The sequence below is a fragment of the Drosophila mojavensis genome, unplaced genomic scaffold (assembly GCF_018153725.1).
Source record: "Drosophila mojavensis isolate 15081-1352.22 unplaced genomic scaffold, ASM1815372v1 contig_80, whole genome shotgun sequence".
In the NCBI taxonomy this organism is placed as follows: Eukaryota; Metazoa; Arthropoda; class Insecta; order Diptera; family Drosophilidae; genus Drosophila; species Drosophila mojavensis.
Genome location: NW_025318906.1, coordinates 6,469,205 through 6,605,576, shown reverse-complemented (window position 1 = coordinate 6,605,576; position 136,372 = coordinate 6,469,205). Strand labels below are relative to the sequence as shown.

General features: G+C 37.3%; 8 protein-coding genes across 9 annotated transcripts; 5 read left to right on the top strand and 3 right to left on the bottom strand.

Annotated features, from left to right (window-relative positions):
- Positions 1-17,092: 17,092 nt before the first annotated feature.
- Positions 17,093-19,302, top strand: LOC6578953. Its single transcript, XM_002004814.4, has 3 exons — positions 17,093-17,199; positions 17,721-17,831; positions 17,896-19,302. Exons 2-3 carry the CDS (start codon positions 17,792-17,794, stop codon positions 18,957-18,959), a joined length of 1,104 nt encoding a protein of 367 aa, XP_002004850.2. The 5' UTR covers positions 17,093-17,199; positions 17,721-17,791; the 3' UTR covers positions 18,960-19,302.
- Positions 19,303-30,045: 10,743 nt separating this feature from the next.
- LOC6578951 (5-hydroxytryptamine receptor 2A) lies at positions 30,046-118,221 on the top strand. 2 transcript variants are annotated; one of them, XM_015163386.3, is made up of 11 exons: positions 30,046-30,063; positions 67,698-68,474; positions 69,787-70,506; positions 75,954-76,087; positions 77,458-77,567; positions 97,817-98,006; positions 98,069-98,206; positions 107,882-108,112; positions 113,855-114,742; positions 116,811-116,932; positions 117,995-118,221. In XM_015163386.3, the coding sequence occupies exons 2-10, from the start codon at positions 68,450-68,452 to the stop codon at positions 116,907-116,909; spliced, it is 2,535 nt and encodes an 844-aa protein (XP_015018872.1). In that variant the 5' UTR covers positions 30,046-30,063; positions 67,698-68,449; the 3' UTR covers positions 116,910-116,932; positions 117,995-118,221. The 2 variants fall into 2 exon arrangements, with proteins under 2 accessions (XP_015018872.1, XP_002004848.1); XM_002004812.4 differs by lacking the exon at positions 30,046-30,063 and adding an exon at positions 32,109-32,485.
- On the bottom strand, positions 115,574-116,292 carry LOC6578952 (E3 ubiquitin-protein ligase RBX1). Its single transcript, XM_002004813.4, has 2 exons — positions 116,182-116,292; positions 115,574-116,115 (listed from the first exon to the last, which is right to left on the bottom strand). The coding sequence occupies exon 2, from the start codon at positions 116,096-116,098 to the stop codon at positions 115,655-115,657; it is 444 nt and encodes a 147-aa protein (XP_002004849.1). The 5' UTR covers positions 116,099-116,115; positions 116,182-116,292; the 3' UTR covers positions 115,574-115,654.
- Positions 118,222-121,063: 2,842 nt separating the features above from the next.
- LOC6578950 (E3 ubiquitin-protein ligase TRAIP) lies at positions 121,064-123,144 on the top strand. The gene is made up of 7 exons (XM_002004811.4): positions 121,064-121,321; positions 121,382-121,597; positions 121,661-122,014; positions 122,181-122,238; positions 122,309-122,428; positions 122,485-122,679; positions 122,748-123,144. Exons 1-7 carry the CDS (start codon positions 121,206-121,208, stop codon positions 122,976-122,978), a joined length of 1,290 nt encoding a protein of 429 aa, XP_002004847.1. The 5' UTR covers positions 121,064-121,205; the 3' UTR covers positions 122,979-123,144.
- On the bottom strand, positions 123,021-125,012 carry LOC6578949 (armadillo repeat-containing protein 6 homolog). Its single transcript, XM_002004810.4, has 2 exons — positions 124,513-125,012; positions 123,021-124,452 (listed from the first exon to the last, which is right to left on the bottom strand). Exons 1-2 carry the CDS (start codon positions 124,627-124,629, stop codon positions 123,178-123,180), a joined length of 1,392 nt encoding a protein of 463 aa, XP_002004846.1. The 5' UTR covers positions 124,630-125,012; the 3' UTR covers positions 123,021-123,177.
- Positions 125,013-125,122: 110 nt separating this feature from the next.
- LOC6578948 (endoplasmic reticulum junction formation protein lunapark-A) lies at positions 125,123-127,003 on the top strand. Its single transcript, XM_002004809.4, has 6 exons — positions 125,123-125,284; positions 125,408-125,637; positions 125,735-125,867; positions 125,949-126,387; positions 126,446-126,637; positions 126,702-127,003. The coding sequence occupies exons 1-6, from the start codon at positions 125,258-125,260 to the stop codon at positions 126,896-126,898; spliced, it is 1,218 nt and encodes a 405-aa protein (XP_002004845.1). The 5' UTR covers positions 125,123-125,257; the 3' UTR covers positions 126,899-127,003.
- A 2,391-nt stretch (positions 127,004-129,394) lies between these two features.
- On the top strand, positions 129,395-130,223 carry LOC6578947 (cuticle protein 1). The gene is made up of 2 exons (XM_002004808.4): positions 129,395-129,518; positions 129,581-130,223. Exons 1-2 carry the CDS (start codon positions 129,504-129,506, stop codon positions 130,052-130,054), a joined length of 489 nt encoding a protein of 162 aa, XP_002004844.1. The 5' UTR covers positions 129,395-129,503; the 3' UTR covers positions 130,055-130,223.
- A 2,286-nt stretch (positions 130,224-132,509) lies between these two features.
- On the bottom strand, positions 132,510-135,636 carry LOC6578946 (uncharacterized histidine-rich protein DDB_G0274557). Its single transcript, XM_002004807.4, has 3 exons — positions 135,506-135,636; positions 134,012-134,073; positions 132,510-132,913 (listed from the first exon to the last, which is right to left on the bottom strand). Exons 1-3 carry the CDS (start codon positions 135,524-135,526, stop codon positions 132,664-132,666), a joined length of 333 nt encoding a protein of 110 aa, XP_002004843.1. The 5' UTR covers positions 135,527-135,636; the 3' UTR covers positions 132,510-132,663.
- Positions 135,637-136,372: the final 736 nt, after the last annotated feature.

Below are 136,372 nucleotides of genomic sequence, written 5' to 3'. Positions count from 1 at the left end.
TTCTATCGAAAGTTAATTAAAAGCTTTCTAAGTTTTTAAAAGCGTAGCTTTTATCTCTCTCTCGATCTATCTTTCAATCTATATCTCTCTTTCAATCTATGTCTCTCTCTCAATCTTGCGCTCCCTCAGTCTCTTTCACTCTCTCTCTGTCTCTCTCTATCTAGCAGCTGCATTATTGTGAATATGTCAAATCATTGAGATTAAATAACGGCAGCAGCATTTGGCCAGCAGCATTTGAGCACGTATTTATGTGGCTAAAGCGTGGCATAAAAAAATGATATTAAGCTGGCATTAAAATCATGGCCTGTCTGTGCTGGCTAGGGCTAAGGTCGAGGATGACAGCACAGGAAAAAAAATTAAAAAAAACTCCGAATCGACACAGTAAAATGGCCATTAAAATAATAAGACGACACCAATGGGCGACTGTCAGAGAGAAAGAGAGAAAGAGAGAGAGAGGGAGAGAGAGAGAAAGAGAGAGAGAGAGAGAGAGCGAGAGTGTGAGAGAGCTAATGGCCCAGGCCATGATCACACACACTGTGTGTATGTGTGTGTGCTTAAATATGAGCAGCACGTGCCGCAGGCCAACAATGAACTCAACATGAAGTCTTTCTCTCACTCTCACTCTTCCCCTCTCTGCTCTCTCTCTCTCTGCTGTCTGCTGTCTGCTTCGAGTACTTATGCAAATAATTTACATGGTTTTGTGAGTAGTGCTTAGTGGTTAGCAGTTGGCTCAATAAGCCTCCGCTTTCTGGCCAGCCATTTATGCATGTTTGTTTACCAGCCTTGCTGTTGCCTTAAATTTCAGCTTAAAGCTGATGCGAATGTTGATGCGAATGCTGAAGCAGTGCAGTGCCCCAGCTCGATGAGTCTGTGGCTCATTGATTAGCTGTGGCTACAAACAATTCATTAGCCGTTGACAGCTCAAGTCGCCAATTGACAAGGCCCACTCAAAATATGGCCAGCGCCGATGATGAGCCACGGCCATTTAGCCTGATTGGCACACATTAACAATGGCCAAGTGGCGTGGCGTGGCATGGCGTGGCATGGCGTGGCGTTGAAGAGAGTGCGCGACAATTGAATGCCATCAAATTAAAGCTAGTTACAAACAAGCAGCTGCCAGAGCAACTTGATATGGCCATAAATTGTTAGCCAGGCAGCTGACAGTTAATAGAGGTCAGCTCTAAGCTACACAAGGCTAACATGCTAAGCAGCAAATGCGATGCGTGATTATCTTAATTTATGCACAAGTGGCCAACGGCTAGTTGTTAGAGTACGTGTGTGTGTGTGTGTGTGTGTGTGAGTGTGCAGCTGGCAAAATAAATATAAATTGCAAAAACTGTCAAAGCCAAAAACCCAGAAAGATGGAGAATGCAATGTAAAACGCTTAAAGGCAAAACTGACTGGACTCTTGTGCAAGAGTGTGCGTGTGTGAGTCTATGTGTGTGTATGTGTGCTTTTGGCACAATAAAGAAATTTTTATCGCTGCCGCATTTAGACATTTGAAGTATGCGCTGCAAAATTTATTGTTGCCCCGTTCTTAGCTTGTGTTTCAATACAAAACCGATAAGGCACATACACAACTATACACACCCACACACACACACATACACATATATCCATTCGACCCCAACCGCTTGACGCCTTGGAATTTCAATTTCCATTTTGAGCTTTAAACAAAAACTTTGCGTACTTCGGCCAGTTGATTTTCTATAAAAATTTGAGCTTGGTCCAGCTTGTCAGCAAATGGGGCGTGGCAGTGATGTGAGGTACAGGCTGCTTTTTACCTGTTGAAAAATAGTTTTCCCATACCAATTTTCTAAATGCACGCCAAACGTCAAATGCAACAAATGATGAGCCGCAGCGCAGCAAAAGACCCGAGGGGCAAATGAAAGACAACGAAGAGGGAGGCAGAAAGAGAGTGAGAGAGAGAGATAGAGAGAGAGAGAGAGGGAGGGAGGGGGAGTGGGACGACAGTAGCTGAGGGGCGTGACAGAAAGCCAAGCGACAGAACTGTCATTGATTGTCACATATTGTGAGCCAGGGGGAAATGCGCTCTATCTGCTAGCTCTCTCTCTCTCTCTCTCTCTCTCTTATTGATGCAAAAAAGCTGTAATTGTGCGTGTTGCTGTTGCTGCTGCTGCTCTCGATTATGGCTAACAGCAATCAGCTTATAAATACTGCATGGACTCAACATTTGTTAAGCAATGCGAATGCTCCCCGAAGTGCTTCAATAATGCAAACGCAAGAACAAAGGAAAGGCAAACTGCAAAAAAAAGAGAGAGAGAAAAAAAGTAAACGTTGCTGACCATCAATGCATTTCCTGCCAAATGTTCTAGTAACAGTGACAGCAGCTGCTACTCCTGCTACTGCTGCTACTCCTGCTGCTGCTCCTGCTACCTGCTGCCACGTGACGTCAATGCAAATTGTTGAGCGATTGCAATGTTGCGTATACGCAATGTGTGCCCAAATTTATGGCAAATGTTGAGCAACTACATTTGCATGACAACTGCAAACGGGAAGGGCTTTAACTTCCAGTTAAGTGTAATATTAAATTTAATATTATATTTTTATAATTTCTATGCTATAATGACACGCACAAATAACAAAGACAACAACAATTATAATAAAAAAATTACATTTGTTTTATTTATTTTATTTTAGTATCAAATCGTTTCAAGTTGTTTGACATTTTTTTTTTTAATTTGTATATATTTCAGTCATAAAGTTAATTTTTTTTTTTTTTAAGTACATTGTTTATTAAAAAAAAATTGTAATTTTTTTGTGTTTTATTTATTTTAGGGGAATGAATAAAATATCTGAAATATACATAATATTAGTTAAATAAATAAATAAATAAATTGCTAATTTCAGTAAACATTTCATTAAAATTTATAGCTCCAAAAAGTATGCTACACTTTCTAAATTAAATGTAGGTGAAGATATGGCTTTAAAATAAACCAAAACAAAATTAAACCAATATATAAAACCATTTTTCTTTCCGTCGAAATTTAATTTCCTGCCACGCCCATTTGCTCAGCCTGTGCTGAAAAAAAAAAAGAAAACAAACAACGAGCTGTAATTAATTTCTTTTATAGCCTTGCCACATTTAACTAACAATTTCAGTGTTTTGCCTATTATTTTAATGGACTTGGGTTATAAACGCATAGCAAGGCAGTATTTCTATGATTTTTTTATTGTTCAGCAGCTGCGCCAGGCCAAGTGCGCTTTATTAACTTTTTTTTGTTCCCAGCTGCACAAGGTAAATGCGCTACACAAGAGTTGTTGTTGCTGTTGTTGTTGTTGCTATTGTTGTTGTCGCTTGGCACCTTTTTGTGAGCTGCTGCTGCTTCTGTTGTTGTTGCTGCTCCTGCTGCCGGGGTCATTGTCTTTTTGACCAGACACTAAAACGCCAGGCAGCGTCTGTTGGACGAGCACGTGTGTGAATCCTTTTACGTTCATTGTATGTATGTGTGTGTGTGTATAGAATTTGTATGCCCTGCGTGTGCGTGGCAAGCAGAATAATACACACAAAAAAAGGGCAACGGCTGAGAGCAACGCGCGCTTTCCACCCACTGCCATCTCTGGGGCATAATTTGCGTTTAATGAATTGTGCAAAAAAGATTTTTATTCACTTAGCACACACACACACACACACGCACACTCGAACACGCTCATATAAGGACAGCACATGTGTGTGTGGCAGAGGGTAGAGCATAAGCCGCTTAGCCAATATCATTTTGGGGCCAAGCAAATTGAAGGCACTCGCCCGGTCTCCCTACCCTCTCCCCACTCTAACACACTCTCTCTCTCTCTCACTCACTCTCTGTCTCCTACTGTCTCGCATTTTTTGACAAAAGCAGCTAATTCCTCTTAATGCCCGCTAGCAATTCGATCAATTATTTAGTCATTAATGTTGCTCGCCTCAATGCTCAATTTTGCAGTTTGATCGATAAATTTTAGGGCAGCCACGAATTCCCTGGGACATTTTTGATGGACCAAAAATGAATGTAATGAACTCGAGGACGACAGCAGCAGACAGCAGACAGTATTCAATCTATTGTTGAATAGACTTTATTCATGATTATTATGAAAATCTTTCAAAAATCTTTCATTCAAGCAAGTCTCATTAAAATCTATAAGAGAAACTTTAAGAATTTTGTTTGGCTGTTGCTGGGCAGCTGAAAAGGAAAAGAAAAGAAAAACAACTTAAAGAGCTCATTTAGCACTTGAAGCTGCCCATTACGCGCACACACATAGAGAAAGAGAGAGACAGAGAGAGTGTGAGCGAGAGAGACCAGCAATAGCAGCAGCAGCAGCTGTCAGTTCATCATTTCAAGTGCAACAACAACAACAACAACAACAATACTTAACACCACATCAACTTAAGATGCTAGCCGGCGTGACAACAACACACGCCAACTTTTCAAAGATATGCGAACAGTAACAAAAGGCAGCCCAAACACAAACGCATAAATAAAAACATACACAGACAATGAAAGAGAGAGAGAGAGAGAGAGAGAGACAGCGTAAGAGTGAAAGTAAAATGAGGAAAAGGAAGCGGTAATTTACACAGCCTCTTCGCGTGCGCCTCTCAACGTAAAACGTCGCAAACATTTTGCTGATATCGTCGCGCGTTTGGTTCCGCCCATTGCACGCATTTATCTGACGTCTTTAGATGCGTGCCATGCCGCCAAATATCCTGTAAAATACATGTGAGTCGGGTATGTGGGCATGTGAATATTAATTGAAGTCAAGAATAAAAGAAAGAAATCAAGTAAAAACTAAATTTCAATACTTTGCAAATGAATTTTAGCTGAATTTAATGAATAAACAATCGGTTATATCTATTTGTTGTTTCTGATATCTAAAAATATATTAATATATAAAATATAGAAATATATACTTTATAGTAATCCATTCATATTTTTGTATAAATATAAATTATTTGGAGTCCGAGTATTAACTTCAAAAAATTAATTAATTAATTAATAAGCAAAAAAAAAATGTCTTGTCTCAATATCTATATATGTTCTTTAATGGAATGAAAACTAATACAAAAAAACCTTTTTTATTGAAACAAAAATTGAAAATTGAAGTGAAGAAGAAGAGCGTAAAAATAAAAAATAATTAAAAATACATATGTAATTTTTTCTACAAAATTTTAGCACAACATTGTTTTACTAATGTTAAAAAAATTAGAAAAAATTAAATATTTATATATGTATACACATAAATATATTTCTTTTTAAATTATACAAAAAAAAAAAAAAAAAAAAAAATTAATTATAAAAATATATTACAATCTACATAAATGCTGCTCGTAAACTCTTAAATAAATTATATAAAATAAATAAATAAGTAAATAAATAAATTATGGACAAATATTTTCACAGAAAAAAAAAAATTAAACACCACACTTTTGTATGCAGTAAATTGATTAAAAATAAAGTGTCCCATATAAATAAATAAAAATAATTGACGTGAAAATAATAAAAAAAAGTACTTGATGTAAAACTATTCTCTAAAGTTTTAAATATAATACCTACTAAATATTATGTTTCTCAATTAATTACTTGAGCATGAGTACAGCTGACTGAATATAATGAAGTATTTATAAATTTTAGAGTCTCAGATTAAAATACATAAAATTCTAAATGGCATTCTCAATTTTTTATTTTTATTTTTTTTATTTTAATTAGCAATTCTGCAGCGCATCATCTAGCCATGCATTGCTCATTTGCGTTTTACACTTTCGTTTCTTTTCTTTTCTTCTCGATTCCTTTTCATTCGTCTCTTTTTTTCTAGAGCACTTTGGTACTCATTTCGCTGCATCGCTGTCTTTGGCTCGTGTCGATTGTCGCCTTCCGTTGTGGCCCAATCATTTTACGTTCCATAAAACATAAATAGAAATCGATGCTCAAGCCGCGCAGCCCCCAACTCTCGACTGCCCATTCTCCCGTTCGCTCTCCCTCTCCCACTCCCACTCCCACTCCTTAGCGCTGGCCAAGCCCCAACCTCAACCTCAAGCATTGGCAGTTTCATTGCCATTTCGATTGTCATTGTTTCGTCTGCCCAGCGACAATTTGAATTACCACGAAAAAAAAAAAAAAACAGAAATAGAGAAAACCAGAAGGAAAAACTCTGCCAAAGGTTGAGCCCACTGGCTGAGCGAGTGTAGAGGGGGCGAGGTGAGAGGCATGCTGTAAGCGCTGCGGGGGGCACTTGGCGTATGTCGCACGTAGTATCTGTTGTCTGTCCCTTAGACACTGTTGTTGTTGTTGTTGTTGTTGTTGCTTGATTGCTGCCGTCCTTGTCTCGGCATCGTAACGCGCTCCCCAGGGCAACATTTGGTGGTTTTGCTTCTTTTTTTCTTGTCTGTTTTTTTTTTTTTTTTTTTTTTTGTCAGCCTGTGGCATGCCAAGTCTATAATGCAGCATTATTTTATGTCGAGCCAAGCAATTTATTGAATTTTCTCCATGGCTGCCTGCACCTGCCCCGCTTCCGCCCCTCGGTAGTCCACACTCTCCATGTCTTATCATCAGTGCCTGAGTTTCATTTTGGTTTTTTGGTTCTTTGCAGTTTTCGGGCTCTTTTCGTGTTTTGTGTTGAAGTATTTTATGGCTCTTTTGCCGTATATCAATAAATTTATAATACATATGATAAAGTGCGTCAAATGATGATTGAAATTGAGCTAACCAATTTCCAATTGCTAAGTCGCCCGCCACGCACTGTCGTGATATCTTTCGTCAATGTTGTTGCAATGTGGCTGAAGGCAGTTCGATCAATGCACTAAACTCAAATTACTTTTTGCCTTTTGTGCAGCTCGAGAGGGAGTCAGCCTGCCGCTCTCCCTCTCTATTGCTCCCTCTCTTTCAATCTGGCTTTCTCCTTCTGTCTGTCTGTCTGTCTGTCTATCTGATATCCTTTGCCATTGGCTTGGGCTGGCAAAAAGTGTTAAGCAAAATGCAATTTGCAGCGCACATGTGACAAAAGTTGCAGTGCGGCTCAAGGGCGGTGAGGAAGGGGGCGCGGCTGCTGCTGCTGCTCCTGCTGCTGTTAAGCTGCTTAGCAACAGCTGAGCAAAGTCTGTCTGACTGGCTGCCTTTCAAGCAGTGCTCCCAATTCAATTGGCCCAATCAAATCAAATGGCAATTCCACTAAATTTCTGATTTTTATGCAAATTTAAACGAAATATTTGCATAGAGCTAATGTAAAAAGTGAGAAAGGGTAACTAGGGGGAGAGAAAGAGAGAGCAAGAGATAGAGAGGGTAAGTAAGGCATCGATTGTGGTCACGCCCACTATTTAACTGTGTGTGGCAGTCAAAAATTTAATTGCCTCAAATGTGTGCCCATGTGTATGTGTGTGTGTGTGTGTGTGTGAGTGTGTGTGTGTGTGTGTGTGTGTGTGTGTGTGTGTGTGTGTGTGCAAATCAACTGAACTCACATACACTTAATTACAGCACCGTTGGCAATAATTTATAATACTAATTAAAATTTGGAGCACGCACACACAGCCAGACACACACACACACACATACACACACACGTTTACATAATCAGGGGCAGAAGACACGCCGCTGGCATTGAAAATTTTCATTTGCATGCAGACAACAACTCATACACACACACACACACGCTGAGAGAGACACTCACGAATATTTGTGTATGTGTGTGTGAGTGAGTGTGTGACCTTTATCAATCAAATGTTAATTAAGTTTCAAGTCAGGCAAATGCCTAACCAACTCTAACAATGCCCACAGACTGCTCAAATATTAAATTGGTAGACCCCAAAAAGTCCTCCCACTTCCCCCAAAACACACACACACTCACACAGACACAGTCCGACAACTTAACCTGCCTTGGCTTAAAAATTATTGCGCATACGCCGCGTGTAACACAAGCCACAGTGCAAAATGCTTAAAAAATAATAAAAATAAAAAAAAAGGTAAAAAGCAAAGCACTTGACACACACACACAGAGACATCTTCGTCTGCAGGGAAAAGCGCAAGCGGAAACGGAAATGCTACGCAGCACGTGTCATCCGTTACCCATTCTCGCCTTCTCTAGATATCAGATTCTCCGACTCTCTCTCTCTCTCTCTCTCTCTCTCTCTCTCTCTCTCTCTCTCTTTGACATTGTCTGGCATGTTTGTAATGGTTTTTTGGTTAACATGCGCACAGATTGATGCCTGGCCAAATTGTACATAGCCGCAAATTGTGGCCATTTCGGTTGCTGTCAACGCATACCCAAAACACAGCCAGAGTTGGGGCGATGGACGAGGAAGCCGAGCAAGAGTGTCAGATAGAGTTGGTCACGTTTTTATGTCATTGCATTCGGAGAGATTTGTTGCGAACAGCAAAAGTTGTATTTATATTGTATAACAGTTATTTGCTCGGATCAAGGCTTGGAGCTGCATTTTAGTGCGTAACTATTGAGGTGGAAAATACAGAAAGCAGCACAAATCGGATAAGCCTAGGTCTTATATAGTTGGCATTAAGTGAGTCGAATCGAACTTTTTTATGGCATATCGATTTCAAGATTTATTGCTAAAATCTAGGAATATAACAAACTCTACTGTTTTATATTCTTTATAACAAATTGGAAAAGAATTTGTTATTAAAAAAATGGTTCATATTTTAAAGATATCATATATCGAATTTTATTTTATTTTATTTTCTTTTATTTTTTTTTTTTTTGCTTGAGCCTAAAACTTATTTATTCCTAGTAAAACTAATCTTTTTTTGTTTTATGTTTTTTTGTGTAATTGATTGAAATATTAAAAAAAAATTGAGCCAAATTCGATTGGTCTTTATCATACATATATATATTATATATATTATATATATATATGATTTGGCCTATTAGAAAAAGTCTTAAACAACAACAAACAAAGAGATTTTTTTTGTTTTATATTAAGTGGCAAATTAATTTTTTTTTAAACAATTAATAAAAAAAAAAAAACTAAAAAATAAATAAAATCAAAATCTATGATATTAAATATATGCAACAAATTTTAAAAGCAAAAATAAGGAATAGAATTAAAGATATACTAAAAAAATTAAATACATAGTATATATTTCTTAAAACAAAAAAAGGTAATTTTGAAAAAAAATATTATTTTTATTATTTTGTTGTTTATTTTTATTTTATATACATAATATATCCTAATGAAAGGAAAAAGGCATAAAATTACATTTTTATTTTTATTAACATTATTATTATTAATATTATTATTTATTTATTTATTTTTTTTTTTGCAATTTAATTCTTGAAATTTCTTCCGCTTGTCGTACATTTAATTTAAATTTATCAATTAATCAACTTTTGCTTCTAAGTTAGAAATAAAAATGTTATATTTCCTAGTCAAAATTTTAATTTAATTTACAATTAATATAAGTAATCCACTGAAATTCTTCTCTTTTCTTGTCCAGGGTATGCAACTCTGCAGCAACTTAACCAGCTAGCCATTTTCTTAGTACTTGCCCCCGAACGGCATTCAAATGGCCAAACAATGGCTAGCTGTTCATGCCAAAAAGGCAGCAAACAGGAGGCAGCAAGCAGCAGGCAGCTGGCTGGCGGCAGCATGCAACATGCCACAGGCAATGCGGTGCAAGACCAGAGGCAGCCATTGCAATGGAGCTGCTGCAGCTGCAGCCGAACAAAAGTCGAAAGCTGATGGCAGTCGTTGTCAGTTGTCTGACTGTCAGGCTGTCAGGCCATGTCAGACGCTGGCCAAAAGTGAGTTATATATTTCTACCCCCCCTCTCTCCCAGGCCAGCAATTTAACCACTTTATAAAATCAAATTAAAATCGAATAAATTTAACTAAAAATGTTTGCCTTGACATAAATGAATATTACTTAAGCGTTCACTCGACCTTCTTCATTGCTGTCTTGTTTATTGAATTAGCATAAGTGAGCAAAGGCTTAGCCTGTCTAACTACTTAACTAGTTAGTTAAAGCTAAATATGGAATTATATTTAATTATAAATTCTTTAACGAGCAATATTCGTCAAAATATTTGAGCTGAGCTCTCTGCTCTGCTCTGCTCTGCTATTTATTGCTCGTGTGCTCAGAATTGATGTTTTCACACGTCTTTTTTGGCAACTGCCAGATGGCAACTTGTGGCAACGTGTGGCATTCTGTGTGGCATTCTGTGTGGCATTGTGTGCGTGGCTAAGCGAAGTGACAAACGCTGCACAGCAAAAGGTCAGCAAGCAAATGCACCTTGTCTGTGCATTCACAGCCCAAAACCCAACCCAACCCAATCCAACCCAACCCAGCCCAACCCATTCAAGTCCAGGCGCACCCCATCCAGTCCAAGCCAACTCCTGCTGCCCTCATTGTCGCAGTTGTTGGCAGTTGTAAATGACAGACGTCAGAATGGCACAAAAGACAGCGTCTGGCGTGTGGATATGGATAAGGCGATCCCAGATGCTTTACAATCTCTGCCTGTGTCTGAGTGTGGCATAGACTGTGCGTTGCCATTGCGCTTGCAACATTTCAGCGCCACATTTCTGGCAGCCATCGATTTATTTGCACTGCTAATACTTGGCTGCCAGGACTTGTCCATCCTTTGGCGAAAACTTTGTCCCATCGATCTTGAGTTTTTCCCCGTTTTTTTTTTTTTTTTTTTTTTTTTTTTTTGCTGTCGGCTTCTCGTCAAGCAGCTCAAGTCTTACCTGCTTTTGCTTCGGTAATCAGCTTAAGCCTCTCTACATGGTGAGTGCTATGTCTCCCCCGCTTCCCTCTCTCTCGCCCTCCTCACTCTATGAGGGTAATTGCTCGTGAAGCGACTGTGAAAAATTGCATTTAAATTCGTTGGGGCAACTGTTAGTTGAAGCGTTGCTGCAACTCGGCCCAAAGCGTCCCCAACTGCCGCTGGGACAGCTGTCAATGTCAAAAAATTTCACAGTTTTTGACCGAAACACAGGACACGGGACAAAAAAACGCAGTTGAAATGCAATTTGGTTGAAACGATATATATTGCATGCATATTCAATGCAGGCCGTGCACCAAATTCGTGCCCCGCTCACGTGTTGGCCGGGTTAACTTAATTTGCCCAAAAACTTTGCCTTTTTTCAACACCACCAGAAATTCCAACCCCATAAAAAATAAAAACCAGAACAAACAGAGAAAGAGGCCTACAAATCGGGCACGAAATAATTGAATTTTCATTTCCGTTTTATGTGTTTACTTTTTGGCGCTGAACATTTCACGATTTCAACAGCCAACGGGCAATGGGCCTACAAATGAGACAGAGCCCAGGCGGGCATGGCCCTACCCACTTTTGGTTTTATATGCTCCACTTTTCCTACTGATTTCAACCTATTTGTATACAAAAGCTCAATTCTGTTGCCTTCCCACTCTCTAGCTCTCTCTCTCTCTCTCTCACTCTCTCTCGCACTCCGCCGTGGCTGGGGAAAAGTTTTTAAGTCAATTGTCAAAAAGTTTTTAACGTCTTTTGCTGGCGAACACGCCCACTTTTCAGCCTTGTACAACCGGCTTCCGTTGAAGCTGAAATTGAAATATAATTCGGTAAAGTTTTTGCCGTACGTGGCCATAAATCAATGGCAGCCAAAGAGGCGGACAACTCAAATTGATTTAAGCCTACCGATGCGTATGGTGGGCGTGGTCGCCAATCAAATGAGCCACTGTCACATAATGTGGTCAACAGCTGCTTGCTGAGCTCTCGATTGAAGGGTTTTCCGAGTAAATTAAACTTTTTGAAGAACTCGTTGAGCGAGGAATATGAATGGACCTAGACAAGGGCGTGAGCAATAGAAGAAGAAGAATTCTTTAAAGTTTTTTTTATTGAGCATCGTATTTATATTTATCTTTATCTTTTTCTTCATCTATTTTATCATAAGCGTGCATCAAGTTTGGCTCCAAGTGTTAAGGGATTCGTGTACATGCAGCAACTTGTAAGGGAATGAAGTAAAATACTTTTATGAGAATTTGATAGAAACATTGCCGGAGGATAACTCAAATACTCTGACTGCTTAGGAGACTTGCAAGCAATATATATATAAAATACTCATCAAGAGTCTTTTGGGAATCGACTATTTTTATGAGTATTTAATCTACATTTCTTACAAATTTGATGAACATGAGTCGAAAGAAATATGAGTTTATTGGGCGTTCAAGGGAATGCAAGAATTCAAGGAACTCAATTCGAATATTCTTGAAAATAAACTCAACTAATCCACTAACGAAATCCCATTAGATGTGGCTCTAAACACCAACCAGCTCCAATCATAAAGTTTTATGCATATTCACCTTTCAAATAAAGCTCAACTGACATGTTCACAATATTCATATGGCACTCATACTATTCACGTCAGGCACTCACAGCACAGCACTCACTCAACCGAGCAACTGTAGTTGGCATCCATTACGAAATGTTATGCATAGCCATTCGTCGCGGTTACTCATCACTCTCTCTCTCTATTTCTCTCTTTCTCTCTCTCTCGCATCATCTCACTCAGTTTTTGATGAGCAATTCGCGGCGTTCCGCTCTGAACTAAATATGCAAGCATCTTCGGGCTCTACGGGTTGTAAAATTTGCAACTATCCATAAAAAAAGACGAGAAAATGAAAGAATGATGGAGAGAGAGACAGAGTGTGAGCGAGAGAAAGGCAACAACCAGGGCAATCGCTCAACCGCAAATCGTGAGTTTTATGACTGATTCTGGCGTTGGCATCTGCTTTGCTCTAAGCACTTGCAATCACATTGCCTTTTTACAGTATTTTCTGCAGTTTTCAGTGTTCCCTTACACCCGCCTGATGAAAGACTTAAAGAGGTGTATTGGCTTTGCGACATGAATGTTCGATTGATGGCTTCAAAATTCCTCAAATTCTTTTTTCTTAGGGCTGGAACTAAAAATTCCTTTTTCTGCTTGACTCAGTCTGCTTTATCGATAAATATCGATTGATATCCTTCCTGCTCAGAAGTTTCTCTAGCAGCGCGGAGAGAGAGAACATTTTCGTTCTCTCTATTCGTTGAACTCAGCAAGTTTTAACTTGATTCATTATTGAGCTATTTTACAGTTAGACCTCAGCTTAAAGGCAGGTTGAATATCCCTATATCTTCTTTATCCGAATTATGAACGAGCATTATGCAGTCGGTTATAAATTGCATTGTTCTAGCTTGTTTATGTTGCTGCATTAAAAACAGTATAAACATGCGCCATGTTGTCTCATCGAAATATTCTCCTTGACCCTCGCCCACCTTGCTACGCTTTGTGCTGTTACTGTTGTTGTTGCTGTTGCTGTTGTTGTTGTTTTTGTCACATGTCAGCGAATGCTCGAAGCTCAAACCGTGCTTATTGCTTGGTTCATTTTGTGCTCAGCGCGTCACTTGCACATTTAATTAAGTTTACGGCACGCTGCACACGTAAAGGACGATGGGACAGGGGACGGCGGGGGATGGGCGGGACGAAGGATATCTGGCTGTTGAGCAGAGGGCAAAAGGGACGCTATTAATTAAATTGCTTTATACAGTTAAGTCGCCAAGCCAAAAACTTTTTTTGTATCTGTATCTGTGTATCTGTATGTGTGTGTGTGTATGTGTGAGTGTGTTTGTGTGCTTGTGTGTGTGTCAACAATCGGAATATTAACGAAGCAACTAATGAGACTTTACAAAAGGCGCGAAACATTCGCTATATTCTGTATCTCTCTCTCTCGCTCTCCAGCTCCTGCCCCCTCTCGCTCACTCATCTCTCTGGCTCTGTCGCAGACAGAAACTAACCGAAAGGCTTATTAAATGTTTGCTGTGTAGCGTATCCACCTGCCAACCATAAGATCAAAGGCCTGCCATTTCGTGAAATCCTTTCGGACTGCCACAAATCATGCATTGCCTGACAGACAGCGAGACAGACACATAGTACGTTCAATTATTGGCCAACTCCATCTCCATCTCCACTAACACTCCACTCCCACTCCCTCTCTCTCTCTCTCTCTCTCTTTCTCTAATGCTAAATCCGCTCAGTCTATCCGGCTGGCTGGCACTGGACCAAGCCTACCTACTTAGCCCTTGTAACATGGGTCGCTTTAATAAATAGCGACAACAAGCAGCACGAATCACTGGCTTAACTGAAGACGACCTTTGAAGAGTATTTGCCTAAGAAAATGCTACTGACTTGAGTCGCCATCTCCTGAAACTCTTTTCAAGGAATTGCCCATGAAATCTGAAGGCAATAAGAGAACGATAGAACAGAAGGAACTGCTGTCTATGCCATATAATAATAATAATTATAAATAATAATGTACATCATATGCATAATTAAGCATTTATTTAGTTATTCCGATTTAACTATAACTACATATAAACAACTTAAACGGTCTTCTGCAGTTACTCTTTGTCTCTTGCATTCGTTAGACAGACAGGCAGAGAGCCAGACGGAGAGACCGACAGAGAGACACACAGGGAGACAGAAAGAGAGACAGATATACAGACCGTAATATGAACAGATATTGCCTGTAAATGTGTTCGTAACACTGTGTGTATATCTCTCTCTTTCTGCCTCCCTGTAGATCTCTCTCTCTCAGTCAGTCTGTCTAACCAAGCAGAACACGAAGAAAAGGTACCAAAGATCATTTCACTTCTTTATATGTGTGCAGCAGCATTCATTTCGTATTTATAGCTGAGTAAAACGAAGTGAGAGTGCTTACAGCAACAGAGGCTGTTCCTATTGGTCAATTCAAGTTCGACTGCAACGAGCTCTACCTGAGGCCGAACTCAACGACTGAGCGCGACGTAGGCTTTGAGTGAAAGTCGCCCTATATAATGGGCAGCACCGGGAGCATTTCTTCAGTCGTCCAGACCTGATGGGGGTCAATCGTAGAGTGCAGTAAAGTGAAGTGAGGTGAACTGAAGAGGAGTGTGATCAGGAAATACTTAGGAGAAATTCTGCGACAAAATACTTGGAGGAAATAGACTTAGAAGAAACTCTGCGACAAAATACTTGGAGGAAATAGACTTAGAAGAAATTTCTCGAGCAAACATTCAAATTCTTAGAAGACATTGTTAGAGGAAACACTTAGAAGAAATATTGAGAGGAAACACTTAGAAGAAATAGATTATATCCTTAGTGGAAGCACATGAAAGAAATATTGAGTGGAAATACTTAGAGGAGAAGAATATGGAGACCACATTTTGCGAATCTTCAGAAGCATCATCTTACAAAATTTATCAAAACAAGCATAGCTTTTGTTTCACTAAATGAATAGTTATTGAGGAAATCATAGAGAGGAATTGATAGTTGTTTCAGTTGTATTCACTGTTTCTGTTTACTTTAATCTAACTGGTTTCTGAATGCCATTCAACTCGCTCTACACTCTACTCTACTAATCCTTGGCTAATCGATTCACTATGGATTTGACTAACTGCTGCTTGTATCCCATATACGCTCTTTGGTTATTTGATCCATATTTTACTTTTATTCGCAGTTTATTCATTTCTCATTTATTCACTATCCGCAGATTTTGTAACTTTTTGTTTTTAATCTCTGTCAACTGCGCTCCTCTGCACTCTTCTTGTTGTACCAGCTCTCAGCATTAATATTCTCACAATAATTTCCATTCCATTTCCTGGAACATCTGTTGCTCTAGTGCAGCCTCACTTCAAAGTTATGAGCTCTCTTAAACAACCCTCGCCTTACGATTTGATACGTCTGCAGAACCCGTTTGCAGTCAGTCAAGAGCAGCCAAGATAAACATATGTAGAGAATGTGGCAGAAGCTCATTAAATATTTAAACCGCTTGCCGTACGTAAATCCAAATCGACTTATATTAAATACGCTCAAAACAAACAGCAGAGAACCGTTAAGCAGCGAGTAGAAAAAAGAGCCAACGGGCATAGAATGTGGAGATCCCAAGTGCAGCAGCAGCAGCAGCAGGAGGAAAAAGCAACAGCAGCAGGAGCAGGAACAGCAGTAAAAAATTCAGTTCCAGCTGGATTCCGTTTCCATTGACAAAGTTAAGAGTTGGGAGTTGTTGGCTCATGCCAATCGGTTTGTGGCATTTACATTTAAGCTGATAAGCAAAGTGCTGCCGCCTGCAAGGGCAGGTGTCACTCACCTGCGTCAGCTGCTGTTGTGCGAGCATCGAGTGTCGCAAGCGTTGGAAATTTACATTTGAGGCACGCACTTTACATTATTAATGCCAGACACTAAAGGTGTCGAACAGCAACAAAAATTAGTTGCCAACGGTAAATTATACCTGCATATGTGTGGGTGTATGTCTGTGTGGGTGTGTGTGTGTGTGTGCCATTTGGCAAATGTATCGCATTTCGCTTGGCGTGTTTGCACATCTCAGAGAATTTTCCAATTTTTGCTGCTAATATTTATTAATCAAGTAATAGCAATACACGCAAACACACACACACATATACGACGTATGTGTGCGCTCGCTTATGAATATATGAGTGAGGCACTTGTGCGTGCATTGTTTTTTTGTTCTTGTTGTTATTTGATTTTTTGCACAAAAATTGATTGGAAATTTATAAGCTAAACTTTTTCACAGCATTCTCTTTTGACTTGGAAAAAAAGAAATAAGAATGTTTGCAGTCGAGCGTAAGCGATAGCATAATACTCGCTGCGTGGGTATGTGGGAATATAATCATATAAATAGAACCATAGCAGTAATGCCCATACCAAAACTCTCTAACCTCTCTAAGAGGTCTGCATTCCTGGGCCTATTTTACATATAATAAGCAATACACAGGCATGAGACCAAGCCAATAGACTCTCTTTTGACTAGCTGGACGAGCATCGGAAACTTTTTCTCTGTGGCTGAAATTTTTCTGTTTTTCGTATCTGCCGCCATTCGCAGCACTTGAAAAGGTCGCCGCTTGTGCGCAGAGTGTGAGTATTAGTGAGTGTGTCTGTGTGTAGTGTTTGGCTATTGAGTTTTCCTATATTGCCTGGCCATATGCTGAATTACAAGTGGAAACTTTAACGTGCTTTCAAAAACAAAAACTTGAACTGGATTTACATAAAAAACTCATTTGATATATACGCAAACCATAGCGAATATATGCATATACATATATGTATATGTATATTGATATTCATACATATGTATATATACAAAGTTGGCTTTGTCACAATTCAGGCTGTCTGTCAAAGTGCGGCTGATAGGGCGCCAAACTAAAGCAAATCATTCAACGTAAAAACCTCGTAACGTGCACATCACAAAAAGTAAGTGAAACAAATATTTAGAAATCAAATAAAATATAAAAAGTAAATAAAATAAAATTCAAATTTATTTGGTAAACAAATTCCAAAACCAAATTAAATACTTTGAATCAACAAAATATTAAAAGTGAAAAATGTATATATATATAAAAAGTTTATAAAAATATACAAAATTTTTGCACAATTTTTTTTGTAAATATATGTCAGACTAAAAGTAAATTTTGAAAAAATTTTAGGCTGTCAATATAAGCAGCAAAAATATAAATCTTAAAAATATTATAAAAGGAAAATTTTGGTGAAAGTGAAAATGTAATAAAAAGTGTTAAATAATAAAAACAGTAAAATTTAAATTTAAAAAAAAATATATATATATTAGGAAACGAAATGTATAAATTTAAAAAAAAAAATGCATTAAAAATAATAATAATAACATATAGTTTATAAAATATATAATAATATATAATTTAAGTAATGTATTACATCGTGAACCTATTTTAATGCTGTCCTACTCTCTACATACTCAGCTCTTTCAACTTGTATTCTCATGCAAAGATCTTTCAATTACTGCCGAAAATAAAAGACCCCAAGACGAACTATGGAGAAGCTATTTGTTAACATTTTGATATTGATTTCTTGTGAGTATATAAAATAAAATTAACATGCCGAAATATTTATTGTGAGCCTGCTGCACACACACAGATGGATGGCTGTTGGGGTCATGCCAGGCAATGCTCATCAGAGATGGCGATGGGCTCCTCAATGCCACAGATGCAAACGGCATCAACAACAACAACTACAATTACAACAATGAATCGGTAATGCCTGTTTTGGCCACAGCCTTGGGCACTGCAGCCATGTCCGATAAGCAACAAGTTAAAAATGCGAGCGAAGCTGCCGCAGCAACTGCTGCCGAGATAGCAGCAACAACTATTGCCGACAAGGATAAGGACAAGGACAGGGAGCTGGAGCCATCGAGTGATTTGCCTGCTCATTTACATCGCAATAAGCGTCGCATGTCTGCCGTAGAGGCCTTGCATCATGGCCGACGTCACTATCCACCAGCAGCTGCTGCACTACCATCTGAAGCAGCAGCCGTACCACCTTATGTCTATTATAATAAGATGATATCGCCGGATGGCAAGCAGGAGCTGAAGGAATTTCAATTGCTGTCACCGAATATGGTCATTGAGAGCGTGCAGCATGATATGAATTATGGGCCAGCTGCCGATCTGGGCGGCGGCGTTTTGCTGCTGAATTCCGATAACAATTTGAACGGGCATATTCGTGCTTTGGCACCCAAGCCACCCAGGCATCATCACAAACACAAATCATCGCTGGCCCTGCCGCCCTTTCTGTTCCTGCTGCAGCAGATGCTGCAGCCGAACCTGAACATCGAAATGGAGCCCACACTGCCGCAGCCACAGCCTCGCAGCCGCTTGGAGACGCCTCTCTATCAGTTCCTTGACAGTGCCGTGGACAATGCTTTGCGCAATAATCATGAGGTCTATGAGCACTTCATAAGCGATCACGATAATGAGCTCAACGAGAAGGACAAGGACAAAGAGAAGGACAAGGATATGGAGAAGGATAAACTGAAGGACGCCATTGACATGCTGCCCATGCAAAAGGCAGCCGAGAAGGCCAAGCCCAAGGAGGACGAACTGCTTGTTAGCTGTCCCATACATCATGAGCATCGTACCAACATCAATGGCGATATGGTCAACGATGATGTTGTCCTGGTCAACGAGTGTCACATTGTCTAGGCATCAGCATAATTAGTCTTGTCTCAGTGTCTATTCGCAGCCTCATCATCCACAGTAGGAACCGATAGTCTAGGTTAGCTTGAGTTGGTTAGTCTTTAGCTGAGTTAGCTTTATTTTTGGCCTACTCCAGATGTAACAAAATTTTAGTTAGGTTTCAGTTTAGTTAAGCTTGTGGAGTAGCATTCAATCAACTCTCCACACTGACCATTCGTGTGTTCTCAAATTGTTTAGAGTTACTTTTTTTTTGGGTTTAACAAGTTCTACACTTGATGTCAAATGAAAAAAAAAAATAAATAAATAAAAAAAAAATGGGAGTGGTCTTCCAGAAAAACGCTCAATATTATTTTATGATTTTTTAATTAAGTAATTCTTAATGATGGCTTGCCATATGAAATTGTGCAATTATGTCTTTAGGCATTGCTTATATATACTTTGTTCAATATATACAGCTAATATTCCAAGTAAAAAATAATCATGGCTAGTCTTATTTGATTTGCAGTCTTATATATAAATTTGTATATATATTTTTTTTTTATCTTCATATAGAACCTCGTAAATCTTTTATCCATAAACTTTGTTTCAATTTCAATATTTACAATTCTTTAATATATAGAATAATCATATGACCGCCGAGATCCAATGGTTTAATAGTTCAAGCAAATATCTAACGTTGCTTTTTCAAATTTTTAGATTAGTAAAACTGTAGTCTATAAATGGAGTTACATTTTACTATAGAAAAAAATATTTTACGGGTTTCACAAATAATTCAGATATGATACAGATACACACTTACTTTGTTCAATATATTTTAGTATTTAAACTTTTATGTAACATTTCCCAAAAAAAAAAAAAAAAATTAATTTACAGCTTTGACAACAATTTTTAAGCAGAATGAAAATACAAGATTCTGTAAAATATCTACACAGTTCGTGCATTAGGTTGACAACATTGAGATATAAATAGAAATTTATTCTGTGCGCGAACTCAGCAATTTACACTTCAGCTTGAAGTTAACGCGCAATGAAATCAGTTTAAAGTCCTTAAAATTTGTGTATGTCTGTCTAAGGATTCAGCTTAAGCAGGTTCCTCTTGCTCTAATCCTTTTCTCTGTCAAATCATTGACTTCAAAACTCACTTAAGTTTTTCTCAGAATTCCTTTCATTACGTATAAGAGAGCTGGCTGCTTGAGCTCGTTCGTGTGCGAATTTATGTCTCCTTATTTTTCATTGCTGCAAACTTGTTTCAATCTAGCTTAAAATAAAAGCAGAACACGGCGAGGGCCTTCAGCCAATAGCCATGTTACCTGCATGTTCACCTGTTGCTCTGAATGCCTTGATAATAATTTCGCTATGCGTATTTGCAGTTAAATCTTGCTGCTGCTCTTCAGTTAGAGTAGATGAAGAGAATAGCATATATATATATGAATATAGTCAGTTTTTATGTTAATATCAGTTTTTATGTTAATATCAGCCTCATTTCTGCATAGCCTTATACATTCATATATACTCACGCACTTATGTATATATTCATATCTTGCTTAATCACTCAAATCAAGTCTCTAAGACATCCATTCGCCAGTGTCAAACTGTAAGATTACATACATAGATGTCTTGTGGTTAGGGTGGTTAGAATGCTAAAATTATCTTGTGGCTTTCTAAATATCATAAATAATTAAAGAACCAAATTCAATTTGAGCAAACATATCAGTTATTAACTGAAAATCCTCTGAGAAAATCCAAATCTTAACTCAACTAAAATGGCCCAAATGCAGAAATGTCACATAAAAATCAATTTGCATGTGTGCAGCTGTCGAAATTTGATATGCTGCGTGAGCAAATAGTGTACACTGAGCTACAAGCAAATATATTTCACACACACACACACACACAGAGTCACAGGTTACTTGCGCCTGAGGCAAAAGTTTTGCCTGCTGTTGCCTGCTGAAAGCTGCTAATTTCTAATACAATAAAACTAATGTAAATTGCCACTTGACGTCTCCAAGTGTGTGTGCATGTGTGTGAGTGTGGGTGTGTGTGTGAGTGTGCAATACATGTACAGTAAATGGAGCACATAATGTGCTGAAAGTCGAAAGAGCATTGAAAGACAAACCCCAGCCAAACCGAATGCCAAAGCGAATGTCATGGATGCTTTAGCAGCAGCATAAATACAAATTTGCTTTACAAATGCACAGCAGCAAAAGCGGGAGAGGTGGCACATATATATGTGTGCGTGTGTGTGTGTGTGTGTGCTTCAGTTGATGTGTGAATGTTGCCTTAAGTGTACATTCAATGTACATAAGTGCATACAAATACGCTAGGGTAAGCCATTATACATAAGCTTATGTAACAAACACGTTTGTGTGTGTGTGTGTGTGTGAAAAGCAGAAAAGTGCAACGCAGCATTCGTAAATTGCGTAGCTGCTCTGCCATTGTCCCTGGGGTGTTAACTGGACTGTAAATGTGAATGTATGTGCGAGAGTGACGTGACGCCCCCTGCCGCCCCCCTGCCACCCAATGCCACGCCCCACTAAGCCAAGTCAACGCTTGGCCATATTGGATTGGATTGGATATATATGTATATGTGTATGTATTGCTTTCTCTTATATCCATATATTTATATACAAATTGTAAATAATAAATGCAGTTGACAATGCATCACATTTGACTCGTTGACTCATAGCAACAGCAGCGAATGGCAATCCCAATCGTTCCAGCTGGGGTCGCCAACCTATGATGGGGCTGGGTATGATGGGGGTTAAAGTATAACAAGTGCATTAGCTAGAGAAATGCATGGCTTATGATTTCAATGACAGCAGCATCATCATCAGCATTAACAGATAATAGAGTACTCGGCAAACCCTTCAAATGCGCCCATAAAAAAAAAAAAGAAAACAAATGAGAAAACGAAGAAGAAGAAAAACTACTAATGCTACAACTATATAATTTGATTAAATTTGCTTTTGAGTAGGAACCGAAACTGAAATGAAGACAACTTTTATTTGTAATTTTGTTTTTTTTTTCTCTTCCAACACAAATTTATGGCAAGCGGAAGTAAAGTAGAAGTGGGAGACGCAGAGGGAATGTTGTAGCAGGGGATGGGGTAGCCATAAGCAGGCCATCAGACAAAGCGTTGCTAGGGCTTCTATTGCCATTCGGTTAAGTTGTTGATACTTTGGCTGCTGTTGCTATTGCTGGCTCTGTAACGGTTATGGCTGTCATTTGGCAGCTTGTAATTATGTTTTTGCCACAAGTTGTTGCCACACCCATTCACCCACTCGCCCATCCATTCCTCCATCCTCCTTCCCCCTTTTTCGTTGAAAAACTTCTTATCGAGATTTCATAGTCAAAAACCATGACGGCAACAGCATCAAATTCAATTGAACTGTTGAGTCAGCGACAGGCAGTCAACTATAGACAACACAGGCATTCACAGAAGTCACTAAGCAAATGCCACGCCCACTCGCACTTGAAGTCCATTAAAGCTAATTTGCTAAGCAAAGTTTTCCATGGATGAAAATGGCAAATATCAAGTATCAGCAAAATGGTTTAATAAGCAGCCTCGAAATTTGTTTACTCCCAGATTCTTCAAATATCATTAAAGAACTTTTAAAGTGGAAATTTAGATTATATTATGGGCTGTAGTATAGATAAAGACTTAAGCTTATAAATGTGCTTGTTATGCTTACGATTTTACTTGGTTGTTTAGATGAAGATTTTGTGTCGTTTTCTTGTTGTTTTGCTGTCGCTTAAGCTGCTGACCCAGAGATGGCGCTAAGATGAAAGGAAAGCCAACTGAAATATAGTTATTTCATACGGGACAAGGGAAGGAGATGAGAAATTCTAGCTGCTGCTGTGGGAAAACTTTCAGTTTGAGAGAAGTAGGGGGAAGTACGAGATTTCATATAATTGAAATATATATGTACATATTTATCAAGATATATGTATGAAGTACTCTAAACTTTAGCTTCTTAGGCTTAATTTTTAAATATTTTGAGAGCTTAAGAAGTCAGTTCCTTAGCAGCTGGAATTGCAGTTTCTTTGTCTGTTTATTTTATTTTATTATTTATTTTTATTTTTATTTTATTTTTTTTTTTTTTTAATGATCAACAATGGGTGCTTAAGCTAGTCTTTCCATTTAATATGTTTCTACTTAAGATGATGTTAACTTGTATTCATATTATTCGTAGGTAACGCAAATTAAAATGCTTTAAGCTACTGGCCAACAGATATCGCTAAGCTTAAGGACAAACACAAATAATCACATTTTTGTCAAAACAAACTTGGAAAAATAATCCAACAGTGTATATACTGTGCTACAGATAAGCCTCTAGCTTAATGGCTGTGCTCTTATATAATAACAGTATATATATAACATAAATATGTGTATGCAGAGAAACATATAAGTATTTCTTTACATTTACATGAAAAAAAATTCAACATTGAAGTTATCATAATGAAATGATAGAATATTAAATTTATTATTATTATTATTTTTTAATAAATCTTTTTATATATAAATATACCAAAAATGATTTATATATATATTATTATATATTATATAAAAATGAATAATATATATTTTATATTTCTATAGACACTATATTAATAATAAAATAATAATCTAATCAAATATATTTAAATATAAAAATATGTATATCTTTTTTTTTTTCTATATATTTAATCTTTATATGCCAATTTTGATATTTTTTTTCTAAAAAAAAATAAATTTATGTATTAAAATTAATATATTTGTTTCTGACTTTCTACAGTTGATATATATATTTATACTTTCATATATAGCCAATGTATATACATATATACTTGTATTCCAGTAACCTTTTTCAATTTTCGGCCAACAAACAAAAGAAGCGAAGGGTATTGTAAAATTTTCAGCCTGTCAGCCAGCACGAACTCTTTCATATTTATAGCTATCATATGTCTGTATGTATGCATTTCAATATCTGTGTATGGGATCCCTTTGTAGGTTCATCAGGAAGCTATATGGGCTGCCGTAGGTTAAGTCGCCCTATATACATACATATATGTGTACCCATTTTAATATATATGTGTATATATGTAAATATTTATATGTCGTCCTGAACGTGTGCTTTTCATTGCTTTCACGGCTGTCATACACGGCGTATGCGTCATCTGACAAAAGCATTATGCAAATTTGGGCGCATCAGCTTCAATTGCAGGACATACACACACACACACAAATCAGTCACACGCACTCGACAGCTTGAAAAAGCTAATGTTATTTATTTTGCTTGGCATCTGGCAATCCAAGCCAAACAAACAGCAACAAAAAGATAAGAGTAGCTGAGTGAAGAAAAATAAAAAAAAAAAATGAGAGAGAAATGCAAAGCAAAAGGAATTCAAAGGCATTGCAATGCCTGCCGACACTTGGAAATCAATAGGAAATCTAGGAGCAGTGTTTGGGACGCCTGCAGACACATCAAAGCGGCTTAAATTGCGGCAGAGATCCATTTAAATTGTCAACAGCAGCGTGCGAGGCGTTGGGGCATGCTACAAATTTATGTTGCATGCAACGCCCCGTTCGAGTGTTGTGGCTTTTAATTGAGTCATGCCAGTTGCTCGAAAATTTCATGTAGTTGTTGCTGCTGCTGCTGATGCTGCTGCTGATGCTGCTGCTGCTGCTGTTGCTGCTGCTGGCTGCTCTTGTTGGCCAAGTCAAATTTATTTGCAAACGCGTTGCTACAAAAACCACATGAGAGGCAGGAGATGCAAAAAACAGCAGAGAGAAGAAGCAGAAGAGAGAGAGAGAGAGATAGTGGGTGTCTCTATATATGGGGCATGCAGCGTGTTGCGTGCAACTTTTACAAGTGAAAACTTGGCTGTCAGAGATACTTTATGTGCAAATTTTTGGTTGGGCAAGATACACAATGCAGCTACAATGGCAACAAGCAAACGCACAGAGAGAGAGAGAGAGAGAGAGAGACGGAGAGAGAGAGAGAGGAAGACGGACGCAGAGGCACGCACACACTTGGTCAGCAGTTTGCTATTGCTGCGGCTGTCAGTTGGTAAGTCATTTGCATGCACGCACACACACATAGAGATTATGTGTGAGAGAGAGAGAGAGAGAGAGAGTGACAGAGAGATAGGGGAAGAGGTACACGCAGCACAAATACGAATACCAACGGGGCATGCATGACAAACAACAACAACAATGAAAGTAGTCAGTGAACAACTATAAGTAAGAGACTTTTAATTGCAAGTGCACGACTAGCAGATGCCCTGCAGCAAGCAAAGAGCTGCTTACCCATGGCAGCAGCAGTAACAGAAGCAATCAGATATTCCAACACACACACACACAAGCATTAGCATAGCCTCATTCCAGCTGCGCTCCACTATACACACCTCCACATATATAGATGCACACATACGCACACATGCATACACTCTTATTAGCATAGACTCTCTTATCTCTTATCCAGTAGCTGCGGCTTCTTCATTTTCTGGAGCAGCTTAGGCTTTAGATAGGTAATGCAATTTTGAGTGTAAAAATATTTAATCTAAGTGAATTTCTAGAACAAGATTTCTATCAAGATTCTTTGGCAAGACTTCAAGGTACTTAAAATATCAGATATACTCCCTGATGGCTTCACATCATAACAGCCTGCTCAGGCGACTAAGTAAAGCAGCTAGGCACAGGTTCTCTAGAGAGGACTTAACTGTCATTAAAGTTTAAAAAACATTCATGATTGAAGAGATTTTTAGTTTGTGTAAATAATTATTAAAAATCAGAATCATAAATAGCTAACTTGAAATCCCTTTATTCCCTAGTTTAAGTAAAATAGAGACGCTGATGGGCAAACGTAGGAATAGAGAGCATAAATAGATCTATTCACTGCATAATAATATAAATTCTTTATGCTATCAATTTTCTCTGCTTTTCCCACTTCACAAATCTTCTACCTTCCCATTTGACATACATACCTGGCAGGCAGCACCAATCGACCCTTTCTACGCATTTTCAATAGGTTGCAGGGTATGAAAATGCCTTTGCTAGCAAGTTGAAACAAACGGCAACAACAAATTGACCGCCTGTTAGCATATAAATCACGTTGTAAAAGATAAATTGAAAGCTGTCCCATGCTCCAGCAACTCTGTACCTGCTGAGCCACCTGTCGTTCCCCCTTTCCCGTCGTCCCGCTTATGCAATTAACATACGCAGCAACAACAGCAATGGGAAATTGGCAAATGTTACTCCAAAAACTACAGTTTGACAAATTCCAGTTCAGATCCCCTTCGTTAGCCCATGCACTCGACTTGCCTCAACTCGCCTCGCCATAGTCGAAGTAAATATTAAACACAGCTAAGCAATATAAATTACAGTTAAGCAGCTTACAGAGAGAGAGTGGGGGAGAGAGCGAGAGATACAGTGAGAGACAGAGAAGGGGTGAAACAGAGTGCTTTAATTGTTGTTAATCTGATTTTGTGGGCGGACAGTAATGGAAACACCACACTCACGAGATTTTACGCCGTTTCTATAAATTTAGGAATTAAACTCATTTCTATTAGTTTCAACTCCATTTGCTATGCGTTTTTGGGTTTTCCTTTTAGACTCTGTTTTTGCTTCGCTCTCCAACTCTCACCCTCGTCTCTATCTCTCTGCCTTCCTCACTCTTTCAGTGTAATCGAGCTCTATGGTGTCCTAATGTGCCTTAATAGTGTTTAATGTTTTTATGTTTAACACCTTTCTATGTGATTCTCATAAATTTAAGCACTATCTACTTTATTTTCAATCTATAATATAATATATAAAAACCTTTTTTAAACAAGAAAAGAACAGACCCTTTCTTCTGTATTTATTATTGCTTTTATTTATTTGTATGCTTCGTAGAAAATTTGTTATGCCTTCATTTGCAGGCAAATCAACAATGAAACCACTTTGATACAATAAAAGTTTCTTAAAGTCCTTAAAACAATTTTCGAATATCGCAAAGAACAAATCATCAATTGTCACTTTGGCATCATTTGTCTTTAGAATACACTCAAAAAACTTTTCTAGCTTATCAATTATCAGTTAATCTAAGCAATTGAATGCCCAGCTCATAATTTGCACATGCGAAGCAACAGCTCAAAGTTGAAGACTTTTCATTCAATGCCTCGAGCCTTTGACTGTATTTCTTTCGCACTCTAACACCACCTCTCTCTCTCTTTCTCTCTCTTGCGTGGTCTACATTTGACCCAAACTGAAATGCGCAAAAAGCCAACTTGTTTTCATAGTTGGGATAAACACATTTAGCCTTAGACCCCGGTCTGAGGACTTGTTTGCTTGTTTATGCGAATCGCTTATTAGATCTGATTATTATTAATATATTTGAACAATGGACGCCCTTTCAGACTTTTGCCAGTGGGCGACATTATCAGATTAACTATGCTTTTATTTTACACCATTTACAAGCTGACTCTCTCTCTCTCTCTCTCTCTCTCTCTCTCTCTCTCTCGTTCTCTCTTTCTGTCTGTCTGTCTGGCCCTTTTCATTACCTGTCCGTCAATCCTTGCGTCAGGTGCTGGAGCATTTTATTATTTAAGCTGCTTCATTATGCTGCCATTGCCACTTGTTGGCATGGCAATAGATAAGCCACCTTGACCATAAGCCCGATTAGAGCAGTCAACTGCAGCCGCGAACGCGCAATGCAGTCCAGCTTCCATTTTAATAACATTTAGTGGTCGGAGTGCAATTTAAGAGCTGTTCGCTTAATGTCTCGCATAATGCTTAAGTGGCTGAGCGAGGCACTAAAGATTAATGTCTATAAACATATGTTTATATGTAGATATAAACGCATACATATATATGTATATAAGTATCTATATGTGTAGGTATATACATACATATGTCGACATGTTTGTATATCTAAGCTCAAATTTAAGATTTTATAAATATAAACATTTAAACTTAGTGGAATATAAATATGAGAAAGGAATACAAATACTGAAGATTTTTCTTAAATATATAAATAAATAATAATTTAATATGATAAAATAGAAAATATATATATATATATATATATATATATATTTTTTTTTTTTTTTTTTTTTTTTTTTTGTCAAATATTTTGACACTCTTAATTTTAATATATTTTTTAATTTAAAAAAATTTTTTTTTCTTATTTTTTTCTTATTTTATATTTCTAATTTTTTTCATTTTTTACTTATTTTTTTTTTTATTTATTTCATAATTAATTTATTTTTATTATTTCAGTTTTTTATTTAAGTTTTGGATTCATAATTAACTTTTTTATTTCGAACTATTTTAATTTATTTATATTACATTGATAAGTCTATCAAAATATAATACAAAAATTGTTTTATACAGTCCCATTGGGTTATGTTTTCATATGTAACAACTCTTTAATTTGTATACCCATAAAATAAATAGATTTGCTTTAAACTGTGCTACTTTTGCCTTGTCTTTAGCTGCTCAGCTGGCCTGTCACTAATGATGTCTGCTATGTATGTACGTTAGATAGATGTACTATATGCGAAAGGAATAGTCAGACTTCCTGAAGTAAAAAGTCAAGTACGAGCATTGCAGATGAGCTTGAGCGACAGCAAAATACGCGTTCATGCTTGAAAAGTTTTGGAAGCAAAGATGAAAATAATGTGAAAGTTGATCGATCGACTGTTAAATATAAGATAGAATATGTGAACTATATAGCTTACTTACTATTAACTAACTATAAAACTTGATAGTTCAAGCTTAAAAGTATTGGAATATAGTTGTAGCTGATTAAAAGAGAGCCAAATAGACGTATCAAATTTATTTAGTATAGAGATTTCTAAAAGTCTCCTCTCTTATCTCTTCTCTAATGCCGCTTAAGGCCCCAAATACTCCCTTCTTAAGCCCCAAAATGAGCGAGTATTAAAAATGAGAAGCGCAGAGCTTAACCTTCTGCTGGCCCGCAGCTCTTTAGCGAGCCGCACATCAGCTTCTGGCCAGCTGCTGGCGCATTCCACAACTTTTTTCCAGCGAGCGCTAAGTGCATTTTAATTTGTCTTTCGTGTTTAAGCATGCTCGACCTACAGCTCCGCAGTCTGTGGTCCTGACCCGTTGTCTACAACAAATTAAATTTGAGGCAGAGCGTGAGACAGGTGAGACAGCTAAAAGGCATGGCTAGAGCCAAGAGCTCTAAAGGAGCTGCTGCTGCACTTTATGCACTTCAACTTGAAGTTGGCCAAGAAGCGTAAATTTATTTTGTCCTCTTCATCGTCATATTGACAAATTAATCGAACTTGATGTTAAATATATTTATAATATATATTTATTACGCTGAGTAAAAAGTGCTCGGAAATTGAATTTGCAAATTTTGTTTACTTTGTCGTTGCATAAGACGATTGCAATTTTGTAATTGCGTCAATTACGAGCAGCTTGGCCCACAGACAGCAAAAGAGACAGAGAAATGGAAACTGAGAGAGTAAGAGAGAGAGAGGGAAAGAGGGAGAGCAAGAGAGGGAGAGCCAAAATGAATGCTAATACATAATTATGAATTTGTTATTGCTTCATTAGCTCAGTGACCAAGGCGAACGTTGCTCGGCATTGAGCTCAATTAGACAGTGAGTGCCAAAAATATATGTATGCCTTTCATTAATGCATAGCTAATGCTTCAGAGATTACTTGTGATTTACCAAAAAAAGAGTCAAGAACTAGGGCATGTCATTTTACTTAGCTGCTTAAGTCGCAATGCCAGCATATATCAAAATAATAATTTGTATATTTTTTAAATTTCTAAATTTTACAAACATTTCATGCTTTTATGGTATGCACACGATGCAGGGCCATTGTATTATGCATATTGCTTAAGTGTATTGCTAACACATTTGGCTTTCTTTGTTGGCATTGGCAGAGCCATTTCTATATACCCTAAATAAGGGAGATATAAGGGAGAAGGGTAGATGGGATTTATCAATGGGAGTATTTTATTATATTACAGACTAGATTACTTTATGTTTTATAACCATTTGTATGCCTAGAAATTAACGCACCAAAAGTTCCCATAGATATTTATCTTCTGTTTTTTTAATTTCAGAAGAAATTTTTGTTCCATCTGTCACTTCTCGGCTCTGCTGCTACTAAAGTAAGTTTTAAAGTCTTACTTGATTTACATTTTTTGCTAATCAATGAAAGTATATGATGATGATAATGAATAATGAATAATGATCATAATAGTGACATTGGCAATGGCAAAGCTAATGATTATGATGTTGTTGATGACAATATTATTGAATAATCAATATTAAATATGATATTGACTATGGCAATGCGAATGCTAATGACATTGAAAATTATAAGGACAATGGATATGCGCTAGTCGTGTACTGCCGACGCGCCAACTCTGGCACTGGTTTTTATTTTATATATTTTTAGTTTTGTTGATGTTTTGTGCGCTGGCTCGCAGTCGGAGCTTCTATTGTTCATTTTGTTTGAAAAATGCCAAGAATACATAGCCGGAAACGGACATTTGCATATATTGCGGTTGTGCTTTCTGCTCGCTTGGCAATGCAATGCCAATGACTAAGCATACCCTGTTTGAGGGTGTTTGAGATGGGTATGATAAAAGTCTGAGTGAAGATGGATATAAAAAAAATCGGATTAGAGATACTCATGTAATTCGAATCGATTTGAATTGTATAGGGTATCTATGTAAGCAGTTGATTCATTACAGGATGCATATTTCACATATCTTCTATATTTTCTGTATCAAAGTAAGGCAGCTTTTATATTTTTTCTTCGCACGCTAACTTCTCTGAATACAGGGTATCTCCATGACGAGTAGCTGCCCACACACACCTATTTGTTTAAGCTTATAGTTGTAGTACCCGCATTTCCATAGCTTCGAATTGTTGTTGTCTCACTAGCTCGGTCAGATTTTGTTGCTCTATTTGCCCAACTGCTCTCGACTTTCGTCTCTTTCTCTGCATGTGCGTGTATGAGTGTGTATGAGTGGGTGAGTGTGTGAAGCCGCGGGCACATTTCGAAAGCGAGAGAATAAAAAAAAAAAGTATTTGAAAGGTTGTCTTTCGCTTCTTGTCAGCAGTTTTTGGGCGATGGCTTATCGCCAAAGCTGTTGAACATTTGCCACAAGTGGACAACAGTCGCCGCAGCAGTTGCAGTTGCCTCTTGGCCGTTTGGCTGTTAGCAGTGAACACAGTAGCCTCAGCTGCAGCTGCTCTGCATAAGCTGCAAAAATATTTGGCTATCAGCCGGTGAGTCCGGCAGGAAAGAGCAAATCCCAGTGCCGGAAAAGCATAGTATGGGCAATAATAATGATAATAATAATCATAATAAAAAGTGAGTAAGGAATATTTGAAAAGCGAAATTCATAGAGCTGACTATTAGCTGTACTTTAATAATTCATAGATTTTTCTTAAGACTAAAAATACTTTAAAATATTCTAAGAAATTTATGATCAAACAAATAACAGTAAAAAGTATTTTAGTCTCTGCCGATTTTTCTTCAGATTTAAGCATTCTTTTTAACAAATCTTTCTGGGGATTATGGCCAAAAATTGACAGATAATATCCTACATATTTCACATACTACTTCTAACTACTATAAAAATATATCTAAATATATCAAATATTAATAACAATCAAAAATTAATTACTTTCCCCATATTAATTTCCTATTTCACACACACAACCACATTTAGTTTGCTGCCTATGTGTAGGTCCTATCCCAACAATAAAAGGAATTGATAAGACGCTGATAACAGCGCTTCAGGCCTAGCGCCTGCCAGCGCTCTTCATTTTCGAACTAAGAGCGAAACTCTACACCATGAGAAAGAGAGAGAAAGTGTGTACGTGTGTGTGGCAGCAGCGACGTCGGCAGCGCAGGCAATTTTCATTTACACACGGCGTTAACTTGACTAACGAAATGCGTCTTCGGGCGCAGCACGAGCCGACGACAACGACGACGACGACGACAACGACGATAAACACGACGAAGCCCATGCTGCTGCCGCTGCCGCTGCTGCTGCTGTTGTGGCGGCTGCTCACATATGCGCTGTGACGTAGCCAGTCGATGCTGCTGCCGCTGCTGTTGCCGCTGCTGCTGCGACGTCAGCTGAGGCAGCGCGTTTTTGGGGTGCTCTGCCGACGCTTGCTGCTGATAAACAGTTTTCGTTTATCATCAGTTTGTCGATGGCAACGCGCGCAACTGGACGTTCCTTCGCTTTCATTCGAATCTCCTCTTCACGTGTGCACCCTACAAAAATTTCACTTTATATTCACTGCATGTGTCTGAGTTTGTGTGTGTGTGTGTGATTGTGTGTGCTTGCGAGTACGTTGTAGGAGCTAACTTTAAACGGTTTTAGCGGTGCTGCAAGTGTGTGCTCGAGCCACTTTCCTAATTTTGCCGGTTACAAATTGTTTATGCTAAATATCAAAAATCAAAAAAAATTAAAAAAAAAAAAAACCTTTCTGAGTTTTTTATGTGGTGGCATGTGCAGCAAGTTCCAGTTAGAAATACAACAACAACTGCAGAGCAGTCGAACAAATGTGAGTAGTAAATTCGAAATTTATAAAATAAAATAGAAAATAAGTTTACATAGGACGTTAAAAATATTGTTTGTATTTTTATACAAGTTATTGATAAATTCATATTAAATAAATATAAAAAAAGAAAATTTTGAAGTAAGCGATGAATAATAAATTTAAACAAATAAATATAAATACATAATAAAAAAAAAAGATATTAAGAAATTTCTTTCTTAAATGTTTAAAAATTATTTATATTATAAAAAGAAATATATTAATAATTAACAGGAGAAGTTAATGCAATAAAATGGAAAAATGATAGAAAATAAAAAATAAAATAGACAAAACAAATAAACCAAATTAATTAAATTTGGTTGACAAAAATATTTATATAAAAATTATTTTAATTAAATAGTAACCTAATAATTGAATTGAAAATTGAATTAATAAAATAAAAATAATAATCAAAATTAGTCATTAAAAATATATAAAAATTAAAATAAAAAAATTAATTTGGTTTTGATTTTGTTAAACATAACATAAATACGAAATATAAAATTTTGAAATTGAGAAATAAAACATAATAATTAATATGCATGTTAAAGTGTACAATACAAAAAAAAAAAAAAATATTATAATAACTGTATAATAAAACTCATAAAAAAAATATATTATAATATAATAAAGACGTTATTAAAAATAATAAGAACTTTTAGCTCAAGCCCAAAACATTTTTAATTAACCAAAAGGTAGAAGGGTTTACAAAGTTAAGAGGATTTTGCTGAAGTACCACAACTGTACAAAGTGAATATGCATAAACAATGTAAATTGCAATGGGTGTTCGCTCCAAGGCGAAGGTAGCTGCCGTAGAGCTACTAGTAGCTCGTCGATTTCCTAGAATTTGGTAATTGAAAACCCATTTTAAGGGCCTAACGAGAAAATCATGAACAAAAAAGGCTATGAATTTGTAATTGTCCAAAATAGCTTAACTGACCTAAACAAAAAAAAAAAAAAAAAAAAAAGCGGGTAAGAACGTTGTGCGTTGCCTACTGAAGAATACTGATTCATGGCCCAAAGGCTGTCAGATCCGTTTTTCTAGTGGGCGGATAATTCGAGGGTATACTCGAGTGTATGTTTTAAATTCCAATTCTCTAGTTTCAATAATACAAACAGACGAACTGATAGCAAAGCGTATATGCATACAACAAAACCAATATACTCATTTCACATTTTCTTGAATGAGCACACAAAGCAAAAAAATGCGTAGCTAGACTTAAATTCTTAGCACAAGCATTTTGAGCTTATATATATTTTAAAATATATTTTATTTCTTTACGCCTGCCACAAACAAGTGCAAAGGTGCAAAGACTGTGGAAGTGAAATGCGACTTGAAAAGTCAAAAAAAATTATGTAAATGCAAAGAAACATTTTTTATGCATGTAAACAATTTTTTGCGCCATTATGCGCCATCAAATATGCAAAGATATGTTGCTCGACAGACAGCGAGTGGGAGAGTGAGAGGCACGACAGGCTGGGCTACGGTATCTAGTCAGCTGACAAGCCAGTGTATATCAAGTGAACTCCAAGATTTTGTTGTTGTCAGATTTCCTGTTTGCTGTCAAATCAAGTTTTTGCTCCAGTTCCAGTTGGAGTTGAAATTGTAATCACATTTGCGTTTTAGCTTCTCGCTTTAATTAAATTTAATATGCCATTGCCTTAGAGCTAAGCAGATAACGAAACAAAGAAAAGGCGCGAAGAGATGCGAAAAGAAAGAGTGAGTGTAAGGCAAGATAAAGTTGTCTTCTTTTGCCAGTTGAGCGTGCAATATTTAACTTTCGAATTTTGCATTCAATACACGCACCAAAAGCAGAAACTTGGCATGCTTTGGCTACAACTTTGACACACATTCATACACACACGCACAGGAACTGGCTTCCTCTTTTTTTTTTTTTTTGAAGGCTGACTTATGCATAGACCAAGTGCCACGTTTTATTGTAAGGCGAAAATCCCTGACATGCTTTTAGTAGACAAAATATGCCGCTAAAATCGCCAAACTGCCCCACAGCCGATACTATATACTATATGCATACATATGTATGTATATATATGTATATATAATATATATAACGCTCGCAGCTGGCGACATTTGTTACATTTATTTACGCACAAGCCGAGCGTACGAAAATGTTGTAGCAAATAAGATTAACGCACGCAGCTGAAAGTAGTGAATGCCATAAAACTTGTGCCCAAGCTTCAAGCGCAGCGATACACAGCCACAGAGAGAGAGAGAGCGAGAGAGAGAGAGAGAGAGAGCGAGAGAGAGGAAGAGTGACAGAGTGAGAGCACAGGCTGCTCTTCAAGTTGTTTGCCAAAGTCAACGACATTGCCGTAGGTGCTATCCATTCATCATCAAGTGGCGTCTCCTGTCACGCATTCCCGCCCACAAAGTACCTCCCCCTGCCGCCGACCCATCCCATGCAAGCTTCTCGCATATTTCGCTGCTGCAAACAATGTGCCGAGCGTAAGCGGCAAACTTTTGGCTTGCCATGTCATTTGCTATAGCTAAGCATAATGCATCTCTGCCTCTCACTCTCATACTCTCTCTCTCTCTCTCACACACTCTCTCTCATGCTGCTCTCCGTTGACAATAATTTAGGGTTTAAACATTTTTTATTGCCTACATTTGGGCGCGCGCGCCTAGGGCTTGCGCTTTATAGACACGAACCGACCCGGACCCAACGATCCAGCTCCAGGGCCATGTCAGCTGCGTTTTATGTATGCAGGCGGTCGTTAAGGCATTGCACTCCAACGACGTGATGTGGACCTCTCGTAATTTTAACACAATTAACACGCGCGTCGGCTCGATGCGGCGTATACGTAATATTACGCATACGCCACACATACGCCAAAGGCTTAATCTTATTTGGAAACAAAAACGAAAAACGTAGCGCTTAAAGCCTATTAAAGTGTATTTTCATTTACATCTGCTCAAACTTGAGGCGACACGTGACACGTGCCGGATTTCCTGGGTCTTGTGTCTTGTGCCTTGTGCCTTGTGCCTTGCAGCCATGGCCTAGTCAAGTGTGCTTAAGCCGAACTTCTAAGCGGCTTAAATCTTAATTAATTCGTGCACAAAGGCACTTTATATATTTATTTAAAATTTAAGAAATTTAATAAACTAACTGCAGGCATCGGTCTGCCTGTCTGCCTGTCTGTCTCTCGGTCTATCTGCCACTGTGTTGGTCCATTAACATTTCATTTAAAGTTGAGCCACTTAAATATAGCCACGCAGCTGAGCAAATAAATTACAATAAAAAAATGTTTCTTTATTTTTTGTTGTTGGCCAAATGTAAACGGCGTCGGCTGCAGCATTAAAGTTTAATATTTCCTTCTTCTGCTTCAGCATCGTTTTTTAAAGGAATTATTAAAAATTGTATAATAAAAGCAAGAGCGGGGCGCCATTAACCTGTGCACAGCCAGCCTCCCGGTCCGCCTTCTCGCACCAAAATATGTTTAGTCGTAAACATATTAAAAGCTACTTTGCATAAACTTCGGGCAACAGCAACAGCCTCAGACCCAGTCCCAGCTCCAGTTCCAGTCCCAATCCCTTTCCCACGGCTCACAGCTCACACAGTTCGCACATTTCTACCCGTTGCAAGGACAAATGCCCATTTGCGATTTATTGAAAAAGGGAAGAAAAACGAACAACAAAAAATGTAAAAATAAAATATAAATGGGCAAAGGCACAAAATCAGAGCGGGAGAGAGGGGAAAATATATACCATAAAATAAGTGACGGGCGGCTGACAGAACGCGCTGCTCGCGTCGCCGCTGTCTTTATTAGGCCGGGGCAAGCGAACTGGTTAAAAGGCTTCATTAAAAACACATTTCGTGCATAAACGTTGACGCCGTTGTCGACTTCATTCAAATGCAGCTAAATGTACAAAAAGACAGAAAAACAGCAAAAAGAAAATATGTCAGAACGCTGCCTGCAGTCAGGCGTTACCGACTGCAGAATACTCATTCACAGCTCAAATTGGTGTCAAATCTATTTTGCAATTTGCCACGCCCTCGTTGATATTTATATAAATAATTTTGTTGTAACATTTTGGAAACACTTTATAGTTAAAGAACATATAACAAATTTCTCTAGTGTCTAACTTCAATAGCGTCTGTCCGTATAGACAATCCAGACATTGCACAAAACGCATATTCTCTTTTCATTTCCGTGAATGAGCATAGAAATACCCCCAGTAATGTAAAGAGAAAAGCAACAAAAATTTAGGCAGCGAGCTGTGTAATATAAACCGAAACTCATATTATTTGCTTTTCAAAAGCGGCTGTCAGCAAAAGGCGCAGCAAACACCGAAAAAAGCGAAAAATAAAGAAAAGAAAAACGTCGAATTGAAAGGGAAAACTCATATTTGCTGATATCTCAGTTTTGGGACTATGCGGGCTATGCTCAGCTCGTGAATAGCAGATAGCAGCTGACTATATATATGAACATACATAAAAATAACAAGGAATATATATATATATATATATATAAATTTTTTTTTTTATTATTTTTAAAGTTTTTAAAAATATTTTTATATGTGTGGAAATTTTTTTTCTATGCGATTTTGCTTATTGCTTCAACTGAAAATATGTAGACTTATTTGAAATTGAGACAGCAAATTGAGAATGAAATGAAAAGCATCGGCTTGCATTTTCAATTCTATTGAATTCCCTTAACCTGTTCTGCTTTGCAATTTCTGAGCAGTGAACAAATTTATCTCTGTGGAGCAGCCCAGACGGCATAAAAGGTATTGAAAGTGAAGGAGGTATTACAATATTACGGTATTGCTTACATAATTGAAAGCATTGGCTGTGCATTGAACTAGACACGAGCTGAGCAGGATAGAAAGTCATTCTGACAATAGATACAAAATAGATATAAAAAAAATATTTAAAAAAAATAATAATAATAATAATAAAATGAAATAGTCAGATAGATCTATTCTTACATTTTCTTTTATAGTTCGAGCTTTATTAAAAAATATAAATTATATAATATTAAAATAAAAATAATAATAATATCAATAAATATAATTTTGGGCACAATAAAAGTATATCAATTTAATAAATAATAAATAATTTTAAAAAATAACTAACTATTAAGTGAAAATTTAACTATCAAGAAATTTATTAATAAATAATAATGATGATAAAATTATTAATATTTAGTAATAAATAAATTAGTCAAACATAAATCAAATAAATTAGTATATATGTATTAAAAATATTAACTTCTTTTTTTTTTTTGTAAAATTAGCCAAAGTTATTATTATTACCATTTTATTTTATTTATTTATTTATTTTTTTTAATATATAAAATTTAAGATTCTAATTTCTGATAATTTTCTTTAGATTGTTTTCTCTGCTGCTATGTCGAATGAGTTTAAAGTTTAAAAATCATAATAATTTAAAACATCTATATATATGTATATACGTTTCCCCTATATTTAACTTACTTTTCTTAAATAAATTAAATATAAATTTTACTTAAAGCTCAATTTTATGAAAATTATTCAGCAATATATTCTTTAAGCCGCTGCTTCGCTTTAAGCTATGACAGTTTGGGATTTCAATGTAAGCACGTTTTGTCTATAATCTCATCACCAGTGCATACACACACACACACACACTCATACACTTGCAGACCTCGCTGCTGTCTGTGTGTTGATTATAGCTTAGTTTATCAAAGCGTTTGCCTTATTTATATTTTCGACTGGCAAAGCGCGACTAAAGAAAATATTTACAATGCAGTGGAGCGATAAAATGAAAGTGACACGCCCCCAACCAACAGCCCAACATAGCCCAAGCACACCCTAGCCCAGTTCAGTGCGCTGACCAGTGGCCAGTGAAATAGTGTTTAGGGCAGCGTAGGCATGGCTCATACTCTACCCAGACAAAATCGTGTGTGTCATGGCAGTTAGAACATAATCAAGTTTCAATTTCAAAACAATTCGACAGCCAAAAAAAAAAAAAAAAAAAAAAAAAAAAACTGCTCGAAGAGAAAATTTCGCACAAAAGAGAGTGCTTGGAATTTTAAGCATCGTCTCGATAAGATCTGTGTGTGCGAGAGGGGGCGTGGCACACGTATGTGACGATGTCGTCAATGTTGTCATGCGAGTCGCAGTGCGCAGGGGGCCACAGAAATTAAATGGAAACGAAAACGAGCAACAGCAGCAGCAGCAGAGCGGCAACAGAGCAGCAGCAGAGCGGCAATAGCAGCAGCAGCAGCGCAAAAAAATGCCAGTGAAATGTACACAAAAGGCAGCCCAAGCTGCCTTGCATTTGACAGCACAGGAGCAGGAGAAGCAGCAGCAAGAGCAGGGGCAGAGAGCGGGAGCAGGAGCAGGGGAAGGTACACATCAAAGCGCCGGCTGCACGCATCGATGCCAGAGCCAGAGCCAGAGCCAGAGCCAGGCGAGCAGCCTCGACTCGGCGCTGTGTGTAGTTCATTATGGGCACTAGAACAGTTTAATGTCGTTTAAAGAGTCGCAGCCACAAAGCAGCGCGAAACAAAGCCACAAAATGTGGACAGCAATGGCTGAGCAAAGGTAGGCGCTGTCGGGTGGGGCGTGGCAAATGCAAGGGTTTCCCCAACGCCAACATTGCGGACAATGGCCGTGCCACATTGTGTGACGGTGTTGGTTGGCCCTAACTCTCCATCTCTCTCCCTTTCTCCTACTCTCTGTGTCACCCTATCTCTCTCTTTCACATTGTGTGTGTGTGTGTGTGTATTATAAGCAATTTTCCATTTTCCACATTATTTTTTGCTTTGCAAGTTTTGCGCTTTGCGCTTTGTTACACGCTGACAGGCGACTATGAAAGCGAAACGTAATGAAAATGGCAACAAACAAAATAATTGAAATTTGGTTTAGCAACAACAACAGCAACAACAATACTAGCAACAAGAGCCACAGCAACAACTAAGCCATGAAAAAATTGGCCAAATGAGAACGAAAATTTGAGGCAAAAACGAATGCCAGCGACACACAGAGAGAGAGAGAGAGAGAGAGCGAGAGAGATGGAGATAGACCCCAAGCGAACGAAGATGAGAATTTAAGCCAAGTCGCAAAAGCAAATGAAAAACCAAAAAAAAAAATCCAAGCCGAAAGGAAAATGGGCAACAAACAAAAAAAAAAGAAGAAGCTGCTCAAGAAAATACGCAGACCGAGACGACAATGTGGCCTTATTTTGTGCAGATTTGTCTGTTGATTTTCCTCTCATTTCCCCGAAATCTCCTCTTGTTGTTTGTGTTTATTTTTTATATTTTTGGTTTTTTCGCTTCTTGTTTTTTTTTTTTTTTTTCTTTTTGTCTTGAAAAGTTGTGCGACCAGCGCAAATTAAATTTTCCAATTCGCAACGCCCATGCTTAATGTCGCAATGTTTTGCTTGGGCTTTACCTTGACTTGGCTAAGCGCGGCGCGGCATGGCTAAGGCCTGACATATTCAATTTTCTAATTCTGTGTTATATTACAAGCAGCGAGACAGAGATGGGGAAGGAGAGAAAGAGAGGGCGAGAGTGGGCAGCAAAGTAAGTCAAATCTTGACTAGCACGAAGTTGATATTCCCTTACAGTTTTCACTTGCCACAACAGTTTTTTTTTTTTTTTTTTTTTTTTTTTTTTTGTTGCGGCATATATGTGTAATGTTTGTATCTAGAATTCGTTTGCAAATCAATTTCCTCTCAGCTCAGAAACTTTTCAAAAAGTTGTAGAAAATTTTCAACAATTATTTATGCGTTTGTACTGCGATAAAAGCCGAAAAAAAAAGAGAAAGTAGAACTTTTGTAGAACTTTAATGCTCTATGACCAGTTATTCAAAGCTCAAGTTGATGTGAAAGTTATTGTGGCATAGATCGAGAAAGCGCAGGCAACAGGACGAAACAGGATGTACGAAAAAGTTAAATATTGAGGAGGAGAGGGTAAGGGTATGGGCCAGCTGGGCTATGGCTGTGAGAAGTGGAAATTAGGCATTAAAAAATAAAGCAAAATAAATGGGAATAATATAACACATGTAGATGCAAAATAATAAAATAAAATGAACTCATTTTCTTAGGTTACAAGAGATTCCTCTTATATATAAAATATTCCCCAATTTAAAGAATTTTTTATTTATTTTATTTTTATTTTTTTAATTTTTAATAAGATTCCTCTCACAATATATTTCCCCACATAATTATAATATATATAAAATATTGATTTTTTTTTATAAGATTCCTTTCATATGAATATTATAATATGCATTAATTATTAAATGAAAATTGAATATATATAAATTATTCATTTTTTTTATAAGATTCCTTTCATATGCATTTAATAATATGTATTAATAATTAAATGAAAATTGAAAAAAAAAAAAAACTTCTTTAAATTATTGTTTACTCTTTTAAATTAGAATGAAAGGACTATATTATAAAAAAAAAAATGCAAACGTTCCCATAGCACTATAATATATATTCATAACACTAATCAATAAAAAAATGAGCATCTAGAGAAATTTTCTAAATAACCGCCGAAAATAAACTTATTTTCCGAATTTTTTAAATATTAGTGAAGGCTTATAGAATTAATGTTCCCATTAAGTTTTTTGCTTAAATGATTTAAATGTCATATGGAATATGGTAACTAAATCAAAATCTCTTGTCAGATATTTGATTCCAATGGGTTCCTCATCTATTTATCAATCTATCTCCCTGCTGGCAGCAAGCACTTAATTCACATGCCCTCTAGCCTCAAGAGTATCTCAGAAGCTAAACCAGGAAACCAGCAAAATATATGCCAATTGAATGCTAAGGGCTGAACGGGTATCCAAATGGATTTTGTTGCGATTTAGTGTGTTGGCCAGGCCAAAAACGTAGCAGCAATTTCCATTTCCATTTCGCTTTGGTTTTCTGTTTCGTTTTCCTGTGTTTTCTGTTTTGCTTTCGGTCTCATGCATAATTTAAAAATCTGTTGCCCGTTTTTCAGCGCAACTTTAGCTGGTGTGTGTGTGTATATGGCTGTGTGTGTGTGTGTGTGTGTATCATTGTAATTATTTGTAATTGATATTGCTTAATTGCACAATTAGAATGACCAAAAAGCGGACCCAAGCATTACAAATTCCCTAATTGTAGCTGTGGGTAATTACTTGTATCAATTGCGAAACACATACACAGATTCACACACACACACACATTGACATACTCATACACACACTCACTTAGCAATAAAGGTAACTAGCGCAACTTGTCGCATGCATTCGCCGTTGTTAGACAGGTAAAAGCAGTTGGCCAAGAACAGGCGACTAGAGAGAGGTTGGCGGTTCGGGGACTGCTCGGTGTTTGGCTGTGACTCGACAGCGTCGCATGTCCTGTTGTACATGCAGGTCATGGCATACGCTTTGTGTGTGCGCCCGTTACATTCGCCATCATCAATTTTTGCTCACGTTAAAGCCAAACATCGCACAGCAGCTGAGAAAGCAGCGAGAGGTGTATAAATCAAAAGCGACTTTGCTGCGCATACAAATAACATTAAATGCTTTAAAAATAAGCTAAGGTAGAAACTTTTTAAAGAGACGACAGCGAACAGGTGCTTTAAAAGTCTTTAATAATTCCATGCCTAGTTACTCTTAAAATAACAAATATTAAGTAGAGCCTAAAACTTATTTAGTACACCAATTATTTACAGCTTTGTAGTCTTTTGAGAAAAAATTCATAGAAATATAAATTTAATTTGCTTTAAATATTTTGAGCTCATTTTATTTATTTTTATTTTTTTAGCTGTGTTCAATTTGTAGTCTTTTGAGAAAAAATTCATAGAAATATAAATTTAATTTGCTTTAAATATTTGGAAATTTAAAATGAGCTAAGATTTTTTTTTTTTTTATTTATTTTTTTTTAATTTTGTAATTTTTTAGCTGTATTCCATTAGTAGTCCTTTGAGCAGGAATTCATAGAAATATAAATTTAATTTGCTTTAAATATTTGGATATTCATTTATTTATTTATTTTTTTTTTATATATTTTTTTTATTATTATTATATCGACTTTTTAGCTTCAATCGATTATATTATTTCTCACAATCATAAATTTACTTTTTGCTTTAATCATCTTAAATGCCAAGTAAACAGCATTTTATTGAAACGCTTCGATCATAAATTTGAAGTCTTCTGCCGTTTGTTCTTCTATAAATATAGCAAGCACATATTTTCATAAAAAATTTGTTTAGCCTAAATTGATTTGTGGTCAAACGATTTGCCAGAATTAATGCTCAAGTTCTATAAATAGATATGCATGTGCTCTAGCTGAATCTACTTGAAGAGTTTTGTATGCTAGAACGTTTTTAGCGTCTCGCTTTATATACAAATATGTATATCACATATTTTTGACCTCACCTCGTATACGTAACGCAGGCTGCAAAGATATCACCGTTCCATAAATGAGGCAAGCAAAGTGCACACGTTGCCGGTATATTAAAAATGCAAAAAGTGTTTAAGCTTTTTTTTTTTTTTTTGCCCTATGCCTTTTCTTTTTGCTTTATATTTTCCCCTTTTCCACAATTTCTTCCTTTTATTTTTTTTTATTTTTGTGTAATTTTTCATGCTTCCTTTTTGGTTAATTTTATTGGGCAAAAGTCTCAAGCGCACTTGATGACCTTGAGGCTGCTTGGCAGCAACCACGCCCACAGCGCCTCTATGTGTGTGTGTGTGTGTGTGTGTGTCTGCCATGATGTGCCATCAAACGCAGACTTTTTAATGAAAACGTGTTTGCTTTACCAAACAGCAGCAACTTAGCCTTAGACAGCGAGCGACATATGTTTCACATATATCATATCTAGTATATGATATATACATATATATAAATATATATACATACACATATACATACACATGCTCTCATTACACATATGAAATTTTAATGGCATCTACATGCACAGACATGAACAATTAAATTACGAAAGTCAAAGTAATGCAACTATTTCATATTCTTACTCAAGCAGGCGAAGTGCTATGAGAGATGTGGAAAACTTTTCCAGGCAGCTGGGAATGAAAAAAATAATATCTAACTGAAATGAGTAGAATTTAAAATTTTTTATATTAAATTAAATTATGTGAACTCAGGAGCTCTTCGAGCTATGAGCATATAACAGCTCTTACAGCTTATTTGTTGTGAATATAGAAAGTTTAGCAATATTAATATACAAATCATGCTTGAAAATTCAGTTTCCATACAATATAACTGAATGATCTAAGGTATTGATTGAGTTAAAATCATAAAATTGGATATTTAAAAAATTTTATGATAATTAAGTGATATATGGGCACATACATCTATCATAATAGCAATATAACTAAGCGAACTCAGGTAGTCTTTGAGCGATAATCTTAAAATGTGGCATGTATACCTAAGACATATTAATAATGCAATTTAAGTATTAAATGCACAGCTACAATGCTTACTACATATAATATATGCTATATAACTAACAGAACTCAAGAGTGCTGAAAGTTATAATCATGAAATTCGGTATGCGAGCATATTTTATATACCTCATGGAATCGGAATTTGATTCACATAACTTTAATAATTTGTATATATAATATACATAAGCAGAATAATCAACGTTACATAAGAACTTCCAAAGTTGTGTTCATAAAATTCGCTGCTCTCCCATAAAGAAAGTTATTTATATTTGATTCCCGGCACTTACCAGCCCAATAAATACCGCAATTCGTAAAGCGGCAATCATAATATGTTTGGTATGCACACACTCGGCTCTCTCCAGTTAATCAAATTATAAATCTTACAGGCCAACTGCCATAAGTATTATTCAAATATTTGAAGTTTCTCATTATAGCAGTTGCAACATAAAACGAATAAACTAACGTTAATTTATATGCCAGTAAAATATATGTACAAAAATCGTTCTCTCTCTCTCTCTCGCACACTCTCCCTTTCTGTCTGTCTCTCGCTCTCTCTCTGGCTGTGTTGCTCTTTTATTGTGCGTTAGGAGCTGTCGCACAAGTTTCGCATATTTTATGGATGAAACTTTATCGCTTTTATGCTTCGGCTGATAAACGCAGCCAAACGGAAGCAACACGGAAATAAAATAGAAATAAAAATATAAAAAAAAAAAAATACTGAGCCCAGAACCGAAACAAATTCCGAATTTATTGCACCTAAAACACACGCACAGGTGAGCGAGTGCTGGCCTGGTGAAACTTTTGATATGCAGCAGCTGTTGTTGTTGTAGCTGCTACTGCTGCTGCTGTTCCAGAGACAGAAAGTTTGGACAAAAAGTTTCGTTTGGTTTTAATTGCGTTGCGTAAGACATTTGAGTTAATTATGCGTCGATTTGGCAAAGGCAAAAGTAAACAAATTAATTAAAGAGCAAACATGTTGATAATGATGCTAAGCATACACACACACACAGAGAGAGAGAGAGGGAGACACACACATACATATAGACGCGCACACAGAAATGGGCTGAGCAGCTGCCAAATGTCAAGAGGGCCACTCGCCTTTTGTTTTATGTCCATGTCGCTTGTTGTTGTTGTTGCTGTTGCTGCTACTGTTATAGCTGCTGCTAGCACGCATTAATGTTAATTATTAAGCAAGTGACAATTTGAGTGATTTTCGCTGGGGCCAAACAGCAAACGCTCATCCAATGTCAAAATAAACAACATGCGACAAGAAAAACAATCAAAGCGACATTTGGATGACCCCCAGCACAGCGAAACAGCCAGCAACAGTGTTTGGCCATATAATAAAAAAGAAAGGCAGAGAGATAGTAAGCGTACACGCCCACTTCTCATACTCACTCACTCACTCACTCTCTCTCTCTCTCTCTCTCTCTCTGTCTGTTGCCCTTTGCTTTGCTTGTCATTTATTATCTGCTCTGTTTGATATATCGCTACATTCACACTGTCCAGCGCATTTTTCTTTTAGCCGCAACTTGTTCGCACGCAGCCACACATTGGCAATTACACCTACACACACAGACACGCACACCTCACTCACACACGGAACGTGAATCGTGTGAAATGTCAACACACAGTGATAGGGCACAAGTGGAAATGGTAATTGCGTGTTAATTGCTTTACGCGATCAAAGTGCTTTCTACGTTCACTTTTTTTACACACACACACACACACAGAAATACACACTTACACGCACGCACACACACGCATATAGCGCACATAGCGCACATTCAACTGAAGCACAACTAATCAATCTAAGGCCAGGGCTGCCATCGAAGCTGCCAACGCAATGTACAAAAGACAGCACACAGTATAGAGAGAGGGAAAGGGCGATAGCCATTCACACACACACACACACATGTCGAGCGCACAGATTTCCCATTTACAGTCAACCAATGAGCGTTGCAATTCCGTTTTAGTTGCGCTGCCGGCTCTTTGAAATTGCAAGGTTGTTACACGTTGCGTATGCAATTCCCATTCAATTCACGCTCAGCTCCCCTCCCTCTCTCTCTGTCACTCCCTCCCACACTCTTTATCTCGTACCATTTAACGATCTGCCCGCTTTGCTGCCACAGAAGGTCATCAGTGATTGTTTGCTAAATTGCATTTTGTGGCTTATTGTTTCAAATTTTTAATGCTATCGCGCGTTTCGAACAGAACTTCAATTTGGAGCGCAAATAAAAATGAGGAGGAACAATTTTCAGCTAAGCTCAAGCAACTGCATAATGCTTCTTGATGGCTAAATGGTTTCTGAAATTTATGATTTTTTAATAATTTTGTTATTTGTCAAGCGTAAGTCTGCGCAGCGTATAATTTATAGAGCTTTTTATAGAGCAGCTCAATAGGGAGTCAGCTGGAAAAACAAGCTATAAAACTGTTCAATTTATATTGTTTTTTCGGAAGAATCCTAACACTATAAAGGCTCTATATAATAACTGAGAAGTAGTATATAAGCTCAAAAGGTGTTAAGTATAAATGTTTTTTTTTTTTTTTTTTTTTTTGCCAATTTAAAATAAATTTCTTACGCCTATATTTCCCATAACCTATAAACTCTCTATACTAGATGAACGGACAGAGCTCTTGGGATACGAGATACGTGCATATACTTTTTTTTTTTTTTTTTTTACTTTTTTTTTTTTAAATAAATATTCTAAAATAAATATTCAGCAGACATTTTAAATACATTTTTAATTAGCATAATTAGTTTGCATTCCATATAATTAGTTTGCCAACTTTTAATTCAAATGTTTTGAAAATAATTTATGCAAAACTTAATTTGCATGCATAATCAAGTCAAATTTAGAATGTATGAAATAGTCAATAAAGTGCAATAGCCATAACTCATGATACGTGGCAAAAATATGTATATAAAATGAACGTGAAAAATAAAAATATTAAAGCCGCATTGAAAAGGCGAAAAATGTGGGAAAAAATGATAATGAAAAACTGTTCAAATAAAGGGAAAATATTTTAATTGTGCAATTAATACAAAGCAAACAGACAAAGGGAGAGAAAACGATGTACATTTTAATCAATTAAATAAATACAAAATATTAAAAAACATTCCAAGCAGAGCTTTACATGCTTAAAATAAAATATATATAATATATAAACAAAACAAACAAACAAAAACAAAAAAAAAAACACATTCTACGAAAAATTATACATTTAATAAGGCGTTGTTTTTTTTAAATAATATATATTTGAAATAAATGTAAATAAATCAGAAAGAACTTAAATTTCGATTTACAAGAAACCGAAACGTAGAGAACTTTTTATAATTAAAAATATATCAATATAACATATAAATGTAATATTTAGCAAAAATAAACAACAAAAAGTTACAAAATGTAAATTTAAAAAAAAAATGTATCCCATATAAATAAATAAAATAAATAAATAAATAAAAATATATTTTATATTAAAAAACAAAAATACCAAAATTTAATAAAATTAAAAATATATTTAATATTAAATATAAAATAATGTATACAATATATACGAAGAATAAACAATATTTTAGAATTTAATTTAAATAAAAATATATATTTAATTTGCCATATAAATAATATTTACCGCAAATAAAGAAAAATAGAAAATATAATATAAAGAAAAATATATACAAAATTTAAATATTTACCTAAAAAGCAATACAAACGATTAGACAAACAAAACAAAAATTATTTAGAGCAACAAAAATTAATATGTATCAGGCATTTATGCTTAAGCTGCTGCTAAATGGACTACATATTAAAGCACTTGACCAAACAAGCTGTTCAAACAATGGCCGAATCCTTTAAGGGCTAGCTGAAATCTCTCTATCTCGATAATCGCTCACAATTACAATTCACAGCACATGTGTGAATGTCTCTGTGAATGTGTGTGTGTGTGTGTGTAGCTTAGCATTCTGAGCATAGAGTCAATAATGTCAATAATTACCTTAAGTTATGCATGCCCAGCTGGCATTTGATTATTGACATGACCCAAACCAAGAGTTCTCTTCCTCTGCTGCCTCACATTGGCTGCCACAGCTGGCGGCACATATGGGCGAGCTGCTAATGCTGGCGCTGCTGCCACGCCCTCTAAGCACATTATGACTGTCAACATGTTTATTATTCACCTGTGCATGAAAAAGGCCAAGTTATTAAAAACTTTGTCACATTAGCAGAAGATGGAAGACGGCAGACGGCAGACGGTAGAGGGTAGAGGGTAGACGAAAGACGGTGCCCAAAGGTAAGGCTGCCATGGTAAGCACTTTTGGCAAACAATTGGCCAAAAACACAGAGAGAGAAAAAGTGAAAAAGAAATGCAATAAAAGTTGCTGCGTATGCGACGTGTTTGCTTAAGTATTTCACAGGTAAGCGACGAAGTGGATGGTGGCTGGTGGCTGGTGGATGGGGGATGGGGGTGGTGGTAGGCGTGGCTGGCTGGCTGATTGTGATAAATGCGACAAAGACATGTGTAAAATATGCTTCATGTGCCTTATTATTGCGTTTTATGGCCCATGGGGACTGACACAACAGAAAAACACTCACGTACACACACACACACACACACGCACCTGGCAGGGTAGAAAATTCCAAAATGTCGAAATGCTAAAATGTCGCCCCGCAACTTCTTCTGCTGCTTCAGCGGACTGCCAAGTGTTTAAATATTTGGCGCATTCCGACAATGCCAAAAATGTTTTTAATTATAATTTAATTTTTTTTTTTTTTTCTTTTTTACACGCCTGCCTGCAGGCCAAGCTTAAGGAAAGAAATTTAAAACCAAAAAATAAAAAATAAAATAAAGTTGTGTGAAGGCTACTAAAAAACAAAAGTGTACGAGCAGAGGTCGGCAGGGGGGCGGGGCCCAAGCAGTTGCTCCCAATGGTCGCATAATCCATAACAACGGGCGCAACAAAAAACGCAGCTCGTAATCAAACACAGCACACCGAAAATTTCCCCAGAGTAAGAGTCAAGCAGAAAAATATACGAAAAGGCGAGCGACTTAGAGTGTGTGAGTGTATGCTGTATGTGTATGTAAACATACTTATAAGCATATGAAGACATAAGACATGTTTGCATAAGTATAAAAATAAAGAGAGAAACAGAAAAAACAAGTAAGAAGACTCTAGTCGAGACTGCTCGACTAGGAGATACCCTGAACCCTCTAATCTGATATTCTAATCACTGTGCACTTCTTTTCGACACACATACATACACACGCATGTATTAGAACGCGCTCTGCTAACTGCGCAGTAAGCAGCGACTGCGCTTGGGCTGCGCTGTAGTGTGGGCAACATTATAAGAATTTATTTGTTGAATAATTTAATTTCTAGACGTACAATCTTAATGAAACTTTTAGAGCGTAATCATATGGTAAAAATGTATGTACATTCCAAAGCACACGTCTCTAGTACTTGAAATACGCCTTTTACAAAGGTGAGGGTGAGGGGGTGGATATAGGAGTGGGGGGTAAAATACAACAAAAACCGAAATTATATAAAATACATATAAGTCTACATTAAAAATTTGAAAGCTCTAGCTTCAAAGGTGTAGGAGATATAATTAAATAACTAGCTTCCGATAAGGTTTTTAATCGATAATAAAATATCGGGAGTAATTATCGATATATAAATAAAAACTTGATATGCGCGTGATATACACGGACCTAGGAAAAAAAATTTCAAGTCTCTAGCTCTTATATCTTCTGAGATCGACGCGTTCATACATACGGACGGACGGACGGACGGACGGACGGACGGACGGACGGACAGACAGACGGACAGGGCCAAATCGACTCAGCTCGTCGCCCTGATCAAGAATATATATAGTTTGTGGGGTCTGCCACGCCTCCTTCTGCCTGTTACATACTTTTAACAAAACCATTATACCCTGATTTCCCATTTTCAATGGGTTCAGGGTATAAAAAGGCTCAAGAAAATAAAGCAGCCACATTTTTAATAATAGCACAAAAGGCACAACACACAATGCCAAAGGCAAAAGGCACAACAAAACACCACACACACACAGATAGAGAAAAACACTGAGAGACACCATTCATGCTGATGGGGCACAAATTCGAGTGTCTTTTGCTGAACTGTATATTTAGATCTCTCTCTGTGTATGTGTGTGTGTTTGTGTGTGTGTGTCACATAAACTCTTGACTTATCAACCCTTTTTAGCATATCTACGAGATGGTCACATAAAGTCTTGCGAAGGTTGATTTATCATATGCTATATATTTGCTATTCATATGCCTCAATGATGTCAATGGCATGCTAAATTGAAAGCTCAGGTGATTTTTATTCGATTTACAAACATGCTCAAGAATTGTAGCAAAAAATCTGTATATAAATGTTGGCCAAGCACTAACTAAACTGGACTATAATTAATATAATAAATATAATAATATATACAGCAAAGATAAAGGTGATCGATGCAGTCGATCACCATAAATAATAATAATATTAAATAATTAAATAAAAAATCACACTAAATGGTTTTATATACAGAGTTGTCCATATTCGACTGACCCATGTTTTTTTCTTTTCAATCAAAGCGATCTGGCAGCTCTGTCAAAATATATAAGGCTGCCAGATGGGTCAGTCCAATATGGACAACCCTGTATTTAATTAGCCGCCTTCAAAGCTAGTACCAACAGCCTCATTAAATGAGACGCATAAATCATATAAAATCGATCTCACTCTGAGCCAGAGTCTTTAGTTCTTCGTTTAGCTTTCTGTTAAACGACAAGCCAAGCTTGAATTCGGTTCATACTCGTCTAAAGAATATCGTTCGGGGAACGATACGATTAGCGTTCGTTTGATGAGAGTCAGTAAGTGCTCAATGCAAGCGATCTTCACACACACATGCACACACTCAATTCACATAACCAAACGATGTGTTTAGCGAGCACAACCCTCCCATATATACATGCACATGAGACTTGTTGCTTAATGTTAGCTCAACCAAAGGCTCGTGACAAAACAAGAGCGGAAGAAAATGTTTCTCTACGATCACCAAGGAGCTCGTTGAAGAAACGACGCAAGCAGCTGTTCTCTGATTTGTTTCGCTAAGTGTGCTTGACACTGAGAAACGAACAACAGCTATTTGTGAACTGTAATTAGATGTAAATATATAACTATAAAAATATAAAATACTTTCATATAACTTCTCAAGCACACCTCGTTCACATATAAACGTTTTCCTGCAGCTTTATGAACTCTAACATATTTGCGCAAATAGGATTTAGCAGCTGCAATTATGCTGCAGCAGCAAGAAGCTAAGCTCATGCACCCGCCCGCCCCGCCCACTCCTTGATACATTTGCTGTGCTGTGTGTGTGTGTGTGTGTTCGCTGGCCAAGCATAATCAATTAAACAAAGTGCACTCGAACTGGATGAGGGAGTGCAGGCATGCTTAATGCAAAAAAAAAGAAGAAGAAAAAAAATGTTGCAATTTACGATAAAAAGCACATACACGTAAGCAGATGGGGAGAGGGAGAGAGTGAGAGAGAGAGAACGAGCGGTGGGCTAGCTTTTTATGCACACGCTGCGTATACGCAACGTCAAGTGGCACTTGGCGCGTAATTTAGCTCGTTTTTTATACCGACTAGCACTTAAGACAGCCATTTCATAAAATAAACCATTAAAAGAAGCAAGTGCAGAGTGAAAGAGAGAGAGAGAGAGAGAGGGCAAAGGAGATGTGGGGAATAGGAGCGATGGCAACGCCTGCGACTTTAATTGCATTTTAATTAATTTTTTTCATAGCACTTACGCACAGCCCGCATGCACAGGTAATGCATATAATTATGGCCACATCGTTAATTGCAGCAAAAAGAAGCCGCAGCAAGAGCAGCAGCAGCAGGAGCAACAGTTCCATATATGCCACACAATTGACTCGAAATACACTCGAAATTCATTGCAAGGCATTGGCGCACTAAATGCTACCACACACAGTGTGAATATGGTCCAGCCAAGATCAGGGCCAGGTCAAGGTTTAATATGATTAAAAATCTCTGGAGCTGTCAGCGCAACAGTTGGACAGCAAAAACAATAAACATGGCATGGGCCAAGCGTTGCGCTCAGTGTCCTTTGCCCTCGCTAATTGCCAGCTATGCAAATGTTAAGCAAATGACAGAAAAACAACGAAAACCGAAAACTGAAAATACCAACTGAAAAGTGAAAAGTGAAAACAGAAAGCGCCAAGTGAGGAGCTAAGAAGACAAACGTCAACAGACGCCGCGAGCTCGTCGTGGCAAATAAACAAACAATTAAAAAAACGGAAATGACTTTTAAGGCAGCTCCCATCTCACTCTCTCGCTGTCTACCCTTCGCTCTCTTTCTCTCTCTCTCTCTCTCTCTCTTACTCTAGTCGACTAGTCGACTAGTTTTCGTACACTGTGAGAGCGAGGGGCGAATAAAGACTGCTTAAGTTTAAAGAAGTTATTCAAGGATCTAAAATCTATCGATAGCATTTTCTACGTTATCGATAACCATATTAACTATATTCCTTCATTCACTCACTCATAGCATTATCTAAGGCCTAGTTGAATGGGATTTTATGCCAACCTTTAACTATCGCTACTCACATTTATCGTTAGCCTTAACTATCGACCGTTGCTCGGCTTAAATTTGGCCATCATTTAGCAGCGTCTGCAACACATAAGTGGTACATAACGCCCCTTTATTGCCTAGCTTAGCCTAGGGCTTAACTTTTATCCAATATCCCAGGGCAGATCAATTTAATTAGTACTTGCAGATATACATATATATAACTGTATTGAATAGCTTTAGTTATTGCCAACAATCGTGGTAACTAGCCAATGCTGCCCCTTTGCGGCAAGTGTAGCGAGCGGGCGAGTAAATGGCATATATATATATATATACATATATATGACCCAATGGGGGCCAACGCGGCGTATGAGTGTTGTGTCTGTTGCTCTACTTTTGTTTTGCTTGGCGCTGACGGGCAGGTAAACACGGCAGCAGCAGCAGCAGCAGCAGAAAGGCAGAGACGTGTGTTAAGCCAGCGACTTAAAGTGCGTAAATGAGCAAGACACACACACATATACACATGCAGCCACTCACGCTCACACGCACATACACCTAGCGCACACAAGAGGCAGACAGAGCATTGTAGTTGTGGCGCCTATTATGCGTATACTTAACATTTATTTCACCCAGACAGCACAGCCAGCGCGTGTATGTGTGTGTGTGTGTGTGTGAGCAAATGAGTGGCAGCTCATAGACACCGTCGAGTTTTATACCCACACATAGACAAACGTACATATAAATTTATATATATACATATACATATATTTATTTAGTATAGAGAGAGAGAGACATACTTATATATATATATATCACACCGTGGCATGCAGCATAAATCTCATCGTGCATTCATCAATGTCAAGCCACAAGTTTGCTTTTCATTTGTTGTTGGCTTCATTCTCGCTTTGTCTGTGGACGAGGGTTGTTTATAACAAAATAAATAACATTTTATCGCATATCAAGCTGTTGAAACAACCCACGTACTCTGCCCCGACGGCACTTAGTATGCCAGCGAAGGCTTTCTCTACCCATTTGCGAATCGAATTGCAAGAAATTTCGAAGCATCTGATTTCCTTGAACTTGAAGAGCGTCAGATAGTTGTGTGTATACAGGTGTGTGGGTGGCTGTGTGTGTGTGTGTGTGAGTGTGTAAGCGATTGATTTGCATATGCTGACTGCATTTCATATGCCATCGAATTTTATTCCATACACTCACACAGACGGCTACACTTAGGATTCCTTCGTTCTCTCTCTTCTTCTCTCTCTTTCGCTCTCTCTCCATCTCTAGCTATAAACCCTGAAATGTGGATAAATTGTTCGTTAAGTTGAAGTGCAGCTAAAGTGGGCAATAAACGCAGACAAACAAGAAGGCATTGAAATGTTAGCCCAATGTTAATGACGCTCCTGTAAATTCGACAACAGAGTTTTTACAGAGCATAGAGTATAGTTGCATAGATGCTCTAGACAGAGTTCTTCATGAATTTTGATGGATGTTAGCTGAAAGAGCAAGTAACATTAGCTTAACATAATATTATATGTAAACTCTCTGTTGTCAACAGAGCTCAACAGACGGTCAACTAAGCTCACAGCAGTCATAGATTTATTAACAGAGAAATGTTAGTCTATACTTAACAGCTGCTTAACATTTTCTGCTCAACAATATTTTTTCCGTCTTAAGCTTCATCTGAGAAATTTGTGGGTAAAATTTCTCTCTCTTTTCTTCCTATTCCATGGAATACAATAAGCCAACTGAAGCGAAGTAAAGCCAAGTCAAACGATTCCTGTGATACAATAAACTAAGCTAACCAAAGCATTGAAACAGAAATTGAATTAGTTAAGGCAGCTGCTCAGCTGCCATAGACCTTCCACTTCAACTTGGAGATATCTTTGAGTTTTCGCCTAAATTTAATATAGATTCAGATTCGCTGGGGCTTGCGACAATTGCAAGGCCAAAGCGCAGGAGAATTTCATTTAATGGCTAGCGACCGCAGAGTCAAGTTGTCAGTTGACTAGGCCAAAAAATTCGCTAGACACGACGGGCGCACAGAGTGGGCGAGGCGTGGGGTGTGGGGCGTGGTTGCAGCAACTAATTTCGACTGGATGCAAGTTTTTATTTTTGTTTTTCCCCCGTTTCCGGGACCGGGGGATTCATGCACTTTACGAGCGTCAGGCGCCAGGCGCATTGGCATTGGCAGCCGTCGCCAGCGTCGTCAACTCGAGTGCGCGCATTAAGTAAATAAAGCGTCCAAATAAAATGGAAATACAGACGCGGCGACACGGCTTCACCGTTAGCTCAAAAATCTTTAATATTGCTGCCAACAGTCAAGGCATTCTGCATTGTCTGCTCATCGATTTTCGCACACTTGGCTGATTGCCCAGACCCAGACTAGATGAACAATGAAGAAGAGAGAGAGAAAAAAAAGAAGCAAATACATCGAAATAAATATGTCTAACTGACGCTAAGAGTCATTGAAATTGAAATTATTGAGCTACGCTCGTAGATTTGAATATCGAAGAGTTTCCGATTTCTATTATACTCCAAAGCAATTGAAAATGGGTAATCAAGGCAGATTAATTCCCCTCCAGAAATAGATGATAAGCAAGGGCAGACGATGGCACTTATAGAGTAAGAATTCTCTGATGGCTGAGCATAGCTGACGATGCAAATTTAAGAATTATTTTACTAAATATAATTTGAAGTCTTATAAGCATAGAAAGCTAAAAATGTACAAATTAAATTAGTTCTTATATATCTATCATTTACTTGGCAGAAAACTTATCGAACCGCCCTCGTTTTCATGTGTATGAATATTCTTTCAAAATGTTAACTTGTATTTAAATATATACTATTATATACCTTTGATAAAAAATTATTGTAGCTGCTCTGATATCTCATCTACTTCCACAAACTTCCTAAATATCTTTTAAAATCCATATTGAGACTTCAATTATTTAACACAGCTCGAACATTATAAAAGGTAAAGACATTATATTCATTATATAGTAACTTCTAGGGCCTATATATATTATACAAAATTCTATTTTCACATACTATCCACATAGTCATAGTTGAAAATATATAGTCAGTATATAGTCATTTCAGAAACGGTTTCTAATAAAGCGTTTTCCACTTTTAAGATAGGCTTCACATACCTTTCCAAAAACTCCAAATGCAACTATTTTCCTTATATTAACCTCTGATATAAGAGAAAATCAATATTTCGGCTTATTTCAATATATCAAGCATCATATTTTTCATAAAGCTACTTCAAAAGTGTATATAGATTATACAATATTCCTTTTGTACAAAAAGCAGTAGGCAACTGACTGTAATAAGACTCATTTCAGGCTTACGATATGCTTCATAAATCTTTACATATTTAATATACATCTTTGGATATTATTGGTATTTATATTTGTATTTGTGCTCTGCTCCTTCCAAATATAGGCCGAAATCTATTGAACAGAGCAAATCAGGCAGAACATTTAGGGCATCTCTTAGTCATGCACTGCCGACTCCTCCTGCCCCGAAATGCAAATGAGTGGCCAAAAAATTGTTGTATGCTGCTGGGCAAAGGCGTCACCTACACACACACACCCACACACACACCCACACACACACCCACACACAATACAATATGTTTGGGCCGATTTCAATTGGGAACGTTCAAAGCTAACAAGCTGCAAAACAGCCGGAAGCGCAATTCACTCGAGTCATTTGGGTTTTCCTGTCGCTGAAAAAGTTTCGTTTCGCAAAAGGCAAAAGACTGAAATTCCATTGCTCAAAAGCATAACAAGGCACAGGCACAGGAGCAGCAGGAGCAGCAGGAGCAAATCACTTGTAAACACTTGAGAAAAAGAGCAGAACAAAGAAAAAGAAAATAAAGAAATACTACTAAAAAAAAAATTGAAGGCTGACAACAGGCGACGAAGCCAAAACACAAATCAAAAGATAAACGCCAACCGGATGTTGGAGGCTCGCTCTCTCGCTCTCTCGCTCCCAACGCATTTAAGACGCTGCCCAGCGGCCATTGCTAAGCGCGTCAGACAGCGCATAAAGATGAAAAATTGTAGATGCGGCAGCTGAGCATCATTGCCGGAGGAGGAGGAGGAGGCGCAGGAGGAGCAACACACAAGAGTTTGCTTAAATAAAGTGCAAATTTGGCAAGGCACAGACAAATGAGCAACGCATTTGGCTTGACAAGTGCTGGACATGATCGAACATGGGACAGCTGCTGTTGCGCTGGCTAATATGTTAGTGTCAAAAATGTTGCCCCGACAAGACCACTCACCCCCCCAACCCCAACAACCTTTCTTCAATAGAAAATTGAAATTCACAACAAAACGAAGACCAAAAAAAAAATCAAGTTTCCTTTTTTTTCGTTTCTTTGGAAAACTTTTTTGTTGTTATCCATAAAAGTTTGATGGCATGGTAATAATATTCACTCGACCAGCCCTTGAGGGCGGTGTTGGCTGTTGGTGCGAGTGTGGGCGTGGCGCACTGCTAATCTGTTGGTTTTCCTACGCGCCATAATGATTATTTGTTGGGCCAAAATCGAGCTGAGCTGAGAGCGGGCAGCGGCGAAGGCAGCGGAGGGAGCAGAGGCAGCAGCAGCAGCTTGTTGATTAAATTTTCAACATATTTGACGCAGCGCAAAACTTAATTAAATACATTAAAAGCTGATTAATAACAATATTAAAACCAAACATTGTGACGGCTGCTGTTGCTGCTGTCGACGCTGCCGTCGTCGCTGTCGACGTCGCTGCTGCCAAGCTGAAAAATTTCCTCATTAATATTAACAACTTCATTTAAGACCTCGACGACGCTTTTTTGGCCCGATTATTTTTGCAATTATGCAAAGTAGCTGCTAGTTGAATACACTTTGTTGTTTGTTGTTGTTGTTGTTGGTTGTTGTTGGTGTTGCTGTTGTTGTTGGTTGTCAATGCGTGCACAAAGTTAAATATTAATAAATTTTTAATCAAAGCCTCGTTGGGCAACATGATTTCGAGTAACTCTCGCTCTCACTCTGTCTCTCTCTCTCTCTCACTTTGCTCTCAACAAGCTTGTGGTCAAGCATGAAAAATAAATCCCATTTACTTAACTTGACTTCTCACGTGCCGGGCATCTAACATGCATATAAATTTTGCCAAATTTGGAGAAATTTTGCAGACCCTTTCGCAATGAAATTCATCAATATTATATGATATATCAAAATTTAGCTGTGGGAAGGAGAGAGAGAGAGAGAGAGGGGCCTTGAGTAGAATGGGAAAATATCGTGGGCATAGAACTTCAAAGTCTGTCAGATTATTGACTACTTGTTGCCAAATTTTGATTAAGATTTGAACTAATAGAGCTTCTTAAATATTGTATAGCTATTTTTGAAAAATAGGAAACTAATTTATTTAACATTTATCAAAGTTATAGCTGTCTATGAATAACCCAGTCCGAGTAATATAAAATTCTAATGTATATATAATTTTAATTTATATATACTAAAAATAAAAAATATTTAATTTACCTGAACTTTATTTGTGCTATATTTTATATGAGAGCTACATAATACAGTAATGCAATCTGTGGGATAAAAAGAGAGAGCAAAACATATATCAGACTTGATTTGAGACTCCACTCAATTAATGTTGCTTGAAAATATAAATCTGTATTAGGCTGATTAAGCTCCGCTGCTAAGGGCCACACACACGCAAAGATCCTAATATAATTCAATAAAAATAATTTACAAAGTATAAATTCCATTTAATATTACAGCTGCTTTGCAGCGATTTAAGACAGCTTAGCATTAGCCTAATATACGCGTACATCAATTGAGGCTTATTTCATTGCTGAACACATTAAAAGAAATACCCGCACACACACATACAGAGTTGACTCACCTACCCTAAGACTTCAACCTGAAAATTGTCAGATTTAATTTGAGTCACATCATTACGTAAAATTTTCTTTTTTTTTTTTTTTTTCGGATGCTGAGACAAATTTTGCTCGTCTCGTCGCATTTAACAGGCTAAACGCCAAATGCAGGTTGCCTGGCAATTTTAAAAGGTAACACACACACACATATACACACTCATACACATTCACATCGATCGACTGAGTGGCAGCAGCTTTTGACTTCGCTCCCATCTTCACTCGTTGCGCCGCGTGCTTTGCAGTTCACGTTTATTTGCATGAGAAAGAAATCACAGCAGAGCACATGTCGCCGACAGACGGACAGACAGACAGCCAGACAGTTGTGTGTGAAATCTTTGTAACCAAATTGTGCGCAAGAGCATAAAATCATCTTTTTATGTGCCGCACATACGTTTAGCAGGCACTGTTGGCAGCAGCTTCAAGTTTAAAAAGCAAAAAAAGCTGAAATCAAAGAGAAAAACTGCACTTTAATTGCATTTACGCAACTTTGGTCTGTGACTAATTGATTGGAGCATTTCTGTAAGTGGCTGCAGTCAGCTTGCCAGCTAAACTTCTCTCGCTGCAGCGCTGCCCCTACCGCCCCCCGCCACATTCCCTTGTCGACTCATGCATATTGCATGAAGCTGCGAGCCAAAGTACTACGAATTTACGAGACTGCATTACCTGCAGCTATCTACAGAGTGAGTGTGAGACGGAATTGACAACAAACAAAGAGTAAGAGAGAGCAGATAGTGAGAGAGAGAGGGTCGCTCGAAAAGCATGTCAAGCTGTGGCACATATAAAATTTATGCGCGCCTCACAAATGTTGTGCGACTTTCACGAAAGGCAAAAAAGGGCTGCGCACACGCACACGGCTCATAAATTTTTATTGTGTGGTAAAGATGGCCAAACAGCCGGAACCTCAAAAGCCCCAGAGCCACGCCTCCCCCTCCGCCATCCAGGCCGCAACATCTTTGCTGATGCGTGCGGTCGGCAACAGCCAAAACAAAGCGAAAGCCGAGCTGGCCTTTACTACAATTTGTTTTTGCTTCTCTTTTTTTTTTATTTTTTTATTTGTATTTTGGACGCACTCTGCGATGAAGTGCCAAATGGTGGCAGAACAGGCAATAGATAGAAGAGTGGGGGGGGCGTGGCATAGAGAGTGAGCTGGAAGCTGGGGAGGCTGGGCGCAATAGTAATGAAGCCGAGTGCGTTTGCCAGCCATTCAGCGCGAAATGAACTGACCTAGAAGGGGGGGAGGGGGGGCAGGATAGTGGGGTAAGCCACGTCCCGGACAGATGCCTGCTTCAGCTCAATGAGAAAATGCAGCAGTAGCAGCGGCAGCGGCAGCGACAGAGCAGCAGAGCGGGCCAGAGGGGAAAGGGGCCGACTATGCTATGTAGGTAGCTGTTGGAAAATAAATTCATTTCAGTGTCTCGCTGACGTATGGACGACGGATGCCTTGGCCTAGGACGGTGCACAGGAAGTGTTATTTAAATGCAGGATATTGCATGCGGAAATTTATTATCATGTGGCATGACGTTCAAGAAAGCGCAAATACATATATACACATATAATACAAATATACATAGAGCTATATATATATATACATATATATATAGTATATGGTATAAGGGACAGCGTGGCTGCCTTTGTTTGTGCATGCTCTAGAGCATGCGAATTTCTGAAATGTAATTAAAAGGCAACAATTTTCTTTATCCACACTCATACACATGCACACACACACACATACATATATATAGAGAAAAATATTGTAAAGAATTGTCAGGAAGTTTAATTGAATTTTCAGCGCATAAATTAAAAAAAGAAAGACGAAAAAACAGAAAAAAAAAACACACAAACCATAAAAAGAAAGCTTTAAAATTTAATGGAAAACGGCTTATGAATAATGCAATTGGACGGCGCTCTCACAATTGTCAACATCAAGTATTTATGAAGTGAAGTAAGATTTAATTGAGCTGCGTTTTACTTTTGATGTAGAATACGCCATATATGTCTGCTCATATGCTCTGGCAAATGGGCATGTGGGGCATATTGGTTTTGTGCAATGGGATCTGGGTGACTTTGGATTGTAATACTCTGCTTAATTGGTATCAACTATAGAGATATCGAAAATGAATATGTAGGTAGAGGAATTTCATATTAATTTATCTTATATTTATTTTGATAATTTTATTTATTTAATTTAAATATAATATGTTTTGTACTTTTCTTTTTTATTTTTTTATTTATTTTGTTTAATTTTTTATTTTTATTTTATTTTTATATATTTATTTATTTATTTTTTATTTTTATTTTTTTTTTTTTTGTTATATAAATACAATTTTAAAAAAGAATTACACCAAGGCTTGGGTCTTATCACACTTATTATAAATTCATAAATATTTATGCATACATAATAACCCATGCCTAATCGAATCCCATATTATTATGCATGCCCAAACATTGAAATTATAGAAAAAAAATAAATAAATAAATAACAATAATAATTTCTATGGAAAAGCGCTTTTCTAGCTAAATCAATTTCCGCTCGCTACTTTCATTAGAATTATTATGATATCAATTTGAATACGAGCATCTCTATATGTATATAAAAAAAATTACAATTCAATTGAATGTTTTCTTTTTTTTATTTAAACGATTTACAATCGCAACAAATTCTCAGCTGGTTTACAATTGTATTTGCAACTGCAACTTATTTTGGCTATTGCATTTTTGCACATGCAAATTTACGTTTTATTGCATTGATTTCTTTGAATGTGTGTGTGTGTGAGTGTGAGTGTGTGTCTGTGTGGAGGGCAAACGCGTTAAAATTGCAAAATAAGCTGGCATTTAAATGTGGACAGACAAATGTTTGTATATATCGACACTATCTGTATATATATATACATACATATATATTTATATAGTTTTTATACATTGCGTATACGCAATGTGGTGCAGCGGACAGACAGCCACATGGTTGACTGACTGCAGCGACAGTTAACTGTTGTCTCTCGATGTATGTGTGTTTGTGTGTCGGCTTCCCGTCACTTGTTTACAATGTACGTAATTTGTTGCTGTGGTCAAAAAAATGTCGATTGCATTATTATTGAATAATTGAAGAGCATACATAGCTCTGCAGTGAATGTGTGAATGCATGAATGTATTTAGAGCTAAACTGATTACAAATGCGTATTGGATGTGTGAAATGTGTGTTGGCCACGTGTGCAGCGTATACGTGATATTTATTGAACCAGCCTAGAGAAAGCCGAACGGGGGCATAAAAGTTGGCAAAGCCCAGGCGCAAAAGTTATAAATTATTTGCAGTAGACTGATTGGCAAAAGCAATTGCAAAAAGCGTGCAAAAACAATGGCCACAGCAAGCGAGAGAGAGAGAGAGAGGGAAAGGGGGAGAGGGAGAGAGAGGAGAGTGAGGGATGCTGTACACATAACAGCTGCAACCGCAACCAACAACAACAACTACAACAACAACAACTACAACAACAACAACTACAACAACAACTACTACAACAACAACAACCACAAGAACAACTACTACAACAACAGCAACAACTGTACTACTACAGTCAGGGCAATGAAAGGCCTTTGCCGGGACATGGCAACAAGGCGCAAACACTCGAGTGCAAAGATAGAGAAAAATGGCGCATGAAATGAAGCGGAAATGGCGCAAAAAGGAACCCAGAGCTATCGCACGCACACACACACACACACACAATCAGTTTGAATGGGATGAAAGGCAGCGGCGACGGCTGAGGCAGTGGCAGGGACGGGCAGGCCTTGCTGCATAGCCACTTACAGGGCTGAACTAATATGTACATTAGTATCTTTGAATGCATGTGAACAACTGATAAATGTCTGGTCATGTTTGCCTTTCGCCCATTTATATAAACTACACATATACATATATATATATATATATATATATATATATGTATAAGTGTATGAGTGTGTGTTTGTGGCCTGTGAATGAAATCGAGCGTCGAATGAGAAATGCATGCAATTTATTTTATTTTATTTCAGTTTAGTTTAGTTTTAGTTTTTCCTAGTTGGGGTTTCGTTTGAGCTGCCCCGCCCCCGCATACGTTTCCCGTTTCATTCGCATTTGCAATCGGCGAAGAAAAGGCAAAACGTTTTGCAAAAGCGTTTTCAAAAGTGCACTTTGATATGCCGAATAAACGTTGATGGATATAAAAGCGAGTGGCCTAAGCAATGGTGTGTGCGGAATAGAAAAACATTTTTGATTAGGCAAAGCTAAAAGGTATCAAAGTGAATAGAAAATATATTTGAAAATAATTGGAATTCAAGCAAGTAATAATTGCCTTAAACTTTAAAAATCAAAAGAACTTAACTGTTTTTTTTATTAATTAAAAATATTAAGTCTCACAAAAATAAAAATTTTATATTAATTGATATAAAAAATGTAATTTAATTGATATAAAAATGATAATACAAATAAAACGAATTTTAAAAATAAAATTAAATTAAATAGAAAAATATTGAATCTAAAAAATAAGGAAATTAAAAGTAAAATATAAATACATGTTAATTTAACTAAAATAATACATTTAGTAAATATATAATAGTTTTATTTGATATACATATATATAAAAAAAATTACAACAATTTTACTATATAATATATAATTTTATTATATGAATATAATTTTCTAAAAAGAAATATTAATATTAAAAAAAAAAAAAAAAAAAAATGCAAAAATAAAAAAGAACTTCGTAATTCTAATAATTCAATATAATTATAATTATTTAAAAACAAAATTTAATCAAATAAATTATAATGCAATATGATTTTTTAAAAAGAAAAAAAAAACATTTAGTTACATATATCCATAAATATATTTATTTTCTATATTAGAAATATTCGGTATTAAAAAGTTAAGCTAAATATTTGTACAAATTCTAGTGCATCAAAATCTGTTACATCAAAGGATTTACTATGTAATACCATTTAGATATATATATATCTGTAGTTTGTAGCAAAAACAAACGAATTTTGTGCGCTGTGGGGCCAGGCCAAGCTTGTAGTTCAACAAAGTACAGTGGAAAATGCTAATGCATGCGTGGCTTAGAGGCCAAGCTGCATAAATATACGATGAGCTATAAAAAGCGAAGCACACACACACACACGCACACAATTACAGCTATGCACATGCATAATAAATGCAGTCGCAGTGGCTCGCGCTGCTGCTGAACTACTTACTAGCCAACCGCAACAAGTGCACTCGGCAGCTGCATAGCCACAGTCACACACGCATACATTTATGTATATACACACACGCACACATGCACAGCTTCACTGACACGTAGACAGGTGTGCATTTAAATGACATGTGTCGTCTTCACACTCAAATGCACTTCAAACGCGCGCGCCGCACGCTCGCAACTGGCCAGGCTGAGGCGGAGGCCCAGACCCAGGCCCATGCTGAGGCCCAGTTCAGTTCAGTTAAGCCCGCCCACAATAGCTCCCGAATGCCCTTGCTGTATGCCACTTTGCAACCGCAGCACATATAGCCACAGTGTGTGTGTGTGTGTGTGTGCCTGTGTGTTGCCTTGAAATCTCATGGCTGACATAAACTTCCGCATTAAATCGACTTTGAACTTGAAAATGTTTAGTTACAGGGACGCACACACACACACACAGACTTGCCTATACTTACACTATAAAGTGTTGCAGTTGCAGTTCTAGTTGCTGCTGTTGTTGTTGTTGTTGTTGTTTTCGCTGTCATTTGAAGGTGAAAGCGCTCAGTTAGCAATTTGCTTTTAATATTTAAACATGCAAAATTATTGCAACAAAATTTTGCGCAGGGAAAATGCCGGCAAAGGCAAAGGTATGTGGGTGGGTGGGCATGTATGAAAGTGTGTGTCAGTGTGTGTGTGTTTATTTGTGTTGAATCAGTGCACAGCTAAAGTCTGTGCACGTGCACGAACGTTAGGTAAATCGACAGCCCTGCAAAGTATGCTACGTTTTTTTTTCGTAGCTTGTTTAGTCGAAAGAAGCTACTCGAAAGCGAATGCGATTGCCAATCAGCTCAGGACTTGTTTTGCCACATGAATACGTAAACAGGGAGAGAGAGGGGGAGAGTGAAAGTGAGAGAGGGAGGGAGCGTGAGCAGAGAAATAAAGGGTAACAGGTAAAGCTAAAGTACATGTGTTTTGTGTGCTAACTAATGCAAACTTTTAATGAGCTCCTTGCCTGCAATTGAAGCTGCAATTGAGACGATGCAAAGAGCAAGCGGCAAACGGCAAATGGCAACTGGCAAACTGCAACAGCATCAACATCTGCATCAGCATTAGTTTCAGCAGCTACCTTTGCTGCATTTAATTAGCAGAGTTGACGATGTTCCCAAAACTAAACGCAAATCCAATTTGACAAGTGCAAGCACAAAACTTGCATATTAATTGGCTGCCATGCATGCACAAAATGCCTCAAACGAACAGCCCAATTAAAACCTGGCCAGGGAATAAATCAAGGAAAAAAAAAACAGAAATGTATTTATGCTAAATGTGTTGAATGCAGCTGCAACGGTAAAATGAATATGATTTCCATTTGAAATGCATTTTTCTTAGATTTAGAGAGTGGAAAGTCTAATTAAAAGTAACTTTCCTAATTGAGTGGCTCTCTTGGGCAATTATAAATGCAGTTTTGATAGCTGCAGCATTTCTTAGAATTTTTGAGTATGTTTTTATTTGAAAGCTCGGCTTTGACTTTGAGTTATATTTTAATTTTTGTTTTTTTAATTAATTATGCTGGCATGGACAAAGCATTTATTCAGAAATCATTTTCGTTTACTTTCAATGTTCTTTCATATGCAACAATTTACTGTGCCTCAGAAATTTTCAATGTCTGCTAAATAATCTTATGTATATATTTCTACTACAACAAATAATAGAAGGATTGATATTGAACGGCTGAAAGGAAGTCATCCCTGACTCACTCCTGGTAGATGTTTTTCTGCTAGTCTGTCTGACTAGATATCTCAGCATCATCTATCCCTTCATCTATCGACTTCTTTCTAATAATCTGATGGTATATTTATTATAAGATCGATTCTTTGTCTTCACTTCCCACTCTTCATATGTATCTCACTCTCTCTTCATCTGTAAACCTCAATCATTCGCTTTCTCAATATCTCTCTAAGAAGAGAGAGTGACAGAGAGGGCCAAAGGGAGATAGCGAGAAAGCATATGATTGATGTCTCTACTGTCTCTCTTTCTCTACCTTTCTATCATCATACCTCTCTCTTCTACACTTACATGTATGTCTCTATTCCCATCACTTTCTTACAGTTACAATCTCTCTATCACTCTTCTTCCCCATCTCCCTTTTCATCTCTCTCTTTCCTTCTCTCTCCTTCTCTATCTGCGTGCCTCTCACCAACTATCTACAGCTTCTCTGACATTCTACCTCCACCTGTATCACATGACATATCATCCATTTATCTTTCTCGTGGCCCACTTCACCATAAATTCATTTACAGCAATTACTTTAAAAGGCATTCAAAATATATATCACACTTGCTAATTGCCTCAGTTAAGCACATGCAGCCATGCGGATCACATAAATCTTTAGGGGCTATGCAAACCAACTATTTGTTATAGAGTCAACCTCAGCATATAGAAGCAGAGCAAAGAGTAGCAGCTGAGGGGGAGGGGGTGGGGCTAACAAAGCGCCTTTTGTTGCCACAGTCGATGGTAGCCTTATGTGAGCTATAAACCGAGCGATAGACGGCACTCACATTACGCATGCAACATTTTCGCGACGCGTTTATGGCGCCGCAATATATACTAGATAAACATAGATATATATAGTTGTACATGTAGATATATAAGTATAAACTATATAAGTATTACATGCTATACAGTTACATTTACTATCCATACACACACACACAGAAAGAAGACACACATAAGCATGCGTTGACATTTTACTACGTTTGCCGTTGCGCTGCTCTTGGCTTCTACGATTTTATGCTTGCCACATTTTTATGCCCCACACACTCATTGAAATTGTGCGAAGGAGGGTATATGGATTATGTTAAAGTGTGAGAAGTGAACCGAAGTAGGCCTAGAAGTGCATATAAGTCAAGGGTACAATAAAAGTTAATTGAAGGATTTGCCATAACTCGAAAACATGAGAGAGAGAGATCAAATTATTAGTATTATATATTTAATCAGACAATGTCTGGATAGAATGAAAATATTGTCTTTTTCGAGTACCTACTCTATTCTCCTCCTATGGCTGCCTCTATAGGGTATTTCCTAGTCTTTCTTCTCCATTATAGTTATTAGTTATTATTTGAACATGCATAGCTTTTCCTCTATATCTTCATTCATCTATAACTGTGGAAATTGGCTTAAGGACTTTGTTTTTCTCTGTCATAACTCAAAGACCATCTTTGTTATAGATAGTAATTTTAGTATACACCGCTCTCCTAAGTCATACACAGAGTAATACTATTATCTTTTTTAAATGCCTCTTCAAACACGCATTATATTCAGGTTACGAGTATCCTCTTAGCGAGAACTATAAAAGGTAGAGGTAGTAAATTTGGTATACACACTTAGCCTAGATAAATATATAATATATATACAATACCTCCCGAGAATATAGAGATATTGCAGGTATTGGATGATGAATCGTCTTTTATTTCGCATAGCTCGAAGTCTATAAAATCTGTAGGTAGTGAAATTGGCATTCACATTATACTAAGGCATATCTAGAATAAACTAATGTTCTTTACTAAATACCTCTTTCAATACCCGAGACACTCAAATAGAGTACCGACTGGTCTGCACTCTCGACTCGAACACTCTTACTTAATGCTTACTTGCTTCCTTTTTATGCGTTTTAAATTTATTTCATGGCTGCAGCGAGCTGCCGCTAGCGATGGCGCCTGTCGCACGCACGCAAACTTCCGGCCACACATACATACATTCATGCGTCTGTGTGTGTGTTGGTGTGGGAAGGACTGCGACTGTGACTGTGAAATGAAAACAAGTGGCATGCCCGCCTTCATTTTTATTTATCGCGTGTAATTGTAAAGAAAAAATCGCGCTAAATTATTTAACAAGCAAATGTGAAAGAAATATTCAAATTCATTTGCACTTGCTGCAGGAAATTGATATATGTGCAATAAATTGTGACGACTTTAGATAGGAAATTATTTAGCTGTAAAATATTTGAATTTCGATAGCTAACACAAACAGAAACATAATTTTATTCTAATTGAATTTCCATTTGCAGCTGGGCGAACGAATGCGGTTTAATGCGGGCCATGCTGGCCCACGCCCACAGCAGGTTCACAGCAACAACAGCAACAACAACAACGAGAACAACTAGAGAGTAAAGTGAAGTTGAGTTATGTTGCTGGCGGATGTGAAATTCACTTTGAGGATATGAAAATAGCGCATAAACGAGCCATAACACATGCGAACAAACGGAAGAGCTTAAAAGGAGTGCAAAAAGAGGAAAAGTACAGGCAGAGCTTGGTAATACAGCACACGTATACAACACTGCCAGAGCAACAGCAACAGCAACAGTAACAACAACAACAACAACAACAACAACAACAACAACAATAGCAGCAGCAAAGTTGTCAAAAGAAAAGTGAAAGCCGAAAACTGTAAACGAGACTTCGTGTAAACACTCAAAAGCTCGTTAACAGAATACATCCTGCCTGTGCCTGCCCGCCCGCCTGCCTGCCTGGCTGCCTCTCTCTCCCACCCTCTTACTCACTCATTCTGTGAGTGTGTATCATCATCATGTACGTACAACAGCAACGACTGAGCCGTCTGAGTAGCTTCAACTGTCGCCTCTGCCCGGCCATTGCCATTGCCATTGCCATTGCTATAGTCGCATAGTCGCATAGTCGCGCTTCCGCTTCCGTCTACGCTCACTCGCCTCATTTCCGCTGCGGCTGCAATTAAGCCAACTACCCTCTAACCTGCAACAAAACAACAACGGCAAAAACAACAACAACTACAACTGCAATAAGAATGGCGCGAGCGACCAACTTTAATGGTACGTAACATGAACAAAAACAACAACAACAACAACAAGAAATAGTTAATAATCATAAGTAGCAGCAGCTAAATTCTAAGTGAAAAGTTTTTAAAGCCATTATAAACTCGATTTGCATTTAAATTACATTTACTTAAATAAATTTGTTAAATATGTTAAATGCGGGCTCTTAACTCATTAAGTGCAGGTAGATGGAACAAGTTAGGTGGGAGTGAGTGACTAGCAGATACCCTAAATGTAGTGTAGAGAAGAGCAGCTGATATATGTGAATAATATATGTATATAAACACACACACACACACACACACAGGCACACATTAGCTCGCATTCTGCTTACTGCGCAATTTATGCAGCTTTAGGGCTTGGCTTGCGCTTATGAGCTTTACCATGCGAAATTAGTTATTGAATAACTTTGAACTTTGTTCTAGAGGGATTTTCTTAAGCAAATTTTCAGAGCGTGATAATGTTATATGTGTGTAGAGATGTGTCTAAATGGGTATACAGATGTGTATATATGCATATACTTGTATATATGTAAGCCAAAGTACAAGCCTCTAGTATTTGACAATTTGAGGGCGTAGGAGACGAGATATTCAATATTTCAATTAATCAATGCATATGCATATTGCTTACATAAAGTAACACAGTAAACCTATAACTTGCATTTCTTATGGCATTCAAACATGCTTAATAATGAAATGAAATTGTCAATTTATTTATCGAATAGTTATTAATAAACTCTAGCTGGCAAAAATATATATTTGCAGAAATTCTTAAAGTAAATTTAAACTTGTTATCTTTAAGTCAATATCCCTTATTTATTAGATAAATTATTAGATAAATAAATAAAATTGTATGTCAAATTACGCTGCAAACCCAAATGAATCGATTTTTATATCGTTTTATGATATAAATTATCGATTAATTATTTAAATGATCAATTTCTGATATAATTGATCAGTTTATGATTTAAGTTATCGATTTGGGATGTAAGCTATCGATTTATGATATTAGTTATTATCGATTTATGATATAACTGATCGATTTGTGATATAAGTTATCGATTTCTGATAATGTGAGTGCAGCGAAGACTTCAGCCTCTCAGAGCCTCTAATGGATTGTAGAATCTAACCCAGCTTAGATTTATATAAGTTATAGAATATTAAATGATAACTAAGCAAATTATATTAATTTCAATAAACCATCAATATTCATTAACTTATTTAAGCACCTTTAGCACATTCACATAGGCAACATTAAATCTCATTAAATTGATATAGCTAATCGAATAAAATTTCAATTTCAATTGCAGACGCGCTGGACTACATCTACATAGCCAACAGCATGGATAGCAAGGCCTATCTGATAGCCGACCCGCGGCCCGACGAGCCAGCCGATGAGGATATGATGCAGCAGGCGGAGGAGGAGGAGGAGGAGGAGCAGCAGCAGCAGCAGCAGCCGCAGTTAAATGGCGGCGACAGCAATAACAACAGTCAATACTACAACGATGGCGACTTTCCGAATACGGCGGCAGCTGTGGCAGCTGTTGCGGCCGCGGCTGCCTTGGAGAACAATGCGAACAGCAGCTCGCCGAGCTTTCCCAGCCCCAATAGCTCACCTGGCTCGCCGCTGGCGACCGCAGCGCTGGCAGCAGCTGCGGCCAGCGCCTCGGTGGCGGCGGCTGCAGCGCGCATAACCGCCAAGGCGGCGCATCGGGCGCTGGGCAGCAAAGCGGCTATCGACCTGATCGATGCCGACGGCAGCAAAAGTGCGGACAATAATTATACGAATGTGGCTGTCGGCCTGGGTGCGATGCTGCTGAACGATACGCTGCTGCTGGAGGGCCTGGGCAACGAGACGGGGGGGCTGGGCATCTTTGGCGATGTGGTGAATGGCAGCGGGACGCTGTTAAATGGCAGCGCAGCGATCAATGTGACGGCCAGCAAAGTGGCCGAGGATGACTTCACGCAGCTGCTGCGCATGGCCATCACAACGGTGCTGCTCGGCCTGATGATACTCGTCACGATAATTGGTAAGTGCAGGCAATAAAATTTGTGAAAACATGGAAAGCTCATTAGGGCCGAGAGCCAATGGCCAAAATGCGTAAGCCAAAGCCGTAGCCTAAACATAGACATAATTATTTGTGCGCCACAGACAATAAATGCCATGGACTTCAGTCTCAGGCACGCGCGCGCGTGCCAGCAAATCCGATGGGGAATATGGCAAACAATTCAATAAGGCAAACGAAATGACAGCATGAGCAGGAGCAGAAGCAGAAGCAGTAGTAGGAGCAGTAGCAGGAGCAAGAGCAGCAGTAGCAGCAGCAGCAGTATCCGTAGCAGAAGTTCTGACAGGAGGCGGGTGGCACATCAAGTGCTTTCAAAGATTTTTGCGCCTGTTCAGCATTTTCGGCTCAGTTGCAGATAATAAAATACGCGTAACTGATATTTATGGCTGCTTCCGAGCCATTGTATATTATTTATTATTTGATTTTATTATGCAACAACAACGACAATAGGAGAAGCGCTCGTTATTAATAAGGCTGCGCATTGTTGTTGCGCAACATTCATTACACGCATTTAGCCATAAATCCAAAAGGCAAACAGAAGACAAAATCTATACGCCACATTGAACTAGGCCAGCGACGCGTCGCGACGCAGCGACAGGCTTGCCGTATTCAAAATGACAGACAATCAATCAATCAATCACAGTTTCACAGCCCAACAACAACAACCACAGCGTTTGCTGTAAAACACAAAAACATTCAAGTGTGTGGCTGACGAAAAACAACAGCAAGCAAATGGGCAAACAAACAGCAGGCAGGAGGCGGCGGCTAGCAGCAATCGGCAGCAGGCAACAAACAGACAGCAAATGGCTAGCAGCAGTAACTGGAATTGATTTCATTAATTTAAGTAGATTTCATTTTCATTTTCATTTCATTTCATTTAAACGCGCCCCGTCAAAGTCAACAGCCCAAAAGCATAAAAATCAAAATATCGCGCCCTAGAAAGTATGCTACACTTTTTTTGCAGCACATTTGCTTTGCGCCCATTCACATATTTGTGCAATACCCTGCAGCATTTGGTGAATGCTTAAAGTGGGTATATTGTTTTCTGTGAGAATGCATTTATAGAATATATTTTATATAATTACTTTATTATTTTTAATTTTAAAATATAAATGAGGCACTAAGATTAATTGGGCATTTATGTAAATGAAAATGATAATTAGAATTTTTAAAGTCGACTCTCCCATATCTCCTTATCTATCACAACCAACTAAATTGTATCTAATATCACAGCATTATAGGATATTCACTAGCCGTACATTCCCTTATAGCCACACTCCTAGACTCTTTGCTTTTACTTTTATTGCTCTCATCTGGCATTCATTTTGATTTGCTTCTAATTTGTGTTTTTTTTTTATTATTTATTTTCTGCTATAGTTTTAGCTTGGCGCCTCGCTCGCTTTCACACTAAGCGTTGCCATTTCCCATTCTCCATTCTCCATTTTCCATTCTCATTTTCATTTTGGATTTTCACTTTTCGACATTTTCGTTTCTCGTTTTTCGTTTTCATTCAGATTTCATTTGAGTTTTCCTCACTTTTGAACTTGGCAGTGGTTGCATTTGCTTTGAATGCTGTTTTGAGTGCTAGCATTTAGCATTTAGCATATAAAAAGAAATGCTAATGAGCTCTAATGCTAATTTCCCGAGCAGCCAACAAGAAAACTAGGCGAAATGTGAAATGTGAAAAGTAAAATGCTGTCCAATGGCTGCTCTATTTGTGAGCTAACTGCAAAACAAAAAACAAACAAAAAATATATATGTATGTATATATATATACATACAAGAAACCACTACATAGTGAAACAAAACAACAACAAAAGCTGACCCAATTGAAAACAAGTAAGAAAATTATGCTGAGTGACAATGACTGACTGCATAATACTCGTTTAGGAAAACTAATTGTATGTAGATATTCGCTTCAATATTAAAGATCTTTAAACATTTTAGGGATCTGAGCATGTAAAACTAATCAAGACTTGGCAAGGCTTCGTGATTGCAGCACTAAAATCTTCTATTGCCTCATGTCTGCACTATTTTCCAAATAACACTAACCCTGTATACTCTCTTTACTTCGTAAACATGCACACAAATGGCTTGTTTAGTGGGTTGCTCTAGATATTGTTGGCGTTTGCTTTTTGAACGACTTTAAATGGTCGTTTAAAAAGCATCAGAGACACGAAAGCAAAAACGGAGAATCTGATTAGGACTTAATGTGGATTTAATATAAAAGCTGATTACATGTCATGCATGTAGCAAATATAAATATAAATAAATATAAATAGGTGCTCTTTACATTAATCTAATTAAGCAATTATTTATATGATTTATTTATTAAACAATATTCATTGCGTTGAAACAATTCATATCATTTCTCTTGCCCAAATTGTAAAAATTATGAGATATATTTTTTTAATGAGTTCATATTTTCTATATATGTAATGTAATATGTTGTATATATGTATAAATAAGATTTTTTATTTATTCTATTTATATTGCTAAATATATTTATATGTATAATAATTTTCTTTATATTTTCTATACACAACAATTATCTAAACTATGTGTTGTTAAATAAATTTCTTGCTAAAATAAAAATTCAGCTTTTATTTTATTTAACGATTACAATTTCAAATAACTGTCTTTCACTTTATGTGTATATATATATAAAGCTCAGCGTTTATTCACGCCTTTCTTTCATGTAGCTTTTTAATTAAAAAATCAACAACTTCGCCCGCTTGAGTTTATGTGAAGTGTGCACTTAATTACTTTTTAATTTGTTAATCAATTGAAACGTTCTTCAAACTCATTTATTTCGAATTGATTTACTTTTGATTTATATGTATATTTAATTTGATTTTATTTTTATTTTTAATGTGCTTAAGCTTAAATTGATTTTGCTATTTACAGCCAATGATCATTTGAGCTGATTTCATTTATTTTGAACTGCAGCATTAAACTGTGTGGAAAGTTTTCAATGGTCAGGCAAAGTCAGGCGATTGGCAGCAGATATGCGAAACGTGTATAAAAAATATATATAGATATATCCATATCAATCTTATATAGTAAATGAAAATGAAGGTAGCTAAGAACACCCCTAAAGGTTAAGAATATATGAATGAATGTATATACGAATGTATATAATGAATGTATATACATATCTGTAGTCTCATGTATATTCATTGCTTGACCTATAATTTTATTTAAGCCTAGATATTATATTTCGATATTAAATTTATATATCAGCTACTTTTCTTCCGCCCAACTTGGACAACTTATATAAATAACAACACAAATTTTGTTATTACATACATTTCACTGGAGTTAAATTTCTTACAATACAAATATATATGTATGGGTGTATATGCCTCAAAAATGTGTATAAAGTAAAGTTAGGTTTACCTGGCATTACCTGGCTTGGCTTTGGCTTTGGCTTTCGCTTCAGCTGACAACTTTAAGCGTCACCCTCAACAGGCAGCAACACCAAGAAATATAGACAGACAGCCACACGCTGAGAGTGAGAAAGAGATAGAGATAGAGAGTGAAACAACGCGCGGCAGACCCTCGGCTTGCCTTCACTTTGACACTGAAGTGTCTAATTGCATGTGTATTCCTTTGTCGGCGCACCTGACAGGTGTCCGTGTGTGTTGCTATGTGCCACAAATTGCATGTGTTGGGCGCAATTCTTTTGCTGCAGCTTTCAAGTGTGCCACAAGTAGTTCTGACAGCGGGCGCACAAGAAAAATAATATATACACACACACACACACAAACACATACACACACATATACACATATATATATATAAAAGATATATGTAATATGTATATAGACAGCTTTTGGCTTCACATCAAAGGTGGCGCCAGTGTTGGCTGTCAATAGTGCCACGCCCACACAGTCAAATGGGATGTCGGACGCAAAAAGTTTACGACAACGCGATTAGCTCATGTCGTTTATTTTGGCTTTGGTGAACTTTACTCGGCATCGGCTCAAGTGCAACAGAATGTGGCAAGAGCAAAAAGGGCCACGAGTGGGGCGCGATGTGGCGTGGCAGAGCAAAACTACGTTGGCAATTGTGCACTGATATTCGGTTACAGTGAGCGCGTTTCCTCTTGCTGTCTCATTCACTTTCCTTCTCTCTCTCTCTCTCTCTCTCTCTCTCTCTCTCCTTTCTCTCTCTGTCTCTGCCTTTCACTGCCCCTTTAAATGTGTTATAATGCAGCAGCTCAGCGAGCTTCGAGCAGCAGCCAAGTTTAATAAGATTCCCATTTCGTTTGGCCACACGGCTCTGCGGCGCAGAACTTTCGTAATTCTCACAAACTTTATTCCGTTCGTTTGAGTTTCGTTTTCATTATACACTTGTTTCAATGGTATTATAACTATGTCGCGGAATTTGTAACAAATAAAGGAAGAATTTAAGGTGGAAGGGGCTGACAGTTGTTTAACATAGGATGTTTTATGCATTCATATCATTTTATATGAGTCTAGAGCGTTTGTGTCGATTTATAAATACTTTGGCTTGTCTGTAAGCTTCTTTAGACTCAGCTACTACGCTAGACTTCATCTTATATAACACTCTGATTTATCACATGGCATAATTCCTGGAATTACCTAGATTCAGCTTTAAATGTGCTCCAGAGCTAGTTCAGGGTCTAAAATTGCGAGTTCAGCTCCTCTTTAGCCTCTTTAGACAATGGTTCCAAGAGTAAGTCTTAGAAGTGAGCCTAGACTCGGACATAGACCTAGACCTACACAGCTTGAGATGGTATATAACCTAGATGCCTGAATACTCAGCTATAGCTCGAAGCACCTACGCTAGACTCAGCTTTAGTTCGAACCTCCTCTAGAAATAGTGTTAGGTCTAACTACTATTTATATACTCTGCCGTAAGAGCCAGATCTTTTTGATATCAGATTCGCAAGCCCAAGTTCTCTTTATTAATTTTTTTTTCTTATCCTCATACAAGTCATATATATATTTATATTTTATTTTAGACTGTTTCACTCACAAATAAATATATGTATATTTTTTAAACTCATTCACGGCCGTTAGAGTATTCCATAGTCGTTTGTCGCTCTCAATGCATTTTCCTTTCAATTTTTCTTCAGGTTTACGTGCATTCGTACTCGTACCATTCGTTTGCGCTTTCGACTTTGGTTTCGGTTTGCAGCTGCGCTTAAATTTGACTTGCCAACGTACTTAATTGAATTGAAAACTTTGCGCTCAAGTCAATTTTCGCAATTAGTTCGCTGAACAGCAGCAGCAGCAGCAGCAGCTTCATCTACTGGCAACAGTTCGTGCAGCTGTCATTGGCATTTCCTTTACATCTCTTTCACTCTTTCACTCTCTCTCTCTCTCACCCCGCTATCAATGTCTCACTCTAAAGAATTAGTACAACTTCCTCAACAATTGCAGGCAACGTCTTTGTGATAGCTGCCATTATACTGGAGCGCAATCTACAGAATGTGGCCAACTATCTGGTTGCCTCACTGGCCGTGGCTGATCTATTTGTGGCCTGCCTCGTGATGCCCCTTGGCGCCGTCTATGAGGTGAGTACCCCAGTTCTTAGCTTAACTTCAACTATAACAAATTGGTCCCTCATGTTGATGGCTAATTAAGTTGCTTAAGAGTTTTTAGCTGTTGGCTTCAAAGTCAAATTTCAACATGCCAAACCCATTAGAGACTTGGCTTGATTAGTTTAAGGGGCAAACTATCGATTAGCTCATCGAAGCATTCGACAGTTGTATAATGTACAGCTCTTAATATAAAAGATACGCAGAGAAAGTAATCTCACATGCCAAACTCTCTAAACTATTGGCATACTGATAGACGTAAACAATCTATCGATAAAAACCAGACAGGTTTAATTACGTTACTTGCTAGAAATAATTAATTTATTGATTTGAAAGCAGCTCAATTTGAGATATACTCAATTTATATAAATTCTATAGCAAAACTATCGATAGTAAAATCATAGTTTGATACTATCAATATTTTCATAATTTTTTCACGATCTATCTATCTATCTAGTACCTAAGACTTCGATTTTTGTCCAAGATAGTCTGTGTTGACTGTAGACATTATATGGAGACTATCGAAAATAAGCAACAATATATCGATAATTTTATCTGTAATTTTAGCAGTTATCAATGAGTGTTTTAGATTTACAATAACTAATTGAAGGTTATCGATAAAAATCGACAAGTTTCAGATAAATAGCATATCGATAGACAAGTTTAAGATCAATACATTTTCAATAGCTTATAGCTTTTGCTAAAAGAGGATATTTAGGTTCTTCCATAACAAAATCGATAAATTGGAGATAAAGTCTATCGATAGTTTACTGTGCATATAAATACTACATTTTCAATTTTCGATGGCAGCTAGCTCAATAATCGATATAAAAAAAATAAATATGGCAATCATAAAATAATATTTTTCCAGTTAAACATTTTAAATTTAAATTAAAGTTATAAACGACTCCAAGTTTAAAGCTCAGCAATCGCTTATCGGAACACTTTTTTTTTATCGATTTTTAAGTACCACTAGACACAGGCTTTCAGCAAGCACTGTCTAAAATGTAGCTCAAGTTTTGCTGGCCGAACAAAAGCTTGAACGTACAACAACAGTCAAGGCATCAACGCTACGCTCAATTGTCGTCCTGCCCAGCGGGGCGAAGGCTTTGGCCATTTAAGGACAGTGCAATCGTTGTTTGCACAGTTATTAGATGACATTATGGTCAGGCCTCGCTTGAACTCCTCCCCAGCGTGACATCAATTTTAATAAGCCATCAACTTTTATTGTCTTTTTCACTGGCACTTGGAGACCCCTAGCCATAACTTGATGTGCCCTCTCTCTCTCTCTCTTTCTCTCCCTCTGTCCCTGCCTCTCTCTATCTGTTTGCTTATCGCACTCACAGATCAGCCAAGGCTGGATTCTTGGACCGGAGCTGTGCGACATTTGGACCTCATGCGATGTCCTCTGCTGCACGGCATCGATTTTGCATCTGGTTGCCATTGCTGTCGATCGGTAAGTAATTACATTAAGAGAAACTCGACCAGAAAAAACACACACACACACACACAAGTAAAAATCAACACATTTTGATAAACGACCCACAAAATCCACTTGTAAGCGGCGTGTAAAACAAGGCTGGATACAATTTTTAGACGGGGAACTGAAAAAAAAAAAAACGTGGCTGTATTCTGTCAATATGTGAACGATAATGTATGTGTGTGCGAGTGTGTGTGTGTGAGCTGAGCAAATCAATCAATCAAGTTTTTAGCATGTCAAATCTCTTTACAAATCCACTTGGCAACAAAACGAAACGCACATTAAGACACATAGCAAAAAAAAAAAAAAAAAAAAAAGAAAAAAGAAAACACGAAATAAATAAAGCAAAGGGAATACGTGCAAGCACTTGAATAATGTGCAGGATATATTGAAAATGCCCTAGATAAATATTTTTAGAATTCATCAAATTAGGAGAAAGGGTCAAAATAAACATTTTTAAGTTGCCACAGCAACGATAAAATATCTATATAAAAAATGTTTACAGAAAAGATCAAATTTGTGGCTGGCTTACAGAGAAAAAAATATTTTGTGCAATTTATGTATGGATAAAATATAAAAATATATTATAATGAGAGAAGTTTTTTACATATATTTTCTATCAGACTTGAATCATTTGTTATTATTTCTTTAAAAAAATATTAATAATAAAACAAAATTTTTTTAACCATGAAAATTTGTACAAGAAAAATAAATTTTAAAAAATTGTGTATAGCAAAAGTTGTTTTAAAAAATAATAATACGGATTCTTTAACTCAATTATGAAAAAATATATAAAAAGTGTTGTTAAACTAACTAACATAAAAATAGAAAAAAAAAAATATTTTGTATTTCAATTCTTAATATAGTAAATCATTTGTTGATAATTGTCTTTTGTCGATTTATATTATTATTCTTCTTCTTTACTTCATTTCTTGTCTGTTAATCAGCAAAAATTTAGAAAACTAAATTGACATGAGAAAAAGTATGTACTAGAACATTTTCTTAATTCAAATTTTAAAGTATTTCTAAAATACTAATTTATTTATATATTCTGCCCATTTGTGTCGCACAAGCAAATATTTTCTATAAAAGGGCAACCGAAAGCCTTACGAATCCTTTCAAATTTGCTGTGATATTTGCAAATATAATTGAAGCTATTATTAGCTTTGCCCTAGCTTAGCAATTTGATTTAGAGAGCCGCTTTGACATAATGTGAAATGCGATTTCCATTCAAAACCAATTCACAAAACCATTCACAGTGAGCAGCCAGCTGTTGTTCACAATCGATATATGCCCAGCAAGCAGAAACCGCGTCCAACTGTCGCGCAGTTGAAATCCAGTGCGTGTGGCTGTGACTGTGTATATGTGTATGTGTGTGTCGAAGTGTACGTGTACGTGTGTGTGTGTGTGTGTGTGTGTGTGTGTGTGTGTGTGTGCTGTTAATATGCTTTGCCATTTAGGGTTGACAAATCCATAGGCTGTGTTTACGCTTGCCTGACTACGTGGCTGCCAGCTGGCCGTCTCGCCTCCTGCCACATTATGGCTATATCAATTTAAAATAAATTCTCACTTATTGAAGCGTATGGGGCATGTAGCATGGCTCGCTGCATATCATCAATCAATTTGCTGCAAACATTTCAATCAATCAATCGTATTGAGTGGAGCGACAACACAATCCAAGCCCCAACCCAAACTCAAACCCAAACCCATATCCAAACTCAGCCAACACTACAAACGGTAAACGAAATGAATTTCATTGGCAGCCTTTGAAAAGCGAATCCAATGCCCAATCGGCATTTAGTTGGATCTTTGTGGCTGTTAGGCATATTCATTAGGCGAAGTGCTCAAGGCAATGCCTCAATGTCAGCTCATTTCAGCTGCAGTTGACGACAATAGGGGACAACAACAACAACAACAAAAAAGTAAACATATACAAGTATGCTTGGCACACTTAAATGCACACTGGCGCACGGCGCGTATACGTAATGTGCGCAAATTAATGCAATGGGCCGGAGCAGCAGCAGCAGCAGCAGCCACAGCCACAGCAGCCGTTGCAGTGCATTTAATGAACACTTAGCGCACCCCAAATTAGCAGCAGCAGCAGGAGGAGGAGGAGCAGCAGCAGCTGGAGCAGCAGCAGCAGGAGCAGGAGCAGCAGCAATGCCGCTTGAGCCACAATTTGTTGGCCATGCCACAGGGCCTATGCTCAATGCCATATTGTTCGCTCTTGCAGTTGACTGCCGTTAGAATTTCACAATTTTTGCATGGGACAACATGTCATTGGGTCATTAATTGGCTAAGCTGCGGGTCAAAATGTGTTTCCAACTTATTTGGTGGTTTCAATTAGCGCAGCCAGCCAGAAAAACAAAGCAGCGGCCGCAGCGCCAAACCAACAATAAATTATGTAAAATACAATACAAACAAACTCGCACACACACACACTCACACACATACTCTCCCATATATGTATGTGCAACAAATTGTATTTATTTTTTAGTTACGCACAGGCAATTTCAATTATTTTTATGCGCACGCGGCGTATGCGCATACCAGTTGCAGCTCATTAAAACTAAGCTTGGGATTTGTAAATTGTTATTAGTTTTGCACTAATTGATGCATCTATCTATTTATTCAGTTGGCTGCGGGCTGGACACCAGACGAGATTTTAAACAGTATGCAATTTTATATTGATATGCAGCGGGTGCAATTAAATGAATTAAAAGTGTTGTGGGTGGACGTGATGGAGCGAAGACGATTGACGAACATATTTAGAGCAAATTAAAGGTCACAGTTTAAGTGAGAAATGCTTGAATATTATCAAATGGGTAGCTCTCATATAGATGAGGAGCTGTTAGAACAATTTGTTTATACTTTATTACTTTTCTACTTAAACTTTTATCTATTATATTATTTAAATTCGAGCTGAGGAAATATTGTCTATTTTTAATTTTCTCGATTTAAGAACAAATTTACGAATTTTGAGTTTTATGTAGCATATGTCTCATATCCTTCACTTATATCGATGAAAGTTGAGGCATTCTGAATGCTCACTTAATTTTCGACAGCTGTTTTGGTTCATCTACGATTTTTGCCCATTCTTAAATACAACAAAAAAGAGCCTGTAACTAATTTCATAACCAGAACAACAGCAATGCTGCGGCTTAGCCTCAACCTTGGCCCCCTGGGACCTTTTTCATTGATTTCCCATTAAAGACAAACGTTACAATTTGATTGAGAAGATAAAGATGGCATTGAAGGGGAAGATTGCAAGATTAGATCAAGTTGCTTTGATGTTATGAAGTGCTTCGAGGCTTAGAAAAAAAATGAAGTAGTCATAACAGATGCTGACTAATGGGCAGATGGACAAATAGATTTTCATAAATAAATACAATTTTTTTTTTTTTTTTTTTTAATAAGAAGAAAGGGAGTGTAAGTATGGTATTCTATATATTCTAACCAGTAAATTAAGAAATTGCTAATCTCTCTCTCTCCCTCTCTCTCTCTCTCTCTCTCTCTCTCTGTCCTAACCTAAATTCGTCTTACAGTTTATACTTTTCACAACCCTTATCAATTTTTTTAGAATTAATTGGAAATTTGAAATCTTAAATCTTACATACATTTTATGTTACTCTGACAAATTTGCAATTCACAACCAATTTCCATTCAATAGTTTACCTGCTTGCATATGCCTAGTTTCTCTCTCCCAACATTGTCCAGTTTCTAACAGGTATACATCGATTCACATTTGCCTATTGCCACCACTATTGGACTTAGATAATTCTGGGCGCTGATTTGGCTGTCAATTGGGCAAATTGAAATGCTGGCTGCGAACCGAAATTGCCTGTCAATAAATAAAGCCAAGTGATGCTTAGATTTCGCATGCATATCAATCAGTGGCATTCAGTTGAAATTGCCCAGGCTCAGGGCTCAGTCCAAGTCGACGTCGACTGAGGCTCATTTTTGCCACGGTATTTGCCTGTCAGCTGGACGCCAAGAAATTGAAGATGCTGCCATGAAGTGTGCGGGGGGCGGGGCGAGGGTGGGGTAGAGGAGGCATGCCCTATTTCATATTATGATGAGCGCCACTCAAAAGTATGCAAATGAGCTGCATGACAGCTACGTTTCTGCCTCAATGGCAACTCATTGTGTGAGGCGACATAGGGCACGAGGGGTCGCCGGGGCGGAAGGGTCGAGTGAAGCTTGCTCCATGATGAAACAATTACGAGAAAATTCCCTGGACTTCCTGCCAAAGGCAAGCCAACCCAAGGCATAATATACTTTACGAGTATTTGCTAGTTGTCACTTGATATTTAAAATAGAATTCAAAGCCAGCTTTTACTTATCACCAAATGGAATGAAAATTAATGTGCTTTTAAGCAAGACGACTCGACTGTGTGTGTGTATGTCTGTGTGTGTGTGTGTGTGTGTGTGTGAATACAGCCTCCGCTGTAGCCATTGCTGCCGTTTCCGTCCCAATCTCCGCCATTTACTTGTTGTCAAGCGTCTGTACATTAATAAATTAAGTTTGTCAAACGATTGTTGGGCTGCCCTTTGGGGCTGTTGCGCCCGCATGATAAATAGTTGCTGGAAATTCGACTACAATAATAATAATATTTGCAAGTATTTGTCGTTACCGACCAGCAGCAACACAGCAGCAGCCGCCTCGTTGACAAACAGTCGTCGACAGGCATCTTCCAGCCTAACCCACCCAACACCAACACCAACTCCAACTCCGCCTCCGACTCCAACACCCACGCCTCACTCACAACTCGTTCTGCTGCTGTTTCTATTGCTCTGGCTCTGCGCTCTCAACGTTGGAACGTGCGCAACGTTGCCAAGTTCATTTTCCATGTCAGTAATTTTTAAGCAATTAAGACAAAGTGCCAACAATATTTACGAAACTGCGAGACAAGAAATAGCAACAGCAGCAGCAGCAACAACAACAACAGCAACCGAAACTCATGTCCAGCGCACGGCAAAAACCCCAACAAAAAATACTCTGAGCACAATAAAAGCCTATGACACGATGTCCTCTACGAACGGAAGCGCCAAATGTTGGCCATAGCAAGTCAAGCTCGACTAGAGGATGCCCTGTAGACACTGCACTTCTACGTAGATTATTGTAAATTAACTAAACTAATTATATTTGATTACTTTGTATATTAAAATAATTATGTAATTATATAAATAATCATGTATATCATTATTAAGTGTATATACATATATGTATATATATATTTAAAATTTTATTCATTTATTTATTGAATTATTATTATATGTATTTTAATTGTTTTATAATTAATTTATATATATTTTTTTTATTTCTATATATTATTATAATTTATTTATTATTTATTATTTATTTTTTAATTTTTTTTTTAGCTTTTATGCTTGTCCTTCAAGCCTAATCTAAATATATTTTTCATAAATTTTGAGTTATTGCAAAAATATTTTAGATTTATATTCTTTAAATATTTAGGCACACATATGTCAAATTTCAAATCTTTAGCTTTTATAGTTTTCAAGCTAGACACATAAAAGAAAACAGCTGAAATGCTCAGCTGACAGCCTGGGAACTGCAAGCTTCGTAGACTAACACACAGATGGCGCTGCAAGATATATAGAATCCAAATATTTTTATAATAATACTACAAACTTAGCCCATACCTATTCTTAGTCAATATGCTCTTCTTTAGCCAGCTTCCATGTGCTTAGGGTATAAACAACAACGACTACTCTAGGAGCAACAGAAAATGGCGCATGGTCATTAATCTTTATGCCTTTCGCTAGCTGCTGTCATTGCTGCGGCTGCTGCTGCTGCTGCTGCTGCTGTTGTTGCTGCTGTTGCTGGTGCTGTCGATGGCGCTGTCAATGCCGAAATATATGCACATACAAAACACTTATACATACAGACTACACACATTTATATAGAGCGACCGCATCGTGAGCATTCAAGTTGTGCATAAATTTCATGCTCTGCAGCATGTTGCTGACGTCATTATTAGTGAAGCAGAAGCAGAAGCAGAAGCAAATGACAAATGCCCAGAGCCCAGGGCCTGGTCAAATATAACGTGACTTCCACAACAACTGGGAAAAAAGCCCATGTAGTGCAGTTTAGGCCAAACAACATGGGTCAACAGTTGTGGGCAGTTGTTGCTCGTGTTGCCGTTGCTGTTGCTGTTGCTGCTCTTGTTGCTAGTGCACCTGACACATTCAATTAAATTTCAATTATGTTGAACACACATTTATTTATTTATACTTTGTTTTTCATAAATTTGACCATTTAGCACTTAAAGCGTAATTACATGTTAATATTCGTAGAATTTGGCGTTCTGCACGCTTTGTTGCCTTAACTGCAAATGCCAGCAGCAACATCAACAATTACAACAACAACAATTGCTGCAACGACCACAAAACTGTTCCCCATCTGCACTTCGGTGGTAGCATGTGTTATTGTAATTGCTCTTGTCACAGTGCAGTTTTTGTACTTAGTGGCACAGTGAGTGCAAAAAGTGTGTGTACCAGAGAAAAATACATCGATATATGTTTCAATAGAATATCAATGAATACTATTTATATTTAATGTTTTGATATAATAATGTTAGGATTAAATTTATAAAATTTTCTTATAATTGTTCTTAAATTTCAAATATGTAAAATTATTTAAAAGAATTAAAATAGTAATAATTTTAATTTTTAAAAATCGCTTTAGCATTTTTCATTTTGAATCTTCATCATAAAAAACAAAAAAAAAAAAAAAACAAAAAATAAATAAATAAAATTAAATTAAAATAAATAAAAATAAAATAAAAAACTAATAAATTAGTTTATTCAAAAGTTCTTTTCAAATTCTTAAAATTTGCATTATTTTATATATTAATATTGCCTAAAATTCTCATTTAAATTTCTAGTTTATTTATCTGCAAAAATTTCACAAGCAAAATTAAACTCTTCCAAGAGTTTGTCAATAACACAAAAAAAAAGACCAAATAAAACTTGAGTCAGACTCAAAGTTTTTCTATATATAAACGAAATATTATTAAATACAAAAAAAAAAAAAGGAGTACGACACAAAGGCATTTATATTTTTTGTTTTCTTTGTGTTTAAAATTCATTTCTGGCGCATAAATAAATTGAAATTCTGATGCTTTAAAGCACGTGCTAAGCTCCTCCGGTTAAACACACAAAATCTTCTTATCTAAAGTCAAATGCCTTGCATTAAATTTGTATTAAAAATGTATTTATGTATATTGTTTTTTTTTTTTTTATATAAGTATATTTTATATGCCCATACACATTTATGGAAGGAAAAATTTTCTAAATATATCGAGACTTGTTTAAAAATAACTATATGACTTATACATTAACTGCTTGCAGACACTTTTCTATTTGGCACTCCCTGTGATTTTTTGGCCTTTTCTCTAAGTGCAAATGAACATCGTTGTTGTTGTTGTTGTTGTTGTCGTTGTTTTACATAATTTGCGCGCTGTCGCTGGACATTTTAGCGAATGGCGCTTAGACTGCGCCAAACCTCAACCCATAACACCAGACACCACACACACACCAACACACGCACATAATGCTGTGGCTTTTAGCCCTTACCACACAGTGTTCATGTGCAATTTAACCGTTAGTAAAGTTTCGTGTATGTGGAGTAATTTTTTAATTGCGCCAGCTTTTTGGTGCACACTGTGGGGCAGGATTCATACATTATATATGTATGTATGTATATATGTATGTATGAATGTATGTATGTATGTATGTATGTATGTATGTATTTACAACGAGGCTAAACAAAAGCATAACCTTAATTAAATTGCTAGTTAAACAAACGCATTTAACAGTATAATTAGTTTTCATGCCATAGCCAGAGCGAGAGTGAGAGAGAGAGAGAGAGAGGGGAGAGGAGAGAGACAGTGAGAGCAGCGGAACATGAGGTTGGCATTGGAATTACACTTCATTTGCTTTGCACATTTGATTTCACAAAACCAAAATGCTCAAATTCATATGTGTGCCTGCGTGTGTGTCAGTGTGTGTGTGACAGATACACACACACATACACTTGGTTGGTTAATGAGACAAAGCTGGCAAACATTGAAGCCGGGCAATAAAACCGAATATGTTACTAAGACATTTATGTTATCTGCTAATGCCTAAACAAACACAATTCACACACACACACACACACAAACACAGACACTCACAGAACACAATGCTTAATAGTTGTTAGTAGATTTGCAATGAGGTGTTTGTTACATTTAAGAGCGCCTCTGTCTGCAAATACACTTCAAGCCAAGTTCATAAAACAAATGTTAAATATTTCGTGTGTTGTTAGTGCTTTCAATGTGTATGTGTGTGTGTGTGTGCTTGTGTGTATTGTTGCTTGGCTTGAGAAGACATATTCAATCTCGATTAGCAGAGCTTGACATAATTCTAATGATTTATGTATTTGCCAGACAACATTACAAAATGCCTCAATCAATATTTGCAGGCCACAACAGCAGAAGCAGCACCAACACACACACTCACACACACACGCATACACAGTTCATGTTTGTTGTGCCATTTAAGCTATAAACTTAATTATGCGATGGCTGAGCCAAGTCCTGGATTATTTACAGGCCCCAGAGAGTGAGGGAGTGAGAAAGCATTAGAGTGAGTAAGCGTATATGTATTGGCATTCACAACTCAATTAAGTTGCAGAACACACATACAGCAAGAAACAGAAATAGAGACAAAGACAGAGATAGACTGAGTCTAAGTACAGCAGCCGTAAATACACTGGGAAAATTGTTCGCTAAACCACATTTTTGTGGTTAACCAAACTGTCTCTTTTTTTTCGTGATTTTTTAATTGTTTTGTTTTGCTTGTTTTTTTTTCCACTAAAATGTCAAGAAGAAAAGCAATTATAAGGCAAACATTTCAAATGTTTTCATTTGCGTATGTACAAAAAATAAGTGAAACTTGGGTCAAAGCGGTGCGGGCGGGTTGAAGTGGTGCAAACCGCATTTAAGATGAATTACAATTCTATAACTGTCACAGAGCGGCTAACCCAAATATCTATGTAGCCGTCACAGGCAGTCTGTATGTGTATGTGTTTGTGTGTGTGCGTAATTTAAATTTCGAATTTGTAAAAGTCGCATAAATCAAAATAATGGTGCTTGGGCTGCCTGCCTGCCTGCTGCCTGGCTAAATGATTAATCAGTGCGAGAAAGTAAATTGAAATTCAAATAAATCAAATGAGAGACAGACTCGCCTGTGGTTACAGCGCTGCTCTAGCTGGCCGACAAAGCCTTTTTGCAGAGGGCGTGTCTGCCCAAGACAAATGGCACACAAATGAAAAATTCTCAACACAAATTGAAAGGCTAACCATAAACTGCATTAAAAAGCTAACGAAAATAAGAACAAAAAATAAAGAAAATTTAAAAAAAAAACGCAAAAGGTGAGCTGAGTAGCTGATCGTTAGATACCCTGTAAGTTAATAGAAATTAAAATGGAGTTTTTATAGTCTAAAATAAATTAATTGAAGGCTACCGGAAAAAAAACGCAAAACAAAATTTTTAAGAATAAATAAAAGGTAAGGGTGAGCTGAGTAGCAGACAGTTAGATACCCTGTAAGGTAATTGAAATTAATATGGAGTTTTTGTAGTGGATTAAGTATGGATGGATTAAGTGAAAGCTAACGAAAAAAATAGAGAAACATAAATAAAAAATAAAAAAAACAAATGGAAAGCGAAAGGTGAGCTGCTTAGCTGATTGTTAGATACCCTGTAAGTTTATTGAAATTAATATGGAATTTTACTAGTCGAAAATGGCTTAAGTGAAAGAAGTTTAATGATGTCTGAGACCAAGTGGACGCCTGTTACATACCCTGTAAGCAACTTGAATGCCATGAAGCCGTTCTCTAAAAACGTTTAGCAAAAAAAAAAAAAAAAAATTCAGGTTGAATCACTTTAGTATTTAAACTCAAGTTAACAAAGGAAGACCACACCATAAAAACACAATTCACACTTTAATAGATTCATTGATCACACCCTAAACAAGCTGCCCACACAGGGTATTTAAAAGTGCTTTGAAAAATTAGAGAAAAAATAGAGCCCAAATGAATATTATTTATTCACTTGCAATTGAAAAGTTTGCGGTCGTATTAAGCTCTAACTTGAGCATGCTTAGGCATATGCATAGAAATACATATACACATGTACATGTACAGTAGGTATCTATGTGTGTGTGCGTGCGTATTTGTGCACATTTGTAGGTTTGTTTGTATTTAGTTTTGCGTTTAGCAGAGTTTGCGCACGCCGTGTGATTAATGGTCGGTTTACGGTTTGTACCACAAACTTTTGCCACCGGAAAGGAAACTTGGCCAAAAAGCCGCAGCTAAAGCGAGCCAAACACACAGACACAGACACACACACACACACGCACACATAGCACAACAGACAAGCAACAGAGCAGCATTCCAGAATTGAAGCCAACAAGCCAAAAACTGTAGCACTGCTGTAAATCCATTGTTAGCCAAAAAAAAAACAAAAACAAAAAAGAAGAAAAAAAAATTACATCTGAGCATTTTCACAAATTTTCCGCACAATTTTGCCCGCTGCACAGCGGGTGCTCTTGACTTGGCTCTGCGACCATCGCCAGTTAATTAGCTTGACTGCATTTTTTCTCATATTGTCAGCTAAGAGTGTCCTCCCCTAGGGCATCTGGCTTATTAAATATAATTGAGCTGTGCCTTAGCCCTTTGGCTAAATTGTTGAATTTTCCTTTGGCTTAAGATGCCCAGATGCATTGAAAGTTTAATGCGAAAAGAGGGACAACAGCAGGTAGCAGCTAGACAGGCAGACAGACGGACGGACAGACGGACAGACTGCAATCAACGCACTTGACTGCATAGAGCGTCTGCTCCTGAAATTGAGGCTGAGGCTGCAGACAGCAGCTGCAACTGTAACACCAGCTGGGCGTGGCGCGCCTCTATCTGCTTGGCTTTTGTTTTATGTTTTTCTGCTTTTTTTGCAGTCCTGCTGTTGCTACTGTTGCTCCGCCTTGCAATTTACATAAGATTCCTGTTTTTGTGCCATAAATTATAATTGCTGTCCCCTTATGACTGCACGCACTGAGCAGAACCGTTCAGAGCAGACGGCACACGCACACACACACACACACGCACAGGACACATATGCGAGGCAGCGGCCTGTAATCAACATGAAGACGCATCCTGTGCCAGCTGTGCGCCCAGTAGTAAAGTTTCACTCACACACACAAGAGTCGAAACAATAAACAAACTATAAAGGCAATGCAACTGCCAGCTGATCAACTAGAATATACTCATTAGGTATATGAAAGCATAAGCATATAGAATACTGAAAAGTTCAAAATAATAAAATATTATATTGTTGCCAAGTGAGTTTTCTAATATTTATTGCTAAGTAACTTAAACTAATTTAATTCTAGCTTTTTTAACAATGAAAGCCGAATTTCAGTGATCTTTTAATACAAATAGGCAACATTTAATTAAAAATATTCAGTACTTTAAGTAAAGCCATGAAACTAGTTTACATAATTCTATAAAAAAAAATATTAAAAAAAATACCACAAAAAAAAATTTAAAAACCTTATATTTTAAGAACTTAAAAAACGTGCAGTTTTATTTTAATCAAATCTTAACATTTGTTTGCCTTAAAAAATTCGTTCTAAAAACTGTAACTAGACTAAAAAAGTCTGTTATTTTTTTTATTAAATTTTTGTAATCTAATTTTAAAAATTCTTTGTCCCTCTTCATGCCTTTCTGCCAAACCTCAGTCTACAAACGCATATACCCCACAGCAAGAACATACACGCTCATAAGCATATGTACGCAATTTCTGCTCATATAAATTTGTAAAAGGAAAAGAAGAAAACATAAATTATAAGTGACCAAAAAAAAAAAAAAAAAAAAAAAAAAAAATAAAGCCAAGAACATAAAAACTTGATTAAAATTTATCATTACAAGGAAAAATGGCATAAGAAATGTAATATATAAAGCTAATTTGTGTGCTGCAAAGGGACTACAACTTCAGTTGTTAATCAACACTGGCTGTGTGCTGGCCCAAAAGGCGAGACTAGACATGGAAAGAGTCTAAAATGCATTTTTATAAAATTAAAACAAAATATAAAACTGGAAAAGGAAAATACAGAACAAGTTTTAATCTAAATAACTAATGTGTGTGTCAAAGCAAGGCTTACCCTGCTGCTCAACACTGGCAACGTCCGAAAAAACGGAGTTAGAATTAAGCTTTAAATTTAACATGCTAAAATGGTGGAGCAAAATTTAAAATTTATAGGCATTTAGTGTTGTAAAGAGAGTTGCAAACTACTTGATTCTTGTTGTACAGCACTGGCACAGTGTTAGACAAAGAAAATATAGCTTTGAACTGCCATAATAATAATGTTTATGATATTTTTTAATTAAAAATATAATATACCTATGGATAGGTGAAATGAGTGTTGTAAAACAAACTAAAGCATAAAGCAATTTGCCAAAACTGGCGAAAAAAAAACCTTAAAGGTCATATTCGAAACTTTATGCATGTTTAGGTATATATGTAGGTATATCTAATAAGACTGCTAGCTGTAAAGAGAATTGAAAGCTATTTAATTTGTTGTTGTACAACACTGGCACATTGTTGGCCTAGAGTTAAGTGCTGTCTGCGCGCATGCTGGACCGCCAGGCAGGCCGTCAGGCAGTCAGACAGACAGACCGACAGACAGACAGACAGAAAGACAGTGCGCCCGGTTGCGTGGCAGCCAGCTGGACAGCTGGCAACCTGTGGGGCAGGTCGCAACAGAGCCCGCAGCAAATGCGCAAGCCACGTAAGCATGTTTTAAATTGAATTTCGCTGTAAGCCAGACGCGTAACAGAGAGAGAGAGGGAGAGAGTGAGAGGGAGAGAGGGAGAGGGAGAGCTAGAGTGAGATGGAGGGTGAGCTACTAAGGGAGATATACTGAGCCGTTCATGTCAGCATAACCGACGCAACGCCTCGACTCTTAGCACATAGCAAATAAATTGAGGATACATTAAAAAATTGTAGCACCATGTTGTCTCTCTCTGGCTGCCTGCCTGCCTCCCACCTAATAAGTTGGTTAATACGAGACTCGCCTTCAATGATGTCCAATAATATAGCGCAAAAAGATTTCAATATTTCAATGCATTTATTATGCTAATTGATTTCGGGCGACAGCCAACGCCTGTTTGTATTATTATGAAAATAATCGTCATAATCATAATAAGAGCTATAAAGTGCAAGCGAGTGGAAATGCATCACTGCTAGATACCCTGGAAATCATTTTGGTGAAAGATTCCTGGGGAGGTAAGGTTAAAGGAGAAATTCTAGGTGCAGGTATACAAAACTCTTTCGCGGACTCAAAATTAAAATTAAATTTCGTTATCGAACTTAATCGAATTTGGAGTGAAATTATCAATATTTTCAGGCAAAATATTGTCTTTTGTCTCTAGCTCTTAAAGTTTCTCAACTCAATAGTTAGATTCATCTAGATCAACTGAACTGCTTAACTTGATCAAGTATATATGTATGTATATGCACGCTTTTTCTCTCTATCTCTGTCATATAATATACCCAATCATTTCATTTATCATGGGTATACAAAAATGGCTGCGTATAAAATGAAATTAAGTATCAATCATACGACGTGTTGAACCATTGGAAATTGTAATTAAAATATAACTGAATATGAAATATTTACAGATATGAATACAGACAATATATGAATACATATATTCATGTATATGTTATATGTGAATTATATGCCATAATCAATAGGTAATTAGGGAATTGTTTTAGCGAAATGATGCTGAAAGCCGATTAAATCAAATTGAAGAACTAGAGAGCAAAAGAAAAAAGCTACTAAATAAATTAAGTAAAGAACAGATCAAATGAGCCGATTTCTAATACACTGCAGGAAAACTAAGATTTCTTATGAAATGATATGGTTCATAAGTGATATTTCTCTCAGTTCGTTCAGACTCCTTCTAAATTGAAATTTGTATTTAAAGAGCTCCATTTTATAAGATATTTAATTTAAACTTCTTAAATCTTTAACGATCTTAAATCTTTAACTCCATATATAAAAAACATTTAGGCAATAAACTAACATAAATAGTTCAATATTTTTTTATGATCTTTTAGGCCAAGGCCAATTTGAATTTTATTTCATTTTTATTTATTTATTTTTTTTATAATTTATTTCATTTTTTTTTTTTAGCATCTTCAACTCAGTTTTTATGGTTACAACTTGCAACATTTAGTGCTTATTATTGTTTTTGCCAACAGACGAACTATAGAAAAATAGAAATAGAGAGAGAAAGAGGGAGAGAGAAAGAGGGAGAGAGAGAGTGAGAGAGAGAGAGAAAGTAGGCAGTTGTTCGTAATTTGCAAAAATTTAATCATGCCACCAGCTGCCGCAGGGCGCAGCAACAAAACAAAAACAAAATAAAAACGACGAATACAATACATAGCTTCAACCCGGTGCCACGCCCACAGCCCACCATTTACATGTGCGCCTGTTGTAGCTGTTGTTGTTGTCGGCCTCCATCTATTGTTATTTGTCTAGTGTGGAATGCATTTTTGTATGCCACGTTTTGTTTTCCATTTTTGTCTTTTGTTCAACCACTCTTTTTTACCACTTTTTTTTTCACAAAAAAAAAAAAGCGCAAAATATTGTAAACTGAAAAATTGCTGTCGTTAGCCGCAGGTAACAAGCGTAACAAAATTTTTACCTCGAAATTGAAAAATTGAAACAATAGCTGAACGTTTTACAATAAGAGCGTAATGCAATCGATTAGCCACAAATACAAAAAGACTATATGTGTATATACATATACATACATACATACATATATATTGGTTATATATATATTGGTCCCATGGACAACAAATTCTGGTCAGTGCTGAATACTCTTTAGGGGCAACAAACAGATTAATGCTTAAGCTATAAAGAGAACTTTGCCTGGGCTTAAGCTTAAAGTATTATTGGTATACATGTATATAAATATATATAAGACACAGTAGCAAATAGAAATTAATGAGAAAAGATATGCTAATAAAAAAAAAAAAAAAAAAGAACTCCAACTCATAGCTAATATTTCTCATTATTAAATGCCTTACTAATTAAATTCCTTTCCACAACAAATTCAGAAATTCCTTCAACTATCCCTAAACAAACTGCCTTGCGAAGTGCCCAAACCCCTGCAACCATTTGTCAAAGCGCATCAACTAAAGATTAAACGACTATAAAAAAAAGAAAAAAAAAAAACAGGCATTAAATATGCAGTTAACCGCTGTCAGCAAAACAACAACAAGGCAACAACAATGATAACAACAACAACAAGTCCATAAAACAAATATTGACCAACACTCGACATTATAAAATTTCAATTAATTATGAACAGCTTAAAAGTTGAGCTAAATTAATTTGATTTTTCACTTTTACTCAACCTCCTTTGTTTTATGGTTTTCATTTTCATTTTCATTTTTGTTTTTTATTTGTTTTTATGATTCAGCTTCAATAACAATTTGCGCGCAATTTCGCCGAGTCATGAGAATTTATGAACAGCGTGTGACAAATCATAATTGAAAATGTGTTTATAAATCCCAATATATAGATATAAATATAGAATGCGAGACTCTAAGCCCAACGCTTGGCGTGGCAAATTAGGCGAAATGTTAGCTGGAATTTATGAAAAGCAAAAAAATAAATAAAAAGCTAAAAAAAAAAAAAAAAGATTTAAAAAACATGGCAAACGCATCAAGTGAGAGTAGCAAGAGTAATGGCTTTTCTGTGTGCTAGGCGCGCATTTTTTAAATGCATTAAAAAAGTGTTACACTCGAGTGCCGCACATTTATCACACACCCATACACACACACGCACACCCGCACACACTTACATAATGGAAAAATCGCATTTAAATTGTTTGGCGTACAATAAATTGTTATAATTCATCAGGCGAATCTCTGGCCTAGCGACGCGAGCTAGCTGACTGTACTTGATAAATTGATTGACTTTAATTCAATTCAATTGAATGGCGGACCTAACAAATTTATGGCATACAGCAAAGGAAAATGCAAAGGAAAAGAAGAAAAAATAATAAGAAAAGAAATAAGTCTCAAAAAAAAATGTGTGACAACGCGACGTATGAGTAATATTGCCAGGAGTCGACAACGAGTCGTATGCGTGATATCGCATTGCATGACAGGCACTTTATTAGCTGGCGCTATTAATTTGCATGCGAGACGCATCAACAACAACGCCCTCCAAGCCCCACCCACAGCCAAAAGAAAATTGTAATAAAATTGCTAGCTCCGCCCTCCCAAAAAAAAAAAAGCAAAAAGCACAAATAAGAAGAAAAAGGAAAAAATTGACAGCAAAATCAGAAAATTCCATTAATTTTAAGCAGTCAATCAAAATTGCCAACTTGAAGTCGATTATATTATGCTAATGAAAAATCGTATAGCAGACAGTAAAGGAGGCGTGGCAGCCCCACTCCCCAACTCTGCTCTCTCTCTCTCACTCTCTAGCTGACCCAGACACAGCAGGTGGCAGCTGTCCAGACAAAAGTCATCAACTATCAACATCATTCATTATTATTTATTATCGATGAGGCATACGAGACGCACACTTAATATTGACTTACACACATACATACATCAAGATATACATACATATATACATGCTTCCACAATCATTTCTCATAAACAAGCTGACAAACTGACTGCAGCTGCTAACACGTGTTTGCCATTTGACATTTGCCCCGGGCTCTGAACTCTTTGAGGCCAAAAAGCATTTGGGAATAGCTCAAGAAAATCTGTTTATAAATGGATAAAAAAGAAAATATATATATAAATAATAATGAAAGGGTTTTTTCGTAGAGCAAAGTTTATGGAAATCGTGGGCTTTGCGAAAAGTGGAGTAACTTCATTTAAATTCCTTCTCAGAAAGTTTTTCGATGTCCGCCTCTGCCTTGCTGATTTGCCTCTTATGCTTCTGCTCTATGTTCACTTCCTTCTCCTGCCATTTATCAGGAAATGTTTATCTAGTTAACTGCTTTTAATCACAGAAACATTTAATCCAAACATTCATCAAAGTCAACATGATTTCCGCTATTTATAAATTATTTATTTATATTTTATATAAAGTTAACTTTATGTAAACACACTTGATTATTTTATGATTAAATTTGTACTTAAAAAAAAAAATGTTAAAGTATTCCCTAGTTGAAACTCTAGCAAAAAAATTATACATTTATTTTTCTGATTTGCATTTTTTTTTTTTTTTATGTATTCCCTTGTTGCAACTTAATAGCTATAATTATTTGTATATGTTTATATCTTTCACATAAAAAGTATTCCCTAGATTTGTCTACATATATTAAGTTTAAGGAATACCCTTAATTTGATTTTAATAAGAATTTTTGTATTTATTACTGGGTGTTTAATAGTCTGTTGTAGTTTAACTAATAAATTGCTTTTTTTTACATTAGAGGTATTCCTTACTTCGTATATATTTATCAGGCAGCGCAGATAACATACAATTAATGACATTCCCTACTATTGATATATATAAACAATTCTTTCATTATTTTTCTGTGCACTGCAGAGTATCATTAAGTCGATCATTTAGCACTTTACTGAGAGCTAACGACCCATCTGCATGGTTAGCTTTTAATTGAGTGCCTTTTAATTGAGTTTTAAGCAAATGTACAGCATATCGATAATTATATTTATATTTATGCAGCTGTCATTAGCGTGTAAGTGGGCGCAAATTAAATGATGCTCCACACATGCAAATGCACAAATACACACACACACACACATGTTTATGTATATGCTGCCCAGAGGCACTTAGCAAAGTTTGCAGAACATTTAAAGCGGATGTACATATATAGAACAGCCAGATATATATCTATATATATATAGAGTAGCTATCAGCTGCTCGTCTCGAGTGCTTTGTCAACTTAATTAATTGTTGATTTAAACTTGCAAACACATTTGTTTGGCCTCCGCGCTGGCATTGCCTGGCATAATATTTGTTTATGCAAATTGTGTTTAATTAATACATAAACAAATTGCTGTTGCCACTTTAAGCGCTGCGGTCAGCATTGTAGCTAAAGAAATTGTACAGTGTTTCGCTGTCAAATTTTGAAATGTGCGGTTTGCCGGCATTAATTTGACATTCATTCGGATACACACACACACGCACACACAGACACACGCACAGCCGGTGGTTTGCTGTGGTTAACAACCTTTTGAACACTGACAAAACTTCAAAACTGAAAAAGCCGCTTAATGGCTGCCACCTCAACAACAACAACAACAACAACAAACAGTTGCTGCTTGATACTCCTGCTGCTACTACTCCTGCTCCTGCTTCTCCCTTGTCTGCCTGCCTGCCCGCCTTGGGACGTGATTATCTATGCCACACAGCTGAATAGTTGGCATTCTTAAAGCCTTTGGCCCTAAGCAACAAGCAACATTGAAGTACCAATACGTTTAAAGCCGGCCTCATAACACACAGTATATGTATGTGTGGGTCAATCTGTATGTCAATGTATGTGTGTGCGTGTATGTGCCAGTTACCATACACGTTGCATTTAAAAACTCGTTTAGGCATGTTGCTCTACTCACAGACTGAACAAGTGGGTAACTAAAAAAAAAGTTAGTTTGGCTTCGGGTATAGAAAACTTTGCTAATACTCTAGACCGAACTTCAAGTTTAGTTTTAACAGTAAACTTTAAGCTTCAATTAGAATATGTAAATGGAATATCAGAGCTATCAGAGCTATAACAATTCTACTCAGTATCTCCTCCAAAAGAAATCTTGCCAGTATTTCATTGATAGGAAAGTCTATTGATATATATTTATGTATGGATATTTAAGTTAACCCTTGACTTCGGGAAATTTTTGTTAGATTTTCAGATATATTTTATTAGAGCTATCGCATTATAATCATATATCATATCATAACTATGTACTAAGTAAATTTGAGAGAAGAAAATAATTTTCTTCTTTTATTGGATACAGTAATGGCTTATCGATTTTCCCCTTAATTTGTCATTATATTGCTGATAGGAAAGTCTATATAAATATTTTTATTTATGTATATTTAAATTGTACCTTTTATTATTGTTCAGTCTTTTAAAATTTGTTAGATATATTTTACAATATTTGTTATTAATTTTTCCGAATGGAAAGAAAATTCGAGAGAAGAAAATAATTGTCTTTTCTTTTATTGAAAACAGTAAAGGATAATGGATTTGCTCCTTAATTTTCCACTATTCCAAGCAATTCATTTCGGTTCTATCACTCGACCAAAGAACAAAAAGATAAATATAACAATTAATTTCTTATCTAGAATTCCCATTGATTACATCTAAAGTTCAAATCGAAAAAGCATTTGCGGAAAGTTCAATGGAAGTAAAAATTTAGTTGTAATCCAATTAGGATAAATTTCTATGCTCCATTGAAAACATTCAATTGGAAATGCCTAGTACGGAAATACGTTCACTTCAATCCAATTATAATTAAGTTAATTCTTTTCGAAAACTCAAACGAATCGAGCTCAAGAGAGAATGCAGAATTTCGGGTAGCAAACCACATTACAAAGTTATGTGGACTGACTTGGGCGGCTCAAGCTTTAGAAATGGAAATTTCAAAAATGCCTCGCTTGGCACACACACACACACACACACACACCGGTTTGCATACATACATAAAACATGTTTTTGGCACACAAAACCCCTGAAAAAAACCTGAGAGAGGCAAAACAAATACAAACAGCAGAGCAAAGCAACAACAAAAAATGGTAACAAAATGTTCTAAATAAAAAATAAAAAAAAATAAAATAAAAATAGAAAAAGACTGTTGAGCGGAATTCGAATATCGAACACGTTTCTTTACTTTGACGCTGCGCCATATGTTTGTGTGTGAGTGTGTTGGAGTGTGTGTGCCTGCCTAGATTTATGCAGCATTTCATTTGCATTTTGTGCGCGTTTCGGAGAAGGTAAATAACAAATAAAAAAATAAAAAAAAACACCGTCGCGTCTCAAGTGTTGCAGCAATTGTTAATAAAAATAAAAAGTTGTTTGTTATTGTTGTTGCTCTATTTTCGCTATACCACTTGCTATTTTCTATTTTCTATTTATTTGCCTCTTCGTCTGCTTCTTCTTCTAGCTATTGGGCTGTGACCAACATTGATTACATCCATTCACGCACCAGCAACCGCGTCTTCATGATGATCTTCTGCGTCTGGTCCGCATCTGTGATTGTTTCGCTGGCGCCACAATTCGGCTGGAAGGATCCGGATTATCTGCAGCGCATCGAGCAGCAAAAGTGCATGGTCTCACAGGATGTGGCCTATCAGGTATGGCTGATATATCCATTGACTGTGTGGATGAGTTTCAAAGAGAATTTTCCCTCATTTAGGTATTTGCCACCTGTTGCACTTTCTATGTGCCACTGCTGGTTATTTTGGCTCTGTACTGGAAAATCTATCAGACGGCCAGGAAACGCATTCATCGTCGACGACCGCGTCCTGTTGACGTGACAGCCAACAATAATCAGGTGAGTGCCAATACTTAACATAAGAGGGATTAAAGTGTAGAGAGATGAACTGATTACAGGAGAGCTAAAGCGAATTGGAATGAGCTTTAGATAAGCTTTGGTCTTATTAACTTTTTAGCTCATTCTCTCAGCTCCTTATATAACTTGACTTGTGCCTTAAATTTAAATTTTTGTTAAGAAACTTTTAGGATACATTATACTAAACTTCTATTCCCTAAGCACCTTGTAAAAATATTACGCAACTGGGAAATACCTCAAGTTGATTTTTAAAAATATTGATATATAAATAGAAATGAATGAAAGCAAAAAGTGGGTTTCTTCAACTACTAAGTATACTCTAGAATTATCTACTCTGGTTGAACTGTTAACATATTCAAACTGCTTTAATGAATAATTAGAAATACTCTACTCGAGAAAGCCGCAATGAATGATACCCTAAAATACATGTCGTTTCAAGTTGCTTATGAAACGTATTTTTGTCACTTTATTAATGAGATGAAGGTACTCATTGATGGGATAAAGAAATTCTATGTAAGGGAGTATGAAAAAAATATATATAAAAAAATTTAGAAAATGTGAATATGTATATTATAATCTTTTATATTTAGTGATCTAATATTGCTTTTATAAATTACTTTCATATCGATGCTATAGAATTTGAGCTTACCTTATGAATGCCCTGACTGATTAATTTTTAATTCTACTAATGAATCTAAATATACTCCAAAATGTCAACCACGCTCTCTAAACACTTTTACCTACATCATAATCAAGCCAATATGCCCTGCATTTACCTTCGCCATATGTGCAGGATATAAAAATGAATGCAAACTAAAATATTCCAACTCGGCTCAGGCAAAGCAAGTTTAAATATTATTTTTTGCCAAAAATTCCATATGCAATCAATTACCCAAAGAATCAATAATCAATTTTCAGCCAAATTCTTAAGTTTTGCTTCAATACAACAGCCACCACGCCCATATTTGCTGCATCAAGCTCTTAACTTAATCAAAAATGGAAAAGCTGTCCATTTGTGACCTTTTAATTTTTAACAACTTTCGTAAAGCAGCTTTTCAATAAAAGTTAAGAACTGCAAAGGAAAAATATTTCAACTTTTTCGACCTGAAAATTTCTGGAATAATCCATAACTAAATAGGAATCAATTTAATACAGCGTGTGGCATGGCTGAAGCAGCTCGAGCTTGGCTGCGCCCACAGCCACAATGAAACACCCTGTGTGTGGCAGCATGTTAAACCCAAAGCCGCAGCACAATTTGCCGTGCAACCAAAGCCCTGCAATTATGCACTCTAATGAAGTTAACCGCGAAGCCAGCCACAAAATCGACTCGAGACAAGAGCCCGAGTCAAAGGTCAGCGCAGCATGAGGGTGGTTAGGTAAAGGGCAGAACAGAGAGAGGGGTAGAGACAGACAGAGGAAGGGCAGAGAGAGAGTGTGAAGAGCAGATAGCAAGGAGAAGACGTGGAAAAGCTATTAGACCGCCACGCCCTCACACAAAGACTTCAGCTTGAGCTGATGCGAAATATGCCCTTAACATATATGCAAGATGCTCACGATTTGGCCACTGCCTTGGGGCGCCCAAATGTAATTAGCCAGCCTGAGCTTCATTCAAGTGGTTCAAAATGCATTTTAGAAATTTGCTGAAGCGAATGCACAGCCACAGCTGCTAAAAGGCAAACTCAGCTGGCGCCTGAGGTCTGGTAGAAAGTTGAGAAACGTGGAAAAAACCTAAGACCGGTGCTCAGTGTGGATAAGTAGGTATTTAGATAGATATGTATGTATATGTAGGTATGTATATATGCTGATTGAAATTCCATTTTTAATATACATACCTTAACTGGCAGGGAAACTTCCAGGAAATACTCTGAGCATTATTTAAAGCTTAAAATTTGGGTAGAATAGGTATGCCAGAAATTAAAATATTCTCGTCAGCATTCATTGTTAGTCAGCTATTTAAATAGTATCAGCAATAATGATATTTATGTTACTATTACATTGAAAAGCCTTAACATATCCACAGTTCACTCAGTTAAATTAACAGCCAGTGTAAGCAACAGAGTTCGCTTGTTTACTTCGTTAATGTTAAGCGTAACAGTTGCAGTTCTTTCATTAAACACTCATTAATGCTTTACAGCACCCTCTCTGGTGCTGTTAGCTTAACAGTCATTAGGATATACAGCTCGCTGTTATTCTTGCATTCAGCATTCTGTATTTCTGTAGCTCTTAAGCTTCTTCTCTCAGCTGTTAGATTAACAGCGAGGCTGCAGCCACGATTGAGTCTTTTAACAGTGTGCTGCTGCAACTCTGTTTACTTAGCTACTTGGCTTATAACATAGCTCAGCTCACAGTTAATATGTTCTGGACGCTGTTAATTTAACAGTCCCGCTCTGCAGCCTCTCTACCATATGTTAATATCCTAGCTATTCATATTTTATACTCTTTTGCTCGATGGCAACTCAGCTCTGTTAGGCCGGCTCTATGAGCTTTTGCTCTACTCTGCAATTCTGTTGGGCTGTAAATCTCTTCCATGACATTCTCGTAATACAACTCAGGCTACAGCTAGAGCATCTGCACTTCGCACAGCTCACAGCATTGCAGCTTTTCTCTATAAGAAATTCCATTTCTTCGTCTATTTGTTGTTGTTGTCTTGTTTTTGTCTATAACCAGCAGAGATGCTGGACCGCAGCTACTTAGCTTAAGCTTAATGCTTTGACTAAATTGAAAATGACCATTTGACGTGGAAATGTTTGCAACCACTTACCAACCTACACACGCATAAGCACACACACACATACACATAGCCACTCAAGCACCTAAGAGAATCGCATAGGGCAGTGCGAATCTGACAAAAAGTCATTGGAATCACAAATTCAATGCGCAAACAAGACAAGTTGTCCACTATTTGCCAACGTACACATGTCCAAGCCATGTCCGGCGCGCGTGTATGTGTGCGTGTGTGTGTCTGTGTGTGAATGTGTTAGTTACATGTCAGCAGGCGCATGCCAATACGAATACCAGCATACTAACACACACACACACACTCGAACACACGCACAGAGATGTACATACAGAGTCTGCTACACGCATCCATTTAGTGCCACTCACTGGCCTGGCCTGCTTGTTGATTTTAAAATATATTTACCCCACTCAGCGCAGGCATTCTGATGCCCTTACCACGAAGCTCATGGGCTAAGTGAGTCAATTTGTATGCAATAGGTACAGAGACAATCGCAAGGATCAAGGCAACGTTAGAACTAGAAAGTTTTCTGGGGAAAAAGTTCAGTTTGGGATAAGCAGAGTGCCTAATGAGCTTGCTATGGAGTGTAGCTCTTTGTGGAGCTTTCAAAGCTGTTTAAAAATGCATAATAGGACTAACATAATATACAAACATTTTATTTTCAAGATTTTTATATATTATGTTTAAACTTTAAACTAGTTTCTTAAAACAAGTACAAGGCAATATTAAAAGCTCTAGTAAACCTATATAAAATAAAAAATAAAAAAATATTCCTCATGTATATCCCAATATCTTTTCATATTATTATGAATCCAGTTGCATTTCTGATTATCAATGGCGTGTAAAAAGTTAATCAACAAATAGTTGAAAGTTTTATGAATGCTAAAACTCTTTTTGAAATCCACTTAATACTTCCGTAAGCTTTCATACTCAGGCTTAGCAGAGCATTTAGCTAACGCCTAGCCATTGGCATTTGAATTATTTCTCTTGTTATTCCTTTTTTATTCAACTAAATGCTTTCAAATTGAAAATTGCTTTCCTGCAACTTGACGAGGGTTTATACTAACATACAACAACTACAACAACTACAGCAACATGGCCAGCATTGGCTACAACAGCAACAAATTTCGCAGCTCGCCCGCTGCGCGCTTTGTTACAATTTTTCCATCTCCTTCATCTCTTTTTTTTTTTTTTTTTTTTTTTTTATTTAATAAAGATTTGTTGTAGCAAAGTTTTTTGGATATTTCGCTACATAAATATAAGTAAGAACTTTGCAGTCGAGCAGCAACGACTGCATAATGCACGTTCGCTGAAAGCTCTGTAGAAAGTCAAACTTTATTCGATTTGCCATGGCCTTAAAAGGGAGTACGCACATACACAATGCTGATAGCTTTATACGATTCTAGCTTCAAATCTAAAATCCTAGCAAACCAATATACTCCTCTGCTGGCATCCATGAGCGCGTATGAAAAATGTTGTTATTTCTGTTCCGCTGGCAGCACATAAATTTAAGTTAATTGCATTTGCATTTAGCATATTTATGGCCAATTCGTAGCGCCAAGTGGCATTCGGCTAACTGGCTAACAGAAATTTGCTCTGCAAATGATTTAAATTGCATCAGAAACTAATAAAATTCGACTAATGTTGAAAATCGACACGGAGCTTAGCACATAATATTTAATTTTAATGTGTATTATTTTAATAGAAATACAGTTTTACATAGATCAGAGCAGGAGATTAAGCTCCTATTCCTTTTACTATGGAATCAATTGGAAGCTCTAATGGCATAACAGTGACTGTTATGTTAAGTAGGTTGTTGATCTACTCGATCTGGGGTTAAGCAAGAGAATCTTGACGCCTACAGAAAAATTTTAAAATGAACTGTTAAGCTAATGTTAGTTACAGGGAATGATGATAGACTCTAAACTTAACATTAGCTGTTAGGGCTACATAAATTATTACATATAGCTTAACAGTAAAGAAAGACAGGAGAGCGCAAATATTAACAGTTCTCATAAGAAAAATGTTGAATTGTGTGAACGAGTATTTCCATGGATAATACAAGACCGAAACAAATGTTAAATTTCTAATGGCGAATTGATGTTATTTATGCCACCGTATATATTCGTACGCATTGATTTTGTAATTAACATAATATACGATAGTGAAAGGCAATTAGGCAAATTGAGCGAACAGGTATTATGTGTAATTTGGCTATGCGACTAATGCCACACATGACTCAACACAGCAGCAACGGCAGCAACGACAGCAACAACAACAGCAACAACAGCAGCAACAGCAAGAAGGGCAAACATTAATAATAATGTAACATTAAACACAAAAAGCAATCGGTCTTTGGAGTGTCCTTCTTCATGGCCAAGTGATGCTGACAAGAACGCCCAGATGTTTTGCGCTCAACAACACTGATAAAGTGAGAGTCTATCTCTCTCTCCCTCTCTCTCTCTCTCTGTCTCTCATGTTCACTGTGTGCGCCCGCCTTGACCACTCGTACATAATCACAATTACATTTGCAAACAAAGGCAACAACAACAGCCAGTGACAGCAGCTCAAATTGATTGCTCGAGATATTGACATTATGACCAGAACCATATGACAAACAGCCAGGCAGGAGCGACAAGAACCCCAACAGATTTGGGCCAAAATTGTCCATATGCCACACACGTTTGCAAGTTGTGCTTTTGTTTTCTTCTATTTATACACATACAACAGAGCTGGCGCATTAACACTGTGCTACATGGCATACGGCTGGAATCGCATTGCAGCTTAAAGTAAGACTCAAAGAAAAATTTACATTTGGTCGTCAAAATAATTTCAATGAATTTTTAATACAACAGCAGTCACATTAACACTGTGCTACATGGCATTAAATTGAATTCAACATTCAAGTTTAGCAACTTTAAATTGAAGGCAAATTAAGTTTAACTTTGTTCGCAATCAAGTTTATAGAACAATAAACAGGCACATTAACACTGTGCTACACGGCATGCGGCTCAAATTGAATTTCATATTCAAATTCGGCGACTGAGAATTGATGAGAAAGAAAAGTTGCTTCTATACCTCAAGTAATTCAAATTCAAATATCAAACCAAAGCAAATACAGAACACTGTGCTACATGGACTTAAAATGTTTTGGAGGCAAGTAGAGAGCTCGAAGATCAGAGATATCAGAGGTATTTAAATCGAGAAATTGATTGACTGTACTATTCGTATATATAAATATATTACATGTAGCTTCCCTAGCTACACTGTGCTACATGGCATGCAACAAATAGTAATTTGAATATTTATGTACTGAACTAAAAATTATTATTGTGTTATTATGTTCAAATTATTTTTTTTATATATTGATATAAAAACACTATGCTACAAAAATCAACTATATTTTATATTATATTAAACATGTATTACATTTATAAAAAAAATTATAATTTTATAAAAAAATATACAAATAAATAATTAAAATAAAATAAAATTAATTTTTTGTAGCACAGTGTTTGTTTGACAGCAGCTTTGTGTCTTGGCACTTGAGCGACATTTTTTTGGCCACAGTGAGAGGCAGCATAAATCGCATGTAAAGAAATTATTGGATACACACACGCACGCACGCACATGTAGCAGAAACAATGTCACACAGACACACACAATGATATGTGGAAGCTCAACACATGTCTCGCAAGAAAAACAATTAAATAAGAAAACAATTTACATAAATTAGCCAAAGTGGCAAAATGGCTTCGGCCAAGTATCGTTTATGCAAACGCTTAAATAAATGTGCACACACACGCACACACACACACACATGCGTATGTATGTATATGAGAGTGTCTATAGATAGCGACAGCTGACAGGCACATCTACATAAAATACACATTGAGCTGGGTTTTACTTATCGTCGTCGCTGTTGCTGCTGCTGCTGCTGAAAAGTATGCTACACTTTACTACACTGGGAATTCGCAGCTACAGTTTGTCTTATCTATAAGTGGGTGGGTGGCTGTGTGTGTGTGCGTTTACTTTAGTATTTAAATAACGTTAATGTGCCATGTTGTTTAGTTTTCGATCTAAGCAAACGCCAAAGGGGAATCCATGGTATTTTATGGCTAAGCATGCGAGCAACACGCAAAAACATTTCTCTCTCTCTCTCTCGCTCTCTCTCTCTCTCTCTCTCTCTTCGTTTTTCATTTTGCCAATTGTTTAGCACGCCAATTTTATGGTATGTTCGTGTATGTCTGTGTACGTGTGTGTGTGTGTGTATATGTGTGAGGCTGTCTTTGAAGTTATCAGCGATTCAATTACGCATTGATTACCCGCATGGCATCAAATCTACAAACGAAGCCAATGCTGCGTATACGCAATCCCAAGCATGCGAAACGCAAAGCAAATTCAATTAGCGTCTTGCCTACAAAATGCGATTATTACACACATACTACATACACACATACATGCATACGTATATGTATATATCGTTCGGATAGTGTGTGAAAAGTTTACGTGGATTGATGCGTTCAAGTGGGCTACATAAGCTTACTTGTTGTTTATGGCAGCTGTGAGTGTGGATAGAGATTTAAAGCTTAAGGCATTTATTGCAACTATAAGAAATTGCAAATTGATTTTCAGTTTTGAATATTGACAGATATGTAGATTATATGGAAAATGAAGCCTTCAGTGATATCAACTATTCTTGATTTATTACTTGAATTATTAATTTTAAATTTAAGAAAATTTATTAACTCATATATCTACTGTCAAGTTTGTTCTACTTGCTGTAGCTAGATTACAGATTATATATATATATATATATATATATAGCTTATATAGCTTATATATATAGCTTATACATTAACTATATACCCATCTATTTACTTTACTAAAACTCATAGTTCTCTATTTAAGATCTTATAAAATCGTGTCATATCGTGCAATATCGAATTCTTTTTGCACAGGCTGACTTATATCAGGTTCATTAAACTGTTAAAAACCTATATTAACTTGATTCTAAATGATATCGTACTATATCTATAAAAATCAATATCAACTCATGTCAAAGCTCATGTCAAATTGTATCAAATTTTGTTTAAAAGTCATTTTAAGTGGAGTCAAACTAAGATCAAACCAACCCAAGTCGTGCATGGTCGCATTGAAGCTATATCATCTCGTGTTAGTAGTGTTAAGTCATTTGAGCTCATGTCAAATCGTTCAAAACTCGAGCAATATTGAGACTGAGCCACATTCTGTTCAAGCCTCGCCTTGAAAAGTTTAAAATTATGTCAAGTCGAGTTAAGTTGCATTTAAATTAAATTTAATTAAAATAAGTCGTGTCAAAGTCATAACAAAAGAGTTGAAACCATATATTGCCATATCCGGATGACTTGACAAGTCATGTTAAGTTGTCTGAATTTCGTGTCTAATCCAAAAGTTGGGCTAGGTTTGGATTAAGTTGTATCAAGCCAACCCAAGTCGTGTTTGAGCGTAGCAAAGCTATATCAACTCGTGTCAAGTCGTGCCAAATCGTGCCTATCGAGTTAACTCATGTCTAGTCGTGTCCAGTTCGCCTTAAATTGTCTAAAATTTCTCTCCAATCACATCAAAGTTCAAGTCAAACCTTCAAGCTGCTCCAGCTTCGTCCACTTCAAACTCAATGCCAAACACGTGCGCTCTCGTGTTACGCTCCCCAAGCACGCACACGCACACGCGCTCAGCTCTAACTGTAGGTCTAGTGGCTCACGAAACTAGAAGTCTGCCTTCTTCAATTAAATAGCTGTCAGCGCCCAGTTGGATTAAGTTGCACCTGAAAGCGCCTCTCTAATTAAGCAGCTGGCTTTAAATATTTAATAAGCTGACCCGTTCCCAAAACAAACTCTCTCTCACTCACTCACTCACCCTGTCTCTCTCTCTCTCTCTCTCTTTCGGTGTGTCTTTAAGGGCCACTTTAGGTGTTGGCATGCGGCACAGCAATTACACTTCTCGTGCTGGCCACAAAATGAAGGTCACATGCGTCGCTCTAGCAGCAAATCCATTTAATACTATTTGCGCAAATATTCACGCCATTTGGGGAAATGCGAACTGAGCGCTGAGGGCACGACCAGGCACACACACACACACAAACACAAATATACACACGCATACAAAACACTTTGGCAGGCCCAATGATTTTCTTTTGCTTTTTTTTTTTTATCCATCTCTCTACTCCACTTTTCCATTCTTATTTTTTTGTCAAATTTCCGCACACGAACGCAAAATCAGCATAATTTTATTTATTTAAAGCAATATCGAGTCTTGAGCAAAGGGTCAGCATGCTGACGATGAGGCAAAAGGTTTTGACTACTCAATTACTTTAATTTGGTGGGGATTGAAGGCGACGACAACAGTAAGAACAGCAAGAAAAAAAAAAAGGATGCTTCCTTATAGCAAAGCAACAAAAAAAGGAGTGAAAAAAACGAGAGAAAATCAAAGAGGTCAAGCGCTCGAAGCAGTCAAGCGTGAAATTTATTTTGAGCAGGCACTCTATACATGTATACATACATACATAGGTATATACCATATACACATACATGTATTGGCATTGTGGCGTGACTGTAACAAATATACACAATTTATTTACGAACGTATCCACTTACATATGCATATGGTAAAAGCCAGCAAGGCCTGGCCGAGCAGAGGCCTCCCCATTTTGGCAATGCGTACAAATTGCGGTTTATTGAAGCGTAAGGCGCAACAGCAACAACAATTCACCTCTTGCCAGAAGAAGTAAATGCAAATTTACAGCTATTCTTGTACAAATTAATGGCGCAAAGAAAGAAAAAAAAAGGCTAACAAATTTAATTTTTACAACACTTTAAAAAAATCTATGCAGCATTCATCATTTTAATCCTTTCTCTCTCTCTCTCCCTCTCTCTCTCTAGCCCGCTACTGGCGCTTCTTCAGATACCAAATTAAATCGTCTGCGCTTACGTCTTGGCAAATTTTCAACGGCCAAGAATAAGAGCGGCACAGCGTCTGGCGGAGCAGGAGCTGCGGGAGGCAGCACGGCATTGGGCCTGGTCGAGGGCAACTCGACGAATACGGTTAACACGGTGGAGGATACGGAGTTCAGTAGCTCGAATGTGGATAGCAAAAGTCGCGCCGGCATCGAGGTAAGTGTGCGTGCGTGTGTGTGTGTGTGTGTGTGTGTGTGTGTGTGTGTGTGCCCAGCCCACATAGCAGGGGATTTGGATTTTCGAATTGGTTTTTGCTCTCCCGATTTTGTTATTTTTTTGGGTACGTAGAGCTGCGCTCAAAGCAAATTTCATAACGCCTGACATGTGCCCAACGATCTGAGTTTGCTTCCTGAGTGCCCAAAAAAATGGAGACACGTGAGAGTGATTTAATGGGGTGTGCCTGACTGTTAGATGATCTCTTATTGTTTTAGATCTTCTAGATTTTATATTTAGCTAAATTTCAAATGTTTCACATATATATGTTTTGATCTGATTGTGGAAAAAAGAAAATATTTCTAATATTTTATAGCTTTTAGAGAGTTTTTAAAATAAATTTCATGCCGCTAGCTTTTATAGTCGTCAAGATATTTAATTTTTAATGCTTCTACTTCACAAGTCTCAACATTTTTAGCACAGCTAAACAGATCTCTTACCGAGTCTAGTTGGGCATATATGTATACCCTAACTTCAGCCTCAGTCTCAGTCTCACACATACAGCAACTAATCTACCCCATTTAATCACTCCACAAAAGGATATCAAATCCTTGTCCAGTCTTTCGTTGCGTGTCCTGTGCGCGTAATCCCTGTTAAATCCAAATAGAAACTTGCACATGTCGTTAGCTAAACATCAAGTTCGGCTGACATTTGATTTATGCACGCATAAATCGATTTACTTTTTATATAGAACATGCGGATTACGTATACGACACGTGTTCGAATGATAAAAAAAAAAAAAAAAAAAAAACAGAAATTTAAAAAAATGAACTCTTATAATTTTTTGGAACCGTTCTCTTTTATATGCATGCTACAGCTGCATATGGACATCTATATAAATATGTATATGAAAAAGGTTTAAGCCCGCAAATTATACAAAATGTGGGCGATAAAATGCAGGCAAAGCTTCTTTTTTTTTTTTTTTTTTTGACAAAACGAAAATTTGTATTTAGCAGACATTTTATGTACTTCAATTTCAGTTAGCTTTTTTATGGCCAAGCACACACACACACACATACACAGTCGCGCACACATTCAATAATAGGCAACGAAAATCGAAACATAAAAAAATAAGCAAGCCTCGGACTTCGAGTTGAGTTCGAGTCGAAATAAATTGGTAGCGAGTGGCCAAAAGGTCGCTGAGTGCGTTTCATGCAGGTTAAGTAATAGCCAAGTCACACATACATAGGCAGAGTGAGAGAGAGGGGAGTGAGAGAACGTCTGTGACAAGGATACCAAATGGGTGTCGTTGCCATGCAAAACCATCTCAGCTCCGTTTCAGTTTCTGCTTCAGTTTCTGTTTCAGTTTCAGTCAAATGAAAACAAAGCGCAGCAACAGGGAACGTGAAAACGTGGGCACTCAATACGCTTGAAGTAATTGAGGAAAATATGTTGATAGCTTATGGCTAACAGCTTTCGTTTGACCATAATAACTAAGCGTATCAGCAACATGGCTCGCATGGCTATTTGCCTTTGCCTGGACAGCAAATAGAGGACAGACACACACACACACGTACACACACACGTTCACATGCACTCAGATTAAATATTTACTTGGGCCAGGTTTCTGTGTGTGTGTGAGTGTGTGTGTGTGCGCCAAATAAGTGGACAGCCAAATAAATAAACACAAACACACGACACACTCACACACACACACTTACGAAACTCACTTACACACACACTCCACGCATAGCCGCAAGCAAATATATATACATTTATCATAGTAGTTTCGTTTATTATATGAGCCAAGAGGCAAAAACAAACAAAATAGCAGCAACAACAACAACAACAACAGCAAAATAGAAAAGAAGGATAGAAAAAAAAGAGCTAAAATCAGTGGGAAAAAAAGCTAGCAAGAGAGTTTATTAGAGCAAACTGTGCAGCACCGAAGCTTTCCATATACTTCAAATCCCGCATCGACAAATCGGCAATGGCACAAAAGCAAATAGAGCTGAAATCCAAATGGGAATACAATTTAATTATGCATAAATCATAAAGTTGAGGAATTTCTTGGCAAACTGTTGCAATTGAAATGCAATTTGAATAACTTTTCCAGTGCAAGTTCCAGAAAGAGATGACTAAGCGTTGCAATCGAGCAAAGTAAGAAAAACTTTTCAATTGACAGTAAATAAAAGTGAGACTTGACTTGAGAAGGTAAAAAGTAGAAAGTAGATGAAGTGCCAATTGAATTTGGAATTTAATTTGATTTAGTAATTCTATAGATGTCTAAAATTAATAAAAATAATTTAAAAGTTGCTCGAAGCTATAAAAAAATAAAATTTTCCAGACTCTATTTCCGTTAAGATTTGTTAAAGTCTACAGCTTTTATGTTTTATTTTTAAATGCTTCTAAATCATATATATCCAAATATTTACAGTTAAGAATTGTTAGCTTTTTTATTTTATGAATTTTTTATTTAGTGTACTTTAGTATTATCTAGTTTATTTCTCAACTCCTCAAGTTCTTTTATATGAAAAGTTTTAAATATTCTCTTCTATAAAATCTTTACAATCTCTACTCCTAGTGTTGTATACTTTTATTTAAATAATAATTATATATATATAATTATATAATAAATAGCTTTCTTTATCTTCTTTTCTCTTATTATCTTTCATATAATATAAGAAGTTTGTTCTCCTTTTTTTTTTAACTCTAACATAGTGCTCACCGTAGCTAATCAGCTCAAAGTATTGCCATTAGAAATACACTTACCCAACGCACAAGCCAAAAGCAAATTGGAAACAAAAACAATAAGTCAATGCAAGGCGCAAGTGGCGCCTGCAAATAAATTGAAACAAATATACATTTCACTTAAATGCAGGCTGCTAGAGTAGGGAGAGAGAGGCGGAAGGGGAGAAGGCGAGAGAGAGGGAGAGAGAGAGAGAAAGAGGGAAGCGAATACGTTAGTAAAGCAAAGAAGTTAAGGGTGGTCAATGGGCACATAAATAAAATATTAGCTGTAAGTGTGTGTGAGAGAGAGAGAGAGAGAGAGAGAGAGAGAGAGAGAGAGAGAGAGAGACAGAGTGTTTGAGTGTGTGTGTTTGTGTCTGTGTGCTACACTTTGTTAACGCTCACTTCTAAGCTTGTTGCTGTGTTTGTTTTTTGGTTTAGGGTTTTTAGTTTTCTGGTTTTCAACTCTTCGGGAAAAAATAAAAGCGAAACATTTCAAATTAAAAGTTGCTGAACAAAAAACAAAACAAAACAAAAAAAATGAAAGAACTTGCAGCTGGCCCGTGCGGCGTATGCGGCGTATGAGGCGTATGCGTAATCTTCAAGTTTCAGCACGAAATAAGCCAAAGTTGCTCAACTGCTGCCGCTCAACAGTTGTGCAACTGTTCCACTCACATTGTCCTCGGCATCGGCCTCGGTCTCGGCCACTATTGAAAAGTTATTACCGTCCCGTGTATTGGCCATTAGAGAAGCCAATGGAACGCGCAATCATTAGACCGCATTGTTGTGTACGTTCTCAATTGCAGTTTGGCATTGATTCGCTTTACGTGCGGTCGGAATCGAAAAGAATACGAAATGAAAGCAAATCGCAGCAAATATCAAGTCGAACCTCTCAGTCCGAAACCAAATGAAATTGCAACATTTGTTTGTATTCGCTCTCCCTTTCACCCACACGCTCGCTCTCTCTCTCTCTCTATCTCCTTCCGGCTGAATGACACACAATGGCATTGACAATGGCCATAGCTTAGGTTACACACACACATACACACACACACACACATATGCTATACACTTTCGCTTTGTACAAATTTTTGTGCCCAATGGCCATTGAGTTTTATAAGCCGCCTTCTCCTAGCTCTAACCTGTCGGCGACAAGACGCAAGGGCTCTTCCCTCGTTCGTTCTGCAGCTCCTGCGGCGTCTTCTTCTTGCTTCATTGTTTGGCAAATTGAAAATGCATTTTTTATTTTTGTGGTCCGGCACCAAGAAAAATTTTAATTTTAGTCAGAGTTGCTGTTTCTATGCACACTCAAGGAGTAAAATAGAGTTTATAGGTTTTATAAGAGGTAAATCTTGACATCTGTGAATTCTAATGCCCAGAGCAAGTCGAAATCAAGACTGTATATGAAAATAGAAAAGTCCCAATAAGAATTCCTTCATGAATTATGCTATAGTCTATACTCTCCATGCTCTAAGCTCTACCCTTGAGAGCATGGCAAAGGAAATATTCTCCAGAGAAGCCTATTTGTATATTTATTTTTTATGGCTTGCCAAATTGATAATCATCGATGGAAATATTTTTATTTTTATGCCACGAGCAAGCATCTTGCAGTCAGCTACATCCGACTGCAACATTCTCGGTTGCCCTCGTTACTCTTCTCTGTGCTAGGCTGTGGCAGCGCATCAATTACACGCTTATAACAACCAAGCAATATATTATGGAATCAAAGTCATAAAATTCATTTGGCAACGACTCTGGCGCCGTGTCCGTGCAGCCCATTAATTGTGAGCAATGCCCTCTTCAGACCAAACAAAAAAAATTGGTTCCCAAATTAGAGACGAGACTTGTGCTGAAAAACCTCTATCTGTTATAAAGGTGAAATTTGAAATGAATTTTAAGCCTCAAAGCGGGCATTGTAGCGTTGTGAGTTGTTTCATTCCGAAATTCCTTTAATTTAAATCGAAGCAAACGATACTCGAGGTGTTTTATAAGCGTTTGCTTATTCCACTTTGTTTAAAGATGTCGAGAAATATTTCAAACAGTTGTAAAGAACAGTTATATTATTTACGATATAAATAAACTATCGAAAATTCAAATTTAAATCATCTTCAAACTCACTGAGCAGCAGCTATCGCACATGAATTGTTTATATTGCACTTATCGATACTTGCAAGCTATCAAACATCGTTAAAATTCAAATGCTGCCTATCGTCACATTTTCGCATCACTAAAGCTCTCGCATTCAATTGCTGATCTCAGCAACTATCGCAACCATTCGCACATAACTAAAGCGCGCGCTTATTGATATCCCAGCACGAGTTGTTTATGCGCCATCTCTAGGCGCAAAATGTGCGGCACCTGCGTTGGCTTGTTTACACTAGGCGAGAGTGGAAGAGAGAGAGAGAGAGAGCGAGTGTGGCCGTAGACAAAATTTATAACACATAAAAGTTGATTTTAGCACTTTACGCTTCTGCACATTATGTGGCCCATGGACATGGACACTGCTGTCTCAAATTACAGGTGATTATATGAATTTTAGTGCCTACGACATGCCGTTAGCAAGCAGCAGGTAGGCGAGCGGGCAGGCGGGCGGGCGACGAGCAGGCCAACTCGACAAATTGCAGCCCTTTTTGACCAAGTGCCTGCGAATGTGCGGCTTCCTTCCGGCATAGAGTGGCTTAATAGCAGGGGCGTGGCATACACCCATCACACACACACACACACATACACACCGTCGAGTGGTGCGTGCGTGAATTCTCAACGTGAAGCTTAACGTAAATATATACACGTATTTATTTGCTCGGCGATTTTTATGAATAGCCACAGAAATGGCCAAGCATAAAAAAGCGGAAATGGAAGTGGAATTGGTTTAGAGGAATTGCTCATAAATATATTTATGTGAATGCAATTGCAACCAGCTCCGATTTGTAATGCTAAACCGAAATTGAATATTGATATATGCGCTCTCTTTCTCCCTCTCTCTCTCTCTGACGCTCACTATCTCTCTTTTTGCAGGCGCCAAGCACATCAGTTAGCCAAATCGCTACCGTCTCACATTTGGTGGCTTTGGCCAATCAGCAGCACAAGCAACTGAAACCCACTGAAGCTGTTGAGCCACGCGTGCAGGAGGAGGAGCAGCTGGAGGAACAGCAGCAAGAACATCAGCTAAATGTGGTTGAAGCAACCGCAACCACAACAGCAGCAGCAGCAGCTGAAGCTGGAGAGGCAACAGCAGCAGCAGCGGCAGCAGCAGCAACAACACCAACTGGCAAAGCCAATGGCAACGGCGGTGTGGAGGTGCTTGAGGATCCGCAGCTGCAACAGCAGTTGGAACAAATGCAACAGCTGCAAAAAACAAGCAAATCCGTCGGCGGTGGTGGTGGCGGTGGAGGTGGTGCCAGCACATCAAATGCCACAACAATTACATCGATATCAGCGCTATCGCCACAGACACCAACGACGCCAGCAGCTGGCCCAATGACAACAAAGACCAGCACGCTAACCAGCTGCAACCAGGCGCATCCGTTATGCAGCTCCGCAAACGCCTCGGGTGCGGTAACACCCGAGCCGCGCACCAAACAGCTGCACCTGCAGCTGCATCAGCAACCAAATCCAAGTCCCAATTCATCCACTCAACACTCACAGCAGCAGCAGCCGGCACAGCAATTGTCCAGCATCGCGAATCCCATGCAAAAGGTGAACAAACGCAAGGAGACGCTGGAGGCGAAGCGTGAAAGGAAAGCGGCCAAAACCTTGGCCATTATAACGGGCGCCTTCGTTGTCTGCTGGCTGCCCTTCTTTGTGATGGCGTTGACGCTGCCCCTCTGCGCCGCCTGCCAGATCAGCGACAGCGTCGCCTCGCTCTTCCTGTGGCTGGGCTACTTCAACTCGACGCTGAATCCGGTAAACATTTATTATGCAAACATAGAATATATATATATAAATAAGAATTATAAATCAGTGTGAACTTTTCCAAATTTCTTTGTTATACATGAATCTGGAACTAGGTTAGCTTTATCACAACAGATTTTTGAGATCAAACTAAAAGTGCAATGAATATTTCTGTTTAAATATCTTAAGGTATTGCTAATCTCCTCTGCAACTTCTATAACAAGTTTAAAGAACTGTTTCATTGTTTACAAGGCATCGTTTATAGAGCTTACTGAATATTCCTTAAGAATAATCCTTGAGCTCTGCAAAATCGTTCTCTCTGTATACCCATCACTCACGCTCTCTCTATCTCCTTCTCCCTCGACTATGATTATCTGAATTTGGTATATTTTGGAGCATATCTCAATCATTCATCCATTCGCTTGTAGATTATAATGAGATTGTTATATATGATAGTTAAACTATATTCCCTTTTTGCCTCTTTTAGGGCAGTTGGCAGCACATACGACTTTATCGATATATATCGAATAACTAATCACTTTTAAACCCAGAATAACGAATTCGAGAAGGATCTTAGACATATGTACATACTTGTATAACAGACAGAAATATGCGTGTTTGTATATAATAATCCATATGCATATATTCTTACATAAGAGCAGGAGCTAAGCCGATAATAACTACATATATCATTAGTCCGTCTGTATGAACCGTTAACCTCAGCAATAGTATATAATCCGGTAAAACTCAGCCCAGATGCCCAACGGCACTGAGGACAGTATTCATTTCATAAGCGAAACGGCATTTCAATTCCCTCTATGAAACCAAAGAAAGTCTCGCTCATAATATCTTCGATTCTCTCAAAGAATTGATCACATATATTTGTATTCACATATATAAATGTGCATAAATCTCGATAGCTGACTAACGTCCGTATTTCTCAAAGTTCCATTCGAGATTGTCCAGGGGGCAGACGGGACGCGTCTTCAGCCAATGCGAGATGCAATGGAAGTGAAAGGCATGATTGCACGAGCCCCAGGCGACGGTGCACTCGGAGCCGCTGTTGGTCGACTGATTCGCCTGGCATTGAATGCACGGATCCATAATGTGATTGCGACAAATGGCACAGTTATCGACGACTATATCCCAGGACCAGAGAGCAACGCCATTCCATTTCTTGACATTGAAACGTTTGCGATCCATGCTGTTGCCGTTCCCATTGCCGCTGCCGTTGTCCTTTCCGTTTCCACTTCCACTGCCATTCCCCTTGCCCTTGTCGTCGTTTTTCTTGCCGTTGCCGCTGCCATCGCCATCGCCGCCGGCTGCGGCTGCGCTGGTCGTTGGCCCCTCGTTATGGTTGGCGCTCATTTTCGATGTCTTTCTGTCTAATTGGGCAATAATTATTATGTCTGTATTAGGCGAAGTTTCACATAAAACTGAATTTCACTTACTCCCTTTTTTTTACAATCTACTAAACTATTTTACGTGCTCACACGGCGCTTTTGACAATTAGAATGGGCCGTTGGGAAGTTGACAGCGTTGCCACCTAAGTTTTTTTGTCATGGATTACTTGTATTTCATTTCGATATTTATCGATAGTAAGGTTGGACTTTTTAAAGTATATTCTCTTCAGTTACTTTGGCATTAAAGGAGCAGAGCTTGACAGTGCTACAAAATTAGCCATTTTTGCACAGCAAATGAAAACATACATATGTATGTACTACATATACAGTAGAATCCGGTTGTAACGACGAAAATTGTGGTCCCCAGACAAACTCATTTAAGTAAACATATATAGCTATAGCGTCCTCTGAATAGAACGACGGTCCCTTCAACTGTATTTATAGTAGCTAATTGCTTTGCATTATGAACTCAACTTCCTATTCCTATTCCTATTTTCTATACCAAACATTTTTCCTTTTTTTCTTAAACCAAGTTTAATTTAAGAAAATTTCATACAAAAATTGAATTTAACTAATAAAAAACATACTCCTTTCTCTCCCTCTCTCACTCTCCCTCTCTCTATCTATCTCTCTCTCTGCCTCTCCCTCTCTCTCTCTCTCTCTCTCTGTTTTCACAGGTCATCTACACGATATTCAGTCCTGAGTTCCGACAGGCCTTCAAGCGCATCTTGTTTGGCGGTCATCGACCAGTGCATTATCGCAGCGGGAAGCTCTAGATAGTGCATGCGAAGAGGCGAAGGTATGTACATTCAATATTATGAAAATAATCGAGATATATAAACATACATATGGGTATGTACATAAATAAAAAAAAAAGACGTGAAAACATATCCAAAGAAATTGAAAACGATTGCAATTCTATCCAAACAGAAGCTCTGGCAGTTATTTTTCTTTAATATATTTTTTTCAATTTCGCTTTGCACCAGTTTCAATTTGCAATGTGCTGCAATATTCCGTTATTGATATGGCTTAAGCAGTTGTTGCTGCGGCTGCTGTTGCAGTTGCTGTTGCTGTTTTAGAGAGTGTTTTGAATTTGGCTGTCAACGTATAGTGTCTTTGCTTTGGGCGCCCAATTTCACCAAATACTCGACACAAGCTGGCCATGGCCAACACGCACACACTCAGACACTCTCTCTATCTCTCTCTCTCTCTCTTTCTCTCTCCCACACACCCTCACCCACTCTCACACGCTTTGCTGCCCGCTTGCCATGGCAGTTGAAACAATTTGTTAGCCTTGAAGGCAAAGTTTCTCGCATCTCTCGACTCATTTCTCAAATTTCCAAAACTGTGAAAAAGTTTTATCCGTCGACTTTATCGGCGCTGTCATCTGCATGCGAGCTGCGTTTTAAATCAGCTCTGGACAGGATAACGTATAATGCGCCAAAAGGGTCATTCCAATTATGGCAACACAATGCGTGCGTTTTTATCTGGAAAAAGGCTTAAAAAAATGGCTAAAATTAGAATTAACAAAATAAAAGCTTTAGCATAATGAGCTCTCGACGGGTTAGCACGACTAAAACATACCTCGTAGGAAGCCTTATAAGAGACGGATAAACGTGTAGACAGAGAGACACAAAGACAGACAAGCAGTGTCTAATCCTTCTGCTCAACACGCCCCGCCACCTGTTACATAATGTTGAACAAAACTAATATGCCCTCAATTACCCTAAATTTGCATTTGCAAATTTCAGCAGTCGCAGCCGACAACAGCAAAATCTGAAAGAAACTTTAATTAAGTGAAATTAATTTTGGCAATTTACATTTGAATAAGTTTCTTCCGTATTTAAAAACTATTTTGCAGGCGTTTCTGCTAAGCAGGCGAAAGGATTTGCCTCTTCGTTAAAAATGTATTTAAAAGGCCACAGAAAGCAGCTAAAGAAGATGAACAAAAGGCAGCGGAAGATGATGAAGAAGAAGAAGACGAACACCAGCACTCACTACATGCATGTATACCAAAAGTAAAGCATTAGCAGTAGATATAAGAAATGGAGATTATAAATGTATTAAAAATAAATGTATTAAAATATATATTGTAAATGGGTTAAGACAAATGTAAATAAGTTGAGCGAACACTATAAAATAATTAAATATAAATATTGAAATAATTTAGAAAAAGCAAAGAATGACAAGAAACTGTTGAAACTCTTTTTAAACTAATTTGGAAAATGTTGATATTTCTTTATTGTAAAAAACAACTTAAGGCAATTAATTTTAAAACAGTTTCGGGTTTTTTTATATATAAGTTTGGGGTTTCATTTTAGAAATTCTATTCTGTGAACTTGGTTTAAAGTAACGTTCCAATTTTCGTCATGGAAACTAATTCCTAAAACTAATTTTTTAGGATATTTCCGAAACACATTTTGAACATGATTTTTGTACATTGCATTTTTAGAATTTTTGGAAAATTATTTTTTTTTCAACTGTTTTTAGAAACGGGTCTGTGTTTAAAGCTTGTTTTTTGGGGGAATAGTTTCTATAGCAGCTTTTCTGGAAAATGGAAATGGAAGAACTGTTTTAGAATCTATTGTGGAAACTATATTCTCTTGACAACTGTACCATATTCTCTGCAGAATTTTGAAGCTGTACGAACTATGTAATCAAAATACCAAAAAATACAAAAGTAATAATTAGTTATAAGCTTTAGCAACTAAAATAAAACTAAATACTAGCGAAATTTACTTCCAAATACAAATAGAAAGAAAGAAAAATACTTTTCAAAAGATATAATGAAATATTGAATGTATGTAAACTATTTAGAGACGTAAGATCAGTTACTAGATCATATAGTTTGGGTATGGGAGCATAGCAAATGGACTTTTTTGGAATCGTTATAACTGAACCATACAGCATATATATAAACATATATATCTAAGATATAGCGATCTTTAAGTGTGTATAAAATCAGCTAGAAAATAAGTGCAAAACATTTGTTGACTATTCATGGGCAATTAGCGTAAGGCCCAAATGTATAATTAAAAATATAAATAAATCAATATTAAATATTAAAAACTTTAAATTTAAATGTAGATTTAAAATTGTTTAAATGCAATTTAAATCAATTGTTAAAGCAAATTCTAGTTACACCTAATAAATATCTATATATATAAATAAATAAAAAATTGTTGTACTATTAAAAGTTAAGCAAAAAAGTTGGTAAAAAAAAATATATAAATAAAAAAATATGTCAAGGATTTCTTTGAATATAAAGCATATTAAAAATACAGACAAAATAAATTTAAGGGCGCAAGAAAATTTATTGTAAAGAAAATAACTAAAAAGACGAAGAAGAAGACGATGCAGAAACCACGTGTATTATTGAAAAGCAAAAACTACTTTCGGGAAAAATGGGTAAAACGTAATTAGCAAAAATTTAAATATAAAAACAAAAACTTCAAATATATAGCAAAAAAAAAGGGAAAACCCTCTTAAAGTAAGCAAACAATATCAGAATTGAAATCAAATCGTTTTAATACCCTAAAAACTATTGAAAAATAAACCTATTTAAATGTGAAAAAAAAAATCAAAAAACTTCAACTAGATTTTTAAGAAACTACAGCTCTATCTATGTCTAAATCTAGATATCAAAAATAAATAAGAAGAAGGCAGTAAATACCTATTCAACCGTAAATAATAACAAAAGAAAACGCTTTTGATTTGCTCTATATCACACAATAATTCATCACACAAAACACTGATTAAATTTTATTTTTTACTTTACGTAAATTTCTTAATTTTTAAAAAGAAAACAAATTGGCGCGCATTTAGTAAGAATTATTGCCTGATATACAAAGCAAACAAAAAGATGACGCAACTTAAATCAAATGCTATGCTATAAAATTACTGTACATTTCATTGGCTGCAAATTACAAATAAAAACTAAATTGAACTTTCAAGCAAAACTCTTTTAATTTTCAAATTAACGGAAATGCCAGCTGAGACGCAAACCAAAATGCAGAGAGACCTTTTTAGTGAGAAGCCAGTTTAGCATATTTCAGGCTAGATTTAGCCTCTCAGTCTCACAGTTTATCTTACCGAATAGCTCTCTGTCTGTGTGCCTAATTACAAAGAATCATTTATATTGTCTACATGTGTGCAGCAGAATTAATTTGGTATTTATATTGCAATAAAACGAAGCTAAAATGCTTGTAGCAGCAGACTCTGTTCCCATTGGTCAATTGAAACTCTACTGAGAGCCAGTGCTGCCAGTTTAACCTATTTCAGGCTAGATCTAGCCTCGCCGTCTCACTTTATATCTCACAGTCTTTCTTACCGAATAGCTCTCTGTCTGTGTGCCTAATTACAGAGAGTCATTGTCTACATGTGTGCAGCAGAACTCATTTGGTATTTATATTGCAGTAAAACGAAGCTACAATGCTTGCAGCAGCAGAGACTGTTCCCATTGGTCAATTGAAACTCTACTGAGAGCGACTTTGTGTTTGTGTTTGTGTGATAGTCGCCCTATATAAAGGGCAGCAGCTGAAGCATTTCTTCAGTCGCCCAGAACTATTGGGGGTCAATTAAACAGTGCAGTATAGGCTAGCCCATATACAAACCATTTTGTATAGCAACACTTTTGTGTACAATACAAGCGCTTCATCAGACACCAGCAAAAATGTATGGCAACATTTTAGGGTAAGTTCGAAACTTTAGCTCAGACACGAACCGAAATGGATAAAATAAGTTGCAATAATTTTAGTGACAAGTCTTAGCTGATGCGCAACTCAATAATTTATAGCAACATTTGTAGACCTTTTCATTTATGCCCTGCGCAAAAATGAGCTCACTTGAAGTTGGCTACGCGCACATTTCTACTCACGTCAAGTTGGCTGCGCGAGCAATGTAACCTAAAGTTGGCTGCGCGCACAATATTCATTGCTCATTTGAACTTGACAGAGAAGCACAGCTGATTTCATATGAAGCGGCGCGAATTTATACGAGAAGCAGGAAAATATTTTTATCTGTCAATTTTAATTTTTTTTTTTTCGTGATTATTTTATAAGTTTTCATAAAGCATGTTGAATTTGAATTGTGTTATATGCGCGGAGCTTTTTACGCCATCCGATGAAGTCTACGTTACCTCCTGTGGGCATATGTTTCACCACACTTGCCTCATGCAATGGCTCGAACGGTAAGCGAAAGTTGCAAACGGAAATATAAAACATATAATTGAAATTGAAAAAATATACAGCTCAAAAACTTGTCCACAATGCCGCAACAAATGCACAACTCGCAATATATTGCGTGTGTATTTCAATGTAGCCAATTTAGATACCAGTCGCATCGATGTGGGCTCGCTGCAGGAGCAATTGGACAATGCTAATTTGGCCATTCAATTGAAGGACAGGGAACAAAAAAAAACTGAACAACGTTTGAGGGAGCTAAAGGACATTCAAAAGAAGTGCTTGTAAGTTGATTGTGAATAAACTTAATACATATATCGTAAGTTAATCTCATTTCCGATTTAAAGAAAAACTATAAGTGGCTTGGAGGCCAAGGTGAGGAGCGATGAATTTACCATTACCAGCTATGTAGAGCAGTTGAGAATGCTTAAAAACGAAGTATTGATCATTGACGCCGTGCGCAAGGAGAACAATATGTTGAAGGAAAACATCAACTTATTTGAAAGCGTTGCAGCTATGTTAACAGCAACCGCTTCCGATACTGAAAATTTGCTGAGTAACGAGTCGAATCCTCGAGTCTTAGCCAGTTGGGTTTCGACACTGAAGCGCGAGCTGCGCCAATGCGAATCCAAGAAGGTAGAATTGCGCAATGTGATCAAAACTGTACAGGCTGATCTACGCCGTGAGCTGGACTCGAAACGGTAAAGTAAAATCAGATCCTATATATCCTACGTGTATAGTATTTGTTACGTGTATAGTGTTTGTTACTAAGTATAGTATTTGTTATTGTTGTTAAACTATATGCAGTATATCATACTGTATTCTATATACGGTATACTAATAGTTTACTCTTTTTGCCACTTCCAGTCAGCTGGAAGAGCAAGTCTCACAGCTAGAGAGCGATTTGTATCGTACACAACAGAAGGTATGACTAAAGAGAGATCACCTTAGAAATTTATATATTTTATATATATGTATATTTATCTTATCAACAGCTTAAGACCAATAAGACTACGCCAATAGATTTGGATGCTTTGAATAATTCCTTAGGCCTTAACACTAACCTTATAGCAATAAAGCAAGAGGACAGGCGCAACACTATCTCACCAACAACTGTATGTATCGGAATGTGCCATTGAATATACATATATATAATAGTATACCTTTACAGAAAGAGAACATCAAGCGCATTGAGGAGTCAACCTCACCCTACTTGAATATCAAATCGAGCAGCGTTGGCATTTCCCATTTGCTCAAACCTCCCGAGCTGAGCATGACCAAAATCTCGCCGATCAAGAGTGGATCAGGCATTAGCATGGCTTCGCATGGCGTCATACGTAAGACTCACAGTGATCTTAGCGAAAAGGTGGCTATTCCAAATGTATTCAAATGTAATGTTCTAGTACAAATCCTTTATTGCTCTTTCTGCTGCAGTATTCGATATTCAAGAAACCTCGCCTCTTGCTGACCGGCACCTCCAGCTCGTCGGCTGCAATGGGGTCAAATTTCGCATACAATGGCATGGGCGGTTCGGAGAAGATAGATCCATTTTTGCAGCGTGATGAGGAGGAGAACGAACAGCAGAACTTGCCAACGCCTAAACCATCAACAATTAATTCACGCTTGAAGGCGGGCTCGCTGCGTAACTTCAAGTTAACTAAATGAAAATAGTTATAATAGCCAGAAGAAAAACAAGACTGCAACAACTTTCAAATAGCAATAATTTATAGATGAATCTAATGTTAGCTCAGATTATTGTGCGGTTGCATTTTTAAGTATGTATGTGCTTAAAATGTAGCTAGCAATGAATTATATAAAAATATCAAATATATATATGTCCTTGTTTGTTTTTTTTTTTTTTATATTATGCGGCAATTTTCTTTTCCGCCGTGCCGGTCCACTCTTCGCGCAACTGCACATTGCAGCCAAGATCTCGCAGCGCAGCCTTGATATCCTGCGCCACCGACGGATGCTCCACCATGGCCGCATTGAGCAAATCCTCAACGCCAAACGATAGCCAAGTATCGCATTGATCGCGTGAACGGGACACCATATTGCGTATGGCCCAAGCACCATTGCGTTGGAGTATCTTATTCTTGGGATGTTGACGCAGTGCCTCCACAATAATCTCAGCAATGCCCGTTTCGAAGAAGGCCTCGCTGTGCTCCTTGACGCGCAACGTAAGCGTCGTGATGCAAGCTAAGGCAGCCGTGAGAATGTTCTCGTTTGTCTGATGCGTCTCAATGAGTTGTTTGATGATCGGTGCCACGCCTTGCTGCACAATGTGCGCCTTTACAGCATCATGGCCGGCGAGGGCACGTAGGAGTTTCAATGCCTCGCGATTTAGACGCTCCTCATTCAGATTATTACGCATTATATCGAAGATAATCTTCAGACCGCCGGCATCGTCGATGACCGTGCACAGCTCCTGTCGCACTGTCAGCGTGCCAAGGGTGAGCATCAAATCGGCCAGAACATTGACATCCTCATAGGCGGGCAACAACTCCACGAGTTCGAGCAACAATTCGTTCGCTATCTGCCGCGCATGCTCGTGGGCACAGCCAAACTCCACACGGATATCATCGTCCAGCACGAGGAATCTCAGCACTGCGGTCAACTCCCTTAGCAGTCGAGGATTGGCCTTTACCAGCAGCGGCTTCAATGCCTGGACGGCATTGCTAGCCATAATACTCTGTCGATTCATTTCGTGCATAATACACGCCTTTTGTAGCCATTGCAGCGTGAGGCATGCCACTTCCAATTGATTCTCCAGCGCTAGCAGTTGAAGGACCACACCCATCGCCTTAGGATCATATAAATCGGGCTGTTTGTGCGTTAAACTATTTACGGCCTGCAAGCATTTGTACAGCAATTCTGTTTCCAATGGCTCCACGGCCAGCGTTTGCTCCAGCAGTTGGACAAGTGCATCGTGTGCACCAAGTTTTCCTGCGAGCACGCGGTGGGCGAGCGACTTCTTACATTCCTGATCCAAAATGGCGAGAAGTTCCGTAAGTTGTGCTTTGTCTTCGTTTTTTTCGTTGATGTGATTCTGAATTTTGGCCACCGTTTCATTGATAACTGGCTTACCCGTATCAGGATTTATAGCCAAGTCTTTTATAATGTTAACGAGGTTAATGCCCTACAACAAAACCAAAATAAAGACAATCTAATTGATTGATGACGCATACAATTTACCCACTTGTGCTTCAAATTGCTTTATTGTCTCCTCCTTGGCCTCGGAGGGACTCATTGCGAATTCGACCACATTTTCCTGGACAACATCGTCGAATGTCTCTTGAGAAATTATTTTAGACATGTTTAACTATTAGATATCCACTCCAAATGCTGCAGCTGTTGATTTATCAGCAACCTTTTTGTGCTTTGTTCCGCAACAACTCCCACACACAAAACCAGCGAGTGAGCGAGTTTCTTTGTTTTCAATTCCAGTTGCAGTTGAAACTGGCTGTTTAAATGCTTAATATACAACTAATACCGTTGGTTATAAAAAAATATACAAATAAATAAATCAGACTTGATTTGTGTACAATAAATTGTTTAACTTTTTGTAAAATGCGCAACTGCAACTCAGCTGTTGGCCTGCACTCAGGGCTGCAAAACTAATCGATGGAATTTTAGAGCCACAAATTTTAAAGATTCAGTTCCGAAAATGGCTTAAATTTTGTCAAAAGCCTACTAATTAAAAAATTGTTTTTAATACTTTTTAAAATATAACAAAACTATTTTTTAAATTAGTATCGATATTCGATAGAAGTTATTTCGTGCACAAACTTTTCGAGTCTATCGATATGTATATATCGTCAGAGTATCAACAATCCCAGCTAGCGGCAGGGTCACGGCACGAAAATAGTTAATATTTACCTTTTTTAAATTTAAGTAGGCGTCATTTAATTAGTACAAGTTTTACTTTTTATACAATACGAATAATGGGTTTTGTTCTATCGAAATTTCGGGTAAGTGTGCCAATTTCTAATTGCGTATACCAATAGGCGAATGATGCCAAAGCGCCGACCTATAGATATGTATATACTATGTATGCAAAACAGATTTACATACGTACGCATTTCTAATTATAGAAGGAAAAATCTACAACCGCTGTTCTGGAAGGTCTGCAATTGCAGATACAAGATCTAGAGAAATATGTGATCAATACGCAGGAGCAGAAGAGACGTTTCGTAAGCAACTTTGTTGGCTTCACAATTGGCGCATATATCGTGGGCTTTGCGCTATGGTATTTCTTCTATTTCCCGCCAACAATGCAAGAGCGCATCATGTATTTGGTGCCGCTGCTATTGTTTCCATTACTGTGAGTAATCCAATCAAGCCCAAACCAGACGTTCGATGATCTCATTTCAAAACAACAGCAGTTGCTCATTATATTTCGTTTTGTAATTATATTTCAGCATCGTCTTTCTACGTCAAATGTTTACGTGGTATTTTCAGCGAAAGCTCAACAAAAATGGCGATAAGCTGGCGCAGCTCAAGCAGAAGAAGACAAAGATATTAGAGCAGGTCATGGACAAAGAGACATACAAAGTAACTATAATTCTTACGATAGTTACCAATTATGATAATCGATATCTACATGCATGTATGTGTGTATTTGTTTTGGGTTAGGTGGCCGTGCAACTACTGGAACGCTTTGGCGATAAGCAACAAAGTCGCATCAGTGGCTTGCTTTCTAGCAGCACATCTCGCGCCAATCAGAGTAGCAACTCCTTAAATCGCTCCATCAGCTCCTCGCTACAGCGTACACCACAACCTGTAGCTGGAGCTGCAGCGGCAGCAGCAGCACAGCGCAACATGTTAACACCATACACCGGTGTCTATCGAAATATGAATAACAACAATGTAAATACAAGTGTAATGGCTCCGCAAATGGCACTGAATACAACACCGCAGGCGCGCAGCACGCAGTTGCTACGCAGGCGCACGCCATTTCCCGTTGTCGATGAAAGTTCACGCAGCGCATTGGATCGCTTTGTGGATTTCATTGTGGGCGACAGTCCACAGAATCGCTTTGGCATGATATGCAAGGAGTGCCACCGACATAATGGTAATGCTGCAATATACAACGAAATTATATTTGTATATATAAATTGCTATTGTTTTAGGCATGCTGCCGATGGAGGAATATGAATATACAACATTTCATTGCGCGTTTTGTGGAGTGCTTAATCCCGCTCGTAAGGAGCGTCCTGTGGCACCACGCCTTTCGCTAAACGCCACGCAATCGCAAACGCCAGCTCTAATAAATAATGGAAGTTCTGATAGTGATTCATCAGACGATGAAGACGAAGACTCTGGTGAATAATATATATAATGCAATATGCGCGCTCTATCACCTAATAACTATTGTTTTCTTTCCAGAGGAAGATAATAAGCATTTAGCGCGTCGGGCGCTGCATGACGAATTGCCATCGACTGATACTGATGCCGATATGAATATGGAAGTGGATGAAGCTGACGCCGAGGCTGATGCCGAACCCGCCCCATCGACTGCAACAAAAACGGAGGAGACTGAAAGTGCGGCCAGCCAGACTGAAACTGAAGCTAAGGCCAATTGAAATTTTCAACTCTCAAGAGTGCGCCATGAACAGGTTTAGGCTTCGCAGAGCGTTAGCTTCAAATAAATGCAACTTATAAATATATAAATAAACATATTGCTTAGAGTTAATAATTAATTATTACAAATAACACACATTGTTGGTAAGCAAATCTAGCTTAGAATCTTTGTTCACTTTAGTCAGTGCCCCCCCTCACTAGTTTAATCTGCAAACAAGAATTACTTGAAATACAAAATTGTAAATTGAATACAACGAAACAAAAAAAAAAAAACAACAAAATAATTACTTAAGTATGCAAATTGTATGCAAATTCGCTTTCTTTTAAACGCCACACCTTAATGCAAACGCCCCGTTAAGTGCTAAAGGAAATTGATAATTAAAAGACAAAAAATATACCAAAGGCAGGCGACAGCTAATGGCTATAATAATTCGCAGTGTGACAAAAAAGGCGAGCACGATAGTTGAGACACTCTCACACACACACACATACATTTATATCTGACAGGCGACAGGCTATACAATGCCAGTGTGACAAAAAAGGCAAACACGATAGTTGAGTTATCAAAGGCAAGAACAAACACACACACACATACGCAGAGCGTAGTCCACTCAGTTGTATATGTGTGCATATGTGAGTGCATTATGCGAACGGTCAACAATTTCAATTTCGCTGGCTTTTATTTTTTCCGGGCCATTGATCAAGGCTAACGAGAACAGCTTGCTCCACCACCACCGCCAGCAGCACCACCAGCAATAGCCACCTACAAGTGGAGCAGCCGCGCCCGCGCACATTCCTAGCCAATGGCTGGCTATCAAGCTGACTGGCTGACTGGCTGGCGGCAGTTGCAAACACAAATTATAAGAATTAAACTAAATCTGTTACAAACGTTGCCAGCAATTGGACACATGCAGCAACAAACTGTTGCAGCTTCATGCATAAGTGTGAGTGTGTGTGTGTTTTTCTTATTAGCTCATAATTTGTGTGACAGCGCATTTTTTCGCCTCGTTATCTTACGTTGTCCTTCTCCCTCACTCTTGAGTGCTGCCCACCAGTGAACTCTGACGTCCACGCTCTATCTCTCTCGCTCCCGCTCAGCCAGGAAGTCGAAGTGCGTGCGTTACGTTTCTCGTTTATTTGGCATTGGCATCAAGCTACATTGCGTACGGCCCACAGCTTGGACAACGCGTTTTTTTTTAGAGGTGACAATTGCGGTGCAACCACATTTGTATGTGTGTATTAGCGGACCAAAAACCTGCTTCAACTAGGGTTGGGCAATTAAAAAATTCTGATAGGAAATAAAATTGCGTTGATCAAGCTAGACTTTTAATCGAAATTTTATATACTATAGAAAAATTAGGAATTTAAGTAAAAAAAAAAAAAAAAATGTATACATTGAGCGATACTTAAAATATTACCTAATTCGAATAATAATCGATATAATAATCAAACTAATTATTTTTCAAAACTAAAATATTATTTATTTTTGTATAAAAACAGATGCCTATTTAACTGCAAGTCTCTATACTATATTATGCCTTCTTAATATCTATCTCTCATACTATCATTAGATTCGAATTTAAAAGCTTTTTGCAGTTCTTCTCAGCTCTTTTTGGCAACAATTTTAAAATGCTTGAAGATTAGTGAAATATTTGAGCAAATTTCAAAACAAAATTTGGTAAAAAAAAGATTTAAAAAATACAAATAAAAATATCTTAATCTTTTGTAGCGCAACCCTAGCCTAGAATCTCAGAGCCTGCTGCAATTCTATGTGGCAAAGTAAAGCAAAGCATTGAAACGAGTGCAAGTTCGCTGCACCGAAAACTCGTTTGCAAGCGCCTTCCGGGCGAGTGTGTGGACAAATGTAAATATGTATAGTTGATTTATATATCAATATGTGTATATATTTGTATCAGGAGCTTAGCGCGTTGGCGAAGGTGTCGGTGCTTGGCGGCACGACTGGGAGAAACCTGCGGCACAAATAAAGTGATTCACGAACAGATTCCGAACGTGTGGCATGTGGCATGGGCATGTGTGGCAAGGGTTGAGAAGCTTGGCCAAAAATAAACAGCGAAACGCCAACGCGCCAAGTGGAGCAGGCCAACAAAACAGACGCCATAAGAGACAATCTTTAGAATGCGAACGGGGCTTAGTTCATTGCTATTGCTAATGACGGCTGTAACTTGATATAAACATATATATCGGCTATATATGTACGTATGTATACATATACAGATATAGACATGTGCATAGGTGTTGGTGTCTGTCGATTTATTTGTTCGCTCGCTCAACAAAGACTCTAATAATAATCTGTGTGGCCAATCAAGCAAAATATGCGCGAGATCAGTCAACAACAACAACAACAATAGTTGCAACCACACCAAATCTTAGCCAATGAAAGTGAAACCGAGCCCCGAGTCTCGATTCTAGCCGGCATAGCCGAGAGAGCCAAGTCTCTGCTCAGCCGCTCGTTCGGGCCTATAAAAGCTAGTTGACGGCTGTGTTTGTCCCACAGTGCAGCGCTGACCACAAGTCCAATTGGAAGTTTAATTATATTCAATTTTATAGTCCAATTGGCAACAAGGATTAATACTACCTACCCCCAACATGTTCTTCAAGCTGGTAAGTTAAAGTTGGCCGGAATTGCTCAACAGTCTTACAGCTGCTCTGATGCTCCTTTGCAGCTCTTCGTCTCCTGCGTGGGTGTGGCGTTGGCCAAGCCACAGCTTCAGCCCGCTGCCCAGTATCCGGCTGGTGTCAATCCACAGGACTGCCCCAATTTCCCGCTCTGTGATAATGCGCGCCTGCACAATCCCCAGTCGCAGTGGCAGCAACCGCAGCCCCAGTGGCAGCCGCAGCCCCAGTGGCAGCCACAGCCTCAGCCCCAATGGCAGCCACAGCCCCAGTGGCAGCAGCCGCAACCTCAGTGGCAGCCACAGCCCAGCTGGAACCCTGCACCCGCACCAGCGCCCGGCGGTGGAGACAAATACCCAGCTGGCATCAATCCACAAACCTGCCCCAACTATCCCTACTGCGATGTGAATGCCGGCCATGCTGCAGCGCCTGTTGCCGCACCACCATTGCCCGGCTGGACGGAGCGTCTGTATCCCGCTGGCGTGTCGCCACAGCAGTGCCCCAACTTCCCCTACTGCCACTAAGAGCAGCAACCGCATCTTTTCCGCCTCTACATACTCTCTTCCTCTCTATAACTGTGCGATCCTCTCCTCATTTAGCTTCCTTCTAGTTCTCAACTTTTGAAATGCTTGTTCTTGTTGGCATCAAATAAAAAACTGAAAACAAAACATGTTGGTCACATAAAAAACTAAAGTGTACTCATTCTTATTATTGGAATATATATTTAAGTGAACTCTCTTTTGCAGCATTGTGTAAAGCCCAATCGGATATTCAACAGAATTTTTGTGGCTATCTAAAATTCTATTAACAAAAAAAAAAAAAAAAAAAAAAAAAAAAAAATGACCCGCAAAAGGAATTCAGGGGTCTTTTTGTTGAACTAAAAATATGATCTAAATATAAGTATATATATATATAGAAAACAATTCTTAAATAAAATTATAAATATTATAAATATATTTATAAAATTATAAATATTAGAAATATATTAAAATTTTTTTTTTTAGTATGTTTTATAAAATATATTTCGCAATTTTTGTTATTTTAATACCATTTTTAATCATAATTCGTAAACAATATAATTTATATAATAATAATATAATATTATAATAACTTTAAGACAAATTATTCATATATAAATATTTCATTACCTACATTTTGTACCAATATCTAATTTAAATTTATATATATAATACAGTAGTAGTCTTTTATTTTTTTTATTATTATTTTTTTTTTAATATTATTTATTTGTTATTATTATTATATAAATATATATATATTTTTTAATGTCCTACAAATCGAAATTTTAATTTTTGAAAATTATAGAGTTAAAGAAATTGTCGAATATTGACTTTACATTGATATATATGAAACCTGCCAATTGCTTTAACAGGTCTAATTGGATTTCTTGTATGTTACATAATGAGTCTTTGAATTTTGTTCCATTGTATTGCTGTCTATAATTCGCTATTCTATTTGATTTATGGTTTAGTCTGTATTTCATTGATCTATGGTTGCATATACATATATAATGTATTGTATTGGACTTAACCGGATTTTTGTATGTCATACCATATGAACTCTTAAAATTTTTGGATATTGAGTTCAATCTGAAGTTCTCTATTCCAACTTGATTTGTGGCCATGGTAATTTCTTGATGTATATAAATAAATAAATGTGTATACAATCGAATTCTAATAAAAATTGCCCCAATTCATTTAAAATTGCCATCTAATTGGAATGGAGAGTGCACACAATCGAAGTCAGTTTTGCTCGATTCCAATTTGATTTATGTCCCACTCTTTAGTTGCTATCATTAAGTTCAAGTAAATACTCGTTTTGAAAAGTTGAATACAATCTTTGTCATAAGCCACGCCTCGCTGTCTGTCCCCCTCTTAGAGCAATAGATCACCATTTAACGTAGCCACAGACACTGCGGAGGCTGATGTAATTGAAGCTCACGATAAATGCCAAATGAAATATGTTTAGATTTTTTTTGCTATTTCCCTTTTTACACGTGTTAAGCATAAGTGTGAAGTTTATACATAAACATATATATATATATATATATACATTTTTTAATATACACAATAATTTAAATATATAATATTAATTTTACTTGCTGATTATGCAAAGCAATAAATATAAAAATATTTTAATCGAAATAGTCTTGAGTCTATGATATTGATAAGCCTAGAGCTCAGTAGAAGTCCTTGGTCCGAATCCCTTCATAAGATTTTTGTAAACAATTTAACAAATTATTAAGTTTGAAATGCATTAAAATTTTTATACAAAAAAATATTACAATATCTTGATTTTTTAATTAGTAGTCCTTAAATCTCACTTAGACATCTAGTAAAATGCTTTTTCTAAATATTAAAAAAAGAAAAATACATTTTATTATACGACCTTCTGAACCTTAGAGCCCCCTACTCTTATAATTGGTAAATCAATTAAATTAATTACAAAAATTAGTCCTTGGCTCTCAAATTACAATTACACAAAATTTAGTAAATTTTGTTTTGTCATAAAAGCGTTAACCGAAAAAAAACCTTGTGTCATGTACTAAGAATGTGCCACGCCCACGCCCACGTGCCGCCCAGCAATGGAGCTATCAGCTTACAAGCGAGCCAGCTGGCGAGCGAGCGATTCCAGTTCCGTGCTTGGAACAAGGAATTGGACAGGTGATCAGCACAGCTCGATTGCTTGGGCAGCAACCTGGGTTGACGCTGTTGCCGCTGCTGTTGTTGTTGTTGTTGTTGTTGTTGTTGCTGGTTGACCCCGAGTTGGATTTTGTGAAAGTCGTTCTTGCAAAACGGCAGCGGCGGCGGCAGTGGCGGCGGCCACATCAAGCGACCAGCCAACTGGCCAACTGGCCAAGGTCAAGTGCAACTGCAAATTAAAACTAGAGTCGAGCACACACTTACATAACCCAAAAAAACCGAAAAACAAAACTAATTAAAAAGAAAAACGAGAAGCACATTTCCAGTTTACAATCGACAAAAATCTCACTTTTATTTACAATCATTAAATTAAAATGTTTAATGCGTTTGTCTTTTCACTAAATTGTACAGATATTTACAAAGCCGGCGGTAGCTCTCTCGCTCTTTCTATCTCTATGCCTATCTCTGTTGCTCTACCAGCCATGGGAGAGGGAGGATGACCAGCCCTTATGGAAGTCATGATGATAGTCGTGATGATCCTCGTGCACATGCACGGGCACGATCTCCTCGTGGTGCACATGGTGCACGGGCACCTCCTTAATGACAGGCACGTGCACCTCCTTGTAGATGGGCACATGCTTCACCACAGGCACGGCGATCTTCTGGACATGATGATGATGCACCGTGTGCACCTTGTAGGGCACATGGATTGTATGATGTTCACTGGTGGGATTTGAATTGAGAGAGGATAAGAATTATTATGAGAAAAGGCAGTAAAATTTTAAATTGGATATGGATGCGGATAAAACTAAGTGGTTGTATGAAATGACAGCTTAATTGGATTATCCAAAATTCGTATGAGCTAAGAAATGAAATTGGATAGTTACGGATAAAACTAAAGACTAATAATGAGCTTCAATAGCAGGGATACGGATAAGAATTTTACTGGAGAAGATCCAAAAGAATCATGTGAACAAGGATTCTAGCATCCTTTACTATGAAAGGCTAATATGGACTGACTAGGATGACTATACGGATAAGATATAAATTCACATAAAATTCTATTGGAATATAAATACTAATCAGAGCTAATGAATCCTAATGTGAAGTAAGAATTGCTATGCAAATCCAAATGGGAAAGTGAATAAAAGTGAAAATGTAAATGTCTAAGCTAATGATATGCTTGGAGGGAAGGCGTGGAAGGTGAAGGCGGGGAGATCGATTGGTGCATTGTCCAATTGGCACTCAATGTTATTAGCTAATCAGCTAATGGCTGGCAGTCGTCTCGACTTGTTTGAGCGGCCCGCTCTGTTGGCAAGTTGCTTGAACTTGGCTCGGACGTGGAGTTCCGAGAGAGTTCGTAGCAGTCGCCGCATAGTCGATGCTCGGAATTTTTAATTGATTCAATGCAATTATGTGCGCATTATAATTCGCAGGCCAGCAAATGCCAAGCGTCGCCTCGAAAATTCCTCAGCGTTGCGACCAGGTTCACTGTCTGCCAATTGAACTCGATAACAATAACAGCAACAGTATCTCACTATATATACATATGTGTATGGCTCGGAGTGTTAGCTTAGCTCTATTTATATTGTGTGATTGCTTCATTTGGATTCAATTACATTCATAATTCATAGCATTGAAAAAGCCATACAAGAGATCAAGCCGATCATAAGCAAAATCGATTAAAAATCAAACTTCGATTGCACAACAACACGGAAAAACGTTAGATGGTAGCTGGTTTAATGGCAAACGTTTTATATTGATTGTTATACGTAATGTTAGCTAAGCGGTTTATGGCTAAGAGTTTTATGGTTCACTTACTGTTTGCCAAAGAAACCGGGACTCGGCGCGCAGTAGGCCACAGCGAAGATCGCAGCAAAGATCTGAAAAGGTTAACAAGAGTTTAGAAAATAAGTAATATATTGATTGATATACTGAATATTTATTTTTACATCACAATTACTATAAATTTTTATTCGAGAACTACTAAAAACATAACATAAAAACCAAAATAGTTTTCAAATCTAATTATTTTATATCTTGATGTCTGATATTATGTTTTGGATATTTATAGAAAGAATTGAAACTTCACTTGTTTTATGAAAAAATTAAAAAAAAAATGGTAAAGTTATTGCTTTATTTATAATTATCAATTTCGAGTTGAAATCAGAATTTCATATATAAATGATTCTACAATAAATATATAAACCAAGGAAGAAATTTTAATGAATTGCCAATTACAAACTATCTCCTTAGATTTCATATTTTCTATAAGAACTTCTGGATATTTACAAAATGGAACTTTACCTTAAACAAATTTTTTTTTACAAATAAAAATATAAATTGAGAATTTATATTTAAAAGTAGAATTCGATAAAGAAATCATAAATGTTTACCTTTTAAAACCCTTTAAAGATTGTTAGAAGAACAGGGTATCTAATAGCTCTGATAGCTTTTGCGATATTTGTTAAAGACTTCTATCAATTCTTATGTTTCCTCAACTTCAGTTAACAGATTAATTTTAAGGTATTGCCCAAAACGTTACGCCCTAATGTATTTTAGGGTGAAAGGGTTTCGTTTAACCCACAAATATTACGTATATAAACAATGGTACGTTATTTATTTGTTGCTCAACTTTAAATTGGGCAGTTGGGCAAATTTTCAATTAAGGCCAAATCAATAAATGAACTAAAAATAATATTTTGACTAAAAAAAAGTAAAGTAATTGCTGCATTTTTTTTTTTTTAAGTGAAGGGCAAAACGTTTAACAACCAAACCAAAATTTGTTGATGGATTTTAGTAATTAAATAAATGGAGATCGATCTATGAATGAATTTAAAGAAATATACTCATATATAAAAATATATGTGGCATTTCACTTAATTTTGAAAAAATCCAGAAAAATAGTTATTTAGTTTTATATTAGCAGAATTATTTCTTTAGGCTTTAAAATTAATATTTTGAATAAAATTAAATTTTTTTGTTTTTTCTTTTTTGGTGTATTTATACGCTAAAACTTTGTTTTTAAATTTTTTAATTTTTTATTTTTTTGTTAGTTAAAATTTCGATTAAGCATTTTAGTTTTTTGTTAGCAAATTTTTGGATTTATATCGAGGCACAATTTGTTAGTTAAGAGAGACCAACTCAGTTTCATATAAAACGTTTGTTATATAACTTTGGAATGTATTTTATTCCTGTTAGAGCGCTGCACTATTATATAATATTTATATATTTTTCACACGCGAATCCTTGTTTTGTTTAAAGTTTCTTTTTTACTATATAAACACTCTCCTCTTATGTTTTGGGCACACTTACAAAGACTTTAAGAGCGCTCATATTTGGATATCTGTTGCTGTTAGCTTAGTTTTGCGAACTCGACTCTGATTTTGTGGTTTATGGCCGCTGCGTTTGCCAATGTCTGCCAATGACTGATAACCAATGGCCAATTGCTCATCCGTTTTATACACAATTGCGGGCGCTAACAGTGGACGTCGCAGCGACGACAGCAACAGCAACAGCAACAGCAGCAGCACGAGTCTTAGCAGTCGCAGCGGCGACAACAGCAACAGCAATCAATGTAAAACATACGTGACGCACAGCAGCAAAAGCAACAACAACAACAACAGCAGCAACAGTCGTGGCTACAGTCAGCAATAGCAGCAACAGCAACAAAGCAACAACAAGCGCAGCAATAGCTGCAATAGCAACTATAACAGATATCACAACAGTTATTACAACAGCAACAATTGTCGCAGCTCATACAACAGCACAAGCAGCAGCGATAGCAACAACTACAGGAGCAGCAGCAGCAGCAACAATTGTCGCAGCAACAACATCAGGAATAGCAGCTACAGCAGCGACCGCAACAACAACAACAAAAGCTACATACGCTTTTAAGTGCTTTATGAGTTGCTTAACCAAGAGGTCTGCCCACTAGTCAACAACAACAACAACACTCTGGGGCAACTGTTGGCTATGTTTGCTGCAGCAAAAGCACGCATCAGTTGCTGCTGCTGCTGCTGCTGCTGCTGCTGCTAAAATGAAATCACATTTAAAATAATGAAGATGTTGTCGTTGTTGTAGCGATTGTTGTTGTCTCTAGCTTGACATGTACAATCGAACTTTGACAGGGCAAATTTGTGTGCAGATTTTTAGTGTTTGCTTTGTCTGTAAGACACTAAA

Bases quoted from the DNA above. Each gene is read 5' to 3' on its own strand.
- LOC6578948 (XM_002004809.4), top strand. From the start codon at position 125,258: ATGGGTTTTGTTCTATCGAAATTTCGG. The intron at 125,285-125,407 runs GTAAGTGTGCCA...TTCTAATTATAG, and splicing joins TTGTTCTATCGAAATTTCGG to AAGGAAAAATCTACAACCGC. The intron at 125,868-125,948 runs GTAACTATAATT...GTTTTGGGTTAG, and splicing joins TGGACAAAGAGACATACAAA to GTGGCCGTGCAACTACTGGA.
- LOC6578953 (XM_002004814.4), top strand. From the start codon at position 17,792: ATGGAGAAGCTATTTGTTAACATTTTGATATTGATTTCTT. The intron at 17,832-17,895 runs GTGAGTATATAA...GCACACACACAG, and splicing joins CATTTTGATATTGATTTCTT to ATGGATGGCTGTTGGGGTCA.
- LOC6578946 (XM_002004807.4), bottom strand. From the start codon at position 135,526: ATGAGCGCTCTTAAAGTCTTT. The intron at 134,074-135,505 runs GTAAGTGTGCCC...TAACCTTTTCAG, and splicing joins TGAGCGCTCTTAAAGTCTTT to ATCTTTGCTGCGATCTTCGC. The intron at 132,914-134,011 runs GTAAGTGAACCA...AAATCCCACCAG, and splicing joins CCCGGTTTCTTTGGCAAACA to TGAACATCATACAATCCATG.
- LOC6578951 (XM_015163386.3), top strand. From the start codon at position 68,450: ATGGCGCGAGCGACCAACTTTAATG. The intron at 98,007-98,068 runs GTATGGCTGATA...TCCCTCATTTAG, and splicing joins CACAGGATGTGGCCTATCAG to GTATTTGCCACCTGTTGCAC. The intron at 114,743-116,810 runs GTAAACATTTAT...CTGTTTTCACAG, and splicing joins TCAACTCGACGCTGAATCCG to GTCATCTACACGATATTCAG.
- LOC6578952 (XM_002004813.4), bottom strand. From the start codon at position 116,098: ATGAGCGCCAACCATAACGAGGGGCCAACGACCAGCGCAGCCGCAGCC.
- LOC6578950 (XM_002004811.4), top strand. From the start codon at position 121,206: ATGTTGAATTTGAATTGTGTTATATGCGCGGAGCTTTTTACGCCATCC. The intron at 121,322-121,381 runs GTAAGCGAAAGT...AAAAATATACAG, and splicing joins CTCATGCAATGGCTCGAACG to CTCAAAAACTTGTCCACAAT. The intron at 122,680-122,747 runs GTGGCTATTCCA...TTTCTGCTGCAG, and splicing joins ACAGTGATCTTAGCGAAAAG to TATTCGATATTCAAGAAACC.
- LOC6578949 (XM_002004810.4), bottom strand. From the start codon at position 124,629: ATGTCTAAAATAATTTCTCAAGAGACATTCGACGATGTTGTCCAGGAA. The intron at 124,453-124,512 runs GTGGGTAAATTG...GTTTTGTTGTAG, and splicing joins TAAAGCAATTTGAAGCACAA to GGCATTAACCTCGTTAACAT.